The 144,179-nt window shown below is 39.0% G+C and overlaps 2 protein-coding genes and 1 long non-coding RNA gene across 4 annotated transcripts; all 3 read right to left on the bottom strand.

Moving 5' to 3' along the window:
• Positions 1–27,056: 27,056 nt before the first annotated feature.
• Positions 27,057–36,136, bottom strand: LOC116313432 (noelin-3). The gene is made up of 6 exons (XM_031731139.2): positions 35,881–36,136; positions 33,056–33,199; positions 31,590–31,745; positions 30,490–30,709; positions 29,445–29,551; positions 27,057–28,368 (listed from the first exon to the last, which is right to left on the bottom strand). The coding sequence occupies exons 1-6, from the start codon at positions 35,947–35,949 to the stop codon at positions 27,691–27,693; spliced, it is 1,374 nt and encodes a 457-aa protein (XP_031586999.2). The 5' UTR covers positions 35,950–36,136; the 3' UTR covers positions 27,057–27,690.
• Positions 36,137–45,567: 9,431 nt separating this feature from the next.
• Positions 45,568–125,864, bottom strand: LOC116313386 (collagen alpha-1(XI) chain-like). Of its 2 annotated transcripts, XM_039602184.1 has the most exons (68): positions 125,366–125,864; positions 119,018–119,182; positions 115,466–115,679; positions 113,460–113,622; positions 104,993–105,121; positions 101,851–101,940; positions 101,358–101,456; positions 99,207–99,500; positions 98,019–98,084; positions 97,140–97,181; positions 96,717–96,779; positions 94,333–94,407; positions 93,874–93,957; positions 91,868–91,924; positions 91,372–91,425; positions 91,232–91,285; positions 90,809–90,862; positions 90,642–90,695; positions 89,876–89,929; positions 89,724–89,768; positions 88,938–88,991; positions 88,803–88,847; positions 87,759–87,812; positions 86,639–86,683; positions 86,395–86,448; positions 86,255–86,299; positions 85,553–85,606; positions 85,418–85,462; positions 84,449–84,502; positions 84,244–84,351; positions 83,150–83,203; positions 80,814–80,867; positions 79,467–79,511; positions 79,142–79,195; positions 78,679–78,723; positions 78,248–78,301; positions 78,063–78,116; positions 77,171–77,224; positions 76,784–76,891; positions 76,060–76,149; positions 71,950–72,003; positions 68,426–68,533; positions 68,229–68,336; positions 67,073–67,126; positions 66,520–66,573; positions 62,659–62,766; positions 59,313–59,366; positions 58,512–58,565; positions 58,321–58,374; positions 58,004–58,057; positions 56,742–56,849; positions 56,507–56,560; positions 56,179–56,232; positions 55,739–55,792; positions 53,590–53,643; positions 51,820–51,927; positions 51,622–51,675; positions 51,292–51,345; positions 50,611–50,718; positions 50,294–50,347; positions 50,171–50,206; positions 50,031–50,084; positions 49,455–49,710; positions 49,200–49,312; positions 48,873–48,941; positions 48,261–48,494; positions 46,939–47,123; positions 45,568–46,846 (listed from the first exon to the last, which is right to left on the bottom strand). In XM_039602184.1, the coding sequence occupies exons 1-67, from the start codon at positions 125,478–125,480 to the stop codon at positions 46,977–46,979; spliced, it is 5,454 nt and encodes a 1,817-aa protein (XP_039458118.1). In that variant the 5' UTR covers positions 125,481–125,864; the 3' UTR covers positions 45,568–46,846; positions 46,939–46,976. The 2 variants fall into 2 exon arrangements, with proteins under 2 accessions (XP_039458118.1, XP_031586927.1); XM_031731067.2 differs by having other exon boundaries at positions 45,568–47,123; positions 125,366–125,863.
• An 11,185-nt stretch (positions 125,865–137,049) lies between these two features.
• On the bottom strand, positions 137,050–142,400 carry LOC120434523. The gene is made up of 3 exons (XR_005609147.1): positions 142,099–142,400; positions 140,208–140,365; positions 137,050–139,762 (listed from the first exon to the last, which is right to left on the bottom strand). It is a non-coding gene; the product is annotated as an uncharacterized LOC120434523 (long non-coding RNA).
• Between the last annotated feature and the right edge of the window lie 1,779 nt (positions 142,401–144,179).

The following is a 144,179-nucleotide window of genomic DNA, read 5'->3' as shown; positions in this document are numbered from 1 at the left end:
GACCGAGTCAAACATTTGGAACGAGATATATTCCAGAATCCAGCAAGTGATGAGCACTCTGTATTATATTTCTGAGAACTCAGTGACTGCTGTGAAAGTTTTACATTGTTTTTGAAGATGCTTTTGTCAAGAATGTGCCCTGTAATCAACCACACGAGGGCAATAATTTTATGAAAATATCCAACCAATGTCTTATGTCAACAAAGTGAAGTATTTCTTCTGAGGCATCCCACTGTTATCGACTCAGTTCTGTGCCCCGAACCTTCAGGAGGTGTCTTTTGAAGTCTGAGGGATGTGTGGGCTCATAGAAGGAATTGCTGATCAAGTGTGCTTTTAAAGCACATCAGCACTGTGCAGCCAGCCTGCATCTTCTTGCCTATATGTGTTTTTGTCTCAGCTGCAGGAGCTGCTCTTGAGAGATCTTGAGAAAATATTTCTCTCTAACCCCCCTACATGAAATATTTTTCATGTTGCATAAAATGTAACTTACGTATGTTGTTCGAATTTTAGCTCTGGTGGATGATTATCACAGAAATAGTTATGAAAATTATGTTTTTGTGAATTACTTTTATTATAATCAGTCAAAACATATTTTTGTGAAAACTTGATCTTGTCGAGTTCTTTAGGTGTGCCCTTCACTTACAAAAATCCAAAAGACAAGGGTGTTAACATTCAGAATGCACACCGTAGATAAAAAACAGTCTCAAAGTGAAGTCACTTAGGACTCGTGGGACTGACGGAAGAATATGAAGCTATGCTGATGGATTGGGTTTGTTAGGCGAAATAGGGACAGAAAAAAAAGAAGTTTCTGGAGTTTGTATCGTTAAAGGCGTCTTGTCAGCGAGCGAGATAATGTTGGTCTGGGTGTGTGGGCTTGTGTCATCCACAGGGACAAAAATAAGCCAGCTTTAATCAATAGTAGAGTTGGCTCATCATTAGTTTGCCATCTTTGCACTCTTGCTGATGTGAATACCAATTTCAAAACTCTGTGTGTTTAGGCTATCATTTACTGTGGCACACTGTCAACATTTTCACAACTGTGGCTCAGGAAACACTTTGGTGCCATCAGTTTAATGTTCTCCCAAGGTGTCTCATCAGCTCAGCTCGGCACACAGAAACTCAAAATCCTGAGACAGAAAGCGTTTGCTTCTCTGCAGCCATGATTACCATAAATCTCTAGCCAAGGTGCCGTAGTGATGTAGTGAGCCATTAGAGATATGACAAATACATTCATTAGCTTCCTCACAGCACCTCAGCTCCATGCTGTTACTCCCGGGGGTGAATAACTTTGTTGTTGCCTCCAAAAGGTAGAGGTATTGACCCCAGGGGTAATAGAAGATGATTGAAAAAGATGGATCTGGAAGAGCTACCTTCAAGTGCTGTTCTTGGCCTATTGATTAGGAAAAATCTCAGAAAGTTGGGGGGTGGCTTCACCTGCAGGTCATAAAAAAATGAAAACATCTGTGGAGAATTTTCTCAAAACTTCTGTATGCACTATATTACTGCATGCAAAATGATTCATCTTTGTTGTTATAGGTCTACCTACCTACCAAGCTTCCTTGGTTGTTTAATACTGTAATGATTCATCTGAATGTAGATAAGACACTAAATTTGCTTTCACTCATGTCATATTTTGGCAAGCATTACACAAGGAAGTATTTTTAAACAAGTCTTTGTGATGGTAAGGATGATTCAGTTAAATCTCAAGGGAGGCACCCTCATACAAATGGAAAAATGGGCTGAAGCAGCTGTGGCTCAGCTGGTAGAGTGGGTGGCCATTGAAGTGTGAGTGTGTGGCTGAATAGGCAAATCACAAACTTCTTAAAATGTTTTGGAGTAGTGTTTAGGTTGAAACGTAGTGTGTATGTGCTGACCATTTTCTGTTTACTATAATTAAACAAAGTGGTGTGGGAGAGTATTGGTGGAGGTAGGCCATTAGCATTGTAGCCTTACATCAAGAGGGTCCTAGGAGTTTTCTCCAGGAGCTTCAGGAGGTCTTGGTAAGGTCATTCTTGCAAAAGACTTTCAAATTTTTTATTTATTTTTTTTAAATCTCAAGGGTTACACTTCCTTTTTAAGCAAGATAGAAAATAAATGAAGAAGCAAGATATATCCGGGCTAAAATGGTCAGCTGCCAGTCAAACATACCTTTTCATTTGGCTAATAGCTCAAAGGCTCCAGTATGGATGGAACAACTTACACTATCAGATACTGTATGATAGAGTATTATTGACAGTAATTAGGTCAATCTTGCAGACTGTGTTGTCACCGGACGCTCTGAAATATTCTGATTTTGAATGCTCTATTAGATACTCTACAAAGTGCATAATAGGTTAGCTCAACCATAGATTCAATTGTGGAAACTGAACTATGAATAGTTCCCTGTTAAAGGTCACTCAAACCTCATTTACGGAACATAATTAATTCATTTGCCTGGGGAATACATGTGAATCTCTCATGAATGCCTAATTGATTTAATTTTAGCCCATTAAATGATGAGATAGTCAGAAAAAGTCAGTTTTTGCTAAAAAAAAAAAAAAATTAAATAAAAAAAATGTGATATGGCCACTAAATGGCACATGTTGATTGTAGTTTTTGAGTCTAGTCTAACATTTACATAACAGTCTGGTGATAGTTGCTGAGTGACAGCTTTTAGAAATAGCAAATGCAAACATTCACAGTTGGCTTCAGTCTGTCCTGATGCAGAGCAGGCTCATAAAATCTGCCCCTCCTTACCTTCTGTAGTAGCTGAGCATAATGAGGATGATGCAATTAGTCTTCTAATGTCAGAGACAATAAGGCTAGCATCATACTTATTGTAGCTTATTGCAGGTCACTGTCAAGTGATCGTCTGCATTGCTAACGATAAGGGATCATTCAAGTTTCAGATATAAACAGTTTTTTTAAACACTGGAGCTACACATATAAAGCTGTGTTTATTTTATTTGTTTGGGAGTGGATTAAACACATACTGTTTGAAACATAAATAATTTGTGATCTTTTTATTAAACTCAAAAGAAAGTCAAGCTGACTGCTGCCCCCTAACTTCAGTCTGTGCTAATCAAGTCGCAACCTCCAAGCCATGGTCAGTGTCAATAACAGTATTGGTAGTGGTGTCAGATAAGTACTAGTTAGTATCAGCACTTTAGTTTCATTTTCTCTTGACTATGTTCAGCATGTTGCTCCTGTTTCATCAAATATTAGACGAGTCTGTGTAAACACTGCTCCTCTCACAGCAGACTGCTATGCTTTTTATTGGGACTAAAAATATATCTCAAACATGAACTAAGAAAATGTCTGAATTTAATAACCAGTGTGTGATAACTGCTAAAGCCGTTTTGTTTTAACTTATTAACATTGAAAAGCACACACTGTAATAGTGGTCATTAGAATATATTCAGATTTATGGATGGAGCATTTTAATGCAATTATCCAAAGGTTAGCATGTCTTAATGTGTGGTTAACTGTACTAACAGAAGATTCAAGCAGTGTCTAGCTCAGTTTTGTTGAGTGAAATTTTACTATTTTATTTGTATGTTTCTCAGTTTCTGCTAATTAGGTATCTGTGTCTGTGTCCAATGCATGCTCGTTATCATGAGCTGATAACTTAGCACGGCTGGCTTCATGAATCCAAGATTCAGGTCGTGGCTGCCATGCTTTAAAAAATGCTTCACAGTGAGAGTTTAATCTCTGAGTCTAGTCTAACCCATGCTAATGGAGGGGCTGTAGTACTAAAGCAGGTTGTGTACCAGAAACCCAGAGGTTTGATGCCTGACTCCTCCAGTCTGCATCTTAATTGCATCCCTGTGTGTGTGTGTGTGTGTGTGTGTGTGTGTGTGTGTGTGTGTGTGTGTGTGTGTGTGTGTGTGTGTGTGTGTGTGTGTGTGTGTGTGTGTGTGTGAGTGTGAGAGAGAGAGAGAGTTTATAGAATAAATTGTATGAATTTGTGTGAGAATCGGTCAATTTGGCTTGTAGTATAAAAGTGCTTTGAGTGCGTGTGTGAAAGGTCACAGCTGGCATTGAGAATACAGCTGCAGGAGAATACAATTCATTACTTGAAATAGCAAGATCCAACTGATAGCACTAAAAACACAGAAAAAAATGAAAGCCTTTAGTTTTAGGTGATAGAAACAAGAAAATTCTCTGTTCATCTACAAGAAATACAACTAGATACCATCTGATGTTTTCATTCAATTTTGCGGTTACATAAAGATAAAAAAGAAAATATTAAAGAAAATAATATTTTTGAAAGGGTGTCAATATGAGAAAGACTGATTTTTGCTACAATTCATATTGTGCTTCAGAACTTTTCCAACTATAACTTCCTCAGGGTTTTTTAAACTTTCAAGACAACTGTCTTCTGAATGAACTAAAAATAGGCTGACCCTGACAAAATGTGTGATACCCGGACACACACTTTGAAGTGTGTGTGTGTGTGTGTGTGTGTGTGTGTGTGTGTGTGTGTGTGTGTGTGTGTGTGTGTGTGTGTGTGTGTGTGTGTGTGTGTGTGAGTGAGTGAGTGAGTGAGTGAGTGAGTGAGAGAGAGAGAGAGAGCGCAAATTTCAGGCAGTGATTGTAAGTGATTTAATAAAACTGCCATATTTCTTTTATCATGCTCTTTCTCTCACAACCCCGGGAGCTCTTTCCTTGAAAGAATAGATCCAATCTCTTTTTACAATACCCACACGAAGGCCTTGGCAGTCGCTGGCGCAGATCAATCTCTCTGGCTTGAAAGTTAATCTGGGAGAAGGGCCTGTTTGTCTATGCCCTGACATGCTCAGCTGTCAGTCAAAGATCTCAGTGCACCTGTCCTGACAGCTGTAGAAGCTTACTTGCCAAAGTGCCCTCCCAGGACCAGTTAGATGACTACCATCTAACTTCATCAAAAACTCTAGCCAAAAAAATGTTAAAATTTAAATTAAGAAAAAAAATAAGTTTGCCCATTTTGTCTGCTGTGGATTATATATTGAAGACATTTAGATGGCACATAATGGAGTACTGTATCCATATATATCGTACTTTCCGCACTATAAAGCGCACTTAAAATCCTTTCATTTTCTCAAAACTCTACAGTGCACCTTATGTATGAATTCTGGTTGTGCTTACTGACCTCAAACCGATTTTATGTGGTACACAATGCTCAAAAATCTGTCAAAAAAATGTTTTAGTACGACTTTGGTAAGCTACGAAGCCACACTGCTTGATGGATTCTCTGAGGATTATGGCTACCGTAGTCAGCAGCCTCGCGGAATAATCTGGATCCAAAACTCCGTCCCCTTCAGGTCCTAGAGTCAAACAAACACTGCAGCATCACTGAGAGTTAAAAACCGTCTAAATTCTTTCATCTTTAATAAAATGATCAGCGTTGCTGCTTTACCAGGTGTAACAATTAAGTTTAACATCCAGGCATCCATGAAAACAGAATTTATGAAATTTAACGGAGTTAGAAGTTAGCAGGAAGTTAGCTGGCTAGTTTCCACCTAAACATGATATAGCATGTTCTGACTGAGTGATTTCTGAAGAAATTAAAACCTGCAGCTCTGCTATCACTTCCAACATAAATGAAGACAGAAAACTAAACAGCAGTGACGTTTGTAGGGTTACTGAAGTTGGACTTGCTGGTATATAATGATGTGCTACGTGATCGCTAGCGACACAGCTGTGTTAGCATAACATAAACACAGTGATCATCTGGACGTAGCATTTCAGTAGGAGAAACGTTTTCGTCACTTATCCAAGTGACTTCTTCAGGATGATTGAGAATGCATCAAGACATAAACACAGTGAAGCTGGAAGATGAAGGCTAAGTTTTTTCCACTTGATAAAAGTTAACGGGAGAGTTCCCGATGGTTAGGGACAAATGCAGTCGCATGTTGGAATGCTGTAAACGGACCAAACTTCAGTCAGGAGAACAACTGAGATAATCCATCCACACAACGAGGTTAATATACTGCAACAACATGGGAATAGAGTAGCTGTGAGAGAATTCAACATTAATGAATCAATGGTACGGAAGTGGAGGAAGCAAGAAGAATGAGTTGAGTAAAGTTTGACTTATCTGACTGTTTTGTTTCGCTTAATGCGCCTTATAATCCTGTTCGCCTAATGGTCCGAAAAATATGGTAGTCAGATGTCAGCTAAAACTGAGCAGCCCCTTCCATAAAGTCTTGCTTTACTATTTAAGGTGTTTCTAATATCTAACTTAAATGGCTATTATTTGTGGAGGAAGTACTTACATTCTTTATTACTTCCTTACTTCTGTGTTACATTATTAAAATACTCCATTAAAATAACAATCATTGAATCCATTGAAAATAATATATGGTGAACATAACCAAGCAAATATGCTGATGTTGTACATTATAATAATGTCGCAGAGTTTCGACAGTGTTGACGTACAGGTTTGGGGGAGGCCAGACCATGGCTTATAGTTTTCGACTATGTTTTTTTTAAACATTTATTTTTTACAAAAAGATATCTTAACTCTCTTTTGAAAAAGTTTCCTGAGACTGACCTAAAAGTTTTCTTACATAACTTGGAGCTTCCAGAGAGATGGGATAATATGCAAAATGTACACAGAATGGCCCTTTCCAGGTTCAGGATCATGCAGCACCAACCATGGAGCCACCATGCTGTTAAAAATTCAAAAAATAAAATGAAAGGAGTAAAAGGACTTTTATTAATAAGAAATCAGCATTTTTTTCCACCAAGTTATAGGCAAAATCATTTGTGATGGACATATTGATTATGGAAACCTATGCTTTACATAATGTATGAAAAACACTTTCCTTGTTTTCATGTGTAGGAGTACGGTGCACATATTCTGCATATTGTACACACAAATGCCTTAAAATAACTTCACAGGCCTCAGGCATCACTGACTATGCCATACATCATAAGAATCACTTCTATATTAAAAGTGATATGCATTTATAGAGTATATAGTTATGATGTTTATCTTAAACACAGTAAAAGCAACAAAACCAAGGGATCATCATCTTGTATTAAGCGACTTTGTGTTTTAATACCATTGTCATGTGTGGGCAGAACATCATAGTGCAAATCTGTAGCCAAACGGAGGCTAATCCAAAGGATGGATTCCCTTAACCTGAGTAGGTACAGAGTCAACAAGTCTGGGTTGTGACAGTTTTATTGAGCTTATTCATTCAGAAAGACAAACCCTTAGCTGCTGTGCACACAGATAAGGAGTGATTGCAAAGGAGTGCAGCAGAACACACAAATGCAAACCTAAAAACAACTGACAACTAAAATGAGCATTCTTATGAAGCAACAGTGTGAAGGACAAAAAAATTTAACTTTGTCTCCATCTCTCTCTCTTTATCTGCATCTCTTTCCATCTATCGCTACAAAGCAACAACTCATTAAAGTTGCTACACAAAAACGTGACAAAGTAGCTTCCTCCTATTTCCTCTACCTTATCTCCAGCCGTGAAATGTCTTAAACTCTCATATGACAATTGCTGCCTCTGGGTTCAGTAACTTGGTTTGGTGGACAGACAAACCAGACTTCATAGTAGCTTTGATCATTCATAACAGCTTGAGGGGATGTGACATTTATGCTGCTCACGCGTACATCTTTTTTGTCAATAATTGCCATTGGGGGAATCAGAGAGGTATGTTTTGAAGAAATAAGGGGAGGTGCTGGCAGATTACACAGCAATGCTGCTGATGGTGTTTCGCTTTTCATATTTGTTCCTTATATCTCCAAAAAGTGTTGTTTTTTCCTTGTACTATTTATATTTAAAGACCAAGGGCTAGCAAACTGATTCCCATTGTGGTGAATCATGCATAATACATTTTAAACAATTTTGTCTCAGAGGATATACCTGTCTCTAACTATTACAAGCCCATTAAAATGAGGTTTATGAAGAATTTAGTGCTGACATTTTTAATCTACATTAATCATTGTTTATACAAAGAGGACTGGCCTGAGGTCCAGATACATACAAAGCATTTCTATTTTAAAGCAGTATTTTTTGAAGGTTGTTGACAAGCATGCTCAAAACTGACTGCCTGAATTTGGATTAGGACTGTACCAGTGATGAACAGGATTCGTGCAGTGTGTAGAAAATTTAGGACATAAAACTAAAATAAAAACATTAAAAGGCAGATGGGTAAAACCAAACTGTGCATCTTTTGGAAGATGAGAAATTATGTACAGTTAAGCCCAAAATTATTCATACCCCTGGCAAATTTTGACTTAAAGTTACTTTTATTCAACTAGCAAGTTATTTTTTGACTGGAAATGACACAGGCGTCTCACAAAAGATAATAAGATGATGTACAAGACGCATCATTGTGGAAAAAAAATATTTCTCAGCTTTTATTTACATTTGAGCAAAAAGTATCATGTCCAGAATTATTCATACCCTTTACAAACTGTCACAGTCTCTGGGAAAATCCAAAGTTCCATACAATTCCAAATAGTCAAAGCTGTTCTAAAGCATCCTAATTACCCTGATTAATTGGAAATAGCTGTTTTGATCAACTCAACAGGTGAAAAACAGCAGCTCTCTGCAGGTGGTCTGTGGACAGTCATGGCTAAGACAAAGGAACTCAGTGAGGACCTGCAGCTGTGCATTGTGGCTGCTCACAAGTGAGGAATGGGCTACAAGGCCATATCCAAATGTTTTCAAGTTCCAGTGGCTACAGTGCAAAGTATTATTAAAAATACAAGATGTTCCGCACTGTGGAAAATCTCAGAGGACGTTGTCGGAGGCCAAAAGTGAAACCTGTGCTGGCCAGGAGAATAGTGAGAGAGGTGAAAAAGAATCCAAGGATCACCACCAAGGCCATTCTGGTGAATCTGGGCTCTGCTGGTGGCAATGTCTCAAGGCAGACAGTCCAACGGACACTGTTGAGTTCCATGGATGCAGACCAAGGAAAACGCCACTTCTCCAGGCACTTCTAAGGCATGCAAAAGCTCATTTGGCCTTTGCAAATGCTCATCTGGACAAAGAAGAAGGTTTCTGGTCTTCAGTGTTATGGTCAGATGAAACAAAAATTGAATTATTTGGTCACAATGATGTTGGCATCATTGTGATCATTTGGCATAAAAAAGGAGAAGCCTTCAACCCAAAGAACACCATCCCCACTGTCAAACATGGTGGTGGGAACCTAATGCTTTGGGGGTGTTTTTTAGCCAATGGACCAGGGAACCTAATCACAGTAAACAGCACCATGAAAAAGAGCAATACATGAAGATTCTCAACAACAACATCAGGCAGTCTGCAGAAAAACTTGGCCTTGGGAACCAGTGGACATTTTAGCACGACAATGACCCAAAACATACAGCAAACGTGGTGAAGAAATGGTTAGCAGACAACACCAGTAACGTTTTGCAGTGGCCTAGCCAGAGTCCTGACTTGAATCCAATTGAGAATCTGTGGAGGGAGCTAAAGATCAGGGTGATGGCAAGAAGACCCTCCAACCTGAAAGATTTGGAGCTCATTGCTAAAGATGAATGGGCAAAAATGCCTGTGGAGACATGCAAAAAGCTGGTCTGCAATTATAGGAAGCGTTTGATTGCTGTAATAGCCAATAAAGGCTTTTTTCTATTGATTATTGAGAAGGGTATGAATAATTCTGGACATGATACTTTTTGCTAAAATATAAACAAAACCTGAGAAATATTTTTTTCGACAATGATGCCTCTTGTACATCGTCTTATTATCTTTGGGGAGACACCTGTGTCATTTCTGCTCAAAAAAGAACTTGCTGGTTGAACAAAAGTAACTTTAAGTCAAAATTTGTCAGGGGTATGAATAATTATGGGCTTAACTGTAGTCCTCTGCTTACTAATAAAAATGTATTATTTGATCTGCCGTGACTGAAAACTTTATGATGACTAATGTTAAGTGGAAATACAGCTGTGCACCTACACACTCAGTAAGTAAACTGAATTAATGATATGACTCTTCTTGTTATGCAGAATTTTTGCATTTGCGTGGCACAGGCAAGACTTGCATAAGTGCTCATATTCCTATTGCTTCCAGTCAGCTCAGGGAGTCTAATTCACATCTTTATGTGAATCTGGGGAAATGAAGAGAGCTGGGGCTCTTTGCAAGGAAATGCAGTCCAGATGCAGCTTTGCAGACCCCACAGTTGGTGTGTTGGTCGCAAAATCTGTGGGCGTTTATCAATATGCGTACTTGTGCGTACTTGCGTTCTCGTGTACTCGTGATACGTCATCAGTCGGAGACCAAGTACTGTTCCAATTCGAAGTACGCATCAAGCCGAGAACGCGAAAAAGTCCCGGATGTGTTCTCGATCTGCCCGTTTTATCGAGCATGCATCGGTGTGGACTTGGGACAGCTATATATATCCCAGAATGCATTTCGTCCAAAACTCAACAGCGGACTCCCGGCACATCGTTTTCACCCCCCGCTCGCGGACTTCTCACTACTCAGGTTAAAGAAACCCCAGCAGCTGTCTATAGTATTGAGTGTCCACTAGAATAGAAATAAAAGCGTTCTAACATCTCACCTGCTTGTTTTTATTAAGGTATGTACACGTATGTACATGTACACTATTTTTATTAATAGAGGTTTCACTACTGAGGTTAAAAATGATATATAAGTCACTTAGATCACTTCTAAATGTTAATGTTTGGTTTATTTCAGTGTTTTATTTGTTCCTGAGTAAACCGGTTTGGCTGTGATTAAAGTTAAGCTTCATAACATGTTACTCACAGTTAAATTAAGAGGGACGGCAGTAAAACTCCGGACCTGTGACATCATCATGTACGCAGGTGTTCCAATTGTACATATCGCGAGTCCGTGCTCGCGTTCTCGGCGGGTACGTACTCCCGTGCGTTCTCTGCGAGTACGTACTCACCGAGAACGCGAGTACGTACTCGCGTACTTGGGCATTGATAAACGGCCTGTGTGTCACCAACACACTTTTCCTTCTTCCTCTGCCCTCCCACAGTCACAGATGTCGAGGGCGCTTTTAATTATCCGGCAGGGTATAAATACACTCACCCCTTTTTCTTCCCTAAAATAATATTAGAAAAGGTTCTAAGGGGCGATTTCTGCAGTGGAAACATCCACGGTGTAAAAGTACCTTATTTGGGAAACTGTGCATCTGTTTCAAGAACTTTTGTCATCTTTTAATTTTTTGTGTAAAAGTACACTCACTTTTTATTAAAGAAAAAAAACTTATGTGGAAAGACACTGGAAATTCAAGCTCTCTAGGTTTCCTTCATCTCAGATGTAGAGTTAGAAGATACCACTTCTAACTCATTATATTTATTTATAACCCATTCCCACTTCATGCTCATTGCTTCTGAATGGCACATTATGTAGGGGGGCCTCCATGCATGAATGTGCCTCTCCTAGTATCCACACATGCACTCATGAGCGCTTCCATGCAACAGGTTGTAGGCGAGAATAAAATCCTCCACAGTGCACTTGACCTGCACTTGATAAACTCTTTTCTTGATTGTGCTTTGAAGCAGTACAGTATTCAGAGCTGAATCCATCTCATATTCAATACAGTCTACTGCACCCCACTTGTCTCATCTCTTGGGTTAGCCAGAAGGCGGTTTAACTTCATGACATGTTGAATCTAACCTAAATATATATCACCTATTACAAAGTTATGGTAGTCTCAGCCAAGATAGATCGTATACAAATCTTTTTTTTCTTGGATTGACCTATAAAAATAAGTATAATCCATCCATGCATGCAACTTATCTTAGGAGTAAAGGGGGACTGGAGCCTATCTCAGCTGGACGAAACTCCTACAGGCATGGAGAGAACATGCAAACTAGACATTGAAAGGTCCCAGTGAACCAGCAGGTTCAAACCCAGAGTCTTCAATCTGTGAGGTAATAGTGCTAAACATTCTGCTAAACATTCTAGGTACTGCTTCAAATAAGACCAATTTTAAATATAATAATGTTGATGTGTATCTTGCATCCTGAAAACTCTTTGCAAAAGGAACAATTTACAATAAATATCCTTTATGTAGAGTAGACAAAAAATGCCTCTGGCTGTTTTCAAGACTTGTTGTGAAGTCTCTTTGTCTCTAGTGTATTCTGTTTCATTTTATTCTTTTGTCTTGTTTCCCTCATTTAGTTTAGGTATATTTAGTTCCCTAGGTGTGTCTCATTCTCCATTAGCCCTCAGTGCGTCTGTTTGTATTTAAAGCCTCAGTTTGTTGTATTTCTTTGTTGTGTACTGTTTTTGTTTACTGTTGCCTTCTGTTGTCCTGTCTTTGTCCTATCTTTGAATGCTGTGTGGCAGGCAGAGAGAGGTCCCAAAATGCAGGACTTGGCAGACTGGCTTAACTGAAAAGTGCTTTATTGTAGGTAGAAGACTGACGGGAAAAATACACAGCAGAACTAAGCTGGAGCAAACTGCTGAAATACAAATACTGACTAACAGACAAGCGCACACGCAAAACATAAGGAGATAATGACATGACAAAGAACAGAGGGGAACTGAGGACTTAAATAGACATGAGATAATCAGGGAAAGAGAAACAGCTGGGGAAAACAAGGCGCAGGTGAACAGAATCAATTAACAAGCAAGAGAGAAGCAAAACACACACACACACACACACACACACACAGGACGATCAAAATAAAACAGGAAACTAACAGTGAGATTGAGACTAAAATCCATAAACTTGAAAGACCAAAGTAAACACAAAGACAAAACTGAAACATAGACTAGGCATGGGGAACATAAGAGTGCTTGAGAATAACAAAGAAAATAATGAATACGAAATCAGAATGAAAGCCTAACCAAGTGAAAAGTAATATTAAAACTGAAAACTACAACAAAGTCAAATGAAAGAAAAAAAAATCAAACACAAAAGTGAGTCTCAAAAAGAAAACGCTGGGTACAAAACCCAGAAATATGACGATCTTTGCTGTTTTCTGATTGGATTCTGTTTATTTTTGGAATTTCACTGGCATTTTGGACCGGCCTATTCCACCATTAGAAGTCAGCTTTTAATTAAACCTCCTTGTGAGTAAGCATTTGGGGCCTCATTCCCCTTCAAATGAAAACTATTTTCAACAAATGGAAGAGCGGTGCAAAGATGGGTTGCAAAGTGGCTTGCCGAGGCAGCAGCAGCTGTGTACAGGCTAAAGCACCAGATGCAATGCTATTCTCAATTTATATCACGCACGAAACCATTATTAACAAAGTTTTTACCAGTTGTAAATGGGCACCAAGACTAAAGAGCACTTGAGCACTGTGTCAGTGGAATATTGCACCTTCTGACAGCTGGCCGGTACTGTGAAAGTGCATTTAACGCACCCAAAATTACTGATTATTAACATCTTGTAGTGTTAACAGGCACATGAGCACTGTGGTGATGTTCTGCTAGTATGTCTGTGTACCTGCCTGTTACGCTTATTTTGAGGAAGATCAATCAACTGCTCCTGACCAATTAGTGGTGCATGAACAAGCCTTTAAAAATGATCTTTTTCCCAGCTACTCCCTCAGGCTTTGCAGGAACAGTGAAATTCACTAGTCTTATTAGTACACAACTATATAAAAAACAATTACTGGAGACATGGCACATGTATACTTAACATGTTTCTCCCCAATAGTGCAAAAAAAGCTTGTAAATCCTTATTACTGAGGGATAGAGAGGTTTGCATCTTGAAGACCGTAAATAGTCAAGAAAAAATATCAACTTGGCTGTAATGTGCTCTGTATACACCTTTTGAGGTATTCTATAGTGCACCATACGTGTGGTTTGCATCTTGCAGTTTATTAACTTGCATCTGAAAGTGTATTCAGCTCACAGGATCTTTTGATAGTGTCTTAAGGTGACAGCTAAAGTGATCTATAACTGGAGACAACTGAGCTGTGAATATGTGGAATGGCATTCAACTGCTGTTTCATTCTGAGGTTTCCATATGGCACAGCAATATGTGTATATAGAAAAGAAGTCAACAAATGTAGGAATTACTTCCATCAGGTATTCATATATATATATGTATATGACTTTATTAATGTTTTGAAATATTTTTGTTAATCGTTAATAATAAAAATGCATCACACTAAAGTAGAGAGTTGTATCTTTTGCAACCTGAAAACAGCAATGTAATTTGTAAAGCATCACAGCAACAAAGCACAATTTCCAAAGTTACCCATCTGGAAACAAACGTAATTATAAGGTGTTATATACAAAAAGAAGCCTTTAATGGAGGCAAAATCTTGTCTTGTTATAGCTCTACTTTAAATGTGAAATCTAAGTGTTCTCTGCCACCAATAGCTGTTAACTTTAATGGCTTCAATCATCACAGCTGACTTGTTTTAGACACATTAATCTGCAGCTCTATCTTGAACTCAAACGGTTTTCCGTTGCCCTCAAACACACCTTGAATGTAAGTGAGAACACCCGATGCAATGAAAACTGATGTTTTATAGAAGCAGCTTTTTCACTCATTTAGGTGGGAAACGAGGATGGGAACTGAAAAATAAACTGAATCACAGATTCTTTGTTTTGTGTTTTCTTTTTTTGTTTTTCTAAAATATGCCATATCCATCTTAAAATGGAAAAATCTCTTTCCATGCTTTTTATTATTGTCTCTCCTGATTTCACGCCTATAACTACAGCAGTGAACAGTTGCATTTTCAGACACAGTGATAAGGTGACACAGCAATGATTTCCTCTCTAACTATTTGCCCACAGCTGTCAGAATGATTTGCTACACTACACCATATGCTATCATTTTCTCAATCACACAAACAGTTTTTATTTCTGCTTAAAGGATATTTCACACTTCCTATAGAGATAAACATGTGATTTGTTTCAGATGCTTTGTGTTGGCAAAGCTGAGCTGACAGCTAAAGTAATTCACACTGTTGATCAGCAGATGTTAATGTCTACACTGTCATAATTGTAAACACAGGCTCCCACTGGAATCTCATCAAATAGGATTGGTTGGACCACAGAAGTTACATTTCTCATTCGGCTGATGGTAATGGCTTTCAGTATATAAAAAAAAGTTGGACTGTTTGTTAATTCATATCTACAGACTACTTCACATTATGTCTCATAAATTGGTCTGGTTGGGGTTCATTTCCTGTTAACTGTGTGTTGAAATCAATCACTGACAGGAAGCTGTTACCTAGCAACACATTCACAATAAAGGAAGAGAATAATCCTCAGTGTTCACACTGTATTCGTGCCCTTTTTAGTGTTTTTCTGTTTGCTTTGAACTGGAGGTATTAAGTCACTAACGTCCCACATAAATGTTCAATTTAATTTCATTTGAGGTGACAAGTAAAAACAAAAGCGTGGAAAAAATACATGAGAAATGAAAGAAGATCAATACCACTCTCAATTCGCCAAGTAGGAAGCTACAACAACAGCTGCTAGCTTAGCTTAGCAAAACAACCGGAATCAGGAGGAAACAGCTTGCCTGCCTCTGACTTATGGTAATAAAATCGGCCTACGTGGTCTTCCAGAGTTATATTTCTTGTTCTTAATCCATGAAAAGCTGAAATGTTGGTTTAAAAGCTGGGTTGCATGGAAGAATAAATAAAATTACTTCAAGAACTGAACAACTGCAGACTGTAGCTCTTTAACATCATTCAAGAATCATAATATGAAAGCGAAAAAAGGGACACTCATAAATTCAAGCTATCACTTTAAATCACAGAAAAACATATTTTGCTTGGTATGAAAGTTTAGTATAAATATAATATATATAGTAGCTGTTGTAACATTCAGCGTTTAGAGCTGCAGTCTAGTTCAAGGTTGTTGATTGTTAGTTGGTGAAGTTGTAAGGTGGAGCACGGGACACAGTGCACTAAACTTAAAAAAAAAGAACTAATAAAAAATCAAAACCTGAGTGAGTGAGTATGCTTCACTAAACTGAGCACACTAATAATAGAAAGAAAAGAACTTTAGCCAGTGGCAAAGTTGGCAGAGTTTATAGTTTATTGAGCTCATGCCAGAAGGAGTCCTTCACGGACGGCACATAGCTGTACCAGACCCTGACTTAAGGTTAGTTATAATAATTCAGAATTCAGTGCTTCGAGATACTGACAGAAGCATAAGCTGACACCAGTGTTGGGAAGGTTACTTTTAAAATGTATTCCACTACAGAATACTGAATACATGCCCCAAAATGTATTCTGTAACGTATTCCGTTACGTTACTCAATGAGAGTAACGTATTCTGAATACTTTGGAATACTTAATATATTATCATGCTGTTTACAACTACATGAATGTCCTATTGCTGTGATTTATTACTGTTACTGAAGGTACGTAGTACGAAACGTAGTAAAGGGACCTCTGGCTAATACGTCCGGTTCCGTGTCGGGCTGGTAGCCGAAAACTAGCTTTACTTTGTTGTCTGGGTCAACTTTGCTTGCGGGAGACAGAGAGAGGCGTTGAAAGGCTGCTCCAACGGAACTTATTTTTTCCGGAGGAAAACACAAACACAGTGTACAGTTGAGTCTTAATAGCTTACTTACAAATGGGCTCGTCAGGCACTCTTCTTGGCTGCAGTGGTTATTATTATATTTACATGCTTCCAGCTCCCGTTTTTGCTCCGTGACAGCTCGGACTTTTCCTTTCTCTCCCTCCCTCGCTCACAGACACATAACGGGTATGGTAGTCTATTCTCCCTGCAGCACGGACTACACTGCCCATCAGGCTACATTCTTTAGAGCTATGCCTGTAGCATTCTGCCTTTTAGCTTAGCACAACAACAACAACAACAAAAAAGCGCTCTCTCACCCAGGAAACACGCAGAGAGAGCGCGTCACCCCTGTAACCATGGCAACCGTAACGCTGCCGCCTGGAACAACATTACGTAGCTGTCAAACAAACCCAAATAATCCTGACCCGCGACAATATGAAACAGGGAAGTACCGCCGTGTATTCCATTTATTTCAACAAAGTAACTGTATTCTGAATACCACCTTTTTAAACGGTAACTGTAACGGAATACAGTTACTCATATTTTGTATTCTGAATACGTAACGGCGGTACATGTATTCCGTTACTCCCCAACACTGGCTGACACAGGAACTCGCTTGACATTGCACTCAAGGGATCGATAACTCAAGAGAACGTGAACTCAATGTGGATGCTTCCTTCTTTGTGGCTGACCTGCATTAATCTGACCTGGGGGAGAGTTTTGGCATTCAGAATCTCAGCTGTGGGTGGTCAGTATTCTCACACTGTATGCTACTGTGTGTCCTGTAATTGTGTGTGCTATGTGTATGTAGTGTAGGGATGTCACCCTGGCAGCAGAAGACAAACAGGGCATGCAATCATATCTCCTGACTGCATAAAGGATCCCTAATGAGCCCATGTTCATGCTGTATGAGTGAAAAGAGCAGTACACGAGGTGTGAAGGGAAGTTGTAAAAAAGTGTAATTGCTGTACCGTGGTAGAAGATGTTCTCACTTGTGTTACACATTATTCGTATGATATGACGCACATCAAAGGATGATCTGATATCGTAGTGTTGGTGTTTTTCCCAGATCATCATGAAAATGTTGTTCCAGGTTCAACATTGCAAGTGACCAATCACATTGTTGTGACGTTAGTCTTTTGCGCGCCAAGCCATTCGTGCATTTATGAAATTCCAATGTTGCAAGGACAATATCAATTCTGCTTACCGTTTATTAAAGGGTTAGGGTTAGGATTAGGGTCAGGGTCCGTTGATCGGCGGACAGAGGCGGTTTCTCGCAGCTTAAGTACAGTTTTTTGTTTTACGGCGGTTTTTCCCAAAGTCGCAAAAGTATGACGTCACAACATTCTGATTGGTCACTTGCAATGTTGCTCCTGGAACAACATTTAGTATGATGATCTGGGAACAACACCAACACGACGATATCAGATCGTGCCACATCAAAACACGATGGTGACATGAAAACAATTATTTACTTTGAAACTTCTTTATACTTGCTGGAAATGCACTTTCCCCCGTCATTAACCTTACAAGATTTGATGAAGATTGTGTTTGCTTCATAATTATCTTCTATTCTTGATGTATTGTTTTTTTCCTCTACAAAATGCCATTTGAGATTGTTTACCACCCAATATTTATCCGGTCCCCATCTTACTAATCTCTTCATCTTACATTCATTATCTTTATTTTGGAACAAATTAATTGTGATAAGAAATCACTTGTTTCAGTAGTGCACCAGCTTGATTGGTTTGGCTGGTCAACTTGAATTTCTGGAATCTTGAAAAACTGTGTCCTCGAGTGACAAACTTTTCAGTCTTTATCCATGTCAGCTAAGAGGCTGCTCCATTCTTAAAAGGTTGGCCATTAAAGACGTAACTTGTAGTCTGGAGCCTGGGTTCCTGTGTTTAATGGTTTTATGAGCAGTGGGTGGGTTTTTCCTGTCTTATGAGCAGTGTTGGGTAAGTTACTTTAAATTAGTAACTTAGTTACATTACTAGTTACTTCCATCAAAAGTAACTCAGTTACTTCAAGTTACTCGTTACTTTAAAACTGAGTTACTAGGGAAAGTAACTTTGGTTTTACTCAGTTTTTTCAGGTTTTTCTCTTGTTAATGTGTTGCTTCCGTAACTGGATACCCAGCCAGACTGCCAGTCTTCTAGCTTGCTTACTTGCCACAAGTGCACTATGCCACCTACCAATAGAAAGGAAAAAATAATGTGCATACTTCCACGAGAGAAATCCCACGCCTGGACCATCGTCGACTGCCGCCATGATTCTAGCCTACGTCACAGCGTCATGTGTGCTTTTTACATCCAACACAAAAACTGCAGTCGTGGTGCTTTCGATTGTACTCAGAACTCAGAAATTCTGCCTTCTGAATAGGAAGATGTAGGTAACACCAGACTGCAGATGAGCTGCATCCAGGGCTGGACTGGGACAAAAAAATCGACCCGGGCATTTTGACTAGAGACCGGCCCACCATTATAGGAAAAATCATAAAGCCTTTGAATGAAAACAAACACTGTTATGACAGTGATGTACACTGTTCTGATGGTATATATGTATCAATCTATCAATCGTTTGTTGTAAGACTTAGATAAGTATTTATTAAAAGCTAGACATTTTAAATGAGAATAAGAATGAAAAGTATTTCCTTGTGCCCCCCTTTCCCTGTTAATGCCCTACCTGGCCCCCTGGCATCACTTTGCTAGATCCGCCCCTGCACAGTTACCAGCCGTCAACTACATAGAAAAGGATCCTGGTGTTATTTGTCTCTCAGAAACAGTTCATAACTTCAACTCATTCATGTGACCTAAAAGGTAAACCTGTTTCTCCATCACCTGTTCAGCTCTGATGATTCAGTAAGGACATCTCCTGGTTTCATCTGCATGTTTCCCTCTCACCACATATCCAAACTGATATCATGACCAGCAGCTTTTACAGCTGTGGCTCCAGCAAACATCAGCTGATACTAGAAATTAATATTAAATAAATTCTAACAACAGCTGATCAAGATTAAACGTGCTGCTCTTGTTTAACGCGACATCCGCTGGTTTCCTCTTTCTGGCGCAAAGTGGGCGATAAACAAACAAGGGAGAAAAGCCGATCAGCTGATCATTGATCAGTTTCATGATTGAAGTAGAAACAGGAGAGGGAGGGGAGAGAATGAGAGAAGAGGCAGCTGACAGTGTAAACACAGAATAACTCCAGCTTTGTGTCTTTTTCATTGTAGCTGAAGTCCGGGACAAACTGTGTTCCTTTTCACCTCAATACGAAACGCATAATGTTTTCTCTGAATACTAGACGATTCCGTTTTTTAGGGCACAGTTGGCAACTCTAATAATTAATCTTATGAACAAAATAAAGTTCAACATCAGTAACATAGCACCAGTGTTGGGACTAACGCGTTATTAAGTAACGCGTTACAGTAACGACGTTATTATTGTGGTAACGAGCACGGTAACTAGTTATTATGCCAAAACCAGGAACGCGTTACTCGTTACTGGGATTTAGATAGGCTCGTTACTCGTTACTTCGTGTGGTGGATATCGCGGGGCTTCCACAGATTCAATAACATTAGCAAGTGGTGGAAGCCAGCAGGTGGATGAAGGAAAAGGGAGGCAAGAGGAGAGACCCGAAGCGGCCGCCGGTGTTCCAGATTAACTGGCGTTTAGATCAACTGGCGTTGGTCGAACAGATGTGTGGCAGACTTGCGTTTCAGGAGCTACCGACAAACCAGCAAAAAAACCGCCAAATGTGTCATCTGTGACACTTGTGAGGTTATCTCAAACACACTCCGTCAGTATTGATTAGTGATGGGTCCTGCAACACTGACGCACCGACGCATGTATCAAGCTCACCTAGCGAAGCCTGTATTGGTACGTGCGTCGCTTTAAGAAAAAGTCACGTGATCGATACAGCTGCTGTATCGCTCATTGCCAACGCGCCAAACTGTGTTTAAAAAGTACCGCATCCGCATCTGTCAACGGAATGAGTCACCACCAAAAAAACACAAAATTACTGTCGCTAAAGATTAAAAATAAAAATAAAACACACATCTCTCCATAACAAAATGGAGCCCGAAAGAAAAGAAATGTTTCTGCTGTGTGGGATCATTTTGATCTTTTAACTGCAAATAAGGTAACTGTTTGTCTGTCTTTGTTTCATTGTAATCTATCAGAATAGGAAAAACAACAATGTGACTTGCAGTGTAAATTATTTATTTCATTTTATGCAGGTTAAATGTTGCATCTGTTCTGCGGTGCTTTCTTACACAAACAAAAGCACCTCCTCAATGTTTAGGCATTACAGAGCCAAACATGAAAATGAGGAGACAAACACACCGAGAATGAACACAGGTAGGCCTATACTGACACTGAACAGCTTTATCATATTTTTTTTTTTTTTTTATTAATATGTGTTTTATTATTTTGAAATCAAACAGCCTGAACTCTGTTCTGGACCAGGCAGTCCTGAATTTTATTATAAAGGACTGCCAACCCCTTAGTATTGTGGAGAGTGTCGGAGAGAAACATTCCAAGATCAGAGGATCCTTTAACGTGCTGGGGAATAGGAAGACATCTTATCAGAACCTTTTCCACCTGGCTTTACAGTTTTTGTGTACCCCAGCTTCATCTGTGCCTGGTGATAGAGCCAGCTGCAGATGTGTGTCACAAGTTAATCTAGTAGTAGGCTATGGTACTTGGCCACAGGTGGCAGCAGTGGACTCACCTCCATTGGAGACTGCTCCAGCTGCTAGATGGGTTCCAAATTGAAGATCATATGCAAGTTTTGGAGACTGTTTATTACTAATCACTGTGTAACTGCTGTACATTCACAGTAACTGCCATCTCCTTACAAATGTTTTTTAGTATGACCACACTTATACAGACTATATATAACAACCAACTCTAAAATGTTCGTTTGCAGAGAAAAGACACAGACAGACGATGCTTACAGGATGTGATGTGACAACACTAATGAAATATTGATGTGTCATATTTGTTCAAGACATTTTTCTTATGGGCAAAAATATTAAAATCATGATGAACGGGGTGGTGATTCCTATGACTTTGTATATATAATTTGGAATTTTTTACAAATGTGGTCCAAAAATAGATACATGATTTCATTTCATTCATTTCAAAGGTTTATTTGCATGACGCACATACAGACACAATTGAAAGGTACAAATGTGTTGTGCATGAAACGAATTCAAACGTGGTGCAGATGTGTGTCACAAGTTGATCTGGCTGTAGGCTGTGGCACTTGGCCAGAGGTGGCGCTGGTTGATTCGAGTCCATGTTAGTGCACACAAAGTAAACTGCACGCTTTAGTTGTGAAGCAAAAACGCTGAAACCGGAGAAATAAAACGTGCGAGGGGAACGGTAACGACGGCAAGAGTCTCCCGATCGTTTACCCTTGCTGTCCCGTGAACAACACCGGCGTGGTGTTAATTGTTTGCTGTTTTCACGATCGCGTCGCGCATGAGAATATCACCAGGTAAACTCGCGACATTTTCAAACATTTTGTCGTTCAACAGCATCAATACTGACGGAGTGTGTTTGAGATAACCTCACAAGTGTCACAGATGACACATTTGGCGGTTTTTTTGCTGGTTTGTCGGTAGCAGCTCCTGAAACGCAAGTCTGCCACACATCTGTTCGACCAACGCCAGTTGATCTAAACGCCAGTTAATCTGGAACACCGGTCCGCGTGTCAGGTGAACTGAACTTCAGGTAAGAAGTTATGACCTGCAGTCTATCTGGGTCAGATATAAACCAAGTTTAGGTGGAGTTTATTTTCGGTATGCTGACATTTTCGTACTGCGTGCTAGCTAGCATGACGGAGTTTCTATACAGCTGTGTGGGTGCTATGTTACTGATGTTGAACTTTATTTTGTTCATACGGTTAATTATTAGAGTTGCCAACCGTCCCGTAAAAAACAGAATCGTCTGGTATTCAGAGAAAATATTACGCGTTTCGTACTGAGGTGAAAAGGAACACAGTTTGTCCCGGACTTCAGCTACAATGAAAAAGACACAAAGCTGAAGCTGCACAGCTGCCTCTTCTTCTCTTCTCTCTCCTCTCCTGTTTCTACTTCAATCACGAAACTGATCAATGATCAGCTGATCGGCTTTTCTCTCTTGTTTATTTATCGCCCACTTTGCGCCAGAAAGAGGAAACCAGCGGATGTCGCGTTAAACAACAGCAGCACGTTTAAGCTTGATCAGCTGTTGTTAGAATTTATTTAATATTAATTGCTAGTATCAGCTGATGTTTGCTGGAGCCACAGCTGTAAAGCTGCTGGTCATGATATCGGTTTGGTTATCTGGTGAGAGGAAACATGCAGATGAAACCAGGAGATGTCCTTACTGAATCATCAGAGCTGAACAGGTGATGTAGAAACAGGTTTACCTTTTAGGTGACATGGATGAGTTGAAGGAAGTTATGAACTGTTTCTGACAGACAAATAACACCAGGATCCTTTTCTAAGTAGCTGACAGCTGGTAACTGTGCAGGGGCGGATCTAGCAAAGTGTTGCCAGGGGGGCAGGTAGGGCATTAACAGGGAAAGGGGGGGGACAAGGAAATACTTTATTATTCTCATTTAAAATGTCTCGCTTTAAAAAAAAATAATTATCTGAGTCTTACAACAAACAATTGATAGATTGATACATATATACCATCAGAACAGTGTACACCACTGTCACAACAGTGTTTATTTTCATTCAAAGGCTTTATGATTTTTCCTATAATGGTGGGCCGGTCTCTAGTCAAAATGCCCAGTCCAGCCCTGTATGCAGCTCATCTGCAGTCTGGTGTTACCTACATCTTCCTATTCAGAAGGCAGAATTTCCAAGTTCTGAGTACAATCAAAAGCACCACGACTGCAGTTTTTGTGTTGGATGTAAAAAGCAGGCTAGAATCATGGCGGCGGTCAACGACGGTCCAGGCGTGATTTCTCTCGTGGAAATGTGCACATTATTTTTCCTTTCTATTGGTAGGTGGCACAGTGCACTTGTGGCAAGTAAGCAAGCTAGAAGACTGGCAATCTGGCTGGGTATCCAGTTATGGAAGCAACACATTAACAAGAGAATTCTGAGTAAAACCAAAGTTACTTTCCCTAGTAACTAGTTACTTTGAAAGTAACGAGTAACTTGGAGTAACTGAGTTACTTTTTTAGAGAAGTAACTAGTAATGTAACTAAGTTACTAATTTAAAGTAACTTACCCAACACTGCATAGCACCCACACAGTTATATAGAAACTCCGTCATGCTAGCTAGCACGCAGTACGAAAAAGTCAGCACAAGGAAAATAAACTCCACCTAAACTTGGTTTATATCTGACCCAGATAGACTGCAGGTCATAACTTCTTACCTGAAGTTCAGTTCACCTGACACTCGGACCGGCGGCAGCTTCGGGTCTCTCCTCTTGCCTCCACTTTCTCTCATCCACCTGTTGGCCTCCGCCACTTGCTAATGTTACTGAATCTGTGGAAGCTCCGCGATAGCCACCACACGAAGTAACGAATAACGAGCCTATCTAAATCCCAGTAACGAGTAACACGTTCCTGATTTTGGCATAATAACTAGTTACCGTGCTCGTTACCACAATAATAACGTAGTTACTGTAACGCGTTACTTAATAACGCATTAGTCCCAACACTGCTTATGAGTTTGCACCAGCGATGTTCCATCAGGGCAAGCAAGGCAACCAGTGCTTGCCCAGTGAAATCTAAAAACAGTCAACAGTTAAAATAACCATGAAAGTAAGTAAAGTCTCTCTTTATTTTAATCTCATACAACAGTGTCATGAAGCTTCTCACCTGTTTGCATCCATCATTTAAATTACTACCATCGTGTGGTCTCATGTGTCCCTGGAAGCAGGCTCGACCCTGGTTGACTTTGCTCACATTGCAATCGTTAATGCCTATTATTTCTGGTTTAATAAAACAGGCAAATTGAACAGCTGCAGGCTGCACCAACACTTTTAGTTTAACATTACTGAGAAATCTCTTGGTTCACTGAATGCACTTTTTAACATCAATTTTTAATGATTTTTTATTTTTATTTCATTGTTTAGATTTCCTGTTAATGTCACATTACACTCAGGCATTTTAATTCAGCTGTGAATTTTTTGGGTGGTTGGTTATATATTTATTTATTTATTTTTAAATCGATGTGTGGCCCTGTTTTTCTGGTATGATTAACAGCCTTTTAGAGCTACATGGTCCACACAGGACAGCTGCACCACAAACATGATTTTATAGAAGACAATGCATCACTGGAGATTGAACATTGAGTATAAAGTTATAAGTACAAGCATGAGTTGTCGGTCTGCAGTAGTAATATCAATCCATATAGTACTGATGAGAAGTATTTTTCTGCAGATTAAGTACTTTTACTTTTAACACTTTATGTTTAATTTACCAATAATGCAGTTTTTTGTGTAATAAGGTGTTTTTCATTGTGTTTTATTGCTAATTTTACTTACTTCAAGGACATTGACGTCATTGTCAGCAAATGGTAAGCATTTTGATAACTATGGAATAGATCTCAGAATTTAGCCAGAAAGGACTGCAAGTGAAGATGTCCAGCAACAATGTAGCAAGAGGCACGAGACTCATATAAAAGAATACAAGATAAGCAGTACAAAGGGGGGGGGGGGGTGTTACAGCATCTCTGCTTGGCTTTCTGTAAAAGTCACTGCATATAACTTGTTTGCGCTAATTATGCTCCCTTTTGTCTTTTTCATATATACATCATGAACTGCATGAGGCATTAATACCAAAGCAATCTTACAATGTCCATCCATCCATTATCTTCCACTTATCCAGTTCAAGGTCACAGGGGGGCTGGAGCCTATCCCAACTACCATAGAGTGAGAAGCATTAACACAGAGACACAGACAACCATTTGTGCGCATGTACACATCCTATGGGTACTTTAAAAACACCAATTAACCTAACCTGATTAACTGCATGTCTTTTGGGTTGTTGGAGACACAGGGAGAACATGTAAACTCAAGTCTTGCTTTGAGGCAACAGTGTTAACCACTATGCTGCCCCATTATTTGGCAAAATATGTCAGTGAAAAAATATCCAGCATTTTAGGGAGAAAACAACAGGTTCTATCATAATCAGTACTCTTATCAACTTAAGACTAGTTCAGGCTAAAAAAAACACAAAAAAACCACAAGGAGCATTCACACTCAAAGTTTGATTGCCGATCTGTATATTTAACACAAACATGTAGTGAGGTGTAAAAGTGTTGGCTAGCAGTAATGCATGTTATATAAGATGGTAAGCATTCTTCTGCTTTTTCTTCTTTTTCTCCCCCTAGGAGGCCTCACAGCAGATCATTTTCCTACATCTCATCCTATCCCTACCATCCTCTTCTTACATCCACAAACCTTTACTGTGTTTTTTCTCTTTTCCTCCTATCACACAGCTGAATCTTCAACAGGATGCAAGAACAAAACAAAAAACAAACCACAAGGAAGGGGAAGCTACCTACTGACACAGAGGAACTGAAAGAGCAGGCTTTATACCCTTAGCCTCTCACACCTCTCAGGTGCAGCCAGTTCTCTGATGACCCGCACGACTGTTGCTGAAAGCAAATGGGGAGGAGCAAAAATCATGGGCCAATGCAAGTGTTATGCATACTCTCTGCTTTTCAGATGTCTATACTTTCCTTGTTTGAATCTTCTTAGTTAATCGAACTCTGCAAATGCTCATTAAATAAATCTCAATATCTTTTTGAAGATGAAAATAGCTCTGAAAAGCCACAGATATGTGTATTTATTTAGTTTTATTTCTTCTTTATTAACTCCCAAGAAAGTCCACTGTCAACATTAAACTATATTCTTTATAGACACTATAGTATTGCACACAGGTCTAACAAACATAGTATACAACACATGGATGTCACTCATGAAAAATGGGAGTTTAAATCAATTTATAGAACCACTAAAGTCCGGATACAATTCAGACCGTGAAGCTTTTGCAAGCTGTTGCCACCAAGTACAAAGTGATATTTACAGCTCAAACATGTTGCCCTGTTGCTTATGGAGTATTCCAGTAACAGTAAAGTAACAAAGCTCTTATCAAGAATTAAATGAGTACAGTGGTGCAGGGAATAAAGAAGAAACAATCACACCCTTACAGCAGAAAAGGGAATGCACAGAACTATGACTTAATGAAAACAATACCTTTATTTGGGTTATGTATAACTTCCTATTTACACACATGAATCCTTGTTAAAGTTTTCTACTTCTGTATAAATGGTTCTTTACCATTAACATAGTCAGAGAGGAGAATGGAGCGTTTTGCAAATGCAAAATACACAAACAGTTACAGTAAGAATGCTTTTACGACAACCAGCATTCATGCATGAGAGCTGGGCTCACAGAATATACTGCACTGAATAAGGCATACAAACTGTTGCTGAAGTTACAAAAAAGCTGCTGTCTCAGAGTACTAAGTTAAAGGCAACTAGACTTTGGGTTGCAGTAAGTACTTTGACTTAGTACTTCAAGATGTCATAAGACCTGAATGTCTGAGAATTTTCATAGACACAAAAGAGCCAGTATTAGCTAAAAAAAAGCCAACATTAACTGTACAGGTGCATTATGGTTCACCACATTTCTTATTGTCTTGAACGAGGTCAAGTGCAAAAGTTTGAAAGTAAAAGTACAAAGACCAACTGAAAGCAAAATGCAGGCAGTGAAAAGCAGGAATAAATTAGCAGATCATGATGAATAAATGGCAAAGAAAGAATGGAAACAAAACGAACAATTAACGAACACAGTCAAAAATGAATAAATTAGAGGGCCTGAATAAATGTAATACTGAACGGAGAAAACCATTATAAATATGAAGACTTCATTTTGGAAAAGCTTTCATTTCAGAGTGAAAAGGGCACGAGAAATTACTTTAAGTTCATTGTTAAGTGTTTCAGAGTTTCAAGTGCCATTATTAAATCCACAATGTTTTCAGGATGCTTCATAATGCACTGAATTTGTTCATTTTTTGCTGTCATTTATTTTATAGGCAGTGTGACATTTTCAATTAGATAATATCTTACTCAATTAACTCTGAAAAAACAGGTAAACAGCTTCATGTCAGTAAATAAATGCAAGAAAAAAGGCAAAGCTCATTAGGAGAATTTAATAAATTAATAAATAAATAACATTTATTTTGACATTCAGGCACAACCTTTAAATTTCCATATTTTAATCTTTTATGCGTACAGTACACTCCCAGCCTCTAAGAGTCGTCCTCAGTTTTAATGATGTGGAAAAGCGTAACGTTAAACAGGACCTGATGGCCATTGTTCCAGCCGTAGAGAGCACGGTCCCTGGCATTGTAGTCCAACATAGACATGTGGAAATACTGGTTATGAAAGGGTATGTCTGTATACTCATAAGTGGAGGTTTTAGTGGAGTAGGCGTAGTACACCTTGGCTCCGGTCAGGTGGGAATTAGTGATGTATAGAGTCCCACAGATCATAAAAGACTCTCCGGCGTTCCTCTTTGAATATTCTGTGTTCCACGTGTTGATGATCTGGAGTGTGTCTGGATTCAGCTGGCTGATGACAATGTTGCCAGCATTTTGGTTGGTTGCATACACGGCCCACAGTCCCAGCTCGTCTGCCATCAGGTCGATGTCTGAGAATCCTCCCCAGGTGTACGGGTACACATTGTGGAAACCTGCCGACTCCAAAGCCCTCTGCGTGACCACGCGACCTGTCTCAAAGCTGTACCTCACGATGATGTTACTCTGCATCTTGTTGTAGTACAAGGAGCCGTTGTATACTACGTGGTTTGTTCCAGCCCATTTGAAAGGCAGATTGTAGGTTCTGGATTCAACTCCTGCGACAAAATCAGTGATGGACTTAAACTCTTTTACTATCTTGTTGTTGGTGTAGCTGTCCATGTACCACACCTTGGGGACAAAAACATAGATATGACAACGAATTGTAATTGGTCAGTGGTTTGTATTTAAAATTGTGATAGAAATTAATTTTTAGCAAAATAAAGAAATCACAGAACACAGGAACTCTATGAAGGGAAAGATAGAAAGCAGCCATGGCCAATAATTTCTTATTAGCCAGATGGTCGATGATACACCTACTAATAAGGTCAAACCAGAACCAAGGAAGAGTGACTGCAAGCACCCTCCAAAACGCATAATGAAAAAGGCATACAAACATACAAATTTTCTTTATTTTTTGAGCCATATCGCCCTACACCTGTTTAGGATATTTGTAAGAGCCTTGCAGCACTTTCACTTTTTAATCTTTTTTCAATATGACAAGGGTATTTCTAAAAGAAATTTTTTTCCTCACTTTTTTTTTGTGATACTAAAAAGCTGGTTTGCGATGTTGTGGATGAATGAAATGACGTTTTATTTTATTTCGCATGCATTTACACTATGGGAAACTGTCCACCTCTGCAGTTTTTTTCTATGTTCAAAACTCACTTTGCTAAGTTTTTACACTTCAACACATTTGACAAGGATGCACAAAATGCATTTTGGGACAAACACTGATTGTTAAGTATGGGAATTCCAAACGTCTGTCCTCCCCTTTTCTCAGTAACTCTAATCTGTGTCTTTTAGTGTCAGTGTTAAAACGCTGACATGCAGTTTTTTGTGTACTTTTGTTTTGAATATTTCTATCTTTTAATGTGTAAGATTAGCAATTAATGTGTCTAGTCATGACAGTCTCTGCAGTCTTGAACAGCAGTAGTGAACAAAGTGCAACATTTTCCACTTCTGCTGGAATAAAGCAACCATCTAAACAGCTTCAGGTACTGTATATCAAACAGGAGCGCAAGCAACATTAAGTTTAATGTCTGAACTCAGCAGTCAAGTGTGCAGAAAGCTTTTAGTAGGTGCGATGCTGTATTTCAACATCTCTCCCCTTTGAACAAAAGGAGGGAAGCCGCCACATATAAATTATTAAACTGCTCAGTGTTGCTTCAAAGACTTACAACCCGAAGAGATGCACATAAACTCACCCTGTTGTTTTTGGGAGACGCCTGTGGGTCAGTCATCCAGGCTCCGAATCTGGTACCCGAAGTTTTCACTGTCAGTGGTCCATTGATCTTCATAAGCTTGCCACATGCTGAAAACACATCATACAGCTGTGGTCACATATGTTATATGACTGGAATTTATCTCCAAGTGCTGGACTGCTAAGTGGGTTCTGGACAGCTTGTGTGCAGCATCTGGACACAGCTGTACTTTTGTCACCTATTAAAGATATACAGTAGACTGAATAAGAAGAAATGTGCCACAGAACAACAACTTTCCATGTGTCTAAGCTGGGAGAACACTTACCCATATGTTTTAATGCTCAGAGTACTTGGATTACACTTACATGATCTTGCCAGGCTTTAATGGTGCCAAATGACAGTAGGCTATCACTTGCACACAAGCTTTGAAGTTCCCTGTTAAGTATTGAAGTGCTATTTTACCCAATCAATCAAAGCTCACGCACAATGAATGCTTAAGCAATCATCTCCGGCTCCGACAGATTTCCAGCCACGTCCTATTAGCATTCCCATGTTAGCTATTTATGTTGACACTTTGACAGGAGCCATCACTGTTGATAACCTGGCAGTTGGCAAATTGGAGCTTTAGTTATTCAAACCTTTATCAAAGGCAAAGCTGCTCTGGGGGCAGAATTGATCTTATTAGATGAATCAAACCTTAATGGGTGGAGCAGTGTAACCACAAATTTTGTATAAGTGCGAATGGCAAACAAGACACAAGAAGGAATTTCTAAGTTAAAATGATCGATCATCACTTTAAGTGAGCCTGAGTTGAATTTTTTCACTTAAAATCAGAGTGCAAAGCTTCACATTCATCTTTAGCTTGGGAGAATGTTCTTTCACTTTGGGGTTTGTTAGCCTCCAGTAGCAGTTCTTGTCTGTCCACTGCTTTGGATCTAAAATGCCAGCCTCCTAGTAGCTGCAAGAAATGTGCCTATGATCCCTTTGCCACTGTATAATCCGATCTCACCGCGCACGAATGCCTTTTTTTCCCCATCGCTGGACTTACTGAGTTTACTCATACAGTTCCGAAGCCTATTTTCCAGGTTTAGGACCCTTTGTTGCAACTCCTCATAGTCATAGGCCCCCATCTCCTCCTGAATGCCCATCAACACACCAGACAGGTTTCTGATCTCCTCTTTGAACTGTGAGATGAGCTTGGCATCTGTCTTGTACTGCTCCAGGACTGGAATCAGCGGCTGCAAGGATTCCATCTTTCCCTTTAGCTCCTGCAACAGATAAGTAACAGAACAGGTATTTGGACTTTAGAAATACTAGTCTCAACAAATCTCTCAGTTTGGCAGCACATAAGTACAGCAATACCTGCATCTTCTTATTGTTTTGTATCAATACTTACCGTTTTGTTTTACACAAAATGCAGATTCACTTCTTATTGTTGAGTCCAGGAAAAACAGCATAATAATAATTAAAAAAACACAACAATGAGGAATACAAATCTAATATTTGCAAGAATGTTTGCCCATATCAAACTTTCTGTTGTGAGGGAACTTGAGCAAATATAGAAGGAGGGACACGCTGTAGCAGGAACCAAACAAATTCCACTAATGGAAATCGCTACTACTACTAATTGAATGGAAATCCTGTCACTGTGAAACAGATTTAGTACTCTTCACAATCAGTTTTTTAATCAATATCTGAGAGTTAGAATCTCTATCTTTATGGAAAACAAAATCCTAGTATGGTATGTATCCTGGTATGTATTAACAACAGGTGAGTGCAAACTATTGAACTATAGTGGTGGCAAGGAAGACATTAACTCACCACAGTTCTGCTCATTCCAACTGTTTTTCTCAGTCAAGGCTCCAAAAAGAGCTGTTTTACATGCCAAACAAATGGATAAATGTTTATTTATAATGCTGCCATTAGGATATTTGTTATCTTTCTGTATCCATCCTGGGAGCCGCCTTCAGATTCTGTCTTGCTTTTATGACAGCGTTGCCCTTGGCTGGTCAGTTGTGGACCTGTATTGATCTTATCAGGAATGAAAGTTGATTAATTCAGATGCAACTCAGGTATCCTTGGAAGAGGTCCCTTCCCAGGCTTCCCTGTGATGTTTCTCACAAAGTTAAACATCAAACAAAAATATACCTGAAAGTTTTTGTTGACGAGCGTCTTCCTATCCGCTTCGATCTGCCGGAACTTTGACCGCAGTCCTTTGATCTGGCTCTCCATTCTCATGATATACTGAAAGTCCCTCTGCGTCCGCAGGTTCAGCACCTCGATTGACTGTGACATGTTCTGCACCTTTTGAAAAGAATGAAACAGCGCTGCATTGATTTTTCCGTCCACCACAAGATTAAAATGTCCCCCATGTTCAGCCTTTCGGTAGGATGCCATGCTCTAACTTCCCAAAGAACAAATCAACATTTTGACCTCCAAAGTGATTGTCTTTTAACAATTCAGCTGAGTAGAGCTTCATATGATTTTTTTTTCAGAGACATGGTACTATCACATAGCAGTTTTTCCTCAGTTTTTAAATTTAGGTTCCATTTTGACAGATTTAATTCAAGTGTTTTTCAAATGTCATAGACAAACTACTGAATCTGATGGATTTTAATGACATATTAGGAGCAAACACTTAATGTAGAAACCTTATAGTTTGTCTTTGTGGTTGAACAAAAGCTACATTTATGGGGCATGTGAAGGAGGAAGAGATAGCTTCCCTTCTTTCTTCTCTTTAACTCAACTTATAATGAACCAACAGTACTGGTGCACATCCCCAGTAAAGTGACACAGGGCTCATACATTGTGTTCTGCATACTTGTCTAGCTCTGGTAGAGGAATCCTGAAATGGCCTCACTGATGGCCTGAGGCAGCTTAGTACATTAGTGTCAGAGGGCCCAGTGAATGACAGAGAACACCCTTTGGCATACAACATTAAAATGTAGGCTACAGCCATGTTTCCTCATGTGGCATACTCATTGAGGAAAGTGATTCTAGGGCTGTGCTATTTGTTCGCTTGTAGATAATGCATTTAAATCATGACAGGCATGGGGCAAAAATAACATTTGGAATTACATTTGAGATTTCCACTTCAATTCACAACGATGGCTGTTGTGTTCCAAAATCATTTCAGGTAATCAAGACGAAATCCACACTTTTACAGAAAAACGTCTATGGTGGCAGATGTAAAGCAAAAAATAGGTGATAACAATTTAATTTTCAATTTTTTTACAGATAACAATCCTGGTCAAATACTTAAAGCCTTCTGAAATCTGAAACCTTAAAAATGTCCTTGATTGATTTGATGCACAATAAAGGAGTACTCGAGTTCTATTAAGGTGGGATGAGATGTTCTCATCTTCCCAAGTAGCCATTCAACTGATGTCATCCATGTTATATATGCAGAAGTGGAAAACAGGGTTATGGACCTGGCTGGTGCAATCTCTCAAAGGATTAGGGCAGCAAAGAAGCATGAATAATGATTGAAATTGATGCCATATGTCTTTGAATTCAAGTGTGCTCTTTTGTTATAGTAAACACATACTGTGGAGAATGAGCATGTGCGTGCATTGTCACTTATACAGAAGCGTGTGTGTCTGTGTGGAATGCACCTTCTCCAGGAGTTGGCGGAGCTGCCTGCCTTTGGCATCTCTGGAGCAGAGATTCTGTTCAGGAGCCACCACTGTGCAGATGCAACGCCCATCTGCATCCTGAGCCGAGCTGTACACCTGCCACCCTTCCTTTGGCCTGATGGTCTGCACAGAGAGACACATGCAGCCATAAATACACAGCACACATTTCTACAGATGTGCAGATGATGTCACGACTCTGACATTGCAGCACACAGCTGTTATGTTTTGTTATTTTGTTTATTATGGGTCATCCATTCTTCTGCCTTCTGCCCCCAAAGCTTCGACACCAACCAATTCCACTGACTTAGAAAAAGTCGCTGCTTTGAAAGAACAAAGTGCTTTTGCTGTAAGATATTCCTCTGCTCACTGTGTATGGTCTCCGGTGAATTTCCTCTTCAACAATAAATAGTGTTTCCTGGCCTTGATGAATAACCCGAGAGCTGAAATTCCTCCGTTTCTCCTTACTAGGCCTTCCAGTGCTCTAACTGAAAGTCCTGCTGTACGACACAGATAAACCTGATTTGTGGGAGCTCGTCCTGCTCTTTATTACAGTCAATATGTTCCACGGCGCTGGCATATAAGGCTCAAAGAACATAATGTTATGCATCATAAGCCAAAGCAGAAATTTAAAACCGTCAACTAAAGTTGGAGTGTGCACAGTAAAAAAAAAGTAGCTTTTACTCCAAACTTTGATCAAACTCTTCTGAAGTGCTGGAAAAGTTGATAGTTATCAGACACAAAAAAGGGATCAGTATTTGCTGTTTATTCTCTGCATGGGAAATTAACACAGGACTGGCAGCCAAATACTGGCAACCCTCGATTGTGTATGGGAAATTTGTCTGCCTCTTTGGCAGATGGCCAATTGTTATTTGGATTTTGTTTTTACATTCAAAAACTACAGCTGGATGGAGAACAACATGTGAAACATGTGAACTCCACCAGACTCTGAAGTGTATGGCTAAAAGGTGAAGTGCCCTGTTTTTAAAGTGCAGGCATCCATTCCTTTTCCCATTCATCCCTGTCAGCCTAAGCAGTTTAAAGAGCATTTTGAATCATCCATGAAAGATCATGTCCCCTCTGAGCAGGCGAAAACGTCACACTAAGGAGAAAGCTCAGACTTTGACTCATCATTTTCACCTACAGAGAGGCCACTTTTTGCCAGTTTGTAAACTGTTACTACCATGCAAAGTCATGCTGTTTAAGAAATAATCGATAGGGCGGACTATTATCTGCCTTTGCAGTTTACATTCCATCACAATTAACATTTGCATCCTCACTCCTCACCAAAATCTTTCCCTTTAATATATTTTAATAATGTTTCCCTTTAACATTTGCTACTGGTTATTTGTAAAGTTTGTGATTTAGGAATTAAAGCCTGTGAATTGTGCCTATGTTCTGATGCTAAGTCGGCCCTGATATGATCTCATAACCCACAATATTTTCTTCTTCCTGTTATGGTCAGTGTACATTTCATGAAAAAACAAAACCATGGTGAAAGGCAGCAGTAGGAACACGAAACAAGTGCAATGGAATATCTCGAGGTCATGTGAGATACATTGCCACAGCCTGCAAATAATTAGATATTCCAAATAGCATAGTAAACCATGACTGCCTCTCTCTCAGTATATCATAGCTGAATGGGATAAAAGAGTCAGAAAAAAAACATCCTCAGCTCTTCTTCTCCTTATTTTGCTTTGAAAGGCCCCTGAAAAGAAGCTAGTTTGACTAATCTGTTAAAATGGTCTTCCTCCTATCTCTTGAGTGACGCACATCCTTTCCACTCTTCTCACTCTCAAATTTCCTCATATTAAAATGATTCTGTTGCTCAGCCAAGCCAGATGCACTCTCCAATTAGGCTTTTTTTTATGAGGAACTCTGCACAAAGAATTTTTTCTTTCATTAAATAATTCAGACAGCTGCTTCCACTTTTGTTTGGGGCATTTAGACTTTTCTTTTTCATTATTACTGATAAGAAGGTAATTTTGAGTATTTCCTGGGCAACAGAATTTCCTCTTTTTTTGAAGCATCATTATTTCTGTACACCACTCTCAATCGTGGCAAGGTGTTATGTGAGGGCACTGCTTTGCAATCAAGACATTGGCAAGGGGACTGTACTCTGCATGGGTGGGATGAACCTAATCGACCATTGTTCTTGTCCAACTGGCTTGGTGGTCTGCAAGCTGCTCCTCCTAATTTGTTACAATACTCCCAAACCCAGCCCTATTTAAAAAGCTTAAACGACTATGTCCTTAAATGACTGCGTGACCATTTGATGAATACATTTAGATTAAGTGTGATTGTTACAGAAAAACGCTACCAGGAAAATAGGAGTTTAGACACAATTCACAGCACCATTTTTTTCAACAAAGACGGAACTCTCCCTTAAAAGTGAGTTATAAGCCTGGCAATATTCCAGGATCGATATCAGTACTCTATGGTTGATGTAAGCAATAAACAAAGTGCTATGAGGGTGGTTCTACTTCTGCCACCACTTTAAATATGTTTTTTTTTTTAAATAAAATAGTATTTTGTCCACACATTAGGTCTGTGTGTAAATGTAAATCCCCTGCCAGGGCTGGAGCGTGTATGGCATGTATGTGTATGCTAACAATAGCAAAGAACCAGCCAAACACGCAATAATGGCAGAAAACTGACAATTTTTTATGTTATTGTGTTTTCAACGCACACGTTAAATACACCTCTAATCACTTGAACTCAGCATTACATGACAGTACAAGCTCATGCCCAAGTTTATTGTGCTGTTCCTGGCAGAAATACGAGAGGCAGTTGTGTTGGAAACTCACCACCGTAGGGCAGTATCCGAACAGCAGCAGAAACAGCAGCGGATTCAGGACCACGGACAGCGACCACATTCTGTCGGCTGCTACAACGTTTCCCTCCTCCACCTCCTCCGCGCCCACAAGAAGAAGAAGAAAAAAAATCACGCAAGTTTTTGTTTGAGTGCTCAGGCCACCACGTCCACTACGCTCTGGTAACAACCGCGGCTTTCCGTAGAAGAGGGGGGCACATCCATTCACTGCTCCCCGTTACGCATGCCATATGGACAGCGGGGAGAAACCTCGTCACTGCAAGGAGGAAAAAAGTTTGTGGGCACGCAAGCTGCGAAAAGCCGAGCTGCGGTTTGGTCAAAGGGATCCTTGTTCACGGATATGACATCATCCAAACGTCTCTCTTGACTTTTAATGAGCTCGTGTGTGAGAAGGAACCACCGGCAGCTGTGAGGTGACAAAAGTTGCAGCTGGCAGTATTTAAAAGAAAATAAGAAGGCAGAGATCAGAGCTGCTGCTGCTGCTGCGTTTTTGTCACTGCGGAGAACAGGCGCGCCAGACGGTACTATGAGAGCAGCAGAGAAACATACTGAAGGATAGACCCTGTTTACTAAAAAAAATCACGGAGCAAACAAGATCTGAAAAAGCACTGATAGCTGCTTTAAGCGTCAGATTCACGCTTCCGATATAGAATAAAGAGATTTTCTTTTACTACCCAATTTGAGGCCGTTTGTATGGAAGTCCCTTAACGCCCATTTACTAGCACTATATATATAGATATATATATGTGCGTGTGTGTGTGTGTGTGTGTGTGTGTGTGTGTGTGTGTGTGTGTGTACTATTAACTTCAAATACGTAATATTACTATTTTATTTTGACACAGTGCTATTATGACATCTCTCTCTCTTTGTCTCTCACATGCCTTCACATGACACATTGTCCATCCATCCATCCTCATCCGCTTTATCCGAAGTCGGGTCGCGGGGGCAGCAGCCTAAGCAGAGAAGCCCAGACCTCCCTCTCCCCAGCCACCTCCTCCAGCTCATCCGGGGAACACCAAGGCGTTCCCAGGCCAGCCGAGAGATATAATCTCTCCAGCGCCCTGGGTCTGCCCTGGGCCTCCTCCCGGTGGGACATGCCCGAACACCTCACCCAGGAGGCGCCCAGGGGCATCCTTGTCAGATGCCCGAACCACCTCAACTGGCTCCTTTCGATGTGGAGGAGCAGCGGCTCTACTCTGAGCCCCTCCCGGATGGCCGAACTTCTCACCCTATCTCTAAGGGAGAGGCCAGCCACCCTTCGGAGGAAGCTCATTTCTGCCGCTTGTACCCGCGATCTCGTTCTTTCGGTCACTACCCACAGCTCGTGGCCATAGGTGAGGGTCGGGACGTAGATCGACCGGTAAATTGAGAGCTTCGCTTTTACACTCAGCTCCCTCTTCACCACGACGGACCGGTGCAGCGTCCGCATCACTGCAGCCGCAGCACCAATCCGCCTGTCGATCTCCGGCTCCTTTCTCCCATCACTCGCGAACAAGACCCCGAGATACTTGAACTCCTCCACTTGGGGCAGGAACTCATCCCGACCCGGAGTGGGCACTCCACCCTTTCCGCTGAGAACCATGGCCTCAGATTTGGAGGTGCTGATCCTCATTCCCGCTGCTTCACACTCGGCTGCGAACTGCTCCAGTGCGAGCTGGAGGCCCCACCGATGAAGCCATCAGAACCACATCATCCGCAAAAAGCAGAGATGAGATTCTGAGGCCACCAAGTGAAAGCCCTCCGCCACTTGGCTGCGCCTAGAAATCCTGTCCATAAAATTATGAACAGAATCGGTGACAAAGGGCAGCCTGGCGGAGCCCATCACCCACCGGAAACAAGTCCGACTTATTGCCGGCAATGCGAACCAAACTCTCGCAACGGTTGTATAGGGATCGAATGGCCCGTAACAGTGGGCCAGACACCCCATACTCCCGCAACACCTCCCACAGGACACCCGAGGGACACGGTCGAATGCCTTCTCCAAGTCCACAAAACACATGTAGACTGGTTGGGCAAACTCCCATGCACCCTCAAGTATCCTCGAGAGGATAAAGAGCTGGTCCAGTGTTCCGCGACCAGGACGAAAACCGCATTGTTCCTCCTGTATCCGAGGTTCGACTAACGGACGAACTCTCCTTTCCAGCACCCTGGCATAGACTTTCCCGGGAGGCTGAGGAGTGTGATCCCCCATAGTTGGAACACACCCTCCGGTCTCCCTTCTTAAAGATGGGGACCACCACCCGGTCTGCCAGTCCAGGGTACTGCCCTGATCTCCACGCAACATTGTAGAGGCGTGTCAACCAGGACAGCCCTACAACGTCCCAGAGCCTTCAGGAACTCGGGCGGACCTCATCAACACCAGGGGCTCTGCCACCGAGGAGTTGTTTAACTGCCTCAGTGACCTCGACCCCAGAAATTGGCGGGTCATTCCCTCATCCCCAGACTCTGCTTCCTCCTCGGAAGACGTGTCAGTGGGATTAAGGAGGTCCTCAGTATTCCTTCCACCGTCTGACAATTTTCTCAGTCGACGTCAGCAGCGCACCGCCAGCACTATACACAGTGCAGGTAGAGCACCGCTTTCCCCTCCTGAGACGCCTGACGGTTTGCCAGAATCTCTTCGAGGCAGTCCGAAAGTCTTTTCCATGGCCTCTCGAACTCCTCCCACACCCGAGTTTTTGCTTCAGCCACTGCCTGAGCCGCATTCCGCTTGGCCTGTCGATACCTGTCAGCTGCCTCTGGAGTCCCACAGGCTAACCAAGCCCGATAGGACTCCTTCTTCAGCCTGGTGGCTCCCTTCACCTCTGGTGTCCACCATTTGGTTCGGGGATTACCACCACGGCAGGCACCAACCACCTTGCGGCCGCAGCTCAATGCAGCAGCCCGGCAATGGAGACGCTGAACATGGTCCATTCGGACTCAATGTCCCCAGTCTCCCTCGGAATGTTGTTGAAGCTCTGCCGGAGGTGTGCGTTGAAGATCTCGCGGACTGGGGCCTCTGCTAGACGTTCCCAGCACACCCTCACTACGCGTTTAGGTGCACCGGGTCTGTCCAGCGTCCTCCCCGCCACCTGATCCAACTCACCACCAGGTGGTGATCAGTTGACAGCTCAGCCCCTCTCTTTACCCGAGTGTCCAGAACATATGGTCGCAGGTCTGGTGATACGATTACAAAATCGATCATCGACCTGCGGCCTAGAGCATCCTGGTGCCACGTGCACTTATGGACACTCTTATGTTTGAACAAGGTGTTCGTTATGGCCAAACTGTGATTTGCACAGAAGTCCAATAACAAAACACCACTGGTTCAGATCAGGAGGCCGTTCCTCCCAATCACGCCCCTCCAGGTCTCGCTGTCGTTACCCACGTGAGCATTGAAGTCTCCCAGTAGGACAACAGAGTCTCCAGGTGGGGCACCTTCCAGCACCCCCCCAGGGACTCTAAGAAGGCTGGGTACTCTGAACTGCCACTCGGCGCATAAGCGCAGATGACAGTCAGGACCCGCTCCCTGACCCTGAGGCGCAGGGAACAAACCCTCTCATCCACCGAAAAACCCCAACGTACCGGCAGCAAGCCGGGGGGATATTAGAATACCCACCCCAGCCCGCCGCCTCTCACCAGGGGCAACTCCAGACTGAGACAGAGTCCAGCCCCTCTCCAGGAGACTAGTTCCAGAGCCCAAGCCATGCGTAGAGGTGAGCCCGACTATATCTAGCCGGTACTTCTCAACCTCACGCACTAACTCAGGCTCCTTCCCCACCAGAGAGGTGACATTCCATGTCCCTATTGCCAGTCTTGGCAGCCGGGATCGGTCCGCCAGGGCCTCCGCTCCCTGGCCGCCGCCCGACACACATTGCACCCGACCCCTATGGCGCCTCCTGCGGGTGGTGGGCCTGCGGGAGGATGGGCCCATGTCTCCTCTTCGGGCTGTGCCCGGCCGGGCCCCATGGACTAAGGCCCGCCACCAGACGCCGCCCTGGGCACCCTCCCGGGCCTGGCTCCAGGGCGGAGCCCCGGTAACCCTATCCCGGGCAGGGTAAACTGTTCCCTCGATGTTCTTTTCATACGGGTCTTCTGAATCGCTCTTTGTCTGGTCCCTCACCCAGGACCAATTTGCCATGGGAGACCCTACCAGGGGGCAAAAGCCCCCAGACAACATAGCCCCTGGGATCCCTGTGACACACAAACCCCTCCACCACGATAAGGTAGCGATTCACGGAGAGGGTTTTTCAATTAATCCATTAAATAATGCTTTGGGCATTCTTTATGCACACAAATAGAGTTCACAGGCATGACTGGTTCACACAGTTGGGGTGTTTTTTCCTTTGGCTTCTGTGCTCAAGCTGATTCCCTTGAATTGAGAAGTGGAAGAGCGCATTGGCGTAAATAAACCTTCAGACATTTGCTGTTTTGAAGTTACACTTAAATAGGCTATGTTTATATTTTCTTTTATTGGCCTTCAGGCTGCTTTCATTTATCATTTATCCTGTTGCCAGTTCTTTCTGCATATTTGCTAAACCATATACTGTATTCTGCAGCATTTAAAGAAATTAGTTTGTGACTGCTACACAACTATATGGGTTCATCAATTTCATGACAATCAGAGGACCAATGAGAGTTTGCTAGATATTGCTTAGTAGTAGAAGAGTTCTCCTAACACTTTTTGTAGAGTTTCCATCATGTTTTGCTGAAACTGAGCCCTACACTTCCAGTCTATGTCTGACTGCATTAATCTTAATGGCACTGTACAGAAAAAGTATGCTGAGTTTGTGATTACTGCTTCCTGTTTGCAAAGCAACAATTCAGAAAGATGATTCTTCTTCTTCTTGTTTTTGTTTCTGTGACCTTTAGGTGGATGTATGGGTGCATGAACAATGAACACTGAATAAAATGTAAGTTTCAGTGGCTTTGCTTGTGTAAATAAAAGCTACATTCGAAAGCTCTGCATGTTTGATTTGGCAGGATGTACTTTCTGATGCAACCCCAAAGAGGATTAGCATCTCTGGCAGGAATCAAACCAGCAACCTTTTCCTTGGCGTGCATATGCTAACCAGTTCCCCATTGCTTGGGTATATGTTTTAACTCATTAAATTACTTCATACATTCATAGTGCTATATGTTACAGTTGTGCTGCAATTTTAACTGCCTGACTATGTACGTTAGAGTGACAAATTCATAATCAACATACAATAATAACACAGTAGCTTTAACTCACCAGCTTCTCCCTCATACAGTATCTTTGCCTCATGCATTTCTTTCAATACTCCCACCACCATCAGGAGGCCCACCTTCAATTTGAAAACATCTACACAGATAACAGCAATTATTTTGCGTCTAGTATACTGAAAACTTTTCCCTCAGATAATATTTGACTTGTGCCAGAGCCATATCTTCTGTTCTTTGAATGCCGCTCAAGACTTCCCCCAGAAGCCGTTCACAGTCTGCAACAAGCGCATGTCCTTGACAGCAGGAGTCACCTTCAACCTACTGACAAGACTTCAACTTTTGCATGCCAACTGGTGTTTCCTCCTTTTTAAGGAATATAGACAGTTTGAAAGAGACACGAGGTCTCAAATGCAAATTTATGCCAGTGCCAAGTTATCTTATGCTAGACGTGTTGAGACACACTTTTGGTTTCACAAAAGGGTGCGGTGGTTGGCTTTACAGGTTTTTTTTCTGGGTGCTCCAGGAAATACTGATGTAAGAGCGGCCACTATAAACTGCAGACGTGAGGAGTAGGGGAGTCTCCAGGCCCTTTTCAGATCACCAGTCAGCAGGAGGTTGGAATGAGTTGATGGGTTGGGCAATGAAGCACAGTATTGTTGGAGTGTTTCCTAGTCAAACTGTTTGAACAGGGAATACTCAAGTGTCTCTGACAGGAGAAAGAGACAGAAGTTTCTTGGCACACTTGAACAAAGGGGTTTTGTAAGTCCTGACCTGCATTTCTGATGAGTTTCTCTCCAGCATTAACAGTGGCTGCTGCTTACTTTGTGGCTCAATTCAGTTCAAATTGCTTTTGACATTTGATGAGCCCAGGGTATCTTTTTCACTTCAAATAGACTTTCAGAATTGTCTCAGAGTATATACAGAAGTAGGAGGGGGAAATCCATAGACTACTGAAAATGCTAATGCTATTACCACAGCAGATTTATTTTCTTTAGGAATTCTGCCTTTCAAGAAAATATCAACAGAGAAAACAAGCAATTATCTTGCTATAAAAGAGACACCAGTCGATACAGGCTTTTCTAGTGTTCCTGCTCCAAAAAGCTGAAAATTACACAGAGTGAGCTACTTTAAACAAGTCAGCTTTATCTCCCTTTATTCAGTGAAGTCCACACTTGTTATTTTTTCTGTTTTTCCCTTTTCCTTCTAAACCTTTACACAGAGTATCTTTTTTAGTACAACTTAGTTTTTCTGCTGAAGCAGTTGGATCTTAAATGCTTTGGTGAGGAGTTGCAGCAGGATGATATGTAGCTAGCCTTGTCTGCCACTGATAGCTGTCTTGAGTGTTTATTTGTGATATTTATCATTCAATTACAGTACTTATACTAGTAGCACTGTTGCTGCCTCACAATCTGAAGGAAGCTTTAACCTTAGTTGAACTATGATTTAGTTGTAGTTACTGATATTAACTAAATTGTCGTATTTATAAGGTCATAATTTTATTGCCCCGCATGTGAAAAATAACCAGTATCATTAAATCATTTAATGGAGAGAAATCAACTCCTCCTGTAACTAAGCTAATACTTAGACAACTGTCTTCTAGCTAGAGGAGATTCAGATGTACCCTATCTTAGATGATTTCTTGAAATAGTATGAAACTCATTAATTAAAATAAGTGATTTTAAGCGATTTTGGATATAAAAATTCAATATTTTAGGAAATGAAAGTGTTGGAGGAAAACTAAATCTATACACTAGAATAAACTACTTGTACTGATGTACTGAAGCACACTGAGGTTACCATCACCGCTGTATACTGTGTTAGTAAATATACTAGCAACAATAATAAGTGTGTTGATGTGGCTCAGATTGTACTGTTTTAATTTTTGCGTCTGTGTCTTTTGGAGCTGTTGTCTCTCTTTTTAAACCAGGCAATTAAGGTGAATCCGAGATTCTGACTTGTCAATTGCCTCAAATGTGACTACGTGTCTCACCGTGTTAGTCCTCAGACAGAGCAGAATTTTTCTTGTCCTCAGGCTTAATTCATGCTGTAATAAGGTCCAGCTGTTCATGACCCTGGAAAGGATTAAATGGGCTGAGAGGATGTGCAAGAATAGTGGGTGGAAAATTTAACACTTCCTCAGAATAGACAACACATCCCTTCCCTTATTCACTTCCATCATTCTCCCTCCTCAAATATGACTGTAGGGCCTCAGAAGCGCTGGAGTTTGGACAGAATGTTTTCAGCATGTTGACCATTATACTGTAGGTATCCCAACAGATTGGCTGTGACTAGCTGGCTTTGGCAGGGGGATTAAGTAGCCCACATACCCCAGCAACAACCTACAGTTTTCTGATTGGACATTTGAAGTTCACAGGAAAATATGTTTAAAAATGGAAAATAGGTGACCCTATATTGTTTTAAAAAAATGTGATATCATCAGCCTAAGTGAAATTGTCAGGAAAACAAACTTGGTTATTACTCATCACCATATGTGCTTCCACTGGCCATTCAGATTTGAGAAGTACACAGAAAGCTCTGCAAACAGATTTGATGATTCACACAGCAGAACGAAAACAGGCCTCTAAAAAGTGTTATAGCTTTTCTGTATGGTTAAAAACAATACTTTGAAACGTGGGATGACAACGTTGTGGGGCAGAAGTTTGTGTACTAAGCAAAGATAAGTGGATTTTAGATTATTTATTCTTCACCTGACTGATTAAAGAGTACAATCTCAACCAGCTGATCCACTAAGTATTTTTTCCCTGACCCTAACCCCTTTCCCCGTTCTTGTTTTCATACTTTTGTCTCTGTCAATGAACTTGGAATGAAGCAGTCAAGACGTGACTGAAGTGCAGAAATTACTGCCACTTTTTACAAGGTCCCTTCATTTTCACACGCTCAAAGGTAATTGGAAAATTGACTGATAAGTAGCTTCAGTTCCAGGTGTAGCTGGTTCCCTCATTATTTCATGACAAATTACAGAGGCGAATGGTTCCAAGTTGATTTCAATTGTTGCATTTGGTAGCTGTTCATTAGAACTCTCAATATGAGGTTCAAAAAGGTGACAATGCAAGGAAAGGAGGCTGTGATTAGGCTGAAAACCCCCCCAATGATTTTACAGAGAGAAATTTTAGAAATAGCTACATCAACAATACATGGTGGAGTTCATAGCATATTTTCTGTTCAATCAAATGCTGCAGAACAGGACAGATGGGCACTGGCAGAAAACAGTGAAAGCAATCAAAGAGGAAAAGAAAGACAAGGAAAAGAAATGAAATGGCAAACCCCACTGACTTTAACCCAGTTGAGTACATTTTTTTTTCCTTACTGAAGATAAAGTTGAAGGCAGAAATGTCTACAAACAAGCAGTAATTGAAGGCAGCTGCTGTAAAGGCCTGGCAAAGCTTCTTAAAAGAAGAAACTCAGCATTTGGCAATATTCATCAGTCCCAGACTTCAGGCTGTCACTGACTACAAAGGAATTTTAATCACACTTAAAAATAAAAATGTCTTTTGTTAGTGTGTCCAATTACTTTAGAGGGAAAAATGGCTGATATGGCTTGCATATACTTCAGCAGAAGTAACATTTAGACACCGTTTAAATAATTAGGGACATGTGTTGTGCCAGAGTTGTTGCAAGTCTGTCATAAAGTGAATAATAATTAAAAAAAAACCCCAAACAGCCCAATGCAAACAATTGAAATCACAAATGAGATCATTCTGTTTTTGCCTTTTTACAGTGCTGTAACTTCACAACCTTAACCTTTACCTTTTTAATGAACCCTTCCACTTGGGAAGCTGCACAACATACCACATTTGTTTTGTTGTTCCTGTTTTCTGTGAGACAGGAAGTCATATTTGGTCTGTCACATTGGTTTTGTGAAACGTATTCAATGGTTTAGGTGCTTCATTATCATAAATGTAATCTGTTCTTTCATACTCACCACTGCTAAAATGACAAACTCCCTGGGAAGAAAAGATAATTATCGCCAATTTGCATTTGTTGTAGACACTTTAGCAGCACGCAGTCCTGAGCTATTATTATGTCGACATTATGCGGGTTGTGCTGTAAGTTGCAGTCTTGTGATCTCCGTGAGCGCTTTATTTTACAGTAAAAATAAGAAACGAAAATATCAAACTCTCAAAACATATCTGCTGCCCGTTTTAAGAGGTTAAAGGTATGACTCAGCATGTTGTTGGACAAAACATGTAGCTTTGGTCGTAGATGTGCTTCTCTTTTTCCCGTTTTTGGATAATGCATGTTGTTTTTTAGGTAAGTATTGTAACTTTTTGGTGTTTAATATTTCCTCAGTGTTTACTATAGATGCCAGTGGTACAATTAGGAACCTAATGTCATTCAACGTTGACAAGATTTCCGATTTTATGCACTGCAAAATCGTGGATTTTAGCGACACACACTGGCTGGATTAATTCATAAATAATTTTTTTCTATAAATAACGTTTAATCTGTAAGTGGATCCAAATGATTGCAACATGAATTTGGCAAAGCACCAGACATTTATTTCAGTTGTACATAGGTTGTAAACATACTGCTATTACACAGGTTTCAAAGCGGTTCTGAAGTCTTTGCTATCATAGCTTTAAGCTAACGATGTGGAGAGGCAAACAGATCTTGATCAAAGTCAAATCTGAGTCAGAGAGAAAAGCTGGATAGATCACAGCGCCTGGGCTCGGCAGAATCAATCACATGAACCCAAACACTCGGAACCACTAATCCTCACTAATCTTAAATTATCATGGCCAAGTTAAGGTAGTATGTAGAAGGCAGCGCAGAATCACAACAAGATCGCTACTTATTTCTTCACCCAAATAGCAACACAGACATTTTTGAGAATCCAGTTTTAATATTTTTAAATGAACAATTCAAGGCACATGAAAACATTTTGTCCATTGTTACAAAGAAAACATGAACAAGGCTTTTCTTGGAATTATTTCTTTGTAAAAGTTAGAAACCACAATCAATGTTCAAACTTGATTATAAACAAGGCTGAAGAGCCAAATGGGTCCACATTTGTAACAGAGGCATCTAACTGAATAAATTCTGTCTTAAAGAATAAGCCATTTTTTGTAATATTTATATTCCCGTGGTTTCCCAACTGAGTTTTAATAAACAAAAAAATAAAAAATGGTGTTTGTGTTGGATGTTCCAGTTTCTTTTTAATCTCATAAAAGTCCCGAAAGTTGTGTTATTTACAAAAAGATTAAGTCATACTTACAAATTGGAGTTCTTATCAAATATAAAATAAAAGATAATTCTCATCAAATTTGTTCTTAACAGACATTAAATAGGTTTTATTCTAATGCTGTTTACCAAATATTTATTGAAAATTTCAGAGGCGGGGCACATGCAGGTTTTTAGAGTGGATTCATAAAGGAACAGTATTGTACAAATAATAATAATAATAATAATTACAGTTTAATCAAAAAAAAATTTGTAGCACCTTGAGTGTTTTGTGATTCTGCACAAAAGCACATCTGTGGTTGTATTCAGAGCAGCACCGGGAGCACCGAGAGAGGGAGGCGTGGTTGTAGGGGAAGGACGAGGGAGGATTGGGCTTAGGGGGAGTGGATCCTCTCTCTGCTGCTGTAAGTGTGCCACCGTCCACCATGGCATCAAATGTCCTTTTCCTGATGTCATTCCCATTAGTAAGTTAAAGTCATGTGATTCTGGCCCTACAAGGGCGAGGAGCAGTTTCCCCTGGTCAGCGCTTTCATGACAGGGCCTGGGGGACTCTTCTTCTCCTTGCTGGAGTGGATCTTCTTGGCAACAAAAGAAAAGACAGGCTTTCGCTTAGCGGGGAGAGAAGATGAAGGTTGTCAGATCTCAGCATGTGGGTGTTAATATATACCCTCTGACCCTGTCCTTCAGCGGGGAGCAGGGGTGTGTCTAGCCAAGGAAACACACAGGTCCGACCTCAAAGCCAAACCTCTGGTTGGATTTCCCAAAGTCATTCAGCATGACGTCAATGATGGGCAACTGGTCGATGCGGGGAGTGTTGATCTCCAACACCGTCTTTGCATAGCCCTGCTTCGCCTACAAACACAAAAGGGCGCACAGGGAGGCAGATAGTTTGTTAAGGTGGTTCAAGTAAAGTTCTAACCATGTTAGCAGAAGGTACTAAATAATATAAAGTTATTTAAAATATAGATAGGAATATGGATGGACAGGGATAATAGCATTAAATAACTGTCTAAAAAGAGCACTCTTTGTTTTTGGCACACAATACTCCTGAAACAACTGACTGATTTAAATGACAAATAATGAATAATCGCTTATGATAAACACATTTCAAACATTGCGTAAAAAACCAACAACAACAACAAAAAAACAACATCAACAAACTAGTCTTCAAGCTACCTGATAAAAACCTTAGCAAATTAATGTAACTCCAAATTAGTGGAGAAAATGTAGCTTAAAAAGTAATAGCTAACACATTACATGTAATATTACAAAAAATCGTACTCATGTACTGAATTCTATAATTATAGCATTGATTACATCCAGTGAAACCTAAATTTACATTTGCCTTTTGGTGTAATAGATCTTTATACAGTGCTTACCAAATTTAACCCAATGTAAGGTTTATGTCCTAAATTAACAAAGTAATCACAGAAATCAATTTTTATGTTTACGTTTTGATTAAGATGCCGAGTTAAAGTTTATTGATCTGTTTTTTGTTGTATGTTATGCTATAAAAACGGTACGCTGTGAACTCTGTGATCTTTAGTTTATGACAGATTTGTAAAATATTTTTATTGTTTTCCTGTTTTTGTGACAGTGGTCTCATAAATTTGTTAAACAATGTATGCTGTAGCCTCTGAAACTCCATAGACCTCCTATACACACAGCAAAATGTGTTTCACTAAGAAAAAAAAAAGTACAGGTCTTAATTCACTGGATCCAGTTAAGCTCATCACCATTTTGAAACAGGCTCTCGTTTTAGTTAAAGATCTGTGCTAACTGGTCCAGTTATAGCATGCATCTACTTTTAAACGCCCTCATTGAGTCTATTAACCTTGCACTTGATCTCACTCTTACTATTCTCTCCAGGATAAACATTACTTACGATTTCTCTACAACAGTCTACATATTTGTGAGGATTAATAGGATTTCATGGGATTTAGAAAAAAAGTTTAATTACAAACTGAAAGTTAGAAAATTAGTGTTTACCGAGCAGCCGTCCATCAGCGGCCTGATGAAGGGATTATTGTCATAAGACATTTCCTCGTCGTTGGAGCCCAGGAAGCGCAGTGCCTTGTCATAGTTGTCAGCATCTTTATCGTGCCAGGCCACAGACTGATGGCAAATGTAGGTGAAGTTCTGCCGAGCTGAGGAGCTTAGCAGCTTCAGGAAGGTCATCTGCACTGGGTTGATGGTGTTGTCTGCTGCATCAACGTAGCTTAACTGGGGAAACATGGAGAGAATGAAAAAAACAGAGAGGGAGAAAGGATGTGGTAAACGTGGGAAAGAAGAAACATAATTATGGTAATGAGGGATGGAGTGAGGTGAGTGAAGGTGAAAAATAGTATGAGACAGGAATGAAAAAATGAAGTAACAGGAAACAAGCGGAGGAACAAAAGGAAATTGAGGAAAGGAAAAATGCAAAGCATATGAGAGGGAGATGTATAACAGGGGGAGAAAGGAGAGATATTGGTGGGAAAGAGTAACTGTAAGCAAGACAAAATGATAAAGGAGCAAAATTGAAAAACTTATCTGAAAAGGATGTGAATGTCTACTGGGAGGTAATAGAAAAGAAAATAACAGCTGTGCGGGTTGACTCACGATTTTGCCACGCTTAAATTCACTGAACCATGAACCTGGAGACTCCTTAGGCCAGTTAGATATTCTAGCCTGCAATAAATATCACACATTAATTAAATGAATTACCAAACTAATAAAGTGCTAGTATTGCCACTGCTGTAAACAGACCTTTAACAAATAACTGCAAATAGCACTAATCTTTGTCAATACCCTACTGAACGAGGCTATGTAATTATAATGTGTTATTATTATGATTATTATTATTATAATAAAGCAGATCAATTGTTGATTGACTGCGACAAATATGTTGGCTTCAACTGTATATAATCGGGTGTCAATGTCACTTGCCCCTGTGGATTTCTTGTCTGGGTAGATGCAGGTTTCTCCACCTGCTGTGAAGTTACAGAACACTTTGATGGTGTCTCCTATACAGCCCTGGTTTGGATCAATCCAGTATTCACCTAAGAGAGAAACAGAGACATACATAAGGAGGTGGTACGATGAACAGCTTGAACAAGACTGCTTAACTATGTAGAAATGCACATTTTTTTCTACTAAAAGTCACTTTTAATATAAAACTAAATGTTAAAATCTCGATTTTACCATCTGGGAAATCAGGCTGGCTAAGGTGCAGGTCATTGCAGGTCCTGGCTGGGTTATCTTGGGTGCCCATTGGGAACTTCATGCGCTCAATGTCCTGTTTGAGGTTGTTGAGAGATCCAAAAACATCCTCCATTCCCTCCACTCCATCAACGCTGTAGTCTGCCAGTGCCTCATCTCCCTGCATCTCAGCTTGCCTTCTGGTCTTTTGGGAAGACTGCTGGATGGGCAGGGGCTGGATGATATCAGCAGGTGGACCCTGCAGCACAGAGGTTAAAGGTCAAGCGGAATTTTTGTAAACAACACTTTTTTGTCTAACAGTACAAAAGTACAAAATTCAAAACGAAAGTACTTGATTCACAATAATAATTAAAATTAAGGAGCTGAAAACATCAATAAAATTACCACATTAATTAATAGATTGGAAAAATATTTGCTGATTAATCCCCATGACTTACTAAGCCAGTAACTCACTAATTTTAGTTTGTGAAAAACTGTTTAGTAACAGTCTTATTGTTAATGTCATGTAATGTTAATGAGCATTATGTATAATTTAATGACAATAAACTGGTAACTCACAGGTGGTCCGGGTGGCCCAATCAATCCAGGGTCTCCCTTCTGACCAGTCGAACCCTGAAAACAAAAGTTATCATTGATTTATTTTATTTAAATGAAGCCTCTTCGTTTAAAAACAATGCAGAAGAAAGATTATAACTTACGGTTGATCCTTTTGCGCCCTTTTGTCCTTGAGGACCCTGAAGGGAATTAAGGCAATATTAAGAGGTGAACAACACTGAATCAAAGATGGAAAACATGTTTGTTCAACAAGATTTGCAACTTACAGAAATTCCAGGAGGACCAGGAGGGCCAAGAGGACCTGGTGGACCATTAATGCCCTTATAATACAAAATAAATGAAGTTAATCAACATGCAGTAAATAGATGTGTAAAATAAGATATGAAATCTTATCTATTCAACTCAAAATGTCTTGCAGTAAAGTCTGGGAGTGACAGATAATCCATTTTCATTATTGATTATTTGTCACAAAGTGGCAGTGCAAGAATAATTATTAGAACACAAACAAACTGATGTTCAGTGTAACTTAACAGGCTCCACATTTACTGTATACGCTAATTTAATGACTCTATGGGATACTTACAGGCTCTCCCTTGCCACCTCCAGTTCCCTGGGGTCCAGGAAGACCTCTGTCTCCCTTCTCTCCAGGTTCACCAGGAGGTCCAATTAGACCAATTAGACCTGGGTGACCCTAGAGCCAGCAGAGGAAGCCAAATCAAAATATATTAAAGGGGCACGAAATCAATTCAAAAAGAAAATATTTTTACTAATTATGTTACATCATTTTCATATCTGCAATATTTTAATGTCTGTACATTTACGACCAACAAGAAAAGTAAATATGCTAATTCATATGTGAGTTTATTCAGAATGACTGGCAGGATGACCTTAGCGCTGCCTTATTTCTGCATATAAATAATTAGTGTGTTTATTGCAGTCATCATATTTAACAATGGTGGTCTGTCTCAGCACCTGCTGGTGAGCAAAGTTATGACCATCTGCTTCTGACTACTGCATGCTGGCATTAAACCAATGACCATTACGAAGATGATATTACTGGGCTTATACATATTCATTCACTGCATTAAATCACTGTGTGAAAGACTCCTCACAAAACAGAGCCTTTCTTCTTCTCACTGGGAGTGTGAACAAAGAGACAGGCCGAGATATTTGCTTACTTTGGAAGCTTCAGATAAGGTGCATGAGCAGATACGAGAAATACAAAATAAAGCAATTTGAGATTAGCATCGTAATAATGTCTTGCCTTCTCTCCCTTGGATCCAGAGTCACCTTTCATACCAGGAAGTCCAGGGGGTCCCTGTGGAGAGAGAATCAGGTTGTCAAGTCTAACTGTCAGTGTGAAATGAATTCACACTGTCTTACAATGACAGCCGGCACTGATCTCTGCATTTGTGTTTACTATTCGGTATCTTCTTTGCAGAGCTACAAAACCAACGATCACACCAAAAACTTTATTGTGTCATAACAATCCTGTTGAAAATGGCTGATTTATAAATACGCTTATGACTAGAAAGCAGTTCATATTGCATATTGCAGAAGTATTATATGGGGGCGGTGCAAGGAAATGTCTTACAATAGGACCAGGAGGGCCATCTTGACCGGAAGCACCAGCGAGTCCTTGCTCACCCTGAAAATAAGAAAAAATTGTAAAAATAGTTTTTTTTGCCTAATAATATAATTAAATAAAACAATTATTAGGAGATTTGCCAGTGATATTTGCTTATGAAATGTATTATGGTGCAGAAAATGTGATTATCAAAGATCCACTCACAACAGGGCCAGGGATTCCACGAAGACCCTCAGCACCAGGCTTTCCAGGGGGACCTTGGGGTCCCACAGGTCCAGTTTTCCCAACAGGTCCTTCTGCTCCAGCTTCTCCCTGTAAAACAAAGTAACATTAGTCCTTATCATCATCTTCATAAGTCATTTACGAGTAGTGTACCGTTTGAAAAGCAAACTTCTGTAGGCAAAAAAAAGAAAACAAACAAATCCATATTACCTGTATTTAACTTTCTCATCAAATGTATAAAACAGATGGTCTTTGGATATTATGCACACTTATATACAGTCATGGGTAGCAGATCCAAACAAAACAAGAACCCACATATTTATTCTAGCAATTGTCAAAACTTTGCAGGGACCTTTGCTTTGCAATACAGGCAAAATCCTGTGGTACCAACACTACATGACCTCTATCCAACTTGATAATTAAACTAATCCTGTATCTCAAAGTCATACATTTCGATATTCTGAATGTTTTCTGCTGCAAAAGCTTAGAGTGGAGGGATTTGAGGATTTGCAACATCGAAACAGATCAAATGTTACCAGGTCACATCTGCTGTCTCTGAGCAGGAACGACAGGTTTTTATGTATTGAAGTTCCAGAGATGTCCTATTGACTAGGATGATAGGAGGAGCGGATTAGATTGTTCTGACAACTAATTAGGCCTGGATTTGACACTCAAGGATCACCACGCAGGCTTTGTCTTGTCTCCGTCAAATCAAGTGTAATCCTTTACCTCAGTGTGGATAGAATGTGCACTTTGTCCATATGTCCGTCTGTAAGTGTGTGCGTGTGTTGAAAATAAGTCAGAGCTGGAGACTGACAAAAATACAAAAGAAGTGATATTTGTCATGTTTTCTGTTTGTGCAATTCTTTAAACTGTGTGATTTGTGTACAAAAAACCTCCACACCATTTAAAACTTTCAATGATTTTTAAACTCTTTCAATCATTGTCTTTGATTGTGCAGAAAATTGTGTACTTTAACAAAACTATCAAATCTGTTGACAGTCTCAGAAATAAGTTGTTGCTATTAATTTGTCTATTTCTACAAGTGTGCAATTCAGCTGAAGAAAATGTTAGAGCAAAAGCTTCGAATGGATGTAGCTTGTTCTTTCCAGACTTTCTAGACATTTCTTTTTTCTGGAAAACATTTTTGCAAATATTTTAAAAATTTGGCATTTTATTTCAACATGCACAGAAACACATTAAGGAGTTATGACAATCTTGTTGGCTCACAGTTGCTTATGACACATCCAGCAGTTTTGGAGCAGCCTTATTACTCATGTGGAGTCCTTTTTTTTACTAGCAAATCCCTTGGCTGTTTTTGGTCTCTGCCAAATTCTGACTGAAATATCTTACTCTTTAAATGGTCCACTGTGTCCAGCAGCTATTCAGTAGCTTTGTCTATCTGCCATGTGGTCGTGAACATTGGATTTTTTTTAGCCTTTTTTTAGTGAAATCAGCTGAAATCATGCTAACAGTTTGACATATTAACATAATCAAATTACTGTACTCAAAAAAAGTTGAAAATCACTATATAAGCTGAAGCTGAAGATTTAGATGACAAATCTTTGTTCATCAATAAGATAAATCGCTTTCATACTTCATAGGATCAACACATTTATTATATTCATAAGTTAGGTTAAATGCTGCTATATAGTTATAATCATCCAAACTTAAAAAAAATATTAAACAGTATATATTAACACCATTCAAAACACTAATATATTTGATAAAATCCTAGTTTCTCTTACTTACCTTAGATCCCTTTTCTCCTTGTCTGCCTGACTGACCTGCTGGTCCAGCGGGTCCCTGGGAAAAACAAAATTTAAACAATATGAGGATTGTGTAAGCACATATTTGGAAAACAAATCATTGTAAAACCTGCTAAAAAGCACACGCCAACTGACTTTGTCCCTGAAAGTAAAATGATCCAACATTTGCTAAACACACATCAGTTTCATATACATACTAATTATTTAGCTGAAGCATGCTCTGACCTTGAGTTACGCAGGACCGGGCAACATCAGTGCAAGCAAATTGTCCTACATTCCAAACATACTGAGATAAAAATGCATCAGCATTTTCACCAAACAGCCTCTGGTCAAAACCTTGTAAGTGGGCTGACATTTGCCATTACAACCCATAATCAAATAGACCAAACAAAAGCCACCAGTCCTCAATGTAGGTTACAAGCACTGGCAACTGCGTATGTGCATTAGTGAATGTGTCTCTGACTGTGTGTGGATGCAGGCGTGTGTGTGTGTGTGTGTGCACCCGTGCGTATGTGTGCTAATGTAGGCAAGCAGCCACATGCATCAATGAGCACCAAACCTGAGTCAATTTCGAGGAGATATTGGGCAAGAAACTAACGCAGAATTACCTTGGAGAAGGATGAAAAATCATATCGCAAAGTCTATTAATATGGACATGCAACTGGGGTCTAATTTGTTCTCCAGCCTTTGCCACCACCAAACTACCCCTTTGAATACAAATTCTCTGGATAAAAAATGCTTACCAGGCAAACGTTTTTAAAATGCATGCGCATCCATCCGAGCCAGCATTTTAACCCAAGACACAGAATTGCATCTAAAACATCCAAACTACTGCGCCTGATACCTAACGAATAACATTTCTAGCGGTAAAGCACCACCACCACAGGTAGATATAATTTTTGCAACCCTCAATCTCAGATAATGCTGCAATATCTATCCAGTGATCATTTTTCTGTCCAAGAACCCACAGGGCTGTACAACATCTCCACACAAGCACTTTGGTGCTGATAGGACTGAGAAATGAACGTGTTTAAGCCATATCAGACCTTTTTAATCACAATTCATAAGAGTACAGAAAAATGGCACTGAGATATGTTTCTCCCCTGTGACAATATCAGACTGCTCATTTTAAAGCAAAAGTTATTCCTCGAGGTCCATAGATTTATATCTAAATATACCTTTTTTGCCACTAATCTGTGCCAGTGGTGATGCTGGCATTCAATTAGTCCTGACTTGGTGCCTTTTTCAGAACCACCTGACAAATATTATGTAACATTACTATGAAACATTTTGGAAATTTCCATAAAAACAAGTGCAATCTCCTAATCATTGGTATATTTTGTCCTACAGCCCATCTCGTAGGCACTGAGGTCAGTTGTTACAGTTTTGAGGAAGCCAATTTTGTGGTGCCTCAATATTTTTATGCCAAATGCTCTATCATATGAGTTTTGGCATTTTCTCCGTATCATTATAGGGTCTGTACCTTGCAATATAAAGTGCCTTGTGATTTGGTGCTTTATAAATAAAATTGAATTGGAAATGTGTGGAATCGGTGCTTGATTGGGCATATTCAGTGGCACCACACTGCTGGGAAAAAAACAAACAAAAAACCCCAAAGAAATATTAAAGTGTCCTTCTCTCCTGTCACACTGTGGCAGCTTTTAATATGGTACATTAACAACATGCTTTATTGATAATTGTAAAACATTATTACCGTAATTGAAAGGCATCATAAAAAAGCAGCCCAAGTGAAATGAAATAACCTCAGCTGAAGTCTGGTGTGAATGAAAGGGTGCAGAGTGCCTGAAATTATAGTGACAAGTTCATTTCCTGACATTAGCAGCAGCAGCAGTCCTACTCTTTCACTCTTGCTGCCAGTCAAATTCACAATACGCCAATACTGTCCTGCAGTATGACTGCTCATGGAAATTACTGGTTATTCTAGGATTTAACTAACGGAACAAATTTCCTGTGAAACCATGGATCAATTAAAGACCCGAGTATATGATCATAAATATGTATCACCGTGCCGTGGGTAGTAAAGTAGCACTAAGCATGTTAAGAATGTTGTGAATCTAAAAATGTCTCGAATCAAAGTATCATCGCATGCATCATTTTTGAAATGTACTCACCCTTTTGCCAGGAGGTCCTGGTACTCCAGCTTCACCAGATGGACCTGAAGGGCCCTAAAGTAGAATAGACAGAACACTTAACTCCACTTCATAAAAATGGAGGGTGATGTTACATAATGAGATATCTCTACATCTGTAAAAAGAGATTTTTACAGATGTTACCAGTTTTAAAGGATTGATATGAAACAGAAAGTTTTTTGGTCTCTTTTACACTCACTTCACTGTGTTATTACTAGAGCTTCCTCATTGTAAACTGTATACATTACAGCAGTACGAAATTGAAATTGTTTGTAATAAGCACTATTAGAAATTTGATCTTCATTTTTCCATTACTGTTATTTTTAATGTTAAATTCTAAGAAAGACTACGACTAACTAATGAAAGAGTAAATCCTGGTCTGTTCTCTCACATTTACAGTAATATGATAATGTTGGACTTACTGGCTGTCCAGCCTCTCCATCATCTCCTCTGTCTCCAGGTAAACCATCCAGACCCTAAACAAAATACACAAATGAGCCAGACAAAACACCATTAATCAATTATAGTCCTGAGACACAGCACTATAATATCAAAAAGAATTTTCACAGATAAAAAGAAAAGGTAAAGTTATAATACTGAAATACTGATCATATTTTCTTTGTTTTCGAGTTTACTGACTATCATTAAAAGCCACTAACTCATAACCATAATTATTATGATGCATATACATTAAATTCTGTGATATTGCAAACATGAAGCCACTGACTGAGGGATAAATGCAGCACTTACAGCAGCACCAGGCTCACCAGGGGGGCCAGGGTCTCCTGGGAAGCCGACAGGACCCTGCAGACAGATCGAGGCATTGAAAAAAGTGAACTTGCTTCACATATTTGACATTGTGTCAACAACAGCTGTGGCAGAAGAAAGCTCGACTGAGAAATATGACACAATGACGCTGTCGCTGGCAGCTCTAATAGTGCATCAGTCATGGAAGCGTGTGTGTGTTTTTGTGCAGCTGACATACAGGGTTACCCTTGGGACCATCATCTCCAGGGGGTCCACGTGCACCGGCGGGTCCAGCAGCTCCCGGGGGCCCAGTTTCTCCCTTCTCACCCGTCTCTCCTTTCGGGCCCTAAGGAAATAGAAATCAATGTCTTGTCACCATGAAGATCACATAAGAGCCATCCATACTACTTTGACAATAGGATACTAAATATGGAACCAGTCAAATATGTTATTGAAACTGTCACTCCAACTACCATCAAAACTTTCACAAAACTGCCCAGAAGAGGAGAAAACTGAAAAAAACTGTTCAGCCCAACTGACTGAACTTTTGAGCATCTATTTCAAATGAAAATTTCTATTTTATCCAGTAGATGATAAAGCAAATTAGTCCAGCATAGTCTCTGACTCTAGTAATAGCAATCTTTAAGCATTGGCTATGACTCAGAGCAGCAGTTGAAGCGTAATTACAAGCCCAGAATCATTAACTGGTCCAATAGAGCTGAGCAATGCTGGAGCGAATGCCAGCATGGCATCTTTAAAGTTGACCTCACTGTGACGTGCAGCACTGGAGTCTATCTGTCACTGTACACAGCAGCGAGGCAGCAGCCGGATACGTCAATACATCCTGACAGACTCAAGGTGAGGTGTCCCTTGCCTTACAGAAGCAGTGGCTTAGTCTGGATTGATGGCAAAGCTCTGATCTAAGATGTTCGGGATGACTGCTGTGAAAACTATTCCTTTTTTATACCGTAAGAAAGGAAAGCTGAGAGATGTTTGCAGGCAAACACAAGGTGCTGCATCATAGAGCACATTTTATGCATATTATGTAAATGAAATCACCATAAAAATGTCATCAACAAATGTCATACTTTTGTCACAGAACATAAGATATTCAGAATTTTACCCTTATTGCAGCCAAGCCCATGATGGTAGATGAATGAGACAATCAAGGGTGGAGCGTAGCAAATATGGCTGAGCTAATTATCTGCTTAAAAGCCCTCAGGTTGCTAGCATATCTACACATTAAGCTAGATTAATCAGAGGTAAAAATACTTAGAGGCACCGTAGAACAGCTGACAGCTGAAGTGTCATGTAATTACACAACTTAATTAGGTGTGCTAACCAATATTTATAGGTTGATTGTTAAAACAGTCCCAGTTGCACAAGAATGCAGACTGCTAGACTGTGTGGCAATCTCTGTTTAGATGTGTGTAAGTAGTCAGTTCTCGTGGCTTTGATGTTAAAAACGCCGTCTAGATTGAAGCAAGGAAGAGCACTTACGCCGATACCGGGCTCTCCAGGTGGTCCTGGGTTGCCAGCCTCGCCGGTTTCTCCCTGTGATGTTACAGTGATATGTGAATTAGTTTGTGAAAAGTTTACTATCACACTGACATCAAACAGTCCAGCTTCATCAGCTAATTAGCGTATCAACTGACAACTCAGTGTTTTCAGTTTGTGTTTTAATAGCAGTGTCCTTGAGAAGTGGAAAGAGAAACAGCAAATATAACGAACATATTTTGAGGCAAAACTTACCAAAGAAAAAGATAGAATTTCATTTCTAGGAGCTGAAAAAGATATGAGCAATATTTGGTTCTTACCTTTTCACCGACACCTCCCATTGTACCAATACTCCCAGGAGGACCTTGTGCACCCTGCAGATAAATCACAGAGACAGCAGTGAGTACAAGAATCTTATAAAAAGAAATTGTTTAACAAGCTGTAATTTAAAAAAAAAAGCTAACTGTAACTGAAGCCTAATAGAGGGCAAAGAAAATAAATATCAACTTACACTGGCTCCACCGGAACCCTGAGGACCTCTGGGGCCAGGAGGACCAGGTGGACCCTGTCCAAAGGCGAGGAGAGCGTATGTCATTAAAGGGCATTAAAACACGTAGTTTCAAAAAGAGTATGAAGTGAGAGGCTGCACTGAGGTAAAAGCTACTCTCGGAGAATAAACATAGAAAAATAAAGAGTTCAAAATAAGGATAAACGGCCCCCTTCAGTGATCACTTCTTCACTCTAAGACATTGTTTTCTTCCTTTATAGTATGTAACTTTAATAATAGCATTGTCGTAGTTGCTGTCTTACTTGTAGATGCAGTAGCAACAACATCAACAGACATGTCAGACCCACTGTTGTAGCTTATCACATTTTTTATTGTGCCTTTCATCTGAAATGATGTCATATCAAAACACAGAAGCCAAACAGGGAGGAGCAGCCTGCTGAACAGTGTCAGACACAGACAGGGAGAGAAAAAACTAAGCTGCTCTGCATCTGTGTTTATCGTCTGTAAGTGCTGGTGTGAGATTATGCCATTAAAACAACCCTTCATGCAAAAACTTGTTTGTTCTGACTCTTAAAAGAGCAAACAAATAATACGTGATAAAACACGACGCAAAACACAGTGCACAGAAACAGACCACACGCAAATTTAAATATTTGGAATGCTTATGTTCGGTTCTTTTACATCTGCTATACAGCTGGTGGAGCCGCCAGACTCAGCTACAAGCCAAAACTTCTAAACAATCAGCACAATTTCTCACTTCACTGGCTTATACGTGAAAACAATGCGAAAGAGAGCTGCACTCACCATTGGTCCGACGTCTCCATTCTCTCCCTTCTCACCAGGAGGGCCGGGCAAACCCTGGAAAGCAGACAAATTTTTCAAAACTCAGAGAAAAGGTCATGCGAGGCAGCACTCGAGACAAAACTGCACATTAGAAAATCCACTAACGTAAAGACACATACAATTTTGCTGCTCATTAACAGGTAGTTTCAGATGATGTGTATTGAATAGTGGGGTTGTAGTGTGCAACGCAATGGAGAATGCATTAATACAAGCAGAACCCCAGCGAGTAAACACACAATTAGTCAAAAAGGACACCTATTGTAATTAAAGGGTATTGGAGGCTTGGGTATAATCAGCCTGTGTAAATTGCAGGGTGGAAACGCCATCCATCTACGTCCACAGCAAAGTGGAAACAAAGGGGACAGCCCAGGCGATGCGTATTATCCAGTCCTGGGATTCAATCATGCTTGACTGAAACAATATGAATACACCTTGGGAAGGTGGATCTATAACAGAAATGAAGAAGCTCTCACTTGCTGTTGTAGCTTATTGTGTATTGGCATAATTATGGATATTATGCGTTGTGTTTGTTTAACTCCGGTGATGGAGCATGCATAATCATAAGGTGGGTGGAAAGCAGCGGTAATGATAAGTTACTCTAAAATGAAAATGACATGCATATCGATCACTGCAAAAACATACGTGTAGTTTCAGTCCATTTTGTTGATTTACTGTACCTTTGTGATGACAGGAAAGGCTTATTTATTACAGAGCGTGACTGGGATATAGACATGGTAATAAAGCATAAGGGTTGTACAAATGGGAAAATAAATCAAGCATCAAACAATTTCATGTCTAATGCTTTGAAGTGACAGGCGTCGATCAATATCGGACTTTCAGGCTTGTTTCTAAACTGTATATTCGAACGGATATAAAAATAGGTGCACGGATTGAATTAGCAAACATCATTCAAACACATGTAATCAATAAATATTTACTTATGACTGCCATTTCCTTTTATTTTCCACACTAGCCTTGAGCTATGAGCACACTCTGGTGTAATCAAATCTGATATTTACTCTCCTCTGTGTTCCTATCTTAACCTCTTAATCTGAAGATTTCTTCCGCTCAGTGAGGACTCCAATATTCCACGGCAAACATGGCCCCAAATGATGGAGGGCTTTCAGACTGGAGCCATTCATTCCCCATAGTCAAAAATCATTAATGCTACAGATAATTGCATTGAAAAGCTGAGCTCGCAGCAGCTGCTGCCATCTATTGAAGGGCAGCTTAGCCAAACATAATTAAAAGAGTTGAGATCGAGTGCATTATGCCCAATTAAAAGCCAATTGCACTTAATAACAACGTTATCTGGCCCTATTGACCAGCAGGGTTTTGCTCTAATTTCATCCTCGGTGAGTCCTTGGATAATTGACTTTGAGATATTCTGAAGTGTGCCGTTTCTTTATTCATTGCCACCAAAGCAAGTTTCCAAAACTTCGGTTCACTGGGTTAAATGAGCGAACGCTTGACCCCTTCGCTCTTCCTTTGACTCTGTGGAGTTCTGAGTAAGGGAGAACTGAATAGAGCAGTGCAGCAGCAACATGAACACTCTTGAGCTTACAAACTCTCAGTTATGTATGGGGCAAACGTCTTCACTTTTAAGTTTACTTGTTATGGTAAAATGTAATTAGGCCACAAACAGCGTTGGCTTCATCTACAGCTACAACACTAACAAGACCAAGTTTTTTTAAACAGACTTTAATGCACAATAACCAATAATGAAGGATTACTATATCCTTGATTACTATACTATTTCAGGTATATTTGTATGATGTTTTATAGGTGATATGCTGATATTTTTACCTGCTATTTTGCTATAAGGGCTTATAACCGTGGTGCTGTTTGTGAGATTTGCTGTTGGTAATTTAATAAATAAGAAGTGCATGCTCGGAGACGAATGCCTTCAAAATGCTCAGGTTTGTTATATTTTTCTCGCAATGTTTAGTTATAACTAGCTTGATGGTTCCCTTAAAGTTTTCCACTAAGAAGATAAGGTAACCTTAATGCTAACCTTCTGAATAAACCAAATTAGCCTGAACTAAACTATTCATATGTGCAATATCCAAATAGACTGAGCTAACATTAATCACTTCTGATCATATCAAACCAAATAAGGGTGCAAATTGTTGGTTTTTGCTTTAAAATTATAATAGAAGTAGACATAGGTAAATGTGCATGGAGGTGGGACCAAACACTGGAGGTCACTTATTGACAAAAGCCCTAAAATATTACTATTACTACATCATGTATAAGTATATTTAATATATAAGTCCAGTGTTATAAAGCAATTTTGAGCTACACCAGTCATTTGTAAGGTCACTTGTTATATATCCAAAACAAGAAGTGTGTCAGTTCTATTGTATATATCAGGGATATCAAACTCATTTTACATTGGCTACTTTCATCTTAAGCGGGCCAGACCAGAGACACTACATAATAAAAGTTCTGGTAGTTCATTGCCCAGGGTGTCCCATAATTATAAAATATAAAGTTTACACAAAGTCAGTGAAAACTGCTTTTTTTTTCTCTAGGAACCCACTGCAAAAATCATACATACTGTCCAATGAGCTGGACTGGTGTCTTTGCTGGGCTGCATCTGTCCCCGAGCCTTATGTTTAACACCTGGTCTAAGTCCTGGTTTGTACAACACCCTGACATTCTCATTAAAAGCAAGTTGCTGCCCTTTTTTTTCTGAATCTTCTAAGGACTGAATATTGTATCTTTACTGTAATATGCCCATTAAAAGACATCTGCAAAAGATAAATGGATTTACCGTACATTGATTTAAATACTTGGTCAAATACCACAGCAGCTGGTCTCTTACTGAGACCTGAGAGTACTAGAGGGGAGCGGTTTACTGCATAATAATAATGTAGTCTGAGTGGAAAAACCAATGGCAGTCTCTCCTCCGCCATTAATGTTGTGGCAAAATGCCAAATGCAAAAATGTTCACAATGGTGATGGATTTTTTAGCACGGTCTATGCTAAGAAAAGTCCTTGAAGGGGAAAAAGCATTATTTGTCCAGGAGCAATACAAAGTGCTATTAGGAGTCAAGGCTGCATTAATAAATTATGCTTTGTTTTGATGTAATGTAAATGATGTAAGGAGAGATGAAATGTTGTCGGTTTTAGGGGTGTGGAGGAAGTCATTCTGCTGTGGATGGCTTTGACAAAGGGAAAGAAATGAACATACCTATGAGGCACTGCTCAACGTGACCTGGTCGTCATGCGTTTAGAGAACTAGAGTTAGAGAGTCAAAATATGGATATGAAAGTTTCAGATTTCCTCAGATTTTGGGAATTACCTGCAGTCCAATGGGTCCGGGTAAACCTGGGAATCCTCTTGGTCCTTCATCTCCTTTCTGGCCAAACATACCCTGCTGTCCTCTTGGTCCAGCTTCACCATCACTGCCCTGTGAGAGGTTAAAGTGCAAGACATGCAAACACCTTTACTCTCACTCCCACTGACCAAGTGCAATTCTACAATCACTAACTGGGATTTTTTTTCTCATTCTTCTTAATCAATTTCAAGGTTACAGAGTATATCCAAGCTCAGACAGGAGAGGGTGGGTCGATGCGCACATTCAATCACAGATTAGGATGGACAGTTACAGTACTTGAATGGTTTTCTGAAGGACATTTTACTGCAGTTTTATCAATCCATCAATGCTGAGAACCAACATGGTTTTGCCCATGGTTCTTGGAGTGGCTAGAATGCACCCATGACAGGTCAACGGTCTATCTCACTTCACTCACAGGTTATTTAAAATGTACAGTCAACCAACATGTGGAAGTTTGATCGTTTTGTTTTTCAGAGGACTGTGTGAGGAAGAAAATTAAACTTGCGACAGGAATGGACCAGAGAGAGACAACAGTTCTAAACGCTGATACATTGTGCTGCTGGTCTACCAGGGGAAACAGCAGCCATCCTACCAAAGCTTCTCATCAGGGAATGCAGGATGGAGTACAGTATAGCCAAAGGGTTATGGAAAACAGTGTATGTGAAAGATGCTGACTTCATCTGTGAAGCCAGAGGTGCACGGAGCTACGGAGGATGGAAATAGGAGACTGTGGGGAAAGAGTGAAGTGCTGACAGACTGGGAGTTTTCAGTTCAAACGCATGTCAGCACTTGAAAGTGCTTGAGGAGCTCTTACTGAGCCCTGGGACATGTAGGAAGCTTCAGGCTATGGTACTGAATGCAGAACAGTTTAGAAGGAAATGTTAGGTGATTACAAGGAGGTGGACTAAAGTTTAAAGCGACTTCAAGAAAAAAAAAAGAGTCACAAATCTAACTGTCTGAACATCTCCTCGGGGAGACTAGAAAAGAATTGTGTCTCTATGTCGAGTGCTTGACCTCAACTGCTACATAATTTGTTATTCATTGTAACACTGCATGCACAGCCTGCAACCTCCGTATATGTGTTGGCACCATCCTTGCCCTTGAAACAGAGCAACAGAGGCTTTTGCAGGAAGAAACTATCCGGACCTGCCAAAACAGATAGAAAACGCAATAACAGCTCACCATCTAAGTATGAAGCTTACTTCTTGTGTTACGCGAAAACACTCCAACACTGGTGAATTTCTTATGTCAATTGATCATGAGCAATGAAACAAATGGCAATTTTTGGGTATAATTGTAATTAATACAAGTATAAAAACAAGTATAAACCTTTACTGAACACTACATTATGTTTCAACTCTGCACTTTTCCTACCAGTTAAGCAGAAATACTGGGCTGTAAAAAAACAATGGTCAGTAGATATAAGTTCTGCAGGGACACATGAACTACTGTCCATCATTTACCTTGGATTGGCCTGCATCTAGTCTTAATTAGTTAGTATATAAATAAAGTTTCATTTGAAGTGTAATTTATGAAAAGAAAAGCAAAAGCTAACTATGAACTGTAACAGTATGTTTAGCATACTTACATACTGCTCTCTGAATTAAAGATCTCAGTCAGAAACAACTTGAAATTTTCAGTTCACACTGAAGTCCTAATTAAAAAAATGCTTTGGTAGGACTTTAATCAGCACAAGTCGGTGCATAATTACGTGCTCTAAAACTGCTAGCTGAGAGCATTTATATTTTTAAGACTCCATACTAATTTTTGCATAGATCTATTTAAATGTAAAAAGTGTAGCTGGTGTAACTGAATGAGATATTATTCAGCATAGTTACTTGTATTGTGGTTGTGCTTAGATCTGCAGGCACCAAACGCATGCTCGGGGAGGTATAATTTATGACATACCTGAAATGGATCTCGCAAAATTTATGTTTAGATTGTTCATGAAATAAATCTAAGTGGCTCTTGTGGGGTTTTTGTTTGCCTTACATTATGTTAGAAATAAGCTTTTTCATATCTTAAAAATGTGTTGTCCTCTGAAAAGTGACATTTTCAAGATTGCTCTTGTCAACTTCATTTTTTTGTCTTTTTATAAGCCGCTGCTAAACAAGAGCACATTTGTAGGACAGGATGTTCACCACATCCTGATGAAGATCAATACTGCCTTGCCATAGACTGTTTCATTACGAATGCTTGACCTCAGTTGCATCTTGAAGACAACAGCACCGGTGACTGAGCTGCTGTAAATCTTGTTAAGCCTTAGCAGAGAAGGAAATTGGATCGTTCATTTTCCCGGCATACACCAGCATTTTTCCAGGATTGAGAAGTGGGGTACATAGTGTAGCCACAAGTGATAACAGCATTCAGACATGCAATAATAAAAACAGAGCAGATGATGTTGAAACTACACAGCACGAGTCAGGACTCAGTTATGAAGATATGAATACACATGAGCAGACTGACTCACCAGGACAAACAACTGTTAAATAATTTGTTATGCAGCTCGGGAGCACTACCTGCTCACGGCAATCCGTCTCACCAGGTCTATTCTAGCCCCCACAGAGCCCTGCAGATGCTGGATTTGTGCTAGAATGGTTGTTAAGGCCTGATAATTTACAGCAATGAGCTGTTAGTTGCCCTCGGGCCATCAGCTATTGTAGAAACAGGACTTTCCCTGTTGTGTTAATGAGATGGAAGAGTAGAGGATGTTCTGCACCATACAGGGCAGTATTTTCAGCTAGTCCTGGTGCCATAGAACCTAATGTAGGGAAATGATTGGCGCACTGACTGGCACGTTATTGCTGCGTGTAAGCCTGTTTTGTAAGCGCAAGGTCACAAGTGTAATGCTTTGCATGAGTTTCCAGGATAACAAATACCAAATTTGTAACTGCATTTTAATTAATGGGTGATAAAAGCTGTCTTTTATGAAAAAGTCTTTTTTGGTACTCTGATACTAATACAGTACCTCAACTAAAAGTTCTAATTAAAAGGAAATTTGTGCAGCATTACAATGATAAAAGGATGGGGAATTTTAAAATGAACAGGGAGTGCAGCCAAAGGCTTTTGGACTGCAGACGCAAGAGTAAAAAAGCAATAGTGCTTGCATAATATGGCCCTGACCTGCCTGAACAGTTGTTAATTTCTGTCCATCTGAGAAATGAAATATTGTTTATTTAAACCAAGGGTCTCCAAGCAAGCACAATTATGGCTCAAGTGTCCAGTTTTTAAATATATCTAAACACTTAAACAACCCATTTAACTGATTATCATACAATCAGCAAGAAATGGCTAAGCAAAAACCCGCATAGAGTAACTTTTGCTCATATCAGAGTGTGGCTGATGATGAATCAATAAAAAGGTGTCGTCCTTCAAAACGAGACACGATTCAATGGCACGTCATTATTGGACTGCAGGTCTGGAGATAACAAGTTTCAGCCGGCAGCCTTTTGGTCTTATTACACCCTCCCTGTCTTCATGGGGCCTTGTTTTGGAAAAAAAATGTTTTTAAAATCTGATTTCCCATTTCACTGTTCTTACCCAGAAGCCAGTATGGTAATGAAGAGACGACATTAAGAAGACAGCACTTAGGTTTGTAGGCATCACAAATGATGGAAAGAAAGTCTTTAAAAATTCAGGAAAGGTGAAATAAAGGTTGGAAAGTTTTGTGAAAACAGAAAGCAATATTCGGAGTGGATTTTAGTACAATATAAACGGGTATTCATGTAACTCTTTTAAAGTTTTAGGATTACATTCTTATCAGTGTATGAAAATACCTCAGAGAATAAACTTTGACATTAGATGGTCAGAGGATGAGATACTCACAGCTGGACCAGGAGCTCCAACTACACCCTGGAGACCCGTTGGGCCTGGTGGACCCTACAAACAGGAGGAAGCTGATTATTAAGATGTACGTGATAGACACGCCATCTGAATTGAGCAATGAAATATAGTTGCATGCTAAACCTGATCTCCATCACACACTGTCTACCTGGAAGAATGCCATTCGTACCGGCAAGAAAAATCTAATTCAATCTTGAATGTATTTGAAGTGATGCGTGTGAGGACAAACAAAAGTCAACTGAAAAAATACAAGCGTTTAAGATGAGGACAGAACACGCTGCAATTCTTATTACAAACTAAGTAACCATTTTGTAAACATAGCATCACTTCAGTTAGTATTTTATATGCTGCAGACTTTTAAGGGCAAAATAAGAAACATTTTCTAGTAATCTAGCCCTTTTGTTCTACTCAATTAAGTGGTGAAATCAGCATTTTTGGTCATTTAACATGAATTGTAATAAAACTCACTGCTTTAAATGAATCTGTGATATAAAACTAAATCAAAAGAGAGCGAGAGGAAAAAAAAAAGACTCACAAGTTCACCCTTGTCTCCTTTGCTTCCCTTCTGTCCAGGTCCACCAACTTCTCCCTGCAGTGTAACAAGCACATACAGACAAAGCAGAGCTCAAATCTCTCTCCTCGATGTTTAGTCAAAGTCTAATATCTTAAAGTGTCACCTTTACCATGATTAGGCAGTAAATATTTCTCAAGAGATTCTAATTTGATTGGCCCACAAAGACCTTGGGTGAGTGTTTGTAATTAATTGATTGGCTCCCTGTCTAACCCCATTGGCTCTATGATTGACAAAATGCTGTGGCAGAAGACGTGACTGGGATTGAAGAGGGTGTCATGGTTACAAATGTAAAAATGCAAATTTCTGGTTCAGTGTATCAAGTGTGGATGCGGGATTTGCTGGCCTCAGGGTACACAGGATGTGTAAACAACTGGCTATTTCAGTACATGGATTTGTTTGTCTATTTGCATTTAAGAAGATTTCTAAAGCCGTTAGTGTGTGCTTATTTTGTTTACTTAATGTAAGATTCTATCGGGAGTAATTGCTGTCATAACAAGCTTGCGGTTAAGTATAGTTAAAAAAAATAAAAAAAATAAATATAGTCCTGTGAAAAGATTTAATAGCTTGTAGTAGCACCTTTAGCAGGAATAACTTCAAATATTCATTTTCTGTGTGACTTTATCAGTCTCTCACATTGTTTTGGAGGAACTGTGTCTCTCTTTTCTTTACAAACTTGCTTCAGTTCACTGATTTTTCTGAGCATTCATTTATGCACAGTTTTCTTAAGGTTACATTTCAGGCTGAGGTCTGGACTTTGACTGTGCCACTGTAACAATTTGATTTTTTTTCCTTTTTCAGCCATTCTGTGGAGATTTTCTGCTGTGCTTGGGATCATTGCCCTGCTGCATGACCCACTTTTGGCCAAGTTTTAGCTGTCGGACAGATGGCCTCACATTGACACTAGAATACTTTAGAATAAAGAGGAGTTCATAGTTGAAGCAGACAGCTTTCTTTGAGGTTATAAAATAATGTTTGTTTTTTTTTTCATTTCTCTGTTTTTATCTTTAACCAAGAACTTAAAAGCTTTTGTTTTTAACAAATAAAACATTATGACTCCCTGTGGCAAACATAAAAATTAATCAACTCTAGGTTTTAAGGTATTAAAACTTTGCTCCACCTTGTCACCATCTTCACCAGGGGGACCCTGTGGACCAGCTGGACCAGGAAGACCAATAGGACCTTGAATGCCATCACGGCCAGCAGGACCCATGGGACCTTTCTCTCCCTAAAACATCATTTGCACAATATTGTAAAATCTCGACATATTGAACTTAAATAGGTATTTCACCAAGTGAAAGTGAGAAAACAACTCACAGGACCCCCTTTTTCTCCAGCAGGGCCAGGTGGTCCTTGAGGACCATTACGTCCTGTGGGACCAATGGGACCTCCAGAGCCAGCAGGACCTCTCTCTCCAGGAGAACCCTGTGAACAAACACTCATCAGTCACTGCTGACTTACTCAAAAACGCAATTTGCTACAGTAAAGCTAAGAAACAGCTAAGCCAAAAGGAAGTGTGCTTTGTCTAAACTAAATCTTAAAAAGTGTAAATTGATTAGAAAGTCTGCCTAGAAAGAAAATTCTGGTATTTTAAACCTCGAGGCACACTTTCATGTCTAAAGTATCAACGAGAACAATACTTGAAATCTGTCTCTTATTGAGCAAAAAACACAGTGCTTTTGACTGGATTGGCTCAATATAAGACGTGTTTAGACTGTTCTCCAAAAGCACAATGTAAGGGACTCCTTCAGAGTCAGGCATCATAAAAATGTTGTAAGAGGCTAATTGCTACAGGAAGACAATGGTGTAAACCCAAGTGATAGTTTGAGAGAGCTGTCTAAATAAGACAGGAGTTCTGTTATAGAGTTGGAGAGCAAAAAGAAATCTTATTTGTCTTATGTGAGATAGACAGATATTAAAAATGTTATAAAAATCACAGTTCATGTTTGTGCATGGTTGGCAATATACTGATTCCCAATATATTTTGAGGTTTTCACTTGTGTCTACTTGTGGATGGACAAATGGATGGAAACATTCCTATCTGACAACCCTGGGACTAGCAGACCATCCTATAACCATTTTGACTGAAATGATTACTGCCTGTCAAACAGGGAAAAAAAAGCAAAATAACAAAACTCTTACAAAAACACATGTGGTTCTAAGAATACAGAGTCCCTTTGTAGACAGAGTAGCGATAATATTATTAGCCAAAGCTAATAATATTAGCTGGCATCAGTATATGCGACAGGCATGACATGCATGACAGGATAATGTCAAAAAGCAATCTCAAACACTTAGAATAACAATCTCAGCCTGCTGGACTCCTCTGTCAGATTACTTTACAGCCATTTCACAGTTGCCGGTTATATTATTTTCGCTTTCGGTCCCTATTAAGAGACCCACAAATGACAAAATAGAGTCAGGACATTTAAGCGCCATGTTGTTTTAACTGGATTAGCTCTAACCTGTCACTTTACTTTAAAGAAATTTGAAGGAATAGCATTCCCAGAGAATATTGTCACGATAATCTGAAGTAGATTTGAATGAAAAACATCATTCACGAACATAAAAGCCTATTACCTGTGCACATACAACAACTAATTTTTCCCTTAAGACGATGGTACCATTTGCAGTCTGGTGCAAATATTTAAGTTTTTATTTGATTGTTAGAAATACTAACCACAATAACTAACCACAGCATTACTATAAGCTGTGACATACCAGAAATATAGCCATTAACTGATAACCATTCTAAAATTACACTGACCCTGCGGACAGCCTCAAAGCTTACCTATGAAGGGAGCCGTCCTGATGAACACTCTTATCTATTTAATAGGCCTGAGCTGCTTTTCCCAGCCAAGGCCTTTTGGAAGGTCTCACCATTTTCCCCACATCAGCATGCCTTATTATCCTGCTCTTCACTATTCCCAGGTGGGTGCTCATCACTGTCTAGGTACCCCAAATCACATGAACTGCAACTACATTGTTGATCACGAGGTCGTTTTGGCATTCCCTTACCCAGGGAAGGTCTGGGTAGAGCCGCTTTCAAATAAAATGAAATATGCATGTGTACAGGCCAAAGCTTCGGCCTGATTCACACGAAAAACATACACTCTGATTCAGCTGCTGATGTGAGATGCCACCTGGCACTCATATGCCTGGCCCGTTTCATGACAGACATTGCTGGTGACACACACCAAGCTCCAAACTGTCATCCACAGCCTGCCAACTTGGCCACCACGACACACATGCTCAACAAGCACACACACGTTCCTTTGAATCAAATAACTTCATATTTTTTCAGTCCATTTCCCGCCCTCTCATTTCACCCATGTTTTTCTCGTAAAGTTTGTGACTTGTCGCATTCATCCTTTCTTTTTTTCCTGTGCTATTCTTTCCTGATCAGTCTCTTTCAAACACACAGAACCCTCTAAAAAGATGAGAAAAGAAACGCACACACAGAACTCACACACTTTCCCACAGCACAACAGCAGCTCGAACTCTGGCAGGAAATCGATGAAGGAAAATATCACATCTCTTGTGTGCGTGGGCATTGCACACTGGACTCTTTTTAAGGAGTTTTTTTGAAATCTACCAAAACAGTCTATCACATGTTTCCATCCAATGGCTTGCTTTCAAGCCAATTTAAGAAAACTATCTCATTTTGCTGTGGAAATGGTTTCACTCCTTCAGAGAACGCCCCTCTTCTCACTTTCATCATCTTTTCATCAGTGCTCTGCATATCCGCTGTCATCTAATCTGGTGTTGCTCTGTCGCTGGTGAGCAGGGGCAATTATCGGGAGCCCACGTTTAACGCTTGAACAAAATGTCAGCCAGTTCAAAGCAGCCTGTCAGTCAGCTTTCTGTACAAAATCACCGCTGGAGCTCCTGAGGCTTTTCATTGCATATATCGCAAACTGAGGGGCTTAGACACAAAGGCAGAGTAAAAGTGTCCTACTTATTTTATAGATTACCCACCCAATTTTGCTACTTTTCAGGGCCACAAAGTATGTATGAGCAAGTGCGATGACATTCCTGCTATAGTGTATATGAAGACATTCGTTACTGTGATCGATGTTGAATGAAACAATGACTTCATTACAGAAAGATAAACTTTGTTTCTTTTCCTGGAATTGTCATTTGAGTGAAAACTGTGCAACGGCAGTTGCTATAGTAACTACTAAGTATTAGAGGGAGACATTTGTGACCAATCGAGTTACAGGGATGAACCTACTTGCTGTTCGATTAAGCAATTAGGCAATGGTTAGATCATTATTCAAGCAAAGGTGTTGGACAAAACACTATAAATCAAGCAGTTTCTTTTACTCAAACTGTGGTACAGACATTTATATGCTACATAAATTTAACAGCTGAAAATTATTATTTTTATACTGAACAATAAACACCAGTCTGAGGCGTGAAATGCAGTGAGAAGAAAGAACAGCATTAGCAAAGACATGCATACTCTATAGCGTAACTTAGGGCAGAGACTTTTTACCATCCAGTTTATGACAAAAGAAGTAGCTTTACTTCTTTCTTAGCCATAAAATAAACTAAACAAAGAAAACAGAAATTAAAAATGCCATTTGGCCCTGAATATTGAAGTACATATTCATATTGAACGCCATGATTTAAGCAATGATGTCACAGAATTCGATCGTACCACCCCACTTGGTTCTACCACCCTCCACACTGCAGCTTATATAGCACGTGCTGCTGAATGACCAAAGTACGGAGCTGTGCACAGCATGTGTGACTCCATTCTCCAATAGCACCAGCTACTTTTCGCTGCAATCTCTGTGGCAAGAGAGATGAGGTAACCATAGTAACAGGCTACTTACGATGGGGCCAGGGGGACCCTGAGGCCCTTCTCCTCCCTTTAAGCCACCTGGACCCTGAAAGCAGAGGACAGGAGAGGGTTAGATATCACTCACTGCGGGCTGCCACTCAATGCTATTCAAAGAGCAGTAATCACAGCTGTCAAATGGGCCTCTGAACATTACTGTGTGGATGTATGCATGTAAGTGGATACGCATGCTTGAACTGTGTATGAGCACGCACATAAGGAGGGCTTGGCTCTAGAAAATCATAGCGTAACTGGCAATTAGGAGAAAAATTTAACCATAAATAATCAAGGAAGGATGAAGAACTATTTACTAATTTAGTATCTGTATGTACATTTTAGTTATGGGATGCTTTGATTGAATTGACTACCAAATAGTATCCAGTTTTGGCTATTTGTGCATGTTTTAAATCCTCTTTTTTAAAGTCTTTTAAAGGTTTTCTTTTAAAAAGCTTTAATAAAGCAAATGAATACCCGTGAAAAAACAAAACTTAATGACACTCAGTAAAAGTGGTATGAAACTTCAATCAGAAAGGGCAGTTTCAGCCTGGTGGTAATTTACATTCTGTTAATGATTATTTGGAAGGAGTAACGGTTAGTGAGGAGATTTGCCTGAAATCCATGCTAAAAAAAGGAACTGATTTAATTAATTCATTATAGCACATTTTCAAAACTTTTACTTAAGCTGCAGTTCAGTTCCCCACCAGAGAAAATGTATCTCTTAGTTAATAATTGGTGATACAGCTTCTTCTGTAGGCATATTTACATTATTAATACAACAGGAATAATTTCAAGAAGCATCAGAGAAAATGAAAAAGAGAAAAAAAAATCACAAGGTTCCGAAGCCTAAGGTGGGCTACAAGTTCAGGTATAGTCCATTTATCTCTGGCATTTTGTCATCTCTTCAAGATCTTGGTCCTTGAATGTCAAATCCTGTGCTGAATCACAGCGCCAGGAGGCTGAGACTGCTTATGGAAAACACAGTTCACCAGAGGCTGTAAAGACTTTCATTATAATAACTAATTTACAAGCTTCAGCAGAGCCAGGGGGTGCAGAGGCTGCCAAGCAGGCTCTCCACTTCCACATTTCACCACGGTGCATTAGAAGACTGGAAGGATCTTTCTTTGCTGGACAGACAAAAAGTTATTTATTGGCTCATATATCGTCACTATGCCTTTCTTTAAGACTGAGCGATGTGATGAAGAGTGTGTGTGTGTGTGTATGTGTGCCTCTCTATGCCCATAAAAAAAGAAAAATAAACTGTGTGTGCTCAGTGGCACAATGAAAATATGTATATTTGTATGTGTGTGCGTTTGTGTGGGTGTGGTGTGTGTCTGTCTACACTTACTCTGCAAAAGGAAAAAGATTTAAACTCTTTTTCTCAAACTGATCTTTCTGACTTAACTTCAGTCATTTCAAAGAGGTCCTACCAATAACGAATGTTTCAATCTTAAAAATGATCAACCTATCTCTAATAATCGGCTATGTACCAGAGGCCTTCAAGCTGGCAATACTTAAACCGCTACTTAAAAAGCTATCGCTTCACCCAGCTGTCTTAGGTAATTATAGGCCAATCTCCAACCTTTCTTTTATCTCAAAAATTCTTGAAAGAGTAGCTGTAAAACAGTATGTGAAGGTTACATATGATCTTTTTATGGCCTCTGACAGTGGACACATCTCAGTGCTTGTCCTGCTAGACCTCAGTGCACCGTTCAATATTGTTGACCATAACATTTTGGAGCATTAGAGCATCCTGTAGGTATTAAAGGTACTGCGCTGCAGTGGTTTGAATCATATCTATCTAATAGGCTCCAATTTATTCATATAAATAAATGAGTCCTCTTTACACGCTGAGGTTAATTTTGGAGTTCCACAGGGTTATGTGCTAGGACCAATTGTGTTTACATTATACATGCTTCTCTTAGGCAGTATTATCAGAAGGTATAGCATCATTTTTCCCTATTATGCAGATGACACACAACTTTATCTACCCATTAAGCCAGATAACACACACCAATTAGGTAAACTTGGAATTTCTTAAAGACATAAAGACCTGGATTACCTCTAATTTTATGTTTCTAAATTCAGATAAAATTGAGGTTATTGTACTCGGTCCAAAAAGTCTTACAAATATAGTATCTAACCAGATGCTTACTCTGGATGGCATTATCTTTGCCTCTTGTAACACTGTGAGGAACCTTGGAGTCGTTTTTGACAAGAATATGTCCTTCAATGTGCATATTAAATAAATATGTAGGATTGCTTTTTTCCATATTATACAATATTTCAAACATTAGAAATGTCATGTCTCAGAATGACGCTGAAAAACGAGTTCATGCATTTATTACTTCTAGGCTGGACTACTGTAATTCATTATTATTAGGATGTCCTAAAAACTTCCTGAAAAGCCTTCAGTTTATCCCACATTCTGCGGCAGGAGTACTGACAGGGACTAAAAAAAGAGAGCATATTTCTCCTATATTTGCTTCCCTTAATTCCCTTCTGTTAAATCCAGAATCAAATTTAAAATCCTGCTCCTCACATACAAGGTCTTGAATAATCAGGCCCCATCTTATCTTAATGACTTTATAGTACCGCATCACCCCATTAGAGCACTACGCTCTCAGACTGCAGGCTTACTTGTGGTTCCTAGAGTATTTAAAAGTATAATGGGAGGCAAAGCTTTCAGCTTTCAGGCCCCTCTTCTGTGGAACCAGCTTCCAGTTAGGATTCAGGAGACAGACACCCTCTCTACTTTTAATATTAGGCTTAAAACTTTCCTTTTTGATAAAGAATATAGTTAGCGTTGGATCAGGTAACCCTGAATCCTTCCTTAGTTGTGCTGCAATAGGTGTAGGCTGCAGGGGGATTCCTGTGATGCACTGAGTGTTTCTTCTTCAGTCACCTTTTTCACTCACTATGCATTTATACACCTCTCTGCATTTAATTATTAGTTATTATTAATCTCTGGCTCTCTTCCACAGCATGCCTTTCTCCTGTCTTCCTCCCCTCACTTCCAACCAGTCGTGGAAGATGCCGCCCCTCCCTGAGCCTGGTTCTGCTGAAGGTTTCTTCCAGTTAAAAGGGAGTTTTCCCTTCCCACTGATGCCAAAAGTGCTTGCTAATAAGGGGTCATATGATTGCTGGGGTTTTCTCTGTTTTATGTGTATTATTGTAGGATCTTTACCTTACAATATAAAGTGCCTTGAGGCAACTGCTGATGTGATTTAACACTATATAAATAAAACTGAACTGAATTGAAGATTTATGCTTTTATTTTCACTGATACAAGAAGTGCACATGTCCATGTGTGTCTGTGTCTGTGTGTGGATGAAATCACTTTGACAGAGTGGGAGGATGTGTGAGTTTTTTCACACAGTATATGTGTACTCCCGTTATAAAAGGAAAGCCATTCCTTAGCACACATGGGACAAACATAACGGCTGCAATAAGTCTGAGCAGTGCTGTCATGTGCTCTCTTAATGGTCAGCCTTGAAATGAGCTTCAGCCACAGTTCCCCAAGTTGATCCTCAGTCAGCATCCTCTCTCACCTTGAACTTTTTCTCACTCACACCCACTCCTATTGGGAATTAATTCAGGTTACGCAGAAGGCTAGAGTGCATGAGATGCAGTCAGTAAGTTGTGGGTTTGAATCAGAATCAAAGAGATCTGACTCATTCTTCGATAGAAAACTAAACACGAATTCCTTATAGGAAAGGCTCTACTAGTGCAATTCTAAATGAGGAAATTCATGCCTCCGACATGCAGCATAGTGCTGATTAGAGGGACATTCTTGATGTCATAGCCACATTGGAAAAAAACAAAACAAAACATATTTTTAAAATTGCTGACACCAGTAATGATGAAATATATCAATCTGTGTATTACTGAATCCTCTCAGTTCTATGAAAGCCCATTCTGTAACGTTCAGTCAGGTCCACTGCCAAGTGTGACATTTGGTTTAACAGCAGGTTGTTAGCCTGGTAATTGGAGTTTGGAGCTAAATTCAGCTGGGTGGATGCTCAGGATGTGGGATGGCACAGTTTCATGTGGACATGTTAAGTATGTTTGCGTTAGTGTATTAATCTGTGGGAGGTCTCTGTGTTACCATGGCCCCTGGAAGACCTCTTGCACCTTGGAAACCTCTCAGGCCAGCAGGTCCTGGCTTGCCGCTAGGACCCTGAAGACCTGGATCACCCTGCAGAGGGAAAGAGAATAATTCAGTTAACTGACATTGGGTAATCATGAAAGCCAGAGTTCCTTTATGTGAAAACAAAGAAGAGCACAATCTGTGAGAATGACAGAAAAAAAAGATTGATCTCTTTGATAACAGCTAAAATTATACGTAATTATGCGGGACAATAGCAAGTGATTAAAATGTAATGGCAAAAAAAGAAAATGTAGGCCAGTAAACATAGAGCTATCCAACGAATAATTAACACTAGCACAGACTGGATATTGAACCCCCCCGCCCAAAAAAAACACATGTGGTTGTTAAATATTTCTATCAGTGTATTTCAGTTTACCTACACACTATCATACTAATATATGTCGGTTACAAAACTGTTAAACTGGGGGCTCCTGGTCACTAGCAAAAAAAAGCAATAATTTGAACCCATTCATTTTTCAATAGTTAGTGCTATTTTGTAACAAAAGAAATAGAAAGGCTGAAAAAAGCATGTTAAGAACAAAAATGAATTCTGTAAGTTGTTAAAAGAACAATAATTTAAAATAACACCTCAGTAGACAGATGCACTGTTTAACAAGGCTTTCTGTATAATCAAAGAAGTTTTGACCTGTATTTATCTGAATTTGAATGCATGGTCATTTACCTTTCCGCCCTCTTTTCCAGCAGCTCCAGGTAGACCTTGTTCACCAGGTGGACCAGGAGAGCCGGGATGTCCTCGCTCTCCGCTTGGTCCTGTCTCTCCAGTTGGTCCCTTTCAAGGACAAACACGACATATTAAGGTTAATCAACTATAAAATGTATGTAAAATATAATTCCTAGCTTGACCAGGGTTCTTCATAGTAACTCCAAATTGATGATCAGCGACATTGATTATTTGAAAACCATTTAATGCCTTCTAATTACAGTTTTTAGGATAAGCTATTGTTACTGATATATACCTAGATTTCTGTACTACATAACTCCTAAACTAGAGACACAGAATATATGTGCACAACGGAGGAGGTAATGGTGACATTTGCTGAATATCTACCTGTGGTCCAACCACTCCTCCAGGCCCCGGAGGTCCAGTCTTTCCTTGGAAGCCCTGAGGAAGATATCAAAGATATCAAAGATATTACTGGACAAAGTTTAATATTTGATTTACTGACATTTTTGTGTTGTACAATAGGTAAACATTATGTCATAAAGAAAGTCAGTTTTAACTACACTACACTGTAATGCATCGTTAAGCTGACAAAATATTTCTCACACCCTAAATCTGGCACCTGCAGGTATAAGCAAGTTAAATCTTGACTTTTTCAAACCTTTTTAATACCACAGTAAAAGTGCTTACATATTAATACTTGAAGTACTATTCAGTGAAGTCCAATACTAGAATAATTCCTTTACCACTGTTTCAAGGCTAGAAAAAACACATAGACAGTTGCTTGCTTTTTCAGTATGAAGTGCCTGTAAAACCTGTGCAGTAAACAAGATCCAAGTTTGGCTGTTCTTTCTTCAGAAGCAGAAGAAGCCCTTATGCATACAAAATGTAATGCTTAAAAATATCAGAGGTGCTGACTCTTATAATACAGCAAATTATGGAGATGTAAACACAAAGCCAATTAGACAGTATAGGACTGTATACCACTAAAGAAGCAAGAACAGATAATGAGCGGACTTCAGCATTACAGATGACGCACTTAATCAGCTCGTTGTCATGCCCATATCCTATTTCTTCTACTCCTACACAATTTGATGCTATTTTACTCATCCTCAACTTTTTGAAACAATAAAAATAGTACTCATTAAAAGTAAAAAAAACCCAAATCTTTACTTCAACATCATTGAAATACACTAACTATTTGAAAGGCCGGAAGACTCTATGCGTGACTTCACAATATCACAACACAAGGTGCTCATGTACAAAATTACCCACTAACCGTTTCTCCCCGCTGTCCAGGATGACCGGGCAGCCCGTCTTTCCCCGGTGGGCCCTGGAGGTGAACAGGTGGATGGTTCATAAGAATCAAGATATTTGTATTAATATTTGAAAAGCTTGCATGAAAAGCATCAACATGGTTGTGGATGGTGCCAGCTCACTGACAGTTTGACAGCAGCTACTTACATTAGGTCCTTTGGGTCCAGGGAAGCCGACAGGTCCCTGTGGTCCTTGAGGTCCCTGAAATGAAAAGAAAATAAATCAAGCAGTCAGAATAGCGGATGACAACCACAACATGTAAATGGAATATAATTAGATTCACACTGAGAAACCTAGCTGTTTCACTGCTGTAGTTAAGAAATAAATAGCATTGCCTCGTTCATTATAAATTTGCTGGCTTTTTGTGACACAAATTAGGTTACACAAATAAGTATAAGGTTGCTCATTTAAAATTAACTAGCCGAAGGATTTAGAATCTGAGGTGCTTCAATGAAATTACAAAAAGCTACAATTCACTTTGAGTTCAAGTTTAAGTTCAATGCACCTGATATACTTTTGGTGTCACAGAGTCTGTGTGCAAAACAAGAGTGGCTGATCAAACAAAATCCAATACTAACCCGCTCCCCTGGCAGGCCAGGAGGTCCATCATTGCCTGAGTTGCCCTGAGGAGATAGACAGGGTACAGAGAAATTTTGTGAACTTCATCAAAACAGGTAGTGTGAAATATGAATAAAATTCATGCAAATCATTGACACTGAGGTTACACATCAAGTAAAGATGTGCATGCATGCACATTTATTTTCCTGCCTGATTTACCAAAGGGGAACTATGCTTTATAAGATTGATACACTATAATTTTATATTTAGGTAGCTCTATATTTATGTAAGACTTTCAACAGACACACAGATACAGTACTATGTATAATAACTTGTGTATAATACGTGAGCACGGTAACATGTATTTCACATAGCAGCTGTACCAAACTACTGATTTTATTCATGCTCCATACAAAAACATAAACATAAAGATATATTAGATATCAGTGAACCCACCATTAAAAACCTGAAATGGGCACTTACCTTAGCACCCGGCTTTCCTGTTGGTCCTCTAGCACCACGGCCACCACGTGGACCCTGTACTCATTAAATATATTTACAGAAATAATAAGTTCAAATTTTGAAAGCATAAAACAATAAGAAGCAAATCCTAAGAACAATTTTATTTAAGGGCAATTGCCATCTCTGCCCCTCTCTAAAATTCTCTACCTACTGCATATATTTTTCAGAAAACAAAAACACATAAACCCCATAGACAACCCTTTAAAGGATGAGATTTTCATTTAAACACAATAAATCATTTATGTGGAGAGCTCGGGCTGAGCTGGCAGACAGATGAATTGCCTACCGTTGGGCCACGTTGCCCTCTAGGGCCAGGTTTGCCAGCAATTCCCTGAAAACGGAAAAACAAAAGTTTTGATTTAGGACAAAAATCAAGCATCACCTTAATATAATACTTCTTAATATCCTTTTTGGGAAGTTTTAGCTGAGCCATCATCAGACAGAAGCAACTGTTCTGGGAGTTCGAGTCAGGGATGAAACAGCATTTTTGGACAAAAATAAATAATCCAATTGATGCGGTAAGTGGTTACCCATAGGCACTTGACAGTTTGAACTACTGTCAGTTCTAGCATGCTGGGGCCAAGCATGTCTGCTTCTCAATGTCTGTACGAGCGCACAGGCGAGTTTGTCTTGTCAATAATAACCAGCATCATTCTGAAACCCTCACTCTCATCCCTTTGGCTCAAACACTCACTAGTTTCATTCACACAGCTGAATATAGTTGTCAATCCTCCATGAAGACCCACAGTACATATTTACTGCAGCCTTCTGGGTACGGCCTTTGTAGCGCGACAGAGTAGCAGTTAGTGTTGAAAACCTGCACTGGCCTATAATAGAATAGAATAGAATAAACCTTCCCACGGATGAGAAATTTCGGTGTTACAGAGCTCTTACAGCAAGGGAAAATAAAATATAATAGGAAGACACAGGGTGGTCCTATAAACATAAGCAACCAAAGTTTGTATATACAGGTATATACAGGTAACAATGTACAGAATATGTATAGAAAAAATTGAAAAAATTGTACGGAGATATGTATAAAATGTGAACCACATTCTAAAAGAAAGTAAATCCCTTTCAGGGTCAAAATCAGACCCTTCGGTAGGCTAGGTTCAGTTATTGTGCAAATGTACAGTCTATAAGGTTGGGGAAACCTGCAGTCAGCTGAGACTGAAGAAGTCAATTGGATGGCCAGATGTCCAGATGAACAGAATAAACCTTTTGGGATTTACTCACCTGGATGATTGAGCATGCATCAAGTCAAAATCCGAAGGCTCTTACAGATTGATTGTTTTGAAAGATGATGTTCATGTACATATTTCTGCCGTGTAGTTCAAAAAGTACACTAATAGGTCACATCAGCATTCAACAACAAGTGGCCTTTTTGGTACTATGAACAAATTTCAGAGTTAATTTAATTGTATGCAATCACAGTATACTGTTTGGAATCGAGTTGGGATTTTTTAAACACACACAGTAGAGTAGGTAGATCTATTTATTTGTTTTCTACCAGATCCAAGCTTGCAGTGTCAAAGTTTAATTGTGTGTCTCCTTTTAAGATGTAAGATGCCGCTTGATCACTAGGAAAGCTGAGTGACTCTGTATGCATGTATTTAATGATTTTTTTCCTCACCCTTGCTCCTTTCTCGCCGTTTGCCCCAGGGAATCCAGGAAAGCCATTGGAGCCCTGCAGGGCAAGTAGAGAAAAAAAGTCAGAGAGAGGGACTGAGTGAGCAAAAGGAGAAATACATTCACATATTCGAGAGCATAAAATAACACTCTGCCCTGTAACAATGTCAGGGAGACTATAGAAGTAGCAGCAGTCCTTTTGCACTTTACTGAACAGGGCTAATTAATAAGAAACTGTACAGTCCTTCCACATAAAAGACTAACTTGCCAGCCGATTCATATTACTGGGTGTGCAGTTTATAGTTTGTCATCCCCTTAGAAAACTGAACACCTTCTTTTTAAGGCATCAAAAGAACCCAGTCACTTTGACACTTTCTGACACACAGACAGACAGACAAAGGTGTTGTTAGGTTGTTAGCAAAGCGTCTAGTGAGGAGGAAGATAACACTGGCAGTGTGAGTAAATAAAGACAAAGAAAACGGAAACGGTGGATTTCCTTTGTTACCCATCAGCAATTTAGTTATTGGACTTTTGCAGGCTGTGCTGTCTGATAATGAGAATGGTGCCAGTCAAACAAATACTAGGAGGGTAATCACTGTTGGATGAATTAACAGGAGTACCAAGCAGCTTACCAATATAGCTTCCCTTCATGCAGAATTAGGCAGCATAATTATATGTTCAACCGATTTAAGTTAAACATTCCTCTGACCCAGCTGCGCACCAAGGTCACGGGCATATATAGGTGTGTCAAGTTTAAAACGCTCTCTGATGCACAATATGATGCACTATGCGGTATCCATAGTGCTCATTATTGCAGACATGCATATGTATACAAGGAATAATTCTGTGCAGTATAGGCAAGGGCGCCACAACAGGGCAGCGTGGGCAGAAACGCAAGAAGTAAACAGCTCAACATTGTGGAGACAGCAGGAAAGGGACATCTATGCTGCTTAATTTGTTTTTCACAGAGGTGCAGTTATGGTAAACTGAAAGGAGAGCTGGTACTGGACAAGCACGACTTGCACCATGGAGATAAGACAGCCTACTGAAGCTCTTGCAAATGGCATCCAGAATTAACAGTGTGGGAAAGCTGTTAACAGAGAGTGATGGGGTGCAGCAGCCAAAAACACAGCCATTGGAGGGATTCATGCACAGGCTGATTGAGGGGGATAAAGGCTGTTAATGGGCCAAGACTTTGACCCTGAACATACTCCTGAGGACAATTTGACATTTTATAACACTGTTGATACTTTGCAATGGAAACATGGGACGAGCAGGTTCTGTCTCATACAGCACATGATCTATTTTGGGAATAGAATTAACTTTTTAGGAACTATGGAAGTCCAAAAAGGATGGTTGGGTTCCAGATAAATATATATTAAAAAAATCTTTAAAAATATTTAGTCTATGTATTTGAAAAGTCAGGATGTCTTTATAATCCCTTTAAAAAATGGTGTTTGACTAAAGTGAAAATCCTTGAGGACACCCTTTGTTTACAAAGATTTGTTGGTTTTGCTATGCTTAATAGCACTGAATAACCTTTACTGTACTCTGTGTATTACACAATTTAAAATGTCAAATCTTGAAAAGCTCCATTCTAGTTAGCATAGGCGGTAAATGATTTAAAAAAGTAAATACAAATTACTGAAATATACAGTTTTGAAATGTAACCATTTCAAAATGTATTTTGTAGCTTACTCAATTTGAGGAATATCCACAGCTCACATTTTGCTGACATTAACAGAGCAGTTCCTAAATGGATGTTGTATCAAGTTGTATCTGACCCATCGTATCAGTGCGAGGGTGTCAGTGCTGACAGCAGCAGAGAGGAACCAGCTGCAGCAGCACATTGTGATAGTGGTGCCGTGGCACAATGGTCAGCTGTTGGAGTATTCCTGGATTTTAAGGAGGGAGGACAGCTGATGACTACAGCAGGTGACCGTGCCAGTTACAGCTTCTAAAAGAGGCCTGGAGAGTGTACAGTAGGTGTCTGCTTGGATTTGTGTTTATGAATGTGTTAGTCATCAGGTTTTTGAAAGGCACGTGGTAAGAGGTTTAGATATGGGTCAATGCTGATCAGCCAACAAAATGCTGTGAAGTCATAGAGAAAATCAATATAGATTTCTGTAGATTCATATATGTAAACACATGGAGTCTGTGCACAGATACACAAATACAAACAGCTTGATACTGAAGCAGAATAGTGAGTAAACACAGTGACAGCCATGCTGTGTTGTCAACCATCTACACTGCCCTTGACCAAGACACTGAACACCTACAGCTGGAAATTATCTTCAGTATTGGATAAAAAGGGAAAATATATGTACTCTAATCACACACCTTTGACCCTTGTCTTCCAGGGTAACCAGGCAATCCAGGAACTCCAAGTTTTCCCTAAAAAAGAAGAAAAACCAAAATAAAAGGAATCAATTGACATTTAGAGACACTGGCAGTCAGACCTGTAAACTTTATTGAAATTCACAGAAGCATTGTAAAATATAAAGTTTTATTTCTGGCGTGTGAAAGTTTTGAATCCCACATTTATGAAAATGACATCATCCATGCAGAGGCATTTCTGCTAATTGTGAATTCACTTTGGTCCAATTTGGCCATCTCGGATGGCGTATGGTCATTAAGAACTACACAGAATCTGATGTAACTATCCCACATGCTTTTACAATAAGGTCAACTCTTGTATGTGTACACTAATTTGAGTATGAATCCAATATATCTGATTTTGATGCTGGTAATATGTACTAATCTTGAGCAATTCAGGAAGAAGATGTCAGTTAAAATGAAATGTGTTGTTATGCAGAAACAAAAGGAGCACTAATAGGATAATTAATAAAAAGCTTTTTTGTACCTGGTCATATTTGTGCATCCATGTGTCAAATTAAACTTCCAAATGTAAAATAAATGACTGAAATATCTTTAAGATAACTTTATAATATTTACAGATAATCTCTTGATCAAGTTTATTACTGTATTTTTCATTAGAATATGGCTAGAATAAAAGAGTGATCACTGCCCACCTACTTTAGGATACACAACTGTGATGTAAATCTTTTTATAGTTGAAATCTAGTTATAGTGTTATTGACTTGTTATGGCAATAATAGTGTGTTAGACTAAAGTATGACGTAAGAAACTCTGTGACAAAATGACAGCTCCATGAAGAAAGTTAGCTACACATGGAAATAAAAATGGGACTGTTCTAGTGCTGAAGACAGGTGGCTACAAAGTAATTGTAAAAGTCTGAAGACTGGATAATAAAGTATTTATGTATTATGTGTTATGATGAAAAGTATTTTAAACTGAACACGCACTTCTTAATGTTACACAGTTATAGATGAACTTTAACTTCAGCACAACAAAAAACATTAAATAGGAATCTGAGATTTTATATTTCAGTTCCTGTAGGTATTGGCTCTTTACCTTCTCTCCAGCTGACCCCATAGGGCCAGACTCCCCAGTGGGTCCTGACTTTCCCTTAGGACCCTCAGGGCCATCCTCTCCTCTGGGCCCTAGTACGCCATTTTCACCCTAAAGACAACCAAAAAAAGTAAAAAATGTTTTTTAATTGTCCTGTCAGACTCTGTAACTGCGAACCTGAGCTGTCATTTTGGAGATGATGGTTTACCTTGTCACCTTTGAGCCCCATGTCACCTTTAAATCCTGGAAATCCATCTTCTCCCTGGAGACGAACGACATCAAGCACTCATGTTTAAAACTAAGAGTTTAAGAGACAAAATTGATCAAATATAATATATCATATGATAGCTAAGCCATGTTAGCTATAAGTAGCTAAGATATGTATAGTGAAAAAGAACCCACTTAGCTTTGTTTGTTATTTAAGTGACAAAATCACAGTGACAGTTTACCATAGCAGGCTTTGTGCACTGTGAAAGTTACTTTTTCCAACAGTGTCAGGGCTCTATAAGAAAGATTTATAGTGACATCTAGTGGTCATTTAAATGAAGCATTCACACAGGGAGTTTTGAAGTTACTTTGCTGACACCTGGTGGTTCAAGTTGAGAAAGCAGTTTTCAATATTTTATAGTTTTTATTCTTTGCTTCCGCTACTGATGTCAGTATTCACAGATATCACGATGCATGAAACCACTAAACCAAATACTAATAAATCACAACTGAGTCAAATCGTAACTTTGCATTGGTAAAAAGAGCTATGCCACTGGATTTTATTAAGGCAGAAGCATGAAAGTAGATGATGTTGTAAAAACATGCTATGAATTTTAAAGTGATGGGAAAATGGGATTAAATTTTCTGACAAAAGACCCTAAAACTTACACAGAGCGAGCAATGGGATAAGTTCAACCAATGCAATCTCAGGAAAGAATGGAAACAGATCCATCTGCACTGAGACCGCTCTACAAAGCAGCCTCATTCTAGTTTAATGTTCCACACTCCATTACAGCTCAGTGGCACGAGGGTTTAACTGCCAGTGTGATGGGCCTTTAAGAGTTTTTCCACTTGCTGGATTCGAAGAAAGCCTCATTTGGGAAGAAATTACTACTCTGATGGGTCCATTTTCAACAGAATGACATCTGTCAACAAGTGTGGGTAAAAAAGAGGCTGGAGCAGTGTTTACCTTTTCTCCTTTGTCACCTTTAAGGCCTCTAATTCCCTCAGCGCCCTGAAGAAAGTGAACAAAATGAAGTTTAGGGAAAATTTTAGGGAAACTTTTCATGGCAGAGTGGTATTGTATGTCTGCAATGGCACGTACTTTCACACCGCGAGGCCCAGGGTAGCCGATGGATCCCATAGGACCTGGATGACCCTAACGATTTTAAAAAATAAAACAGGAATAAAATGAGAAAATTATGTAACTCTGTAAATATTTAGGTTAATAAATAAAAGCTAACAATGCTAATTTGACAGGACAGGAAAGAAAAGACATTTCACAAGCTAAACTGCAAATTGCATATAATAGCACAATTTCAATATTAACACTGACAATTCTGTATTATTAACATATTACTCTATTATTAATACTAATAAAGAATAGTAATACTATATCTTTTATTCAGTCTTTTATTCAGTTGTTTTACCATACTATCTAAAATGAGAGTATTTACTGTTTAAAACTCCATGAAATAATACTGTAAAACCTCTTTACTCACTCAATAAAAACTCTGTGTGTGTTAATGCCAGCTTACTGTGGTTTGTAACACAGGACAAAGTGACTAATCACAAGCCACTATGTGTGGGTCTGGTATTTTCAGAGGCAATTTACCTGATAGCATCTGAATTGCCTGCCTACATTTAACCTTGAGGCGCACTCCGCAGACTAAACTGCATCTGACAAGACTGCCAGACCTCCCCCCACCCCTTCCTTTGTTGTGCTACTTTTGATACATTTTGGGAACAGCTGTAATGAGACACTTCTCTGTAACACTAAATTAGCACCAACTTGCATCATACTTACAGCTGCTCCTTTCTCGCCTGGAGGACCCTCTTTGCCTGGGTGACCCTACGGAAGGAAGTTTAGAGATTTTCAACAGTTGGTCTTTAGGATTTTGTCAAGATGACAGAAAAAATGAAAAAGTAATCAGATGTGTTACTCACAGGAGGACCATCGGCACCAGCTAGGCCATGCAGACCTTGCTTCCCTTGAGGTCCCTACAAAGAGAAAGGAAACAGATAGAAAGAGAAACAGATAGAGGGGGAGATACAGACACACAGATAGCTACTTTCAGAGAGGCAAGTAAGGCCTATAGCTCAGCAGTATGTCTGCAAAATCACTTATGAGGTCCTGACAGAAACATTTGCAGTTGTGGGGGAGGACAAAGAGGGAACTGGCTTTACTTACTTTTTCACCAGGAGGCCCGATTGGACCTTGAGGACCAATAAGACCCTGAAAGGTAATGCAGATCATATTTAAGAAGGCTTAAATGATGTGGGAAAAGAAGTGATTCATTTTGAATAAAAACAAACACCTGATATGTCCATTTGGGGAAACATATACCCTATTTTATGGTGTGCTATGCGTCACTTGCTGGGTTGTAACAGATTTGCTTTTTTCCCTTTCATTATTCCAACCATTTTACCTTTTCCAACAAGTTCAGACCTATTCATTCAGCTCTGCAAATGGTTTATTATTTTCTGCAGTGATTTTAAAGCCACACTTCTTGGAGACTTCTTGACAATTCAACCAGCGAAGAATAAAATGTTAATAGCAGCTTTTCTTAGAAGCAAGCTGTGTTATTTTTCAAGGGGCCAATGCTTTCGCTGGAAGGCATCAGTTTGACTTTAGCCAGGTATTAACTAAAAAGAAAGAGTTATTTATTCAACCTGTATACCATCAGGACAGGTTCCTACTAATACTTTCCAAGAGAATGACGTCATCCTGTTCAGGCTGCAAGTGTCAGCAGGACTGAAAATCTTACCTGGCAATGGCCATTTAGCCCTGGATAAAATATCGGGAGCACTGTTTTGTATTAAATATGACTCAATAATGGAATATTTTTCACCAAGTGGACATTGTAATTAGGTTAAGTTCTGTCAAATGAGTACAACATGTCCAATCTCAACTGGACACAAGAGATGCTATTTTTTGTGACAGTAACAAAACAGTGTTATTGGAAATCCTTCACTCTTCCTCAGTGTGAGTTTTCTGACAGAATTACAGCAGCTAAAGAAATGAACGTCATATAGGGAGAAGCGAGAAGGAAGGAAAAGAAAAAAACACGTCTATGGACTTTTGATTGAAAAAGCAGAGGTGCGACTGATCATTTGAGGTCATCGGGTTCCCTGCTGCACAGTGGATATGGCAGAGAGAGGATAGAGCATTAAAAGGAAGGGAGCAAAAGGAGGATGAGAGAGAAAAAAGGAGACAGTTGGAGAAGCAGTCAGAGAGACTGACTGATCAGTAAGGTTTTAAATAAAGAGACAGATACAGAAAACAAGAGAGCAAAGAAAAAAAAACTTACATTTGGACCAGGCATACCCTGCTGCCCGGGAGGCCCTGCCTCTCCTTGTGGACCCTGCATTTAAGAAAGAAAACAAAAATGAAGTTGCAAATATCTCCAATGATCGCAATTAATGCATTTTTTCCCCAACTGTATGCTTTGTTATGCATGACTATCAATGGAAGAATAACATTACTGCAGGGGAAATTGGATACTTCAGATTAAAAACAGTCAAACAACAATCTGATTCACTCAAAGCACGAGACAGAGAAAGTGATGAGGTATGAGACTAATCGGAATGGTGATGAGTTGTTTGGCATTTCTGTTGGGATTCAGTGTGTCACAATGCAAACACATAAAAAACAAAAGAAGAGACCCATGTGAAATCTACTCCAGCTGTTACAACAAACAAAATAAAGAGGCTCTGTTCACAGTGTTCCAGGTTCCCTGACAGTGCATTTAAATAGATTCACCCACTGTTCTTATGTTCCTCCAGTAAAAGGTGCTCTAAAAGCGCCCATATGGTGGAGAATTTTGTGTGTGCCATAATTGTTTAGAAACCCTCATGGAAGTCCTATCGTAGTGGTAATTTCAGGTTTCTTGTCTTTTGGAATGTTGAGCTCAACGCCAACTTTCAAGACGTTAATGAGAAACACACTGAATGCCTATTGTTCTATACTCCTCTTCAGGTGGTTGTTTCTTTGCCTTGCTGACTCAGTGACCACAGACAGTATGTGGGCTTGTTTCACTGTCTTGACCATTGATCTGCAAACCTCACTCACACATCCCACTGAGACCCTACAGGAAGATAAATCCATGATGGGACCATTGACATACAGACTTTTCCATTTAAACCCTTGAGTGGGCAGAAAGTACGGCAGAAAATCTGAGCAGCATGATTTGACTAGTATCTGATGACTAAAAGGGCCGGATTCCTGTTATGTTAACACAGGGGTTAAAGGCCAATGACATGTTATGCAGAAGAAAAACAGAAAAACGTAACAAACTGCTTAGTTGGTCATGAACATATTCATTTATCTTTATTATGAAGAAAACATTCCTTACCATATTTCCTTTAGGACCAGGTTGCCCATCAAGACCAGGAAGACCCTAAAGAGATCAGTTTTTGATATTGTTTAAGAAGAAATAGGACACGATAAACAGTTTGAAGATTAAGTGATGAGGATTTACTATACTTACACGCTGTCCTGCGGGGCCAGAAGACCCTCTGGGGCCAAGCAAACCTCTAGGACCCTGTATTTTAAGACACATATAAGCTGAAGAAAACTGTATAAACTAATGCATAAACACAAAGTTCTTATACTGATTGTTTATTTGTTTATTTTTGCATTTCCGGTGTATCTGTGTAGATTAAATGCTTAAATTATGGCATCAATGTTCTACGACTTCCCACACATGTGAAATGCTGACCTCATGTGGTCATCTATGAAAACTACTCCACAGAATACGCATGAGAGCAATTCCTCATGTCAAAAGCCTAAAATTATACACTTAGAATCAGCGCACTTAGTCTTTCATCTTATTGACAGTGGATGATGAAATTTTGCACAACTGACCCTTTAAAAGGATTGTGCTATTTTGGGGTATACCAGGGAGCAAACTATTTCTATTGCAACTCTATGCTCCATTTGAAGAGCACTGGGCAGAATATGTCAGTTTCTGGAAAGTAATAACTGAAAAACACATTCATGGTGCTATTTTCTGATCTGTTATGCAAAGCCTTTCTGCCTTGGCAAGGTCGAGAATACAATGGTAATGGTCCTTCCCAGAGAGGAATGTCATTATAGCTGGAGTAAAGAGAGGATTGCAGGGCTATAGGTTTATATCAGACGAAAGTTGATGAATAAACTGAGGGGATGAGGCCTGTGGTAGTATGAAAATTGAGCACATGGTTATATTTTCAGCAAATTCTGATGTTTGACATGGTGGTTTAATCTTGTTTTAACAGCTAATAAATGCACTTACCATCTCTCCAGCCACACCTCTCTGTCCAACCTGGCCATCTTCACCCTTTTGTCAGAAAAGAAAATAGTAGATTATTAACAGATGTTATGAAATTTTGAAGAAAAATGTCAACATGACCAGCTAGATTTTGGATAAAGTGCTAGAGTACTTACTCTTGGGCCATCTTCTCCTGGGGGTCCTGGAGGACCTGTCGAGCCCTGTTCTCCCTGGGGAAAACAATCACAGAAGAGAGATATCAAAAAACATTAGGATGTTAGGGTCAAGAAAGAATCTCTGTAACTAAGAAAAAAAAGAAACAATCCTTTAATTAAAAAGGCGTAACACGGGCCAAAAATTGAGAAAACACAGAAAATGCTGTAAAAAAAAAATCAGCAACAAAACTGCCTTTAATCTACAGTAAGCACGGTTACCACAACTGGCATGGACCTATATGGTTTCCACTATTTATATACTGTTAAGGGATTGGCCTTGTAATTACTTAGTATAGGATAAGACATGAAACCCTGTCTAGAAATACCTCTCTGTGATCTTTGTCCTGTCTTTCTGGGCTCTCCATATAGCCCACGATACACAAACACTAAAATCAGCACTCTTCAACTACCACCAGGCCGGGTTAAAGTCAGCCCAAGTGGTTTATGAGTTAACCCCATCTTTCATAACTGGGTCAAACGCCCTAATGAGTTCCACTGGTTCAGAAGTTATGTCTGTCAGCACTGGGTGCACATGACTTGGATGGAGTGGCCTTTAAATGTCAAATCAGCACTGATGTGTCGTTCAAGGGCAGTAAGTGTTTGGGCCTAAAGATAACTTTGGGACTCTGGGATTTTTATTTTTGGAGCCAGATATAAGTCTTCTGTGATGTCTGTCCTCTGACTTTATGCATTTAACAAGAGACAGATTTGCTCCTTTGATACTTACTCTATGTCCCTTCTCTCCGGGAAGACCAGGGAGACCATCAAAACCGCGATCGCCCTGAAAAAGCATAGCAAGAATTGGTAAGGCGTATCAATCAGTATGGCAGGTATCACTTTGAAGACACAGCGAACCCCAAACAATGCTTCAAACGTAGCCCGTATCCAGTTTACCTTGGCTCCCGCTTCTCCTGGCATTCCTCGTGCACCGTCAGCTCCATTTCGACCCTAGAGAACATGCAGATATCACGTAAAGTTCTACAGGAATCTTATTTGAAAAATATTCAGTTACTGCGGATATTTGCTGAAAATAAAGTGATGATGCTTTAATTTTTCTAACTACTTCATGCTTAAATAAACACAACTTTGAGTTTAAACACAGACAATTATTGGGTGCAGCTGAATTATTTGAAATGTAGCCATGCCTGAAACGAAACAGACTTTTCTCTCTGGAAACTGTATGTGCTGTTCATATTTTATTAAATATGAGGAATTTAAACATATTCTTCTATTGTAATACAACATTGTTCTGGAGAAGATTAACCATTAAAAACTTGACAGTATAGAGACCTAAGACCTTAGGGAAAGTACTCTTACCCTTTTTCCTGATTTTCCTGGTGGACCAGTTGAGCCTTGTAGACCTCTGGGTCCCTATGGAAAAGATATATAAATATTTCAATCAAGCAACAATAACAAAATTAAAGAAAAGATAATATAACAAAGGATTTTCATCCTACCTGTGGCCCAGGATCACCACCGTCACCTTTAAGTCCAGGAGCACCAGGTCCTCCCTATTTAGAATGAAAAATACAGATACGAAAACACACACCAACATTGTTTTAGTGCATGAACACATCTTCAATGATGCCAGACATTTTGTCATTTCATTATTTCACTGGGAAATCAGTATAATCCAGGTTGGAATGGAAACTAATGTGGATGTAAACACACAAATGTAACATCTGGATGACAGCACTGGTCGTATCCAAGACACAACCAAGACATAAAAAAATCACAAGCAAGTCATTTGCAATAATTTAAAACGGATAAAGATCGATGGAATCAAATCAAAACTGGTGGTAGTGTGTGGGTATGAGTGAGTGGATACATTATCTGTGAGTGTGGAAGGAAGCAATAAAGGATTTAAGAAGAATGGTAGACAATAAGAAGTTCAAATTATTGATTGTATTTCTCAAGCTTAAAATGTGCAAATGTGTGTTAAACAGCACTTACCACAGGCCCAGATCTTCCTGCCATGCCCACTGGCCCTGGAGGACCTCTCATTGCCAGCTGTGGATCAGACAGAAGCAACCTATAAACAGCTTGTCACCAACTGCAGAGGCACTCTTGCATCCACATCTGTCTATTTATCTATCTAGAAGAGCTTGAAGTGCTTTGTTTCAAATATTTATATTGAATCGGCTTTGCATGCAAAAAAATACCTGTACTAAAGGGTGAATTTATCTTGGCACCATAACAGTTCGGCAACTATTAAAGAAAACGCTAATAAGAACTCTTTCTTTTAGCCTCTGTCGGACATGGAACCTTACAGAGTGCAAACTTTACTTTGTTCTTGTTCATGGTTTACCACTCGGCTCATGGCTGACCACAGCATTGTACTGCCAAAAATGATGTCTGGAATTTATTTGCAGTGTGACTACTGAATGAAATAAATCGCCAATTTAAAGAATGCTAGCTATACTAGTATGCTATACCAAGACTGAATCATCGAAATTTGTTAACTTATGTGTATTTTCAGGAAAACAGCTAAATACAGAAGCACTGAAGAGCACTTCACGTTTAAGAATCGGCCCTGAATAATTAAAATTTGTGAAAATAATTCACACTCAGAACATTTTGGCCCTTTTTGTTTATTTCCTCCATTAGACCAAACCTTTGGCATAATAGACAAATATAGAAAGGTGACAAGTGCTTTCTAGACATTACTAAACTCCAGTGTTGGTAGCCCTCCAACTCCACAGAATGTGTTAATATATAGTATTTGTGCAATACTTAATGAACTCCATGTGTTCAACCTGTTTTTCAACAGTGTTATGGTTGTCTGGATCCCTGAGTGGGTGTGAACATCTGTGCTGCATTTATATACTACCAAACATGACACAGGTCCATATCTTGGAGTTCAGATGACGATTAATAGGATTTATGAATAATGATTCCTTCTGGTATTATTTACTATAATTTCTGTTATTTAATGGTCATTTTCAGGTTAGTGATTTCATATTCTACTCGAATATTCTACTAGGATTCTACTAGAATAGGTTTAAAGGCTTAAAATCAGATGAGATCAGGTTAAGCCTTACCCAAACTCCCAACTTTTGAAACTACATCTGCCTAATGTCAAAGCTCATCCCCATAAACAGATACATAACTATAAAAGTATGATGGTCTACATGACGTGACTGTATCAGTTCTATGTAACCTACTTCTGTCATCCTTGAAAACCTACTGTTTGCCACAGTCCGTGCCCTTCCAGTTGACCCGTACATACGCCTATAAGCTACTTCATTCACAATATCAACCAATCAAGGTGTGACTGGAGTGCAGACTTTCACATTTAACAAAACTATTGGACTAACTGTTTAGCTATCACAGCCATTTTAATACATAGTGCCCTATTTTCAGATGCTAAAAAATAACTAAACATAATAAAATGATTATAAATACAAGGGTTGTTTTTAATTTTTGAATGAAAATCCTTCATTCAAGTCCAAAGTCCAGAATCAGTGAAGTAAGTCAGTAAAGTCTAGATGGCATGGACATAACTAAATACTTCACCCTTGAGATACTCTGCTGGGCCTTCACTGAAGCTGCTCCTTGTTTATGGCCTCCAATTCTCTTTTTAGTAACTACGAATGATGCTCTATTGTGCTGAGATCAGGTGACTGACTTAGAAAATGAAGAATATTCCATTTCTTTGCTTGGAGAAACTCTTGGACTGCTTTTGAAGGATACTTTGGGTCATATTTGGTCTGTGCAGAGACTTTAGCCCTGTACATTTCAGTATTCATCTTACTACTTCTATCAGCAGTGACATCATCAACAATCACTACTAACCAAGAAGCAGTGGCAGCCGCGGCAAAGTTTGCCATAACTTTGTCTCCATCATGTTGGCTAGATGGTGCAGTATGTCGCAGATCACAAGCTATTCCTTTCCTTCTAAATAATTTTTCCAAGTTAATTTTACTAACTCTGGGCTCATATTTACCAATGATACTCACCCTAGCCTGAGACAGAATGGCTTGAGCCTGAGCTTCCTGGGCTGTAATCACAGGTCCTTTGTGTGCTTCACCACCTGCGCGGAACTGTCAGCCACAAAAGGAGGAAAGGGACATGATTAAAAACAAACTGACTTATGTTGTTTTTACAGTGTGACATGTCCAGTGGTCGTCCCCGGTGAGTGTGTTCAAATCTGCACCGTGTTCTGGTAAAACTTCTTACACACACCACAGTCAAATATCTGTCGCCTAGCCTTTATGGCCTCAGTCACTGGTTCTACTCCATTGCACTGGCTGACATTTACAAGGTAAGTGATTTGTAACCCAAAGAAAATAAGGCTGCAATCCTTTGGCCTACTGGTGATGCAATGAGGTAAACTTACTAAATGGAGCAAGTTCACAAGCTAGTGCCTGAGATGAAAGGAGTGCAATATGACCAGCTCTGAAAGCGGTAAGACTTACTGGAAGCATCAGAATTGTCCCTGAAGGCCCAGGAACACCATCTGAACCAGGAATACCAGGACGCCCAGGAGAGCCCTGGAGAACCACAGGAGAGAGGAGAAATCAACAATCAAGCTAAAGTAACAGAATACCAATTAACTGCAAAACTGTAATTCAAAAGATTTTAATATACAGGAGTCCAGTTAACTAACAACCCCCAAATTATTGAATTCAAATCAGCCAGTGCTTCAGTTAACTTGTAAGCAGGCAAGCAACATTGTTATGAATAATTAGTATGTGGTTAAGATAAGATATGCAGTACTTTGCTTATCCCAAAGTTAATGCCATACCCTGAAGGGGCTGAAGCGAAGTCCAAACAATAAGAAGAAGAAACTCCTAATAAATAACATCTGCAATAATAACAAGGCAGAAACTAAAGAAATCTCTGTTCACAGTAAACCCCTGTTCATCTCCAACAATCACTTCAAAGCCAAAGTCTTTTTTCTGCAATGTTGTTCTTTATTCTGAAAAAGAAAACTGACTAATCCTACTAAGATTAATTCAACCACAACTAAAGTATTTATTTATTATTATCACTGACTTTACCAAGACTAAAAATCCACAGTCGTGGCCTAGGGAGGAAATAAGGCTCATTAAATTAGAGGGATTTAAAATTTCTTCATTGAATGAAAAATGGAGAGTGTTTTGCTAATCTTAAAGTTCACCCCAAGAGAGGAAGAATATTTGTGGCCAACGGGTAGGGTCTGAGGAAATACATAATTCGAAAGGGATAGATTCTTTTAATGCCATTGGCCAAACTGACATTGTTAATTTAATACTGAGTTTGGTCAGCCTTCAGCTCCATCTCTTTTCATATCCACATACTTTCTACTTCAGCTTAGGCACCAACATGCACACTTCAGCTTTGCATTGTAATACGCCTACCTTGCTATATTCAGATGCCATTAACAAGCATTGAAAGTTATGGTGCAAGCTTGCAAAATCACTACCATTGTCACTACAAATGTGATTAAAATGGTCAGCATCTGTGTCTAATTTTTCTGTATTGCAAACACAATATGTACAAATAAAAATATCGGCATAAAAGATATCAGTATGAACAGAAATTAAATTTTTTAGATATTTTTGATTTAAAAACCCCCCAAAACAAAGAAATAATCTAAAATAAGATCAAGCCTAAATAGTACCTCCTGCTTCTGAGGAAACCAGCATCGACTTTGCAGTCTAGTCATGCACGGCAATCTCAGACTACTTAAATTGATGCCATGTGTTCCCCGTGCTCTGATCTGCATTTTCTCAGTTGCTGTGAATATGCTTCATCCATTACCGTTATTGTAAGCATAGTGGCCTCTAGTGTTAATGAAAGTCCTATATGGCTGGGAAAATGTTTCAGTGGAAAGCAGGGAGAAAAAATGAACAGATCAAACGCTGAGTGCAGGCAGATCCTACGCAACGGAAAACCACCAGACTTAAGAAACAAGTCACTTTTAATGTCCCTGTCAATCTTAAGCAAGACTGTTTCTCATGGGGTCGTTAAGGGAGGGGGACAGGACTTCTAGACTAACAAAATATTTTTGATCACTGTTAGTCAATGGAACAAAAGGCTTTTTGTACTGGCCATGCTGACGGAGGCGTGTTGGTGTATTTTTATGTTGACAATTATATGGTTAATCTCTAGTGAGAGAGTAGATGTGCTAAAAGGCAGATGAAAGGGGGGCTGCAGAGCAATCGTCACATTTGGAAAAATGCAAGCTGAGCTCCAGCTTTCTGGAGGGGACAGACACTTATGTTGTAACCAACCAATCAAATAAATGAGTTGAATCCCACATGGCTGAGAAAAGAAATGTTTGGGGACAATTTATGCTTCTACATATTTTACAGCCAATTCCTTGCATTTCTCACCAATCCTAAAGCATACCAGGCCTACTTCTCAGAGCCTTTCTTTGTTGCTATATTGACAGTTTATGGGCATCTCATTTCCCTGCACCACTCACTAATCCCTCCTACTGCCGCAGTAGCAAGCTGTGTCCAATTGTATTATTCATTCCATGGCACTGAAACTATGCTTCACAGCTTTCCAGTAGAGAAGAACAGAGAAGGATAACAAACACAGAGACATTTTTTATTTTACCGAACCCCATTATCCCGCATGAAGAATTAATGGCTATCTAGAGCTTACATTACAGTATTTTCACAATTTAAAATAAATAAAGTAATAAATTTAAATATTTTTTTAACGTCTCTGTAAATTACTAGTCAAAGGTGCAGATATGTTATCTTTAATTTAACAACAAGTGTATTTTAAGCTTTTATAACGAGGAGAAAACAAAAGCTTTTCAAATACATCTTTAATCAGTTGTACAATTATTGCAACCTTCACTCACCCTCTGACCAGGGTCTCCTGGTGGACCTGGGGGACCTTGCAATCCTGGGTTACCAGTAACACCCTGAAACCAGACGTACATACACTTAGCATTTTATCCAAGCTACTGCTAACCAGCATTCCCACCACAGTCAGTCTATCCAACACTTTATATGTATAAGCCAACAAAGACAGAAGCAAAGACACTGGTTTGAAAGACATAAGCCTCAAAATGAAACAGCCTCATACCCCCTTCCTCCTCTTGCATTTCACAGACACAGACATACACACATTCATGCACAAGTACACATTCTGACAGTCTCTCCCAGCTCAAGCTTCATTGGCGATCAGGACTGACGCTCTTTCCATAAAGACATTTTTTCCTTCTTTAGCTGTTCTCCATCTGTGGAAGCCAGACAGGAGTGTGGGAGAACGTGATACTCACTGCTGGGCCAGGGGCTCCTGGGGGTCCTTCTACAAGCATCCCCTGAATAAGGAAAAAGTGGATACAGTAGCATTATAGGACATCCCGCAAGTTGTTGCCCACAGGCAATAGAGAATGAAGCAAAAAATAAGAGACATGCTTGTTTGATGTTGAGGATCTTACTCATAGCTAAATGACCAGTGCTCTAGTTATCTGATACTTCTAAATGTGTGTGTGGTCAAAGACTTGAATGGGAGCCTGTGGTGGTACAAACAGTATGGGAAGGGAGATGTTAACTACTGCTGCTATTTTGGACACTGTTTAGCCTGTAGTGGCAAATTGTATAGGTTGAGGGACTTCTTTATGTGAAGACTGTGGTTGTATATACAGCATATATGTAAAATAAAAGTTGAATCTCTCCAGAAGGCAAGCTACCCATGGCTGCCACTGCCCTAAGTAAAATGAAACAGCTAAAGTTACTTTGCACTGAAATAAATTAAGACACAGACAAGAGTAAATCAAGTCTGAAAGATGTTTGTGATCTGATGAAATTCCTCTAAAACAATTAAAAAAATATGCAAAGAATTTGATTGTAGACATATAAATCACTGCGTGCAAGTAACATAGTGAATAGATATGAAATTGGGCTGAGAATAATTATGATAATGTGCTATTTGTCTGAAAAATGTTGGTTAGAATAACAAAGAGAATATAGTCTACCAGACACAGACCAGTGTAGAGAATTAGAGTATTAAGATCTCTACAATTAAATTATTCTTAGCAATATGTTTGTTTCTTAAATATTTTACTCAGTTAGTATGTACCTATTTATTTAACTTGAACCTTTAATGGAAAGGTTTATTCTCAATAAGAGAAAGATGAGAAAGACTTTTCACTTACCGGCTCTATGACAGCAGGTTCGCCCTTCTCTCCTTTTTCTCCCAGGTACCTTTGACCTCCATGCACCTAAAGATATAGGACATACCAGGTGAATTTCTTTACAAAAACAGAAACAAAAGCTTAACTTTTTGTTTCTAAAGACAGACCATCAGTGGTTTAAAGAACAAAAATGCAAATTGTGAGATCAACGAACAGCAGATGTCTTGCCTGAAGCCTCCTATACTTAAAATAGTGACAAAATTGCCCACAAAAAGTACAACTTTACCAAAATGATGACTAGTCTCTTGCATACTTTTTCAAGGCAAAAAAAGGTGTTTTTTCTACTGGAAAAAAAAATATCAAATGTCATTTTGCAAGAAGCTATAATTTAGGATATGGTCTGACTACTACTTATTAGTTATCCCAAAAGCCAGGAACTGCCAAAAAAGACCCTACTGAGCATGAATGTAGAGGTCGTTAACTGACACTATCCATACAATGACTTAACATGAGAAGAATTCACAAAGCAACAACCGCAGTGTTTCCAAAACCCACAAGATTGTACAGTTTAACCTAAAGAGGAAACCGGTACTTAATGAGAAAGTCATAGAGAAAGGCTGAGACTGTGCAGTGGAAAGCACAAACTGAGCAGTTAAGACTGAACCTAAGGAGACAGATCTCAAGCCAAGATCCAGACAGAGCCTGTGTCACTTCCTGATACTGAGAATCCTGAGGCAAAGTAGAGGGCTGGAAACAAGTAACAATAGACACTAGGTCAGCAATTTCTGTCTGGTTTCATAGTTTGATCTAGATGGATTTAATGAAGAAAATACGTATTTGTAGATTTTGACTGACTACATAGATCCAAAATCAAAATTGGTCAGACAACTAATGTAAAGCATCTTTGGTAAACGTCCAGGGTCACTGAGTTCAAGAGGTCATAGAAGGTCAACATCTGCTTATGTGTAGAAGACAAGGTGTGTGTTTGTGCTCTACTTGTGTATTTGAGTTTTGTCCCTGAGTAGGCAGAACGATCCAAGCTAACATTAGAAAAAACAAACACAAAGAGCACCGAGAACACCCCATCAAACAAATGCCATCAACATGTTCTCCATTTTTCCACATTCCTCAACACCACCTCTACCCCCTCCATTCCCGACCCCCATCCCTCTCAGCGTGACTCAGCGTGACTCGCAGCCCAGCACTTACACTGCTCTCTTTGATATCTGTTTCAGCTGGAGCACCAGGGCCAACATGTTCCTCGTGTGGTACAGATGTAGGCTTGGCGTTGTAGTCGAATTCATCATAGCTTTCATAATTATATTGCTTCTCTGTAAACTCTTTGTTGTCATATGCATTCAGGTCGTATTCCTTAAACTCATACACGTCAGTCCCTGGGTCCACCTTCTCCTGGGTGTCCACTGGGGCAGCGGTTTCCACACCAGTAGTGGGATCCACACCGACCTCTTCCACACCAGTGATGTAATCATCCACTACGTACGCCTGGGATCATTCAAGGCAATGCAAACAGAAAGAACAACAAGGTTTGGTTAGTGAAATGAAACCATGGGACCAATGACAATGATTCATGTGTTTTACACAGTCAAAACAGTAGTAATAAGCACTCTGTTTATGCAAAAGTACTATATGGCAACTAATTTTCTAGTCAGTTCTACACACATCCACATGTCTAATTTGGTACAGCTAAATGTACAAATCCACATGTGTATTGTTAGTAAGCAATGTTACTAAGATTAACATCTGTAATCACATCAATATACCAATATTTTATATTATATATCATCAATATAGCAATTATTTATTCCTTGCAAAACAGCTGGAGTAATTTCAAACTGACATATTTTTTTAAAAACCAATCACTTAAAAAAGGCACCATATGATTCAAACTAAAAGCTGAAACATCGTTAAGAAAAAGGGGGGTAATTTAGACAACATAATCTTAAATAATCTAATCCAATAATAATAATAATAATGCAAATGCTTATATACAAATATTTTGAAGAACCTTGGTCCGATGAAGAATAAATCAGGGCTAAAAGAGTAAAAAGTAATGTAAGCGCAGAAACTGAAGCACTGCATTGATGTCAAACGCAATGGGAAAATATCCAAGCATCTCATAGGAATTTTTCTCAGTAGTTGTATGATGTTTAGTTATCCACAGTACAGCCAGGAGTTTCCACCAATACTCTTTTGTACTTTAGCATTGTCTATCGACTACACCAGTATCCTCAGTATTTAGACATGCATTCCTACAAAATATTTTTTTTTTCCCTCGGATACTCCACTATCCCGTCATTTTAAATTAACCTGAGTCCTGAGCTAATTGAAGCTGCATTATCTACCTTAAGGTACACACAAAGCAATCAGCGATCATTTGGCTGCCAGAGAACACTATCATATTGTTTTGGTTGAACCCCCAAATGTTCCTCATTATCTTGTGTTTTATGTGATGGTTTAGCACAAATTAAAACAGGATCTGCCAAATTCAGACTATGGAAGAAATATAGGGGATGTGCCTGTGTAGTGATTTTCCATTGGTTACGGTTCATTAAATGACAAACTTTTCCTGCTTTTGTCTTTATTTAAACTCGGTTTGTTGGAAGCTGTTTCTCATGGAAATCAAGTAGTGGAGTAGGCTGTTTGATGTTAATGATGCCGTGTTGGATCGTGACCTCCAAAGATGATCATAAAAATCTGTCTTGTTGCCAGTGATGCCTTACGGTTTTACTGACATTTCATTTTAAACCCATTTACCAGGAATTGAAACAAAACTGGAATCCAGATGTTAAATTTCAAATCAATGACACACAGATAATTTTCTACATTCAGTGGAAGTTTATCCTGCAGGGCTTGTTTTAACAAATACTTTCATGGTTATGAAACTGATCTAATTTAATAAAACCAAAATTTAAGGTAATACTAAATTTAAAATCCTAATGAGATTATCAACCAACCACTAATTATGTACAGCCACAAACAAGTTTACCTAGAAATCTGTGATAGTTCCCAGAAGTTTCTAATAACTCTTCACCACAATCTATGGTAATCTTTCCAAGGTTCCTCATTAAAACCTGCTGGTTGCTCTTAAAAGCAAAAAGTACAGCACAATAAACATTTTGCATAACTAGTATCACATTGTGTGGAATGACCATATTTGACATGTGTGTAACCAGAAATAACTTTCACTGTGCCTGTACCTCCTGATGGTGATCAAACATGGTTATAGAATTAAAGTAATTTTATAAGATATAGACCTCAGGACATTTTCCCATAGCTTAGTTTTCAAACATTATTTTTAAAATCTCAGGATTTTAAAAATAAGCAGTTTTAAAAAGTTACCTCGCCTTGTCCTGCAGTATCAGTGGGATTTTCAGGTTGACTTCCATCCACTACGGTGTAGTCAAACTCATCTGTATAATAGTCTCCACCCACATTTGTCTGAAATTGGAGCAAGAACAACACAGGAAAGGTTTGTAACGGGTAAAATTCAGTAATTATCGCCAATCCTGGTGATGTAGATGTCTTCATCTGCCTCTAGCACATCCTTTCTCAAACAAAGAAACACAAACAGAGCTAACGTTATAATTATGATTGTAATAAACTTGTGGAAACTATTGTTACAGAATTAAGTATATCCAGAATATGTATCATAATGAGCAATAAAAGCACCTAACAATTTCTCCAATAAAAGAAATGTAGCCAAGAAATAAGACCAACAGAGACAGACAGGGCAAAAATGAGACGATGAAAAACTTAAAATAAGGGAAAAAAGGAAACCATACATATATGCCGTTCTTGGTGACACCCATAATAACTGCTCGTCAAGTTTTACCTGAGTTTTGGCTGCTTCGGTTGGGGAAGAGTCAGTGGTTATCGCTCCGTCATTGTAGTCATAGTTATCACCGTACTCATAGTTAGTGTACTGTAAAAAAAAAAAAAAAGGAAAAAAAAAAAAGAGGCATCCACAATCAATTAGTTGGTGCGATCATGTAAATAAAGCAGCACGATGTCTTCATTTACAGACAATGTACTTCATTTACATGGCAAGTAAGCGTTCATGCTCCTCAAAACTGGTTAAAATCCAAACTTAAACCACACAAAACATTAAATATATTGCTTCTTGCTATTTTAAAAATAGCAATGACTGGTTGATGTTGGGGGAGATTTTACATCCATATGAGGAAATGAAATCTTTTAGCACATGGATGAATGGAACATTCCTTTATGCTTTCCCTTCCTCTGAGAGACCCTCCTGCACATAACCAAGCAAACAACAATTAAGATTCTTGTTTGCTGCTGACAGGAGGTTAATGGGTTAATGCAATGCCAGTGAAAACGTATCTGCTTCTGCTGCTTAATTTGAATGCCAACAATTGCTGGCGGCTTTCATTAGTGGCTCTTTAAAAGACAAAACTCAAGCTGTACAGAATCACCGCATGACGGTAAATTATGGGGAGCATACAGGATAGAGCAGCAGGGGATAAAACCATTGTTCCTCTATTTTAAAACCTGACTCCTATAAAAAGAAAAACACACACACACCCACTGGGGTATTGGAATAGTCCACGTGAAAACAATGCATTTATCTGAACAACGTGTACTCATCAACTTCAGATGGTGATGATGGAGATGTGTGCATTATGTTGCTGTTTATATATATTTAAACATTAATTCAACCTGCCCCTTAAGATGAGGCAGACGAGCAGATGAGCGCCACTCTTAAAGCTTGTCATTAAATATCAAGCTGCAGCCTGGAGAAAATTGCCTTAGCTTAGGAGAAACACTAAAGGAACAAGGAAACATTTTATCTTGGCCGACTTAAGACGAATCAATAAATCATATGGTCTAAATTATCTTTAAAATGCATTATGCTCATCATCTTTTGGCTTCAACTTCATATTTACAGTAAAAACAGCAGACTTCTATCTACTTCTAGCTTCTTCTCATCTAACCCTAGACAAAAGAAAGCAGATGTGTATTATATGTTTAAATACTTAAAATCACCATTTAATGGGCATTTATTGTGATACTGCCAATAAACAACAAAGAGTTATGCAAATTAGTCACTGTAGTTCTTTAAAAGAAAAAAAAGAAACTTTTAGTTGTCCTAACACTGTCGAAACAGAGGCAAGGTAGATTAAGTTACCAGACCAGCCCCTAATGCTACACTCTATGCGCAGGAATAAATATTAGTCCCTGGACAACTGCTAAGCTCATAAAAACAATAAAAGAGCCACGGCCTGCTGCAAGGCTGGCCTGGCGTCCGTTCAGCGGCCCAGAGAGGGAGAGGTCACAGAAGAGAGAAGTTCTGGCCAGACTGACTGAAATGACTGAGAGAGGGAGAGAGAGAGAGAGGACAGGGTTAGATGGAAATAGGGAGGGAGAGAAAGAGAGAGAGAGAGAGATAGAGATAGAGAATGAAGAAATAATTTATAAAGATTTATGGTGTTGAAGTGCTTGGCTGAGCTGAAGGCCTTCACCACAGGCATGGATGAAAGACGTAAATACTAAGGAGTGCTCATAAAAAAGAGCACTCCCCCCAGCTTCCTTCTCCATCACTCCGCTTGCTCTTTTAACCAAGCTGGTAACATGTGGTTCATGGCCACTTGCTTCAGGACCAAATCATTTCTCCTAACAAAGGTACATGTAACAGTTTTGGCTAAAAGAGCACAAAAATATCTTTTTCAACAGTGATTTGTCATTTTCAGGAAATGTTTTTCAGTTGTGCAGGAGTACATAACTTTTTTTAAATACTGATCTGGAATGAAGGAAGAACATTCTTGTTATAACTGTACAGAAACCAACAATGAATAAACCAGATTTACAAGGTTCTTAAAGCCAAACCATTCCCTGCTGTCTATTTGAATTGACAAGCTTCTTGTGTTGCTGCTGAGAACTAACCTGATGATGAAGCAACATTTTCCAAGACCCATACCCACTCTACAGCCAATATTTCTGAATAGAGAACCAGCTCCTGATTTTTTTTTCTTAAAAACCAAGAATCTAAAGTCGACTTTTCCAGGTACTGGAAGTCTAGCTGGGGAAGGGATAGCTTAAATTTCCCTGGGAGTTGGGGCAGAGCCTGCAGAACTCGTTAGTGATATAAATCACGGGGCCACTCCAAAGTGGGCTCAGACTTTGTGGCAGAGAAAAAAGAAAAGTTTCCAGTGTGAGCTCATCAGTTATTTAGTGAAATACTGAAGGAAAATGTCAGCCGGCAGAACGGCTTGAACTAGCAAAATAACAAAAAAATGAATATGGAAAAAAAAAAGAAGTCCTGACACAAAGCACTGTATTTCAATTAAGAAATCTGGCTAAAGAAACAACAAGTGGTATTTGGGAGCCAGTGGTAATAAAACTTGCATTTCAAACTAAACCATGTATTTTGATATGTCAGCATGTTTCCACTAGTAAAACACAAAGTGGAGAAAATGACAGATTTAGAGTTGACACAGAAACCCGTGCACGTACGTTCTTATTCATGGAGGACTGTTTGTAAAAAGTTTCCACACAAATTGCTGAAATTATTTTTTTGTTTCGTTTATTTCTCAGAGACTGAAACTGAGCTACATTAAACCAGGGCAAGTATACAAAACTGCACTGAGGAAGCACAGACACCTGGTATGTAATTACACCTTACACCCAGCCTTTCAATTCTTTCCATTTTACAAATTTAAATGTCATTTATCCCAGTCTCCTTTTTTGTCCTTTTAACTTATCTTTGACTCTTATTAAAAACATCAAAGAATAAAACCCTGTTTCTAAATTCCTGCTACTACTAACATATTTGCTCCCTTCCTGTTTCCTTAATTCTTTCACTTACCACAAATATTTCTCTCTGCCTGCCTCTTCTCTATAAAATCCTCCCTACTTCCCCCTCCTCTCTCCCAGCTTTCTTTTCCTTTTTTGCTTCAGTTAAGCAAGAGATATTGCTCCCACCTGATCTCTGTTTCTAAACCTACACCAGTACTGACCTCATACTCAGGTTCCTGAGCCTGCGGGGTGTCATGATGGTTGGGGGTTTCACAGTCGGGGCTGAAGTGTTCACAGTAGTCATAGGCTGCCCTGGGGTCTGCCACTATCAGCAGCTGCTGGATGTCACCCTGGAAGTAGAGGAGAAGAAGACTTTCAGCGGAAAAAAAGTCAACAAAGTTTTAAGACAACAGAGTCACGAATTAAGATGCACGTTTCCCGGCTGCAAATTCCATTACCAGAGTTTTGTTTTATTCTGAGTGTCCCTCAACATAAACATTCTGGTGAATAATTCACAATAGTATATGAGTTGGCCATTAGTGCTATTTAGTTCAGTGTAGTTTCTGCAAAAGCAGCTTTTTTCCAGTTTGGTTTGGCAAATAGCTCCAATACCAGGAAGCCTCAGACACTGCTGAGTAGAAGCTAGTCAGGGGCATGAAAAAGAGCTGAACAGACCACTTCCCAACTGCAGCTGGAAACAAAAAACCCTAGCACAGTAGCCCAATCTATCTTCATTTAATCCAGAATCCAGCCCACTAAGTTAAACTGTATTGTCCAGGTCTCTAAACAGTACAGAAGAGAATTTAAATAAAGTAATGTTCCATGGGGTTTGCATTTAAGATTTTGCTTTTCACATTTCCCATTGCAGGATTACATTTTGGACCTTTTTAATCAATAATCCCTTTTCTTTCAATCTTTTGTTTTTGTCAATCACATAAAGCTTATTGAAAAAAAGCAAAGAAAAACAAATTTAATGTCAAATCTTTCAGACAGTCTTCTTTGCAGACACCACTAACGTTTCTTTTTCTTGTCTTTTTCTTTTTTTCCCACAATTACAAATAGAAACCAAATGTTAACGCCCATGTAGCATACACCTATTTCTTCTTGCTTGATTGTTCAGCTTTACACCAGCACAGTGATAATAAAATGTGACAATAAAACAACGAGGCAGATGTTGTGCAGTACCAGAGGCAGTAGTCTCTTAACTATTAATTAACTGCAACTTTATGGAATGAATCAAGGCTTTAGGGGAGTCTGTAAGCTTTTAAAAAGAGCTATTGTACAGTTCCCCCCCATCTCAGCCATGAGGGACGGCAAGTCCCCTTACACAGCAGATAAATAACCAAGGTCTGTACTTATCTAAGGCTGTCTGTTTTTCATGAGCTTTTGGAAAAGGAAATTAGATCCCTGCTCCCAACTGTTTCATCAGCCAAAGGCTCTTTTTCCATGATCGTCTCCGAAGGAATTTCTAAACCAGGAACTGCTATACTACTGATATGAAGCATTCTATCTATACCCATCTACCATATGGGCACCTCAGCTGACTTTTTCAGAATCCACCTGGACTAAGTAATTCAGTGGACAAACAAACAAGGAACATAACCTGAGTCCTGCATGAAGGTGAAGAGAGGCCACAAACAGGGTGGCCCCTAAAGAGGAAGCACATACATGCACATTGCATTAAATTACAAGAGGCAACATCTGTATAAGCTTAGATCTCTGGAACACATTAGAGACTAACCGCCCTGTGCTCCCATCATATGTGACCAGTATATTTCAACAGCCTATTAAACAACCAAAACAACAACTAACATATGTAAATAAATTTGACATATGGCTTAATAAAAGGATGTTAATAGCATATGTGCCATTAATTCTACAATTATCATAATTATGTTTGCCTATGACTCATTTGAAAATCCATCTTTCCATTAGTGTATGCATACATAGATTTTCCATGTAAAGACAGATAACCTGTCTAGAGAAAGAAGATGTTGGTGGTAAATGTTGGTAAAGCAATAGGAAAGAAAGAGTTTACCTGCACCTGCTGTAACACTGACTGAAAGGAACAACAAAAGCTACAATGACAAAGCCACGCTCAAACTAACACTCTAGCTCTAGCTGCTCACTTTTTGTAATTTACTACAAATGTATCCAAACTCAATGGTAGAAGATAGAACAGTTAATAACATAGACACACTGATTTTAGCAGAACTTCTTTCTGTTTCCTCTTTCTTCTATGAGTAGACAGTAACTTTTCAGTTTCATGCTTTCCCAGTTCCTTCACTTAAGCATAGTTTGTATGTGTAATCACAAGGAAAATAAATGGCACTGGACAAGGCAACAATATATTTACTATAACAAGAAAATATGCACGAGTCCAAAAATGTCACCCAGGGATTTTCAAAAGACCACACACACTTGGCCCATTTATGAAGCCTGACAGTGATTCAGTCACCCCCAAATTCCACAATCAGCTTCTCATTCCTTGCCCTCCTCCTGCTCTACTCCACCCTGGATTTATTCCTTGTCTGCATTTTGGTGCATTTGTTGATGTTAGTGTCTGTATTGCATTGCACAGCTCTCTGACATCTTTTAGTTCTTCCTCAGAATTATAGGAATGATCCACAGCAATGGCGTAGATCTCCTCAGAGTTGGCATGGACATAATGGGATGAATCATCTGTCTAAGCCACACTAGAATAAATCAATTAATGGAAATGGATCTGCGGACAATGTGCTTGTGTGTGTAATACAACAGCCTCGACAGATGTTAACTGTCATCTCCTGCTTTGACAGCAAACTTTAACCAAAGAGCAGGACATAAAAAGACACTAAAAAAACTAAAAAAGGATGAGCCACTAATCAAAGAAAAGGTCTGCCAATTTATCTTTAATGCACAGGAAAACCATTTAATTCACTAAATATTTACATAAGAGTAAGGAAAATTAATGTGGGCTGTTTTGTTTCTTAAATGTGCACATTTCACATTTGATTTTTAAGCAAAGAGGAATAAAACAGCAGACAGACACTGTTAGATTTTCTTGGGTCTATGACCAGGGAAATCTAACATCTGCTTCAAGTAGTAGCCCTCGCTAACACGGAAAAAGAACAGCACATGGAAAATTACAGGCAGGCGGACAGTGTTAGCTTTGTTGGTATCAGTGATATGGCTCTAAATTTTCTTTGTTTCTTATCTATAAAACACATCCTTTTTATTGTTATGAAATATTTACTTTTTCTAGACCTTAAAACTCACTTGCTTGCTATGCAGATGACACCCTCCTATATTTCTCCTATATTATATCTTGCATTATGTCCTGCTAAAGACTGGCCTCTTTCCAGTCCCTTTTAAACATCAGATTTATTATTTTATTAATTAGTTGTAATATTAGCTGTATCATTGAATTACTTTTTCAATCAGTGCCTCAGAAATGTTTCTTTTTATTTTGGTTATGTAAATTCTTTACCCTGCTTTGTTTTAAACTGTTACTCTTTCGTATAATATCTGCTCCATCCATCCATCCATCCATTCACTTCCGCTTATCCTTTTCAGGGTCGCAGGGGGTGCTGAAGCCTATCCCAGCTGTAATAGGGCGATAGGCAGGGTACACCCTGGACAGGTCACCAGTCTGTCGCAGGGCTAAGACACAGAGACAGACAACCATTCGCGCTCACATTCACTCCCACATTCACACCTATGGGCAATTTGGATTAATCAATTAACCTATCCCCACAAACTGCATGTCTTTGGGCGGTGGGAGGAAGCTGGAGTACCCGGAGGGAACCCACGCAAACACGGGGAAAACATGCAAACTCCACACAGAAAGACCCCGGCCTGAGTATCTGCTCTTTTTTCACAAAGCACGTTGTTTTTAAACACAGGTATGGTGTTGATTGTGATGATATTTGATAATGAGCACACATTTCTTCATCCATAAGTCTCAACATTCATTATTTATTTAATTTCATTGTGCATCCTTTTAGACATTATTCATTCTCATTTCACATATATTTTTAAGACTGTGAAGACTTTTACTCTTATCATTAATATTGCCTTGATTTGTGTTCCTGCAGACTGTGTATATCTGCCATTGGTTAAATAAAATGACACTGAGTCAGGCTGTGCAGGATATTAAATACAAGGTGGATGTCCACAGTTTCTAAGAGAAATCTGTTTGTATTTAAAGTATTTAAAAATATGAAAACTAGAATGAACTGCAATCCTAAAACATAGACTTAATTAAACTTAATTTATGAGTTATTGCCGGAGAAAAAGACCTGTCCTGTAAAGATGTGAATGTAGTGTAATGTAGTCTGGTATCTGTTCCCTCTACACTTGGTCTAAAGCTGATTAGTCAATATAACAACAGGTTATTTTTCTTTGTCTCTGGGATTGAGAATGACTGACCAAGAAAACAGAATTTACCACCATATGCTCAGTCACTTACACAAAAAGACTTGACCTTGTAAGCGTACTAAGACATGACCCATAGTTTCCTCTAACACAGCAACTAAGTAGGTAAATATGACACTAATGTTACTACCTGTGGACAGGTGTATCAGGTAGTTTTGACTAGTGGAGGAAAAATGAATACACAGAGAACACATGAAAACACTATGTAAGCTAACAGCTAGCCTTACTTAACATAACATTTGGGGTGCTACAAATATTTCACTGAGCCAATAAAACCTTTCACTGGAATTACTTTGTAGAATAACACAAATAAAACTTCAACAAAACAGCACCTGCTCTGACCCATCTGTGACACTGAACCTCTGAGGGCACCATGTCCACCGTTCATAGGTGTTATTGCAGATGTTTTAGCTTTTTAAATTAAAAAAAAAAGCTTTTTAAATAGGCACTGCATATATTTACTTTATTTTTTCTCACAGTAATTCACTCGAGTATTTTCTTTACTTAACTTCTCACACATACCTCTGAACAAGCTTGACATACTGATCATATGCAATGCCTATTTTTCCAAACTCTGAGGAGGGAATACATCTTGAAAGAGCAAATACACAAATGGAATTTCAAAACTGTACAAGTACAACAATTAACCAAGTAGCACAAAGGAGGAAAAGTGTATAATACTCTCCAGATTTCTTCCAGTATTTCATCAAATGCAGCCACTGTGGTCAGCGGAGGGATAACGTTTCTTTTCAAGCACTGGGGGCATACAAATGTCTTGCACCCTTCAAATATTAAAACATTTTGCCTGCCAGTAGCTCACAAAACTGTTGAACTATTTGAACCATCTGTTTGCCTGTCTGCCCACACTTTCCTCACTTCTTTCTCTGTCACTTTTTCCTTGATCTGCTCTTTTCTATCAGGCAGTTCTTTTTTATTACTTTGCTCAAAATACAAAGGTAACAAATGGTAGGACTGAACTATATGTAATTATATATAACTAGGGCTAATTTATAGGGAAAATACTGCAGAACAAAAATGTTCTTATTTGCAAATCACAGTGAACAAAAAACATAAGCAGTGACTGATGACATTCTCATCAACCCAGACATTAAATATGAACATTCCTATTACACAATCTTTACCAAAACATTTTGTGACAGATATTAGAGGGTGAAAATGACTGAGGCAGATGAGAAACAGTCACAGCGCTCAACTTCTCTCAAGCCAGTCATAAACAATGATTCACTTTAAGGCTAAGAGCACATCAGACTCTTGTTATATTCCCTTGCCAAGGACTGTCCTGCTTGAGGGACAGTGTTTTGGAATGAAACACTGTCCCTGTGCAGCAATGACAGACACATAAACAAACCATCTCCACCTCTCTCCGCCTCTCTCTCTCCGACATACACACATGAACGCTCACACTTTTTCGCACAAAACAACACAAATGTAAACACAGAGACAGACATCTGGCACAAACAAAGAATCCTTTAAAGTCTGAAAAGTCGATTCGCGTAAAAACAAGAAGAGGAGATGATTTTACTTTGAATATTTTGTGGCTTTTATTTCAAAGAAGAAAGAGGGGGAAAAGGCATTTGGAGACCCGGTCAGTGAGCATATCTCTTAAACAGCTGTGCAATCCTAGCCAAGACTAAGCACACACTGATCATATTTTCCCCTAGCGTTCACTCTTCAGTGCGCTTCCAGCTTTGACACCTGCTTATGCAATCTACTGCAGTAAGGTAACCTACTCACAGCAACTGGAATGAGAAAGCATAACCAGTATAATTACACATAAACACAAGCTTTTTTTGCTCAACAGCCACAATTACTGTTTTAGATTGAAGAAGACTGTTCAGATTGATTCTTAGAATTGCACATTATCAAATCTGTTAACTTATCTGAAGGTTTGCTGCAGGTAAACTAAGTTTGAGTCTAGGGTGTCCACTTTTTGTGAGTGTATGACCAAAAAGTGGACAACCTAGCTTAACAGAACTTTAAATGGAAACAAATTACATTCTGTTTCTTTATGACTGAACAAATAATCTATTTAAAACACGTGGAGAACTTCGAGAAAGTTAATTAATGAATTTATCTATATCTGAAGCTTTAGAGGATTCGGTAGGCATCCTTTAAAACTTTAAAGCAAGTCAGGCGTAACTCTTACTCCCAGCCTTCATGCTAAACTAAGCTGAATGACTCATAGCTCTGTATTCAGTATACAGGCATGAATGTTATCAGGCACCTCTTAGACTGAAAGCATATTTTAAAACACAATGTCTTCTCCACCAGCTATGTAATCAAGCCAGATAGAAATCCAACTGAAATGAATTCAACATTTTAGAGTGAAAACATCAGGTATGAAAACATACCTCCACAAAATTTTTAACATGAATACATTTTATACATAAAAGACTATGAAAGAACTGGTCTGCTGATTGCAAAGCTGTTTCAAATTTTCACGATACATTTATCGAGATAGTCCGGAAAGTCTTCTAAACGTTTCCACAGCCTACAAGGTATTCTGTAATATGCCTACAATAGCTGTAAATTTACAAAGAATCCCAATGCATAACTTAATGAGCAAACTCTAAACATAGCATGTGTCTTTCATATACTTTCAAACACTCTTTTATCTATAGGAATATACTAACAAACATCTTTGTGGCCAGTAAGAATTTTTTCCAAAAACAGTGCAGCTTGCCCACAAGTAGCAATTTTAAAATCAACACATCTTATGTTATTACACTTGAAGTGGAAATAATTACAGCTTAAGATACAATTCTAGCTGGAGCTTACTCTGTGATGCACTGATTAAAAACACCTTGCAACTCGTAAAAAACGTCTTGGAACACAAGGAATCAATTTCTTCTTTCTAGGTTTTACAAAGAGAGCATCCTAAATTGCTCTGTAATTTAATATCATTTAGTTTATTGTATTTTGAAACAAAGAACACTCACACAGGCCAAATGAGAACTATTAAATCAGACTTAAAAACAGAAAAGGATGACTGTGGTAAATTTTCACTTTATCCCCTCTAATCTTATTCACCTTAATTACATTAACCAGAAATCACTTTGGAATTCATTCATTCATTATAACCTAAAACTAATTTATTTCATAATAGTTAATGACATATGCATAAAAATAAAGCTGTAAATCGACATGGGAAAAAAAAATATAAGTGAAGAGAAGCAACATCACAATTTCAAGTGGTTTCACTGTGGAAAGGCATCTCTGACCTAGAAGCAAACTTTTTGCTGACTGCCCAGCTTAGCAAGCATTCTACATTCAGCTAGCCTTCAAGCAAGCCTAATGCATTTCATGCCATCATTTATTTCACATATTCTGCTGAGCACAAAGTTACCAGTTCCCAGAACCATTTTATCACTGTCCTCTTAATTTTGATTCTGCTTCTCGCAGTTACTGATCAATTGTGACACAATTAATTCATAAAAAAACATAATATAGTTTAGGCAGTCAAACTCGAACAGACCCCTTTATTTCCTTTGTAGTTAAATATTCAAATCAAATTAGTGCTGAGAGAAAAAAAAACACACTGAGTAGCACACTGTGCGAGTAGCCTTCACAATAACATTGCCTATGGCTCTTGCCAAGTATACAAAGCCAATATTGTTGTTCTGGCCAATATAATTCCCTATTATATATATGCACACACAATGAAAGGCAAATAAAATGTCTGGCCTTAAAGCTTTTGGACTCTAAGTATTACAAACTAAAATTGTCACAGCGCTAAATGGAAATCATTGAGAATAATACTCACAATGTGTGTTCAATTAAGCTTAAACAGAAAAGAGAAATTGTTGGCATCTAGGTTAGTTTTCTGTAATAGTTTCAAGGCATAATGAATGCAATCTATTGGTGAATGTCTGCATTACACATATGTAAGACATTCATATTGGAATTATGTGTAAGCAGGTTTTTACCTGTATAGCACTGAATCTTTGCAAACTTTGTACACCCATAACTCCATAAAAATGATCATACTCTAAAAAAAAACTGTACTCAAGTCTTCTGCCCAGATCCAGCCTAGGAAAGCATTAAAGCAACAATATGACTGTAACAGGCTTGCAGCTATTCACACACCACATGGTACAAGTTTCTCTTGTCTTATCGTCTAGCTTGCTGTAAAACAAACTTCTTTACAAAATAGATAGTCCCAAATTTGACAACGGTCTTTTAAATCATTTCACAACCAACCACACAGGGAAAATACTTTAGGTGAGAAGATATTCAATATGGCCGTCATACCTCAAAGACCTCTTCATCTAGGATTCGGGTGCCAAAGACTGTGATGCCCTCTGTGCTGATAATGGCATGGTCACTTCTGGCGAGTGGTCTTGTCACCTTTTTCTTACAGTCCACAATGATGGTAACGCTCTTCTTCTCCACACTGATAGCTACGCGATGCCATCTGTTAAAAAAGAAGGACATCAGGAATACAATAATGACCCTCTGAGTTTCAGGAAAACTGCTTCAGTCCACAGCTAAGGGAATAGTTAACATTTAGTTTAGGAAGTGGAAACGCTTACCAGTATTTGCTATCACATCTGGAGTTGGATATGAAGCTCTATATGATTATACTGGTAAATACAGTCACAGGATTTATTAGCTAGATCAAGCTAGTACTGGTTTAGACCTCCGTTTGCCTTCAAAACTGCCTTAATTCTTTAGAGGCACAAAATTGAGAAGGTGCTGAAAACAGAGATTTTGGTCCATATTGATAGGACAGCATCCATCATATGTATCTCACATTTCACTACATCCCAAAGATATTGGAGGTCAGTACAGTGAACTTACTCACTTGTTTGAGATTATTTGAACTTTGTGACATGACACGCTATCCTGCTAGAAGCAGCCATCAGAAGATGCATACACATTGATCATAAAGGGATACTCATGGTCAGCAACAACACTTGTAAATGATGCTGCTGCTTCCAATCAGATCAAAGCAGGCCATTCTCTGTAAACCCTATAGATTATTGTATATAGGGAAATACCACTAGATCAACAGTTGCTAAAATATTCATATTCATAAATATTCAAACCAGCCCATCTGGTACCTACAACCACACTCAAAGTCACTTAAATTGCCTTTCTTCTCCATTTTCATGCTTATTTTAAACTTCAACAGCTTATCATGACTAGCTGAAGTTCAAAAGCAGTTGAGCTGGTCTACTGAACAAAGTGGCCGATGAGCGTATGCAGCTTAGCTTAACTTACCAGCTTGCACTGGCACAGTGCTACTTGCCTTGTGGCATCTGGAGAGCTATGCATACATTTCCAAATGTCACATGATTACCCAGAAGTACATGCAAAAGTTGTTTTTGGTTAACTATGAAAGTATTCTTCAGTTTTTGCCAGAAGAGCATGTGAGTATTTTCAAACTAGTTGGACTAGTCCTATGAATGGATCCACATGTTCTGCATATCTACATAATTTCCTCAGGGATTACTAAAGTATTCTGATTCTGATGACTCTGACATTTTGAGTATTCAAGGAAATAAAGTGTGTGCAAAAGCCTTGGTCTAAAATTTGTCAGTGTTTTAGTTTTGGTTTATTCAAAAATACAAAGGTAGCTTTGACAAAATATGTAAACCATAGTGCTCTACTAGCCACACATTTTGTAAAATTGTAATTAAAAGCACTGATTGAGCTGTATATTTTCACTATTTATCACCAACAAAGAACAACTCATGAAATTGCTGCAAGGCATTTCTGTTGGCATTTACATGAAAGATTGCTGGCAACTTTTAACAATGATTTGTTTCAGCTTTATTGGACAGCTATGAGAATCCTGTCCTTTACTGCATATCAGTATAGCAGTGCTGTAAATAATTTAGAAAGGCTGTCATTAAATTGTTGCCAGCAATTTATTTGCCATTACTGTCTGAGTTGTTCCATATGGTGTTAATGACTGAACAACATATGATGGGAATAAATGTGCAGAGCTGCGTGTCAGTTTACCAGGCTGGAAGAGTTAAGTATGCTCTGAGTGCCTGAGAAAATAGTTTTAACAGAGCGGTTCTGCTTAGCACAAAATATAACCTGAATCTTTTAAAATAGAAAAAATTACCCTAAATGTACTGCTTGTGAGCTAACCTCACAATTTCCATAACAAACAAACTCCAGATTTTGAGATATCGCTGAGATAATGGGATAACTGCACGTGGCATAGAAAAGGTACTATTTAGGGGACACAAAAGCCATTCATCTACATTTTGCCTTCTAGTGTGTTAAAGTGCTCAGTCACTTACTTGCCATCAGAAAGTTTGACGGAACGGAACAAAGGGTACTCGTCTGGGACAGGCTTGCCATGCTGGTCCTCATATTGGAAGACAGGGGAACGGCCCACCTCTACTCCAAGCTGCTGCAAGCCTTGCTGGTTGTACACAGAAAGCAGGAAGGACTGGAGGCCAGCCTTGGGCTTGATGGTAAACACTATAGAGAAATCCTCTGGGAATACCCCCCCTAAAGGTGGAACACACAACAGTAATAGTGGGCTGTCACATTAGTAAAGATGAATATAGAGTTTATATAGTCTTAAAATTGCTGAAATGAACATGTTTTACACCAATATTCTGATTAAGAGCAATGTAAAGATACACAGCAGACATGAAAGCTACATCACAGAACCAAGATAGTTTTAATAGTTTAATAAAAATATCTCTTATGGGAACTTTTGGCCAGGAGGGTTTTCTTCATTTCTGAATCAAATGAAGTGTAGTGAGTAGCTGGCAAAGAAAAACAATATATGTCTTTATTATTTCATTTGTTTGGTGTTTATCAACACTTCTTTTTGCCATCTCACTGTGATATAATGAATATAAACAGAATGACATAATAAATTAACAAACATGTCAGTGTTTTTACTTGCTCATGGGCAAAGAGTGCGTATTTTGCTAGTAATAATTAAAAGCTTTCAAACAGTCCTCACTTAAGAAGCATTTGTGCTACTGGAGACTTCCTTTTACCTTGTGGCCTGTCTTACAAACCTCTTCTGATGTTATAACTAGGGCAATTGTATCGTAATGAGTAGAGAGAACTGCTTTTGCTCCAACTTTCTCTTCTCAGATTAACCCACAGAGTCTAGACCACTGGACGCGAGTCCGTTTTACTGGTGAAGCTGAAAGAAACCTTGGCATGTCCTGAAAGGCCTTGGTAGTGGTGATGCAGCCATATTAACTTTACAAGGGCTATAAATACAACAACTCAAACGAATGTCATATTTTTTGAGAACATAATAGTTTGGTTCAATGAAAAAATAACTAATACTAGCCAAATAAAAGTCCAATTATTCTGACTGAGGACATTTTGACACTTTACTTCATGGCACCTCCAACACCTCACCTCTCTGGCTCACTTATATTACTCAAGTTTCCATTAGTGAACATGAGCATGCTGTCCAGTTAAGCCAAAAATTACACAGGCTTATTTTCTAATTCCTTCAATTACTGCATTTTAGTCTTTCTTTTTGCTCTTTGAAATGTAGCCAGATTCAAAAAGACTAACACACACTGCACTGACTGGGACATTTCATTTCACAGCAATGAATCCCTAATAAATTTCTCTCACTTTGCTGGAAGTCCATTTTGAGTAAGTAAGCAACTGGGGACCATTTCTAAACTTTGCCCTAGTAGTAAATGAATAACAGGCCGCAAAGGGAGGGATGATTTGTTTGAGCAGCCATGCAAGCAGCAGTTGTATATTATAATTTGGGGGACTAGAAAGAGATCTCATATTTTTTTCCAGATTAGCTTCTCCTCACTGGCTCCCTGTTAAATCCAGAGCTCTCAGTGTGCAGCCGTACTTGTGGTTCCTGAAGCTTCCAAAGGTAGATTGGGAGGCAGATGCTTCAACATATGGTTCTCCAGCACCAAGCTTCCAGTTTGGGTTTGAAAAACAGATTTCCTCTCTACTTCTGAAAGTCGGTTTCAGGCTAAATCAGGCGAACCATCCCTTCATTAGAGATACTCTATTGTGGAAACAGACACTGTGACCCTAGACCAGATTTATTCCTATTTGACTCCTTTCACTTCCCTGTGACAGGGTGTAGGTTGGTGGATTGTAAAGTCCCTGTGAACAAGTCCACATGGTTACAAAAAAAGTGGCAGGCACATGGATGTCTGCTTAGAGCTTCCAGTTCACCAACTGATAACAAACTTTATGGCACTCAGACCCAAGAGGAGCCTAGCAAACCTGCAGATGGGGAAACTAGAACACACCTATTAGTTTTGTCGCTATAGGCTAAGGCTGTTGGGGAACTTCCTATGATACACTGAGCATTTCCGCTTCCCCTCCATACTTTTATATGTCACTCCTGCATGTGAATACATGTTGTCTCTCCCATAGGTTGTCCTTGCTTTACAGGAATACCATGATTTTCTAATATTTCAGATTTAAAAAAATCAACTAAAAATTTGACATTTGGCAAATTTGCTTCTGTCAGTAGACAAAAGGTTTTGTTCTCTGCAATTGATTACTAAAATTGGGATTTGCCGAGTTTTGTTTAAAATCTACTTCCTAATAAAATAAATATGGATTAAGCCTAATAAAATAAATGTGGCCTCTCAAAAACAGAAGGGCAACACACTCCAAATGCACATACAATATGAAACACCCTTCTAAATTTCACTACCTTAACCACAGACTGAGCATTCGCATCTGCTAGCAATCAAACTTGAGGAAAGACACTTTGTTGGACAAGATCAGTGTACAAAACAATAGACATGCTTTTGTTGCTTTTTTGTAAGATTTGTGGGTTTTACCAAAATATCAAATAACAAAAATCTGGTGCTGCTCCGCTTACTTGAGCCATGTGTTTACATGCACCATTGTAGATTACCATCCCCTATGGGTTCTTGGAGCAAACTGAAATTCATTGGCATCCTCTAGAAAATAATTCTGGAAAGTCTGCACTGGATTTTAAAAGACAGACTTTAACACTAAAGGATTTTATGAGTCATTTATCAAATCATTCTTTGTTATTTCTTTGTGAAATACAATCATCTTTAACTCTTTTTTAAACTTTGTTATTCAGTGGTTCAAGAAAATAAAACTTAATCATCATACTTTATTCCAAACAACAATTGGCTCGAGCAGCCATGCAAGCACCATAGCTTCACAGATATCTGCCACTCTACCACTTTTTTCTCGGATAAAATCTCTATGCCAGCATTGGATGAAGTTCCATGATCCATTCATTTATTTTCCACATTGAATGAATTCTAAAAACTGCTAATTTGGCAATATTTCACCCCAAAATTGGGTCAGAATTACAACGCCTTTGACCTAAAAGCACCAAAACTTTTTTAATCAACCTTACTTATCTGTATTTAGCTTAATGCTTGTGAGAAACATTATACTTTACATCACCTGACGCCTGCAATTGCAATAATTTTACAATGCAAATATTAGCAGTTGTCTTGAAAGCCTCACAAAGTTTCTAGTATTGTTGTACAATGTTAGTTGTAGCTTATCTTACAGGAAGGCTATTTTAAGTGCCTCTCTGTACAAGTTTCTGTTAAAGGGTTTTATGCAATATGATTGCAATTTATATCTGAAATTAACTGGTCAAATTATGTAAACAGTCAAATTAAAGAGCATATTCCACACTAACACAAACATATATGATCAATAAAATAAAGCTCTCAACAACTTGTGTAATCCTCAAGATTCACTTTATAATCTTTTTATAGTCTCTAGCATTTAAAATTGGGAGTGTTTGTTTGTTTATCTGCTTCATGGAAGACCCACTACTCGACTACTGTTTCAGTTTCAGTGTAAATGCTGCGAAGTGAGGAGTTTACCTGGGAAAAGCTGCTTAGTCGGAGCACTGAGCTGAGCCCTTTTTCCCACTCGATAAGCTACGTCGGGTTTGGATCCTCTCCGCATTGTGCAGAAGCCTGCTGTTTTCCTTATTCCTTCAGGAGAGCTCTGAAAGTCCAGCACCTTCAGTACATCCACTGGTTCAGCTGTAGAGAGAGAGAACAATGAATTGATAAAAATCATCAACAATTTTTCTTATACAGCAATTATTAATGCACTAAAACACAATTTTTGCCACCACAAAAAATAGAATGATTACTTTATTAAGACTCTAAAATGTCAATGTGAAAATAAACCTCAAAATCTATGTCAGATTTTCATGTGTAGTTGTAAATTTTAGTAGTTTTAAATAAAACTACTTCCATGATGAGAAGCCACCCTGTAAATGAGATACTGTTACAAAGTTGCAACTCTTAAAAGTTGAGTGAATAAGTGAGTCCTCAGTCTGAATGACCATATCGCCAATTGCTAAACCTATACTAAGTGCTGCTATGTAAATATAGGTAGTTAAATATAGTACCAGTTGAATAAAATAAAAGTTGAGCTGATTGACTGATTAATGGAATTTTTATTTTATTATGTTATTAGTGTCTATGTTGCATGTAACTTTACAGTACACTATAAGCATAGTTAACAGAAACTCTAATCCAACTTGGCATTTTGATGATAAATCAGCATTTACACCCATTACACCCCTTGCTTTTTCAAGGACTCTTGGCCAAACCTGTCAGTTCAACCAGTTGTTGCTTTATGAGCTGCCTTGGCAGAGGAGCAATAAAAATGTTAGGAACCAGCAGACATAATTGCCCCCCTCCTTACCTCCCCGGTTACCCCCACAGCTAAAAGCCACAGCATCTATGGGATGATAAAAATCATTGCTGCTGATCACAGGGTCTTTGGAATAAGGAGAACACAGCAAGGGGTAGCTTTACAAGCTTCTTAACACTACTAAGCTCTTTTCTATCAATGGATCTGAAAGTCAGAGGTGAAACTGCACAGTACAGCTATAAAAGCTATTTCCCATTTGCTCTCTCTCCTCCAATTATCAAACGCTTACTCCAGCCTAGTCTTTTTTTTTTTTCGCATGTCTCCTTCTCAAACTGCTTTTCTTCTTAAAACCCTATCTTGAGGCACATCATTAGTTACACTGTAATTACGGGGGATTTAGGTAGCCTAATAGTCTATCTTTAAGGTTTGTGTATAAACGGAAGGGTTGACGTCCAAAAAAACGTAATTTGTGGATTAATGCATATCTGCCCGAGGCTGCATTTGCTGAAAAATATACAGAATAAGTCATCAGTCAAAGATAATTATAAGTGCTGTCTTGCATGGGAAAGTAAATGGAAGAAATGTGTAGGCCTGAAGAACGTCAGTATGCCTGTTGGTGTGTACTATCAGCAATCACCAATGCAGTCTATTCATTTTAATACACGCACAGACATTCAATACTGCAACATTACTTTCTGGCCGTATTAAAACAACGATATGTGTTTTTAAGGCTGACTGACATAGTGTATTTTAGACTGACACACAAAACTTAAGATGTATCTACAAAAAGCTAATATTACCCTTACCATCACACCCTGACTTCATCAATCTTGTGCTAGTAATGGGCAGCTCAAATTTCAAATGCAGGCACCAAGCAGTTACACAGAAGCTATTTGAAGGTAATATTAGCTAACATAAATATGAGCCACCACAAGCTACTGGTAATACCATACCAGCAACAGCAAAACCCCTGAAAGTAGTGGAACAGCTTTAATGTTTCAGTCCTAAATGTGCTGTTTTCTTTCAAAAGTTACATAGCTTTCCTTTACATAAGAAGTCAGTAATAAAGCTATGATTGATTTTTTTAACATATGTTTGTTAGCGCTACAGTTGAAGTTTTAGTTGCTAATATTACGAAAGCATTTCACCAAAATGTAAATATCAAACACTTCCCATAATTTACCTTTTTTTAATGACACGCAACAAATGTTATATAATCTCTGCACTGTAAATGTTAGTATACTGAGACAAATTAAAACTTGAGCGCTACAAATGTTCTGCAGTATTGGCGAGAAACATGTTTTTCCTCAAATCATAATGAAAAAATTAAAAGTGGATATTTAATTTTCAAAGGGGACTGTTGTGCTTGTTATATGTGCTGTTATAGTGGGTGTTACAATGAGGTATTTGCAAGTAATCCCTATGAGCCAAAAGCACAAGCTTCCAGGGGCTCCATTTCATACAGTTTTCTTTCTACTCCTGGCAGATTTACCTAATATGTTCATTTCAGGTGCGCAGTTTTTTGCTGTAAGCACAGACGCCCCAAACCTCTGTGAACACACCTTGGAAGGCCCAACCAATCAGAAGAAGAAGAGCTGGTCTGAGGAAGTATAAGGGAGCTGAAACAGATTGTTTCAGATATTGAATAAACTAAACAAATTGTGAATCATGCAATGATAGTTGGTAGACTCTATGAATAAAAGCGCATAGGTTGAAATAAGCAAAATAGGTCTCCTTTAAACTCAGGTTCAGCGCAGTTGAATCGCCATCACAAACCAAGTATATACTTTCCTTTAACAGCTACAGAAACTACAGAAATAAAAACCAGGACAACTGTGTCCAGATATCACACAACACATTTGTCTTTTGAATGAGTCAAGGAGCCGGATGTGTACTCTTCAAAGGCCCAGCAATGATAAACAATGTCTGAATGGTCAGCTTAAAATCTCACAGGGACCAGAAGGACTTTAAAGAAAGGGAGATAATAGGCTTAAAGGGAAATCTCCCTTGCCAGGAAAAAAAAGCCTAGATTCATGTGTTTGATACTGGCAAGAAAACTTTGTGGGAAAATTATTAAAGGGGATCAGACAAAAGCCTTTCCTGAAGTTTACATTGCAGAAAGTCTCTTCATTGAACTTTCAATACTCAGCTAAACTCTGTGACATGAGAAGTAAAGATCAAAATAGCAGATACATCATATTTCAATAACTTCAATGTAAAGTTTCATTAAAAAAAAAACATTTGTTTTTTGTTTTGTTTTTATTTTAAGGCAAATGACAGAGCCTAATTTGAGTTGGCCTTTTACCATACCTTTAGATTGTGGCTTTTCTCAAAACATAAAAACCTAGTGCTAAATGCTGAAGGAATTATTATATAAATATTCAGCTGTACATTTTCCATTTTATTTTTAGTCATGTGGCCCAAAAAGACAGGAAGTGCTGATGTAGCAGCTCCTGTTCACTTTTAGGAACCAAGAAAAGGTCTAATGGGTGGTGCTATAAGTCGACATGCTGAAACCATTATGGCTTTTTATACTGGCACCACTCCCTGTAGCCCCCCCTAACTAAAACATACACGAGACTAAAGTGAGAAGGCCCCATCCCTGTAGCTACTTCTCCCGTGACCAGAAAAATAACAACTTGAGTGGAGAATCAACCCGCTCATGCTCAGGGGTCGGGTCTGAAATTTTAGATCACGCGAAGCTTTCCAGATCTGCTCCTCGAGGCATTTATGGTGATATTGCTCCAGATAATCTGGTGCCATAGTGCACAATTCTTGAATTTCATTTGTGGAGCATGTGTTAAGCAAGCTGCTCTACTGAAAATCTATTTTTTAAGGCTTTTTTTTTTTGCTGACACTGCATAAAAAGCAGTTTAACAGACGGAGTGACTTCTGCCTCAAACACAGACATACTTTAAAAAAAAAAAAAGAGGAACTGACTGCCAGGTTTTAAACCTCACAAAAAATGCCTCATAAAAAGCAATACAGTCTGTGGCTCTTCTGAGTATTGTCCCAAGTAAAGAGCTACTGGTTCTTGAAAAAAGTAAAGCTTGGACTAAAGGTCTCTTTGTGAGTTTCAGAATGCCTTTCTGCATTACTGCATACCTCAAGGCCTCATATATTCCAGATGTGCTGAATTGGCCAGGAACCCCCCACAGACCCACCCACCAGCATCCCATCACCCCCCTGTCCTCCCCCAAACTTTTCAGCTCCTTTCCTTCCAAAACCATTCTTTCACAGAAGCCCTGAAAATCGGGCAATATCCCAAAACCATTAAAGATCCCAAATGAGTGGGCACAGCTTCATCCTACCAAGGAGGTCGAGCCAACATAGCATATACTGAAAAAAGATTCCCATCTTTCCACCCTAAAAAGAAATAAACCATATTCTAATGATAAGGATGTAAAACCACAAGAGAGAGAAGACAGTTCTCTCGTGCTAAAGGTACCAACGCGGTTTCAGACGCTCCACAGTCTAGTCTGAGGGGTAATTTGTCGGTCTCTATGATTTTTAATGACAGATCTTCTTATTTGCTGTCTGGGACCTGTGATATACTATCTGCCATGTTAACGATCTACTAACATGACAAAGTTTGGTGATTTTTCCTCGGGCAATGAAGCATGCAGTAACATGAAAAACCTCTGTTACATTCATTAAAGCATTTTAACCAGCAGACTCTAACACAATGAAATGCATTTTTTTGGCAAGATGTCCAACTCTCCTCATCCCATAACTTCTCAGAGCAATACATTTTGATGTTTAAGTTTAGACTTGTGATTAACTTAATCTGTGACATTCTGACTTAATGTCTTTTGTGGCTCTGTGGTCATGCAGCGGCATCTTGGGATGACTTGTCGGTCTTTTTCGTGTCACTGCCATCTACTGAGAGTTGGCAGCACAGGCAGCAATTAGTGTACACTGGAAACCCTGTAAATGTTTGCTAGCACATCATGCAATTATGGTGAGTTTAAATATCTGTCAGAATGAAGGAAGATGGGCAGTGCGAAAGCTGTGCCACTTAGATATTTGCTTTCATAATCTTTTCATTTTGCTTCTCTGCAATTTTCCCTCTGCTGAATCACTTTGTTGTGTATCACAGTACACAAAAAACAATGATGAATGATGATGGATTTAGACAGTGGTGGGTTTGTCCAGTTAGCATAAATTAGCCAAAATTACGTGTTACAATATATCATCTTCTGATTAGCATTTTTATATAGCCACTTAAGACACATTTTTATTTTTTGTCGCCATCTGAAAGGATCAATAATCACATATCTGGTATCAAAATAATAGAAGTGTTTAAATAAGTCTACCCAAACAGATGCATAGTTCTGAAACACACACAAATTTATCTTGGCAAGAGCCACAGTTCACTATGAATACCTATGTGATTTCATTTGATGTTCAATTTCATCGTTTTTATGACCCACATATGTATTTTCAAAACAAAGAAAAATACTCCTTTCTTTTTTCCACCCCGCCTCCCCTCCCTCTTCTTTTTTTCCCCCTCCTTGGACTAGGAGCCCAGATAATGTGGAAAGATGGTGATCCTTCAGGCCAGAATATGAGTCTCCCTCCCAGATTTCCACAGTCTGGTGCCCAGTTATTATATAAACTTACAAAACCCATCACAAAACCTATATGTTTAAAATTATACTGTGCTACTGTAAACTCCGTTGACAGCTGTCAGACTGTGAAATAAACATGGTAGGCTACAGCTTATCAATCAAAAGAACCAAAGTTTTCCGCCACATTTAAACCATTTCGTGGATTTGATTAAAGCGTTGGACTCTTGCTACATATTTATGCTGTAAAAACTTAAGGTATTATCCGTGGGCTCCTGGTCATTACTACTAAAAGTCGAGCGTAAAATTTCTGCGTAAAACTTGCAGTTTATTTTGTCTGAAGACGGATTTAAGAGCCCTCTCTGACCACACCTGAATGGCATCCATCACCCACTCACATACTCAGAGGAAAGGGACATCTTCGCCTATTTGTGCCAAGAATCCACTCTATAGCACTTGCGCTCTTGAATGATATATAGCTTTGTTGATGACTTTAAAGTCGTTTCACTAAAACTATATAACTCTCTATATGTAGCTTTAGATAATTATACAAAGTTCAGACACATGTGACCGGAAGACCACCTTAAAGATTCTGAAATCTTGAATATGTTCTAAAGTCACATGATACAGCTTCATTTTGGTGTCAGCATGCTTATGAAAAGAAGAATCTTTGGAATTCTTATGATACTTCTGATAAATGTATTTACGTTTTTTAAATAATGTCTTTGACAAAAAACAAACAAAAAACAAAACAGGCAACGAGATGGAAAATGTTTACTTGGCAACTGAAAATGTATATAAATTGAGTTAAGGTGAGTTTAAGTGATGGCCACCGGGACACCGGCATTAATTGAAATGAAAGCTGAGACCGTTTATGGCTACCGACTAAGCCTACTGGCATCTGGGCTGCCTGCCAGCATGAGGCGCTTTCAAACTGTCAGGGATGCCCTAGACCCGGCACAGTGACTGAGGTGTATAGGAACAGCATCTTACCTGCTCTAACATTGGCAGCTTGGAGAATTAAAATAACTGTGACCGTAACGATTAGCGTTGAATCCCATAGCCACCTTTTCGTTTTCCACCTGGTGGTCCATCTTTGCATCTCCATGGTGAGCGCCCCCAGCTATACGGAAAACGGGCGACTTTCTTTACAATTTGATCCCGTCGACAGTCCACAAAAATGTGCTTATACTACAGCGCCATGTGGGAAAGTACAAGGATGCTTCTTACAGCCAGACTGGGCCCTTCAGATCCGATTCCCCTTTAGCCCAGCTCTCGCACTGGTGGCAAAGGGCTTTCATGAAAAAAGCGCAAGCCACTCCGTTCCCTGAGAGTTGTGCACCGTGAGGAGGCTGGACTAACGCCGCAACACTGAACCTGAACCGGCTCTGAGATACTGACACTGGAAAATCCTCCCTTCATCAAATCACCAGTTGGGAAAGTTGTCTCGGGGCCCGCCCCTTGTGCTTTGGATGAGGTCTAAACAGCAGCACGTAGAGCATCACTACATCCCAGTGCAAACTAATTATAGGAGACGTACATGCCCTAGCGATACTACAGCCCGACAGTCTTAGTAGCATCCATCCTTAAACACTTAACTTTATGGAGTTATGGAAAAAAAAAATAAAAAAAAATGCGGCAAATAAGGAGAATTCTGTCACTTCCTAAATTTTAACCTAAAGAAAAGGGTTTATATTAATGATAGAGGAGTAGGAGATACAGGAGTGGAGGCACTAAATCCAAATGAAGCTGTGGGGGTGGAGCTGTTATTTTAGACGTGAAAGCAAAAGAATGTGAAAAGAGTATGAATAGCTCCAGCATGGGCCAATGGTTAATATAAAAGCTTCAGTGGCCAAAATGGAATATTTTCCAGACTCCAGGAGTTTCCTCGCGGAGCACTTAGTTTTTTTTTTGTTTTTTTTTTTTTTTTTTTTTTCTCCTGCCTGATAATTAATGGCAAACGATGACTGGAACAAGGAATGGGAGCACAGGTGGAAACTATAGTTCTACTCCTGATTTGTTTTTCCTTGTGTGCGAGACATATTTAACAGTACAATGGAAACCATTCTTGAACAAACCACATTTTATAATATTTGTCAGTACAAATATTTATTTATCACAATGCAGGAAGTAGAGCTATCGGCTGAGAATGTTCAGTGTTCTGGGAAGAGATGACTTTGCACAGGATTTGCAGTTGTGACCAAACTTAGTTAATGTATTTCTGGAATTAGGATTAAAACTGCAGAAAGCAATTGCAGCACAACTAAAATTCCTTTCAAAATGAGGTCACATGCCATTTTTGCACGTTTGTGTCTTTGCTGTCTGATTTAACACAAACATGGGATTTTAAAAAAATTATTTACACAAAGTAATTAGCTGACTATTTGTGGTTGCTGGTTGCTTTTTTTTTCTTTTTTAACCTTGTTCAACCTTGTTTTAACCTCGATCAAGGCAAAGAGCCCTCTCTGCTCATATACTTGATCTTTCCTTTCCTCTCAGGTGGGAGTGGGCAGGCTCTGCCCTGGATTATGCCTGCTGTTGGATCCACCTGTTTTTCTGCTCTTTAGCTGATGCACCTGTTTTTCATCTAATCATAACTCAACAGTACTCAAAGACCATCTCAAACAACTATTCTCTGCCAGTTTGTTGTCTATGGTTGCACTAATCAGGCTCTCTAATGCGCTTGTTGTGTTATTATGCAAGCTGCCTGTGCCAACATCATCTGTTTCTGTTTCAAGTAGTTTCATCCTATCAGCCAAAGAGCTCTCCCTCTGGATCAGACTCATCTGCCTTTTTTGTTCCTGCAAAAAAGGAATTGTGGGTTACTCACATACCTGTCCACTCTCCACTGACCAAGTATTCATCTATCCATACATGGAATGGCCTTCTGGATCCTGTGTTTGAATGTGCATTGCATATAAGATGTTCCGTAAGCCAACACTACCACCAGTGTAGTTTTTTCAAAAGGCACAATTAAAAACTGGGAAGGTTAGTAACATCATTCCAGTTCTTCCTCAAGTTCCCAGGAATTACTGTGCCAAATTCCATGGCAATCCTTCAATTACCAAAACAATAAACTGGGATAAAAAACATCAAATCCATGGAGTTACATAAAGGTTCAGTTAAATTTGCATGCCTGCCTGGTTGATGCTGAAATATTTTATTAAAAAAGAAAAAAGCCTTGTTGACTTCTCTGAAAGTCAAAAAAATCAACAGTGTCATTAAGCTCTGGGAAAGATGAGACAGAATTTAATATTAAAAGTATGTATCAAACATGCACCTGATGTAGTTCTGAACAGTAATAACAAACGTCATGATAAATCACTCTGCCATATCTTAGTCAAACCTAAAGTCAGAAGCACATTGCAACAAAGTGCCAATGCACAATGTACAAGAAAGTATACATTTAGAAAATAAACCATTAATTAAACCATGAAAACATAGGAAAATTATTAGAAATAGCCTTCACAAAATGTCAATCTTATCCTACAGGAATGAAATATAAGCAGTAAAGAAATATAAACAGCCACAGACCTAATTCAGTCAAGTGTGACTGAATTAGGTCTGTGGCTAATTTTGTGATGAGATGCTGTCTGAATTGTTTGTGGTAGGTACAGATAAGTAAATAAACATTTGGACAGAGACAACTTTTTTATATTTTGGTTTTGTACCACAATGAATTTTAAATGAAACGACTCAGATGCAGTTGAAGTGCAGACTTTCACTTTAATTTAGTTGGTTGACCAAAAAGATTGCATAAAATGGATTGGACAAATTAAATAACTGAAAATAAAATGTTCATTTCTAATACTTGAAAATCCTTTGCGGGCAATGACATCTTGCCTGAAGTCTTGAACTCATGGACATCACCTACTGGGTTTTTACTTTTTTTAGGCCTTTACTGCAGCAGCTTTCAGCTGCTGTATGTTTGTGGGCCTTTCACTCCAAAGTTTAGTCTTCAACAAGTGAAATGCATCGTCAGTTGGATTAATACTTGACCATTCAAGAACATTCCACTTCTTTGCTTTAATAAACTCATGGATTGCTTTGGATGTATGTTTTCGGTCAGTGTCCTTCTAGATTATGAGATGCCACCCAATCAATTTGGCAGCATTTAGCTGGATTTGAGCAGACAGTCTCTGAACACCTCAGAAATAATTCGGCCTCTTCTGTGCTGTGCCACATCATCAACAAACACTAGTGCTTGTAAAAAACAGCAGAGGCCATATATGAAGTGATATGCTTTGGATCATTAGCTGTTCCACATTTTCTCCATACTTTTTTCTTGCCATCATTTTGGTACAAGTTGATATTGGTTTCATCTGTCCAAAGCATGTTTTTCCAGACCTGTGCTGGCTTTATTACTTTTTTATTTTTTATTTACTTTTTACCAAAGTCCGATGTGGCCTTTCTATTCTCAAATCTTATGAGTAGACTGCACCTTGCAGCGAATGCTCTGTATTTACGTTCATGCAGTCTTCTCTTTATGGTAGACTTGGATATCGATATGGAGAGTGTTGTTTACTGGGTTGGCTGTGTTGAAGGGGGGTCACCATTGAAATTATTCTGCGATCATCCACCACTGTTGTCTTCCATTGACATCTAGTTTTTTTGTGTTGCTGAGTTCACCAGTGCTTTCTTTCTTTCTCAGGATGTACCAATGTGTAAATTTTGCCATTCTTACTATTGTAGAAATTTCTCAGATGGGCTTTTCCTGTTTTTACAGCTTAAGGATGGCTTGTTTCACGTGCAAGGAGAGCCTTTTTGACTGCATGTTGTCTGTTTATGGCAAAATAATCCAAATGCAAGTACCAAACCTCAAACTAACTACAGGCCTTTTATCTGCTTAATTGATAATGACATAATGGAGGAATTGCCTTCACCTGCCCAATAAATAGCCTCTGAGTCATTTACGTTTGGTCCCTTTAAAAAGAGGGTGGCACATGTTAAGGAGGTGAAACTGCTAAACCCTTCATCCAGTTTGAATGTGGATACTGTAGAAGATGAAAGCTGAGATACTACACATAATTTCCATGTCCTTTATATAACTATAATTGGAATATGTTTAAGTAAGCAGGTAAAAAAAAAGAAAAGAAAAAAAAAACTTGCTTCAGTTTCCATATATACATATATATATATATATATGTATATATGGACCTAACTGTATTTTAATATAACCCAGCTTGATAGCCTTGTGACCTTGCTTGCTCAGCAGTGGAAAACTTATTTGAAAGCAGCCTGGCTATGCATATTTGTTTCAGGCAGATGGCTGGCCCTTTTTTTCCTCTTGCTTTTTTCTTTCAACTTGTTTGGCGGAGAATGTTATAACCTCTTGTTCATGTTGCTTCCTGGGACTCTAGCCCAAAATGTTTGGTTTAAATTGTGTAGCCCTCCACTGGAACTGAAAACATGTACAACCAAAACTAATGTCTTCAGTTTTGCTTTTCAAAGAGACTGGCTCGGCCAGCCGACAAAATGTACTGAGAGACGTCCAGTTGCTCCTTATATGTTCTAGTTTGGGGCAGTCTACAATTTTCAGAAAGGCCTAGCCTTAGAGCTGCCTCTTTGTAGCTGGAACCATATTATTACAACTGATGCATTTGCTACCAGTGTGTATCAAGATGACATTGTATAATTATTCTATAATAAGTCTCTACTCTACGCATGGTTCAGCCCAAAGCAGCTATAAAAACAAAAATGTCTTGAAAATATTCCCCTGTGGCTTTGTTTTTCTATCAAAAGCAGCTTTTAATCAAAGTACTTTCAAGTTTCAAACTCAAATTATTCTTTCTGCTTTCCAGAAACAGATTGGATTGGAAAGACGCCACTCTCAGCAGATACTCAGCCAGTGAGTTCTAGTCTAAAGCTATTTCAAATACACAGTGTGTTCATTTTAGATGTTTTTGAAGAAATGTGCATTTCAGTAACTGGAAAATACACTGCAAAAACAAAAAACAAAAAAACAAACAAACAAAAAAAAACCCCCATCACTTTTATTAGAGATGTTTGGAATATTAGAGACACAGATCAAACCAATCTCTGCAATGTTGGAAAAATCAGTGAACCAACAGCAGCAGTTACCACTGGAAGGCAATCTCTAACATACACTAAAGATGGAAAATGTTATTTCCATAACTGCTTTGCAGATAATGAAGACCACAAAAACAGTATGAGATGCGCTTTTTAAATGATGCAAAATGGGGTAGTACCAGTTATGGTAACACAAAGTTTGTCAAGACCTTCACTAATGAAGTATAAAACTTAAGACCCACACACAGGACACACACATCAGGACACATGATTTGCAAAGTCTCCTGCACTGCTGAAAAACAGCTCCTTTTTCATGGGCTCTCAGCCTGAAGAAAATACCCAGAGTGAGAAAACCAAGGCGTGGGCCAAAGTTCTCTCCATGACACACTGCTATAAAATGACCATTAGCAGTTTGATATGGCATACATTTTCTCCAAATTCAACTCAAACATTTCTACATTCCACATGCTGCTCAATGTGCATCACAGTGTGTTCTGACATGCCATTGTGATTTTTTGTATAGTTATTAGTAGAGATGGCACGATACCACTTTTTAATGTCCGATACCGATTCCGATATCATAAGTTTGCATATCTGCCAATACCGATATGAATCCGATATATTTTGTAATCAATAAAACTGTTTTTTTTTAACATCTTGCTGCATTTTGTATAAGTTCATACTCAAGTTTTAAAAAACAAGAGACTGAAGCTATTCTGTTATACCTGTATGCAAAAAATACACTCCACCCAAAACATTTTATAGTTCAGCAACACTGATCGATCTAATAAATTTAAACCTACACCATCCTACTATTCTGGTATTTTAAAGAGTACTTACCTACCTAACTAATAGGGTTGCCAACTCCCAGCAAAAATATTAGGGAACCACCCCCTAACCTTAATCGATGTAATCAACTTTAATTTAATGCAAGTGTAAAACAAATGCACAGAAATCAATTATTTTTCTACAATAATTAAAGATTCAACATCTTTCTTCAACAGAATTGCAGACTGCACAGATGGTACCTTCCCAAAGGAAAAAGTACTACAGCTTACTAGGGTGTATATTAGACTTATTAGTTACTATATACAATAATGGATTTCTATACATTTAATCAGATGACCACCTTTGTTGTAAGATTCAGATAATTATTTATTCAAAGTTTTTAAATGACCTAACAAAGAAAAATATTTCTTTGTTAGGTCATTTATGCCCAACCTGGCCCCCGACAACAACCCCCGACAACACTTTGCTAGATCCGCCCCTGCACAGTTACCAGCTGTCAGCTACGTAGAAAAGGATCCTGGTGTTATTTGTCTCTCAGAAACAGTTCATAACTTCCCTTCAACTCATTCATGTCACCTAAAAGGTAAACCTGTTTCTCCATCACCTGTTCAGCTCTGATGATTCAGTAAGGACATCTCCTGGTTTCATCTGCATGTTTCCCTCTCACCACATATCCAAACGGATATCATGACCAGCAGCTTTTACAGCTGTGGCTCCAGCAAACATCAGTTGATACTAGAAAGTAATATTAAATACATTCTAACAACAGCTGACCAAGCTTAAACGTGCTGATGTTGTTTATCCGCTGATCTACTCTTTCTAGCGCAAAGTGGGCGATAAACAAACAAGAAAGACGGGACTAGCGACAGAAAAGCCGATCAGCTGATCATTGATCAGTTTCATGTTTGAAGTAATAACGGGAGAGGAAGGGGGAGTGAATGAGAGAAGTAGATGCAACTGCACAGCAAAGACAGGATAACTCCAGCCTTGTGTCTATTTTTTAATTCTAGCTGAAGTACGGGACAAATCGCTTCCTTTTCACCTCAATATGGAACTCCGATGGCCAGTCCAGCGGTGGCTCAATATATCAGTTGTTAAGCTTAACAAATGCAAACATTCAGGGATGAACTTACACACTTGCTTTACTTCTCTGGGATAGTTTTCCCCGAGATGAAACGCAGCGGTTAGGAAGCATGTAGAGAGGCTCCAAATGCTCCAACAGCTGCTCTATCACGTGACGCATACTACTCCGATGCGCCGAGCTGCGTTGCGCCGAGCTGCGTTACGCCGAGCTGCGTTACACCAAGTAGCGTGTTTTGTGAGGTGATTTTGTGATACTTCGGATCAGATTACATTTTTTATTTCTCTCCGATATCCGATCCAGTAATTTAGGTCAGTATCAGACCGATACCGATATGTAATATCGGATCGGTCCATCTCTAGTTATTAGTCTAAATCAAAGCACTTTATTTTTATTGTTACCTTTACAGAATCACATTATCTTAAGTTGCATGTCAAATACAATAGATTATTAGATGTAATTTCACAATTTTGTTAACTAATCACAGAAATATTTGGAGCCACTAAGTTGATGGAACCTAGAAGGTAATTTTGGGTCAATAAAAAATTAGACAAGATATAGATAGATAGACAAGACATCATGCAGAACCTATAACTTATTAGAACCATTGTAAAGCTATCGGTATAATATTCATGGCTGCTGTCGATATGTAGATTTAATAGAACATATGTAACTAAAATTTTACCAAACCGTGGCTGTGAAAGGAATTTAGTTTGCAGCACAGCACACAAATTCACACATTGCAGTGTTTATAGTTTTCTCTGGAACTATTTTCTTATGAAAGCTTTCTGTGGTCTAGTCTGTGACTTCTAGCCAAAGTGGCCAAGGAATCCTTCTCACAAATAACCCCCATGCACTACTTCTTTCTTACTGTTCATTTCATTATAAACATACAGATGACAAAGCTAATGACAAAGCAATTAAAATAGGGCCTAACATACTTTCTTAAGTATGTCTCAAGCAATTTAGCACTGGCTTCCCCACCTGAAGAACTACAGTCAAATTTCACTTTGGAGGCCCATTAAACAGCTTGTGCTGTCCTGGAAATGTCTGAATGAAAAATACATCTACATTTTCTAATGAAATCTCTTCTTATTTTCTTCTGCAGTCAGCAACCCTGGTTCATGGAGAACTTCAGTGAGTACTCAGAGTTACTTCACCTGGAGTGACAAGGAGGCACAGTTCCCTTCATAAGTATGCCAAAACCTGCAATAAGAACAAAGCTATCTTAGATTTTCTCTTCCAGACTAAGTCAATGTAACAGCAAGCCTCTCATTGCTACAAATTATCCAGCTAGAAAGCCCTCTGTGGCTGGATGGGGGTGGAGAGGGACGCATGGTAGACGCTGAAAACCACATAACCACTCAGTGGAATGTATGTTTGTCTGAGCATGTTTGTTATAATTTCATGTGGCATTCAGATGGCTTCACCTAGTAGGAGATTGTCAAGTTGTGGGAAGGTGTACTTTCAATTTCCAATGTTGTAAAGTTAAACTGCAAAGTCCTTACAGGCTAATAATGTCTCTTACTGCAAACCTTTTAAAAAGGAGATCAGCAATACTGATCATAATATCTGTACAAATTGAAAATAATATACTGCAGAAAGGCTGAGGTTGCAATTTTATGCCGTAGCTGCATGGTGACAATGTACAGTAGTACTGTGAGAAGAAACATGATGCTTAAAAATAAATTTGCAGATTTATGGATGATTACCAGACAGAAGAACGGCTAAAATAACAGTTTCTCTGATAGCAAAGGGGAATTCTCTGGGGGACACCAGTGTCATTTACATATTTGCTTTTGTGTGTGTAAGCGCATTTTTGTACCAATCGAGTGAATGTAGGAAATTTTACTACATAAGACAGTGCTGGTTGTGTTATGCAAAAAATCAAATCACCCACTGGGCACCACAAACAGACTGTGCAAAATATCAGTCATAGTTGCTGAGACGGTAAAACTGACCCTTTTGCAGCTCATATTAAATGTGCATCATAATCTACTGTATAAAGGGAAAAACCATGATAAAAGGGTTGAACTCTAGACTTATCCAGTTATTGCAGGAGTCAACCTACAAGTTTACTCGATATTTACAGAGGCCATCCTATTTTCATGTTTCTTGTCAACTAAATGTGATGAATGCTTTTGCTGCTTTCAGCAGTCAACAGAGTGTTATGGCTAGTTAAGTGGAGAGGTCTGCAGTAATCTAAACATGCCTGAAGTGGCTCGCATTTCATGAGTAAAAGTCTCCTGGAGCCCTTTCTCTGCCTGACAGCAGTAAAAAGTGATAGAGGAGAGGAACTGGCTGACACTGAATGTAGAGGCTGACAATCGTAGCTTGGCAATGGTAAAAAAAAACAAAAAAAACCCTACTGTACTGCTAAGTCATGTCTTTTTATTATACTTCAAGGGAAAAAATAAAAATATGAATGCTTAGTTTATTTAGCAACAACTGACTTTTGGCTTTTTAAACTTCTAAGCCATTACAACAAATAACACACTCAAAAATAACTGAAACGATGCTGCAAAAGATGAGAAAAGACAAGAGAAATAAAGTCAAAGAAATAAGAAGAGCCAAAATAATGACATTGCTGGGAACTTGGCACATGTGCATACATGGCTTGTGCAATGAAGACGCTTGAAATCATGAATCTCTTTGGATTTAGAGCACTTAGAGTTGCTGTTTTCATAGGCCATGAATGTTTCTCATTACTGTTGTTTGTTGTGGTCAAACATAAATCTCCATGTCATCTTTGATCCTTTGCTTAAAACTTTTATTTACAGAATTCAGTTTCGCTCTGACATTTCTACAATAGCAGCTGTTTTGATTGAGACTATTCTCATAAACAGTCTGCAATTGTAGATCAGTCTTTAGAGAGGGATGGGGTCTGGGAATTAGGCACAGTTTGAGGCGGTATACTATAAATCTTTCAAAGCATCACATATAACTGCAGATCAGCAACATTCAGCATTCTTTAAAGTTATACTAGTAAGTATTTGGTACATTTATAAAAAGCAATGTCAATGCACTGTAACATTTTTGTTTACAGTTTTCGGTTTATTTGTGCTCTCTTTATAATTCATTACAAATCTGTTGTACATATGACATGTGTATATATATTTACCAGTTCTGTATATTTGCATTAAGGTGATTACTGTAGCATAATTGCTAATATAAAACATCACAGTTATTCCTACACCGAGAAAGATAAAGATTGGTCCAACCCTGAAAAATATAAGTGGCCAATTCCAAACAGCACCAAAAGAAAATGCAAAAGTGCCCAGAAATATCAATTCTTTCCTGTTATGCACTTGAACCTCCCCTCCAAAAAAACAACAAAAAACCAGCATGATAGTCCAAAGCCAGTGTTAGAGGTCTACTCTATCTATTGTTTGGCTGAAGGGTGCTCTTATACTACTTAATGCTGGAGTTTGTTTCTCACAGATTAGTGACTAAGCTTGCCTGCTGGCTTTTTATTGCAGCAGGTATATCCCCTCTGACATCTTAATGAGTGAGTACATACGTAGGTTTCCAGTCATAAAATCAGACGCTAGGGAAACTCCTTTTCCAACCAGCCATCAACTTTTTAAGATAAAACTTGCACTCAAATACATATAGGCATTTACTGAACCCAGCTGTGTGCTGAACTGCATCTCGATGATTAATTTTAGCTTGGTTTTTTGCAGTCGCAGGTTTTTGGATGCATGCTCATAAGTTCTTAGAAAAGAATTTGACATTACAGGACTCAACGCTGGGAATGAAACCAGTAACAACTGGGGTTCCAGCTGTGTTCTCAAATAAAGCTGAACACTTTCCTTAGCTTCGTATGTTTTTCTTATGACTGAATAATTTTTATTGTCTAAATAAAAAAGAAGAAAGCACAAAAATAAGTTATAGAGCTTTGTCTGCTAAATTAACATCATTTAAACTGTCTCAAAATATGGTCCATTTATCAAACAACTTCAGGATTTGATCAAGGAAATACAATAAACTTGTAATTGAATGACTCTTAAGGAGTTTTGTGTTGTAATTACATATTTGCAGCTCCTGCTGGCATTCTCACTAGTCTCTTTAATTATCTTTTATGCAACTTTAAACACTGCCTAATTATTATTGTCATGACTAATAAATGTAATTGTCACATGCTGTTTTATTTATTTTTACATGTAAGTCATGTTGATATATTTGCCTGTATACACTTGAACGACCCAAAATACAAGTACATGTGAAAAAGAAGTTGAATATGAATAAAACAGTGCAAAAAATGTGGATTACAGCAGAAGTAAAGACTTGAATCTGACCTCTAAACGAGCAATTTAAGTATCAAGAATTTAAATCGGGATTTTGGCTTCCAAGTTGCACACACTGGACCGCATTTCTTTCTGCTTAGTCACATTTTGAAGGGTTGTCCAACTATAATTGTGTTAGGAAAATGTTGCAAATTAAGGATTAAATTGCTGAAATAATGCTCCCATATTTTTGCGGGGTTCTTTTACTAATCTTACTGTTTCTGGAATCAGTTGACTGGTGTTCTTTTATTTTTGGCCTTTTTGATGAAAAACGCTTGTCATACACATAGATAGCTAATAAAAAATATCAAATGGCAAAATGCTGCACTTTTGCCAAACACTGAATGAATTTGTGGCCAAGATACAATGTCACTGTACCTCAAAGCAAGAAGTGGCTAAAGTGCAAACCACACTGGTCTAAGCCCTTGCCTTCACCAGTCTATACTTCCACTGAGGGCTGAAGAGACAACTGTGGTTACAATTATGGAAAAACAAATGAAGTAGATTACAGAGTAGAGCACTCATATCATCCACAATGCTGAAAATATGAATGGGCCATTTTTTTCCACTGACTACATCTTCCACTGATGGCACTGTAACAATACATGGCTGGAGGAAAATAGCATAAAATTTGGTCAATGAGTAATTTTGGAAGATAGCCTTCATCAAAGTCATCCATCTTTACAGCAATAGTTTTTTTATTTATATATTTCCTCCTCATTGTTAATTATATTTAGAGAGACAGTTATAATGGAAAAGGTAAAAGCAGTAGCGGCAGTAGCTTTCTACTTTCCACGGTCACCTCCCACAGTGTATTCATTGGGTGATTTCCAGCATAGTGGTTTGGGGTTAAAGAACTTGCCAGCTGGATGTAGCTCTGTTTCCACAGTGCTTGTAATCTGCTGAATATTGTGTGTCCATCCACAAGCTTCTTTAACAAGCCAATCAAAATTCTGTATTCTTAAAGACTGGAGTGGAAGAGTGGGGAGCAGAGGAACCATACGAGTTTTCCATCAGTTTATTAAAAGTTTATTTTTTATTTCACTTGAGCATAACTCTATATTGCTGATACAGTATTTAGTTTTTACATATTATTTAAACATCATTGCAGTCACAAAAAAATATCTGAACTTAAATAATTAACATTTACTCCTTTTTATACGCGTTTATTGCTAAATGTTTCCAATAAGGGGATGTTGCCAATATATGAGTAAATCCTGGCATCACTTTTACAAGTAAAGCAGTGAACTAGTTAACAAAAAGCAGTCTCCTTACACAGCTAGACCCAGCATTCATTTGGATTATGTTGTGGACACAAGGTCTAAGCCTTAACCTCTGTTAGTATTTAAATGTAGTTTTTCTTTGTTGTAATGTAGGCTACTTATGTTCTAAGTTTCTTTAAACCACACAAAGTAGAGGCTGATTGGCTCAAAGAATGCGGGCAAGAAGATGATTGGACTAGAGTAATGATGTCAGCATGAAGACTGACAGCATGGGAAGATGGTTTCATGTACCCTAACACCCAGGAAAGCAGGCAGGTGAGTATTTATACATCTTGCTTCTTGAGCTTGTGCATTAGCTTCATTTCTCATAATTCAGAAATTGAACAACTGTTATTTCAAATTTTTACAAAGTAGCTCAAATAAAGCTATACTGTACTAGTTTGGTGTTGTCATGTAAGCAGGTGTTTGGCAAAAAGGGTGTGGACTGCAGGATTCAGCAAAATGGAACTAAACTCAAATTCACAACTGAAGGAAGGCATAAAAAACTAGAAGGTAAATACAAAACTAAACAATAACAGGACATAATACAAACTGAATAACTGCATAATAACACATGTACTTTTCTATTGCACTGTGTCTGCACTGCCTTGTGTCTGCATTGTTCTGTTGCTGTTGTTGTTGTTCTTGCACTTTATGTAGTCCTGTGTTGATTGTCTGTTATATGTATCATCGTGGTCTTGGAGGAACGCTGTCTTGCTTCACTGTGTAGTGTACGAATGCACATGGTTGAAATGACAATAAAGCCACTTGACTTGACTTGGCTTGACACAGGAGACTATCAAAATAAAACAGGAAGTAACATGCACACACACTGAGATACTTAGACACAAGAACTTGAAAAACACAGGGATGATCTCTGATGACAAGACATAGAGACGAGTCTAGGAACATACTGGACATGAAAGGGAACTAACATAAGAACCAGAAATAACAAACTCAGATGCACTAGAGAATATAAAACCTGAAACTAATTAATGCAAAACTTGAATATAAGTATTTTATAAGTTTATGAAAATGAGTAAAGAGTACAGAGCAAACTCAAACCATGACAGTGGATGTACAGTACAGATAGCTACTCTAATACAGAAACTCTTAAAACCACATGGTTCTGTATACGTACGCTCTAAACCAGTTGTAATCTAACTACTAAATGCTTTAGTAACTTTGTCTACCTCCTATTTAGTGCTTGGAAATTAGCTAGTGGAAATACCAGAATGAGCAGAAAAATGCTAAAATGTCCCAGAGCTAAGGCAAACTGCAGGTTTTAGACATGATTCTCAGTGGATTTGTTGCTACCACTGACCCCTGTCATGTACTCAGTTATATACAAAAACTCTGTTTGACTTTAAGCCACTTCAAATAAGATTTTTCATGTTTTTATTCAACACATCAACAACATCTGGCTGTCTAAGAATGCCAACTCATTGGTTTAAGAGCAGAAGGCTGCTGGGTGGACCTACAATGACATAAAAGACCATTATGAAGATATTTGAGTGATGCTGATCCAGTGCTTTTCCAGAGGAGGTACTTATACTTTGAGCAGAAGGGACAGAACAGCTGGGTGTTTGTTTGACTATTCTTATGCTATATCTGATGTCTGTCTCTGTGTAGAAGGTGGGTGAGGTGGGAGCATTCATGCTTCTGTATATTTTTTGATATACTCCTGCACGTGCTTGCTTGCTCCCTGTGCATCCCAGTCAATCTGATAAGAAAAGCAACATGTCTGGAATCATTTAACCAGAGCGAGAACTCACTCCCACATGTGGAATCACTCCTCCCAACAGGACTGTCATTGTTTCCAAAGCCTTCTTCCACTATGATTCAGGTAGCATTTTTCCACTGTTTTCATACTTCCTACAAAAATGCAAGGATGGGATCCAAGTTGAAGATATAACTATTGTGATGACCCAGTTTGGTGAAACTGAGAAAGAAAAACATAATGCAAAGTTTTTTAGGTTAGTAGAAATTTTGATGACATGACTTAGTTAATAAGCAGATAAAACTTAAGCAACAGCTCTGCAACTGATCAACACAACAATGAATGCTGGTATTTTCTGAATTATTAGATCACTTTTCATTTTGTTACTCATAAAAAACATCCCATGACAGAACCTCTGAACACCTTATCAACCAATGCTAGATTTCCTTTGAGGATCTTTTTTTTTAGTTCAATATTTTAATGAGTCCTAAAAAGTTTTGCAATAATGTGTGAATTTGTCTAACACTACTTTTAGTCATGGAATTGATGTTCTAGTGAGCAATTACAACTTCAGGATATGTATGTGTATCTGACTTGAAGTAAACTGCATGTGTTTATTGTAATAAATCTGTCATTCAGCACAGCATGGTACTCTCTCCATACCTACCTTAACTCTGCACATCACCCTTTTTCCTAAAAATTGGGACCAGTACACTTCTTCATTCCTCAGGCCTCCTCTCACTGTGGTTCACTGGGAACTGCCAATAACTGTCAGCAGAAATGATCCATGTTGGTAGGATGATGTCGTAGTTGGTATTAGTCTTTCTATGAATAAGAGAAATACACTATGTTCAATATTCTAATATCAGGACTTCTTTCAATCTATCCTCAGACAGTCAAAGCTCAGTAACATACTTGATTCATCTTATTCTTTTGGCTGGTCTCTTTAATGGGTTGCCACAACAAATCATCAGCTTCCATCTCACCCTACACCCAGCAACTTCCTCCGTCACACCAGCCCTCTGCATGTTCCCTTTTACTACATCCATGAATCTTCTCTGTGATCATACACGTTTCCTCCTGCCTGGCAGCTGCATATTCAACATCTTTTGTCCAGTGTATCCACTATCCCTACTCTGCACATGTCCAAACTATTTCAGCCTTGGCTCTTCAACATTGTCTCCAAAACGCCAACCTGAGCTGTGCCTCTGATGTACTCATTTCATTTCCTGTCCATTCTGGTTACTCCAAGTAAAAGAAACCTTAACATCTTCAGCTCTGCCACCTCCACTTCTGCCTCCGATATTTTTTCAGCATCACCATCTCCAAACCACACATCATATTCGATATTACTACTTTCTTATAACCTTCTATTTTGACTCTTGTTCCTATCCTTCTGTCACAATCACCCCTGACACTCATCTCCACCCACTCTACCCTGACTACACTCTCTTTTTCATCTCTCTTTTGTGCATCTGTAGTGTTCTTTCTCTCCATGAAATCATACTGCTGCTCATTGATTATCACCTCTTTTCCTAATATAGTTTCAACAGCTATTTTCCATATCTTTGTGATATGGCTCATCAACTTTAGCTCCCAGTAGTTACTTCAACTGTGCACATGACCCTTGTTCTTAAAAATCATTACCACTACACTTCTTCATTCTTCAGGCCTCCTCTCACTCTCCAAGACTGTATTAAACAATACCTTTAAAACATCCATTGCCCTCTGTTAGGGTTCAATGTTGAGAGAAGAATCCATAAATAACCACAGATCCAGGCGTGTGCAATTAGACAGTATTTTAATAAACACATGTGTGAGTTCAACAACCCAATCAGTATTGAACTGTCTTTATCATATTCAGACAACTGTTTTATGGGGTTAAGATAGTACAGCCCCCTTTCCTGTTACTAGGCAGATTTAAACAAAGCATACGTCAGCCTAAACCACAACGACTTTTAACATAGAACATCATCTTCGTGTCGACGGCTGATGCTTCCTGTCTCCATCCTCGCTGTCGCTCCATGAGCGCCTCCTTATCTCCCCGATCAGGTGGACTTCCTGTAACAGACTACCACGTACGCCTCGACTTTGCAGCCATAGCAAAACGTATTTCAACTCTTGCCTACTAAATGAGTCTCTCTAATTTGTGTGTGCGTGCACGTGCGAGGGCGCGTGCATGCTGTGTACTGCGTACGTGTCTGGATGTGTATGTCTCGCCCTTAAATGCTCTCTTTGCTTTCAGTTTTACTTCTGCACCAGCCTGCAACTTCAAAAGCCATATAACTTCCTGTCTTCTTTTAGCACAGAGTTACTCTTTCACCCTGCAGTCTGCATAAACATTAAAATTATACATTCCAAAGCACTTCGGGTTATAGATTCAACTCAACATTTCGACGTGGTTATAACTGGACTTGTAATAAAGACTGATATAATACCAATATATTTGAACATCTGAATGCCTCTGTGAAAGCAACATCACTATTAACATGAAATGGTAATGATGATTATAAAAATAGTAGCAAATAATAGCAGTAAAATATTTCTATTCCTCTCACCTCTTATAGACATTTCCATACCTCCACAGGTATGTCATCTGGACCAACTGCGTCATCTTGACAGTTCCCCCATCTTCCTCTTATTAGTTCTCTGCACTTCCTGACTCGCTAACTGTCATTTCTCTCATTTTCTTTATTTATTAGCTCCTCAAAGTACTCTTTCCACCTTCTCAACACACTTTCTTCACTCATTAGCACATTTCCATCTCAATTCTTAATCACTCTAACTTCACTCTAACTTGCTGCACAAACGTTCAAGCTCAATCTCTCTCCCTAGCCAATAGATACAAGTTTTTAACATGTCCAGCCTCACATACGACTCACTATAAGCCTTTGTCTCCGACACCTCTCTCTTTGCCATATGCGTAGCCTCCCAATACTCCTATCTACATTACTCATCTTTCTGGCTATGTTTTTTCTTTTCTTAGGAGTTTCCCTCACCACTTCAGCACACTTAAATATATTACTTACTCTAAAGAAGCTTTGAAAAACAAAATCTAAATTCCTAACTTATTCAGTGTCTGATCTAATCCAGGATGATATTACACTAGACTTGCCCTCTATGAACCCCATGGATCTCTGTTCAGTAACATCATATTATATTATTAAGGTTTGTGAAAGATATGGATTTAACTTAAAACCACCTCCACTTAAAACCCAAATTTGCTTTGAAGCTTGACAACCTGATGCACCCCTTTGTGGCCCTGTGTCTGAGAGTTGCAGTTGACTCATACCAGTCAAATCCATGGCTCCCCTTGTGGTGCCATGGGCGGCTAGCCACATAGTTGCCTGTGGTGAACACCACTGCACAGGCAGCACGGGAATAGAAGCTTATTACTGGCCACCAAGTCAAGCCCTGCTCACCAAATTGATACTTTGGAACAAATATAACATAGAAAATCACATATACGCGTAAACTATGAAGCAAATGCACACCCATGTGCAACTACATTTACGGAGGGAGATGCACACGTGACACACATGCATATACACACAAAGTTAAAGGCTATACTTTCAAAGTTCCTGTTTAGGTGTAAGTGGGTGAGAAATGTGGGCACTTTGTTCAGTCTCTAAGAAAAGTTTGTGAGGAGAAAAAGCTAAAATAAGATTCGAAGATTGAGGGCTTTCTAAAGGATTGAAATGAATAAGGAAAAGGGCACTTGCACACACAAAAAAGTGATGTACATACAAAAGAATCCTCTGCTTTTATATATAGGACATATCGAAGAAATAATGCTCTGTTTTTCAGCAAGGAAAAAATAGTTTCATAGAAAGCTCTTACTGCTTTGACAAATGTGACAGGTGGACCCTTCAGCCCCTCATATTCTCAGTAAAATTGAAAACTTGATGTCACATCAGTGTCTAATAGCTGCAGCTGTTTAACATAAGTTGCTGTCACCCACATTTCCTTATATTGGGTGGTTTTGTTTGACAAGCTCTAGATGTGTGCTACACACACACTTAATAATCATCCGGGCTTAAGTTTGGCTCCAGACATTTGGCTGAAGCTTGATCACACTCAATAAAGCAGCAAATACAACTAACTGACAGACCGCTTTTATTGCAACGTTTTATTGCGCTTCTAACAACACGGAAGTTATGATGAGTTGAAAATTGATAAGTGACTGTGAAGTTTTGCACAACAACCTCAGCCCGAAATGAGCTCTCTCATAAAAAGGTTCTGTAAAGTTTTGTGTTTTGGCTTGACCTATTGTAGTATTCATGAGGCTTTGATTGTGCCAGCATTAATTCTGGTGCTTTTAATCTTTGACACGAGAATTGCTGTGGTGGAAGAAGTATGCTATGTAGGTTTAAAGCAAAGCATTGTGAAATTCTGCATTTTGGGCCAGCAGTGTGCGCAATTTACCACCACACAAAACGTAGCTATAACTCCATTTATCTTCTCTACGGTGTCAAAAGGTTGGATTTAAATTTTCTGGTGAAATGTTTCTTTAAATATTGGTTCATAGTAATAAAATTAGGTACGGCTATAAATGTTCAGTCTTTAAATTCAATTCCCATAATGCTGTCAGCAGGTCAAATTGTCACTTATACTTTATATCCTGGATGCTCTAATAAGA

Source organism: Oreochromis aureus, linkage group 18, assembly GCF_013358895.1.
Source record: "Oreochromis aureus strain Israel breed Guangdong linkage group 18, ZZ_aureus, whole genome shotgun sequence".
Taxonomy (NCBI): Eukaryota; Metazoa; Chordata; class Actinopteri; order Cichliformes; family Cichlidae; genus Oreochromis; species Oreochromis aureus.
The sequence above is the reverse complement of the archived record's forward strand: the minus strand, read 5'-3'. Positions and strand labels throughout refer to the sequence as shown.

Coding starts and splice junctions, on each gene's coding strand:
- LOC116313386 (XM_039602184.1), bottom strand. CDS start 125,480: ATGGAGATGCAAAGATGGACCACCAGGTGGAAAACGAAAAGGTGGCTA. Junction 84,503..85,417: donor AAGGTGACAAAGGAGAAAAG/GTAAACACTGCT, acceptor GTTCGTCTCCAG/GGAGAAGATGGATTTCCAGG. Junction 79,196..79,466: donor GAGGGCAACGTGGCCCAACG/GTAGGCAATTCA, acceptor TAATGAGTACAG/GGTCCACGTGGTGGCCGTGG.
- LOC116313432 (XM_031731139.2), bottom strand. CDS start 35,949: ATGTGGTCGCTGTCCGTGGTCCTGAATCCGCTGCTGTTTCTGCTGCTG. Junction 33,200..35,880: donor TCGGATACTGCCCTACGGTG/GTGAGTTTCCAA, acceptor CTCTCTGTGCAG/ACCATCAGGCCAAAGGAAGG. Junction 29,552..30,489: donor GAACTGTATGAGTAAACTCA/GTAAGTCCAGCG, acceptor ATGTGTTTTCAG/CATGTGGCAAGCTTATGAAG.